The sequence below is a fragment of the Emydura macquarii genome, unplaced genomic scaffold (assembly GCF_026122565.2).
Source record: "Emydura macquarii macquarii isolate MOO-44397 ecotype Brisbane River unplaced genomic scaffold, CSIRO-AGI_Emac_v2 contig_2473, whole genome shotgun sequence".
Taxonomy (NCBI): Eukaryota; Metazoa; Chordata; order Testudines; family Chelidae; genus Emydura; species Emydura macquarii.
Genome location: NW_027132610.1, coordinates 17,015,731 through 17,137,626, shown reverse-complemented (window position 1 = coordinate 17,137,626; position 121,896 = coordinate 17,015,731). Strand labels below are relative to the sequence as shown.

The following is a 121,896-nucleotide window of genomic DNA, read 5'->3' as shown; positions in this document are numbered from 1 at the left end:
TTGCAGTGTCCACCTCTTGGATGGGGACTCAGCCAGTCTCCTTCTGCAGGCTCCTGCTGGATATGGGTTTGTACTCATGCAAATACAAAGCCCATGCAAATAAAGTGCGCCCCCCCTTTCGCTGGCTGAGTAGGAGGAGTGCCACTCTGATACTCAGACCTTGCTTATACAATGAATCCATAGTTAGGAGCAAATCAGGAAATATAGTGCACCGTTCTGTAGCTATCATAGGCAGAATTTATGAAAAGTCCTCAATTCAGATGCCTGCTGAGATTGACTGGTAAAGCTAGAATTGTATTAACTATTTTATCAAAAAAACCCAGCTGATGCACAGTGTTTAACGAAGGACATGCCTAAGTGGGTCCCCCACAAAACTTCTGTTATCCACCTAACTATGGGACATTTGATTTTTATCTAGCATGTGAAACAGATTCTCTTCATCTCATGTCATCTGGTCAAGTGCACTTTTCAATTAGGACTATTTCACTGACTGAAAGAAACAGTATTACCTTTCATACTGATCTTGGTCTCTGGTTGCTGATAGGCACCATCACTACACTGTGATGTCCATTGTGAAGTGCCACTGTCCCTCAACCTACCAATACTTAGCACTTACCTAGTGCTGTTTCCTCTGTAGATCTCAAAGGAGGGTCAATATGTCCCCATCTGCAAAACAGGATAGATAGAGATATAGACAATTCAAGTAACTTTTGCAAGCATGTGCAGTGACTGAGTGCAGGAAAAGGGTACACTTTACTGGGGCCTGGAGGCCCTGGGGGGCCCAGCCGAGGCTGCAACCCCCTTACCACCAGGAACAAATTTTTCATGGCTCATGAGATTATATGTATGGGATGAGGGATTGTGGTATGTGTGTGGGAGGGGGCCCGTGTTACTGGTTTGTACTGGGCCTGAAAAAATGTATGCTTGGGCTCTGACTGAGTGGCAGAACTAGGAACAGGATGCACTTCTCCTTAATTTAGAGGTCTGCCTGCTCCACTGGACTATGCTGAACTCTTACTCAGTTAATGGAAACTGATGCACCTCAGCACTTTACATGCTTGGGTTCTTTATTCTTAAAAATATATGAGGGTGTCCCGCTGAAACAAGCTTTGCATGTTTCTAGGGCTAGAGCCACAACAGGACTTAGACTCAGCATTGCCATGACTAATGTTTAGCTGCCCTGCTGCCTAATGAAATGCACCCCAAGTTAGGCACCCAGTGTCCTTATACAATGCATGGAGAGAGTTAGGCACCTAAGAATGGGGAAAGCCAGTGAGTTCAGCAGGGAGCCATCTAAGATAACCAGCAGGAACGGAGTTAGACATCTAACTGAACTGGAAGGAGGAGGAAAGGGCTACCATCTTGTATGATCCCAGCCTAGTACATGGCCTCAGAACACACACTGGATTGAGCCCACAGGGGAATGCCTACTTGAGCATTCCAGTGAGATTTAGATGCTGAGTAGCTCAGTGCTGTCGAGACTGAGGTGGCTTTGTGTATATGAACTGGCAGAAATTTAGACCAGTAGGGGATGTTGCTGGCAGGAACATAGGTGCCAAATAAGCAGGGGGATTGAGGATCTACATTTTAGACTTAGGCATGTTAATTGGTTGTTAGGTGCCTAAATCCTTCTGTGGATCTAGCCTCTAGTGGTCAGGCCAGAGGAAAGATAGATCTTCTACCTTGTGGTGTCCCAATTTAAATCTCAGTTGTGGCAATGTACAGGGTCCATGTAGCAAGTCCAGCCAACGAATAGAGGATTATAGGAATAGGTGAATCTGCTGTAGGGTTTGGCTAGCAGTTGGTAGACGCGTCAGTACTTCCTCCTTCTGAAAGTGTCCCTCATTGAGCAATTGGATTTGAAACCAATCTATTTCAATGTAAAGCAATCTGAGTCTTGATTGCTTCTTTTGTTATATAATAGCTCTGGCTCTTTTAAAATGACATTCCTAATTTCTCTCATAGATTTGAGAACCATAGTTAGAAATGAAAAGGATTATTCAAACTTTTCAAATGATTGTGACTAGGTAGAATTGCTATTGTTCTTAGGTAAAATACTAGTTTCTCTCTAGAATGAATTCCTTATTCGCAACAAATATTTCATTTTTTTCCAGCTAATACTAGTTAGAAAAAGAACAATATGTTGGATTTGCTTTACTCTTGAAAATGGGGAGATCAGCAGAAGGAAGCATCTCTTGCAGTGCCTTTGTTCCCTTGACGTTTTGGACATTTAACTGGTGCAACTTACATTAATGTTAATGAGATGTATGCTCCAAAGCCCTGCACTTTCACATGAGGATCCAAGCCACTGTGCCAAGACATATTTTGTTCTCACTAAATCACAATTTTCATAAATATTGACAGTACCAGTACAAATTAGGTACCCTGACTTTGCCTCAAAACATAGTATTAGCGGGGGTTGAGGGAAGGGAAAGAAGATCAGTCATTGAAAGTAAAGAATTAACTCTATGTTGAATCTATCTAAAGTACTTGTAAGAGTGATGTGATTTTAAATTGGGTCTATGATGTATTACAGTCAACACTAGAATCATTAACATGGGTGTTACACAGGTAGAACCTTGTTCATTCAGGCAAAAATACAGCCCTGATTGTTTTCACAAGGTGAGTGCAAATACAGTATGTATTTAATTTAATCAAGAATGTATTAACCAAGAGAGGCTTCTTATAGGTCACTTAATGATCCAGCTAAGAGCAAAGCTACACTGTTTCATGTATAGGAAAATATATTTCTTTCTACATTCATCAGAATATATTTGATACTTTGCAGTCCAGCATATAAAAAGACTTAATATCCTTAAAATTAATTCTGTTCACATATCTGTTAAAGGGAGCAGGCAAGAAAAGCCTATTGCAGGGTCTAGCTGTGGCCTAGTGGCTTGAGACACAGAGAGCAGGGTTCCACTTCTGCCACTTTAGTTAGGTCTCTTTACCTTCCTATACTCCAGTTCCTGTGGGAATAATAGTGCTTATCTCAGTGGATGAAATCTGTTCTGTACAAGAGAGCGGTATTATTGTTCATCTCACCAGGAAACAATCTGTTGCTTGAAGGCTGGCTCTTTAAACTGGTTAAATTGGGCCCAGCCCCTTCTTGTGGTTTCACACAGATGGGGAGTGGTGGTGGTCAGGGCACTTAGGGTTCTACTGGAACCCAGAAGATATTCCCTGTTCATAAACTGGCTGTGTAAAGGCCCCCAAATGTGTGGCACTATCAACACCATACTTGACATCTATATATTTTAAATGTTCTACGAAGGTGTTATAATTAGAACAGAACAAGTGTTTAGAAGAGTGGTCAGTGTATAATAGCACAGCACAGAGATTCTTAGAAGAGAAACATTGTGGTAGTTAGGAAAACACTTTGATTTGGCCACATTAACAAATCTCAGGTGGTTTTAAAAGACATTGGGCCAGCTACTGCAGGGAACTGAGTGGGGTTGTTTCCAATGGAGTTCATGTAGCTGATGCCTTAAGGACCCGGAATGAGCAATTATAAGCTCCATTCATTCTTCAGTCACTGTGGAGCACTAGTTGGGGGCTGGTTTTGAACAGGATCTGCCTACCCTATAGTACTTTTTCCTCTATTGTCACCTACCCATGTATTCCCTCCCAAAAAACTCAGAGTTAATGTTGCCAGAGAGCTTACCCCACCAACCCAGACCCTAAAAGGCAAGGAAACAACCAGTGGTAAGTCATTCAGCACTTGAATCATACTTCCCAAATCAGTTCCCTTTCTCAACCTCAACTACTTTGCTTCTGCCACCCACAGATCATGTATCGCCTACCCTCATTCTGAGCAACCAATACAAGCCTTAACTCTGACCTTAACTCTGACCATGTGGGCTGGTTCTGTGTTTTGAAGATCAGTGCATGTTTGGTGTGGCTTTCATAAAATATATTGTATGAGGGTTTGTGTTGGTGAGGATGTGTGCAGGTGAGATCTAGTGTCAGATTGCCAATGGTGCCTGTGAGATCTCTTTTTCTGTACTGTTTAGGTTTGCAATAGAGGGGTAAGCAGTGTAACAACCTTAACTCTAAGCTGCCTAACTTTCTGTATGGTAATTTCCCACGTGAGTATATATCTACCCTAATAGATATTCCCATAGATAGTGGTAGTTTCCAGAAGCTGATCCTTCACCAGTCACATGCTCCTTTGTAACAGCCTAATCCTGACTCCTTTTCCCTAATGCAGGGTTGCTCTTTCATATGTATTTTTTACATCATGTCTTCCTGGGACTGGCCCTTTAAATGGAGCAGTATCAAGTCCTGAAGAAGCCCTACAGTGGCCATTTTGTAACTTGTTACTGGTAGCTGAATCGCCCTCTCTTCTAGCTGGTAAGTACTTTGAACATGTTATGTTTTTTCTGAGCAGATGGCCTGTTCTTGCAAGAGTATGGGTTGATTCTGATGAGTTTTGTAGATGCAAATATACATATAAATTTGTCTTTTAAAATACCCCTGGGGCATTCACCATGCATTTCTATTTCCTCCTAATTAATGGTGTAACAGCTTCTGCACAAGCAGAGTAGGTGTGTCAGGTGGAGGTATCCCTCAGTTGCCTAAACACTTCTGGGTGGAGGCCTGAATGCAAGGGTGGAAGCTAGGAACAATCACTGCTTTGATGTCAGTAGTGTTAGAGAGCGATGAAACAGTATTAATGAATCAGGAGGGTAAGTCCAGTATAGAAAAAAATGCAGTTGCAGAATGCTCTGGCAGAAACACTATTTGAAAAGTCTGTCTCAGGGGACTCTCTAATTTAAAAGCAAGTGCTGGTCTGTTCTGCTGTGCTCCCATGGTCCCTCCCAGCCTTGTGGCTTGAGGTTTATAAGGTTTGCTGGCAGCTTGTAGAGGAAATGCACTTGCTGCTAAAGCTGACTCTCTGGAGTTTGCAAGCTCTCCTCTTCAGATGTGAAATGTGTATACCACTGGCACCACATCAGGGGCCTGATCCGGCAGACACTTGCACCAGTAGCCCTATGTGACTGCTCCTGTGAGTAAGCGCTTGCAGGATCTAGCCCTTAGCGTGTTCTGCTCAGAGTGTAGCTATTTTACAGGAAACATATGCACGTTGATAGTTCACGGTGACAAGAAGGGTAGCATTTTTTAAACTGCTGACCTTTGACAGCCCAGTGCTTGGCTCGCAGGATATCCTTTCTATCAATCATAACACACTGACAGGCGTGGCACATCCTCTGTGGTAGGGACTAGGACCCTGCTTCGACTTTCTTTGGGTCAAATTGTGAGGTGGAAGGAGAGGCTCAGTTTGCTCCTGGGGGCATCTTCCATTCATGGAAATTGCCGTCTTAGTGGAGAAGAGATGCTCCTGTGCCTCTGCGGTATCAACCCCCCACTGTTCAGCTGCTGCAGAAGGTGGGCTGAGGAGATGTTTACCACCTTCCTGCCCAGCCCCGGATGCTCTTACTTTATCCATGGAGATCCCTGAGGGACATGGGGGCAGCTGCAGCCAGAGTGGTGTCCCTGGCAGCACAGTTCTATTGGAGCTGTCATGTCGGGTTGCTGGGGGGTGAGGGAAGGGCTGGTTCAGGAGTACTGGGCCATCATACAGTTGGCCCTGGCCTCCTGTAAGTCCCAGGGCATCTGCCAGGATTGGTGGTGGCCCCAAAACCTTAAGTATGGGCAGGCAAACCTTTCCCTCTTCTCCAAACAGCATGCAGTTTAGCAGTCGTTGTGAGGGAATCCTCACCGAGATGTCTATGGGGAAAAGTCCCCTCCCTCAGTTTTTCACACATGGGACAAAGGGTGTGTGTATGGAATCTGGCCCATTGAAATCAGTGGTGAATATGCTGGTAGCTGTAATGGCATCAGGATCTCTGTAAGAAAACACATATCTTGTAAGAAAACACAAAACAAGTGTCTAGTTTAAAACCGTCTCCCTTGTCAAATGCAGGGGGGTGGGAGGGGGAATTTCAGTCTGATCACTGGCTACCTACCCTGGAGAGAATGAGTGTTTGAAGGTACAGGCGCTGCTGCTGATAAAAACGACGATCCTGTGAAACTACTAATGTGATGGGGTGGTCACGTGTGTTCTCTGCAAACTGATTTCATTGAGAGTTTGTGCCTGCAACAGGTGGTTTAGAAGACACAGAGGAAATGGGTCGTTTTGACTAGGATTGCATTTTGCATAGGATGGACTGTTTCATTTGGTGTATTATTTTTGTCATGTCTTTCCCACTGAGATCTGCTGTGCCCTTGATGTAGGAATGAATAGATGTTTTTATGAAAAGATACTTATTGTATTGCAGCAGCTTTTTATAAAGAGCATTTTTTATAATTAGGTAAGCATACATAACTAGTGTTGCTCTTGTACTAAAATTTGTTTTAAATGGATCTAGGGAGGGAGTGGGAGATAATTCAGACATCAGATAAGTGGACTTAATTTGCCTAAAAGGACTGCTAGTCATGGCCACATGAAACTGTAGGTCTTCAGCTCAAAAATTGAATGGGGTTCTATAATATTTAGTGTTGCTGTTTACATTTGTGTCAATATTTCAATTATAGACCAGTGTTTTCAGGACTGAGACTTAGCATATAAAAGCCTCAACCAAGCCATTGGACCCAATTCTGTCCTTACTCATCGAGTGACTCCCATTGAAATCCACAAATTTGTTCCCATGTTCTGAGAGCAGAATTGAGTCCACTCCAATTTAGAATAGCTGATTAAGGAATGGAGGAAAATCAGAATCAATCTGTAGTTTTTCAGAAACTTTTATTGGTGCTCGTTTGACACTTTGCAAACAATTGGTCTTGTAATTTAGACCAGTATTTCAGACAGTTTTTAGCTGTACATTTATCTCTACCCTGCTCTCAGGTTGGGTCCTTGCACACACAAATGTGGTTAACTAAGTATATGTGTGTGAAGTTAGTGCATAGCAATGTGCACGTAAGGGGTGAAATTCATACTGTGCAAAGAGCTAGCACTGGGCATAGGCACCACTGATGTCTTGCTAAAACAAATGCTCCAGTTCAACTGCAAATTACTTGTTTTGATGCAGAAATTACTGGGTGAAATTTTACAACTTGTGTTATGTGGGCGGTCAGACTATATTTTATCATTATGGTCTTTTAAAATATGAGTCTTAAAAGAAGATTTAAGTGGTGCCTAGACTTACTAGCTAGACCTTTGCACAGGGATGAATTTCACCCAAACTTTAGGGATATTTGGCCTGCAGTCAGCGAAGTGAATGTCCAAATGTCATTTTGGTGCTCGGTATGTATTTCCTGCCCTTGACTTGCATATAGAATTTACTCTGTTCTCACATTCACAAAGCATTTATTTTTTGACATGCCTGCACTACAAACTTGGTCTGGTCTCTACTCAATTTCCAGGTTTTCTTTTCTGCTTTGTAAATTGGCACCAGCACCATTGGTTCTGGAATTGGGAATAGGCTGGTTATTTTGTTGTTAATGAAAGAGGCAAGAGAAATTACAGCTTTTCTTTTAAATTTAGGTGTACTGCCTCTGTGGAGCTACCAGTTTAAAAAACGAAATGCCAGTGGTGCTCTCCAGGAAGGAGGCACTGTTTACTATCATTCATTTGCTCGGGTTCCTCGGTTAGAACTTCCCCACTCTGAGGTTTGTGGAGAGCACATACTGGTGGGACCTAAGGCTAAACAATGGCCTTTGGCGGATTCTCTCTAATTCACATGGCTTTTGGTAGATCCAGGGATTCTGTGAGAAAACATACTGAGAACAGATAATATACCACGGTGACATTCTAGTCATTTCTCCCACCATCATGTGTCTCTTGGCACTTTGGGGGTGGGCGAGGCAAATATAAAACTTTTCTTTAAAAAAAAAAAAAAAAAAAGAAGCTACAAAAATATGTTTTTCCAGCAGTGATTTCATGGAGCATTAGCACTTGGATTAGGTGTGGCTGCTGCAGCAGGGGCAGCATTGAGTGCCAGGCCCAGACCCTCCTTTTTTTGGAGCTGTTGCAGCCTGTTATGGAAATGACTCAAGAACTTAGAAAACTCTAAGTACTGAATACTCCAACTAAACCATTGCAAATTACCATTACAGGTGAAGCACTGACATACCCAAGAATGACCAGCTGCACCACAGTCATTGTTATTCTGGTGGGCTGATTATCCTTCTTGGATAGGTATTCGCTCAACAGATCACAGCAATCCTATCAGGTTAATTATCCATATTTTAAAATTCTCCAAGTGCATATTTGCATAATTAGCATTTTTTAAATATTCATAAAGACCTATTTACTTGATGGAGTGTAATGGCATGATTTGAACTTTTATAAGGGACTTTCTGCCTTTCATTGACTCAGACAAGACTTTTGAAATATTTCTTGCTTAACATCTTCACCTATTCCAGGCAAAAACATCTTGGAAGTCCAACCCTGCAGTGGGTCTGCATGGACCTCTCAATAAAGGGTCTGATCCTGCCAATCCTGAAGCACCCTTGCTTCTCATTGAAGTCAGCAGGAGCGGTGGGTGCTTGGCACCGTGAGGGGATATCACAATTACTGGGAATTTAGAGTGTAATTTGACTGCAGTATCCTCATTCAAGCTTTTAACCAATGCATAAGTCCCAAGGGTCCACACTTCCCTAGCTGTATGCTGGTCCAACTCTGAGTTCAGTGGGGTTAGTCCTGATTTACACTGATGTAAGAGAGAGGAGAATCAGACCCCTACATTCACAAGCAGACTTTGATCATGTGCTGCAACCAGGGAGGCCTTTTTTTCTTCAGCTTTGTAATGGTAAGAAAATACTTCTTAATCAGCATTTGTATTTAGAAACATTTCTTTTACATCTCAACTGAGCCTGCCTCTCTAACTATATTCATTCAATGTCAATACATAGGTAGAATTTTCTTCTATCATAAACATGGTACATCCCAAAGGGATGTAGTTTCCTGAAAATTGAACACCACCCAGATCCATCTCTGGCAAAGTGCTCAAGGTGATCTGATTGCATATTCAGTTTATGTTCATCACTTACCGTCTTGTGCCACCAAAGCATTTGGTGCCCATGTGATTGCAGGGCATATGGTGGTATTCCTTGGCGCACACATATTGGAATTTGTTGATCTTCCATTCTTAGAATATGTCCATACCAAGAAAGCCACAGAAAATGAACCAGTGCTGATGGAGGTGGTTGCTGGGCTCGGCCTCAAATATCCACATTTCTGATCATGTCCTGCCACTTGCTATAGAGTGGCTGACGGAGATGATGAAAATAGAAAATGTCAATAGAAAATGTTCTTCAGCCTGCCTGAGCGCCCACCTTTCACTTCTGCACAATAGAGTTGGTATAACTGTAGGATCCATAGGCTTGCAGATTTATAGCCAGCTTGATCTCATGACATCCCCACAGAGGCTACTGAAGGAGCCGAAACATGGCAATGCTGTTGCTATATAGGTGGCATCCTCCTCTTTTTGAGCCTTCTTCAGTGCTGTCTAAAATACTGCCTAAATATCATAGAATCAGAGGACTGGAAGGGACCTCGAGAGGTCATCTAGTCCAGTTCCCTGCACTTTTAGTAGGACTAAGTATTATCTAGAACATCTCTGACAGATGTTTGTCTAATCTGCTCTTAAACATCTCCAGTGATCGAGATTCCACAACCTTCCTCAGCAATTTATTCCAGTGCTTAACTACCCTGTCCCTATCCTCAGAGGTTAAGGAGAACAATTTACCTCCCTCTTCCTTGTGACAACCTTCTATTTACTTGAAAACTGTTATCATGTCCCCCCTCAGTCTTCTCTTCTCCAGACTAAACAGACTCCATTTTTTCAATCTTCCCTCATAGGTCATGTATTCTAGACTTTTAATCATTTTTGTTGCTCTTTTCTGGACTTCTTCCAATTTGTCCACATCTTTCCTGTGACAGTTGCCACCTGCTCAATGTCCCATCTGGATAGGTTAATACTGAGCTGATTGTAGTCTGGAGCAGGAGGCTGTTTAATGGTAACGACCAGGGACTTAGTTTTATCTGGAATAATAATCAGACCAATGTGAATTGCTTCTATCCTGACCAGACTGTAGCAATTCATCACATTGAACCAACAACAGTGACTTTGGTGCAGCTGATCATTCTTGGGTATGTCAGTGCTTCACCCATGATGGTAATTTGCAATGGTTCAGTTGGAGTATTCAGTACTTAGGAGTTTTCTGAGTTCTTGAGTCATTTCCATAAGAAGCTGCAATAGCTCCAGAAGAAGAGGATCTGGGCCTGGTAGTCAATGCTGCCCCTGCCGCAGCAACCACCTAATGTCTCTTTTCTTGACTGACGGAAGATGGCTCTACCAGAACTTCCTGCCTCTTGTTAGATGGAAGAGGGGTTGCAAGTGACAGACAGTTGAGGAGCATCTTCTTATTGGTGTAACTGATCCTGCAACCTCTGGTGCTGCCATAGAATTTTATTTCAGGAAGTCACAATGATTTGGTTCATTACTCTGCAAATAAAAGCTAGAATTTAATTAGATGTATGAATATTTTTATTTTAAAATTTATTTACATTTCAATTTAAGAATAAGCAAAATACAGACACAACCTGCTAGTATATCCTATACAACAACCATTTATTTTTGTCAGACAAAAATACTAGTCAATCAGATGAATAATTTGATTTTTTTTTTAAATAAACCTTTTATAGTAGCTGACAACTAATCTTAATGGTGTGTGTGTGAGAGAGAGAGAGAGAGAGAGAAAATATTTCTGTCAGGAACCAGCTGGCCTTTTAAACAACACAGCAGAGACTGCTGGAAAATCCCCAGGAACCAGAATACCCAACATTTTTATTTTACTGATGACATGTTCAATTTGCAAGGATAAACCCATTGTTATTTTTAATTGGGCCTACAGTGAAGGGTGAGTCCTGTGCTGTCAGGTGTGTAATGCACATGTAGTGCAGGCCAAGTCTGAGTACTAACAGCACTCATAAAATCATAGAAGATTGAGGTTGGAAGGGACTTCAGGAGGTCATCTAATCCAACCCACTGCTCAAAGCAGGACGAACCCCAACTAAATCATCCCTGCCAGTGCTTTGTCAAGCCAGGTCTTAAAGACCTCTAAGGATGGAAATTCCACCACCTCCCTAGATAACCCATTCCAGTGCTTCACCACCCTCCTAGTGAAAAAGTTTTTCCTAATATCCAACTAGACCTCCCCCACTGCAACTTGAGACCATTGTTCCTTGTTCTATCATCTGCCACCACTCAGAACAGCTTAGTTCCATTCTCCCTAGAAGCCCCCTTCAGGTAGTTAAAGGCTGCTATCAAATCCCCCCTCATTCTTCACTTCTGCAGACTAAATAAGCCTAGTTCCCTGTCTCTCCTCATAAGTCTTGTGCGTCAGCCCCCTAATCATTTTTGTTGCCCTCCGCTGGACTCTCTCCAATTTGTCCACATCCTTCCTGAACTGGGGGGTCCAAAACTGGACACAATACTCCAAATGTGGCCTCACTAGTGCCAAATAGAGGGGAATAATCACTTCCCTCGATCTGCTGGCAATACTCATACTAATGCAGCCCAATATGCTGTTAGTCTTGGCAACAAGGGCACACTGTTGACTCATATCCAGCTTCTTGTTCACTGTAACCCAGTCCTTCTTTGCAGAACTGCTGCCTACCCAATCGGTCCCCAGTCTGTAGCAATGAATGGGATTCTTCTGTCCTAAGTGCAGGACTCTGCACTTGTCCTTGATGAACATCATCAGATTTCTTTTGGCCCAATCCTCCAATTTTTCTAGGTCACTCTGTATCCTATCCCAGCGTATACCACTCCAGTGAATGTCCCACTCCCCCCAGCATAGTGTCACCCGTAAACTTGCTGAGGATGCAATCCACCAGTTCATTAATGAAGATGTTGAACAAAACCGGTCCCAAGGCCGAGCCCTGAGGCACTCTACTTGATACCAGCTGCCAAGTAGACATTGAGTCATTGATCACTGCCCATTGAGCCTAATGATCTCGTCAGCTTTCTGTCCACCTTATGGTCCATTCATCTAACCCGTACTTTAACTTGCTGGCAAAAATACTGTGGGAGACCGTATCAAAAACTTTGCTAAAGTCAGGATATAGCACGTCCACTGCTTTCTCCACATCCAGAGAGCCAATCAGGTTGGTCAGGCATGACTTGTCCTTGGTGAATCCATGCTGACTGTTCCTTATCACCTTCCTCTCCTCCAAGTGTTTCAAAACGGATTCCTTGAGGACCTGCTCCATGATTTTTCCAGGGATTGAGGTGAGGCTGACTGGTCTGTAGTTCCCCGGATCCTTCACCTTCCCATTTTTTTAAAGATGGGCACTATATTTACCTTTTTTCCAATCACCTCCCCCGATTGCCACGAGTTTTCAAAGATAATGCCCAATGGCTTTGCAATCACATCAGCCAATTCCCTCAGCACCCTCAGATGCACTGCATTCGACCCCATGGACTTGTTCATGTCCAGCTTTCCTAAATGGTCCTGAACTTGTTCTTTCACCATTGAGAGCTGCTCACCTCCTCCCCATACTGTGCTGCCCAGTGCAGGAGTCTGGGACCTGATCTTGTCTGTGATGACAGAGGCAAAAAAAGCATTGAGTACTTCAGTTTTTTCCATATCATATGTCATGAGGTTGCTTTCCCCATTCAATAAGGGGCCTACACTTTCCCTGACCACCACCTTGTTGCTAACTTACCTGTAGAAACCCTTCTTGTTACCCTTCACATCCCTTGCTAGCTGCAACTCCAGTTGTGCTTTGGCCTTCATGATTTCACTCCTGCGTGCTCGAGCAGTATTTTTATACTCCTCTCTAGTCCTCTGTTCAAGTTTCCACTTCTTGTAAGCTTCGTTCTTGTATTTAAACTCACCGAAGATTTCTCTGTTAAGCCAAGCTGGTCACCTGCCATATTTGCTATTCTTTCCGCATATTGGGATGGTTTCTTCCTGCACCTCAATAAGGTGTCTTTAAAATACAGCCAGCTCTCCTGGACTTCTTTCCTCCTCATGTTAGCCTCCCAAGGGATCCTGCCTAACAGTTCCCTGAGGAAGTCAAAGTCTGCTTTTCTGAAGTCCATGGTCTGTATCCTGCTGTTCTCCTTTCTTCCTTTTGTTAGGATCCTGAACTCAACCATCTCATGGTCATTGCTGTCTAGGTTGCCACCCACTTCTACTTCCCCTACCAATTCTTCCTGGTTTGTGAGCAGCAGGTCAAGAGGAGCAGGGCTCCTTGCTGGTTCCTCCAGCACTTGCACCAGGAAGTTGTCCCCAACACTCTCCAGAAACTTCCTGGATTGTCTGTGCACTGCTATATTTCTCTCCCAGCAGATGTCAGGGTGATTGAAGTCCCCCATGAGAACCAGGGCCTGTGATCTGGAAACTTCCGTTAGTTGTCTGAAGAAAGCCTCATCTACCTCGTGCTCCTGGTCTGGTGATCTATAGCAGATGCCCACCATGACATCACCTTTGTTGCTCTTGCCTCTAAACTTAACCCAGAGATTCTCAACAGGCTTTTCTCCAGTTTCATAATGGAGCTCTGAGCGGTCATAGTGCTCTCTTACCTTCAATACAACTCCTCCACCTTTTTTCTCCTGCCTATTCTTCCTGAACAGTTTATACCCATCCATGACTGTGCTCCAGTCATGTGAGTTACCCCACTAATTCTCTTTTACTCCAATCACACACAGTTCCTTGACTGTGTCAGGACTTCCAGTTCTTCCTGCTTATTTCCCAGGCTTTTTGCATTCGTGTACAGACACTTAAGATAACTAGCCGATTTGTCCTACTTTCTCAGTATGAATCAGGAGGTCTCCTCTGTTGCACCCACTTCCCCAGTTACCTCTGGACTTAAGTTCCTTTTTCCTGGTGAACCTAGTTTAAAGCCTTCCTCACTAGGTTAGCAAGCCTATCTGCAAAGATGCTGTTCCCTCTCTTTGTTAGGTGGATCTGGTCTCTTCCTAGCAATTCTTTTTGGAACAACATCCCATGGACAAAGAATCCAAAACCTTCTCCCCGACATCACCTGCATAACCATAATCACACATTTACTTCCACAATTCAATGGTCCCTACCTGGGCCTTTTCAGATAATCACTCAAGGCAGGTCTGTGCTTAAAATGCTGCAGCAGCGCAGCTACGCCATTGTAGTGCTTCCATGGAGATGCTGCTACACCGAAGAGTGAGTTTCTTCTATGGGCAAAGTTAATCCATCTCCACGAGAGCTGGTAGCCATGATGATGGGAGAAGCCCTCCCGTTGACATAGTGCTATTTACACCTGGGGTGAGGTCAATATAACTGGATTTTTCACATCCTGAGTGACATAGTTATAATGATGTAAGTTTATAGTGTAAACCTGGCCTCAGTCATTGGCAAGAAACATGCTGTATATCACTGTGGTACTTGACAGTGCACATCAAATCAAGTTTAGGGGAAAAGCAGCTTTTGATGGGATGGCTTAATTCAGCCTGTTTTCAAGGAGGGCTCAGTAAATAGAGGGAAAAAGGAAGTAGTTTTCTGTAAAGACATGGTGTGGCTGGACTGGTAGCTAGAAGGATTAATTAGTACAATCTTGCCAGCATGGCAAGGTATAAGAAACAGAAGAGAGAAGACTGCAGAGTCATATGTTGCTGCCTATTAGTTAAACTTTGAGTTATTCATTTAAAGCCTGACTTGAGCAATTCTGGTGAGGTGCTGAGTGTCTTCCACTCCCTATTAAAGCCAGAGGCAGTAATGGGTACACAGCACCTTGAAGGATCTGGCTGTTAGTTGGTTCTGGTTTTCAACCATTGTTTAGGAAAAGAAAATGTCTTTTAGTCTAGGAACCTCCTTCCCCTTGTATATTATGTGTGTGTTCAGGTCATTCAAAATCCTGATAAGTTTGTTTGAATGGGGCTATATTTAGCATTACCAGGTAATCAGCATTCAAGATGAAAGAGCATGCACTTATTTTTAAAATGAGTCATTAATGAGTCCTTATTAGTGTAGGGAACTGGCTTTGGAGGACTTCAGATTGGGTATGAGAGAGAGGGAACTTCAGTCTTATTTCTTTTAATCTTTTCTCAGCTATTATTGCCACAGCCGATCGCTTTTGTCTTTGTTGCTCAACTATAGGGAAGGAGGGCTGGCGTTTCTGGGTGATCAGTCATTTATCTTTATTATTTATTTTGTTTCAATTAATAAAACCTGCACACGTCGCATAGCCTCTGAGTCCATTTACAATGAAAAATATACTCTCCTGACTGCTTGTTGGCGACACTGGCTAGCAATGGCAAGCTAGTCTCCCTTCTTTGGGCAAATGCCTGAGGAAACATACAGGCCTCAAAGATCACTTGAGTCCTCTACCCAATTGCCGAAGTATCCAGCTTATCTCCTCCAGTTATGTGTGTTCAATACAAAATCTGCAATGTATTGAAATGTGAAAATCTGGGGATGGCATAAAATAAATGTAATCATCCTGCAAAACAAAAGGTACTAACACAGAATTTGTCCAGTTTACTATAGGGCCTTTTAAAATGATCTTGCCTGCACTTTATAAATATCCCCGTAGTACTAACTAAATTCCCAAAGCCCCGTCTCAGTGTGTGCTACGTTCAATATAAAACCTGGGATGGATTATCTGGTGTGAGTCTTGTCTCAGATATTTCCAAAATCCTGATCAGTAACCTTGGGGTACCCCACGTACATGCACATAAAATATGAACAAGGCCTACAAAGTAAATCCTGTGGTGCTTACTTAGTATTTAAGTATCTTTACTTAGGGAAAACCCCAGTCTCACTGGCACTTTTCTATCAGAACTGCAGAAATAACAGGTAGGATCTCTGAGGACAAGAACTGAGGGCAACAATTAGCCAGCATATTTACATCTTCACTTTATGTCTCGCTGGCATACTATTGACTGCTAATAGGCAAGTGTTGATCAGGCATAACTTTCCCCTTAAGCCTTTTTAGGCCATACAGTTTAGTAATGCAACGAAATGAGCGCTTGGGGTTTGACTTGCAAGGACTAGATTCTTTCATACAATATGTGCATCTTTCTTGAAGCCACAGGATTTACAGCCTCACTGCACTTCATTCACTGGGGATGTTTCATTCACAACAGCACGGGGCTTGTTGCTTTTCTTGTCTGCTAATAAAAGCAAAAGTAGGTGGCTCAGTGGGAGCACTCAGCCATCATCCGTATGCGGGTTAGGTGAGTGTATGACTTGAATAGAATAAAATTTTAATGGAGGACTTATGATTGAGGGTTTTTTGCTCTCATTATCTGGTTTCCATGGAACGCCTTTTCAGAAAAGTAGGATGACAGCTTCAATATTTTTTTTTTAACAAAAGCTAATGAAGAAAGAAGATATGGATTTTTCTCTCTGTTGCTCTTTTTTCGGCTACAAACTTTGGGTGACACAAGTTACATCGGCGTACAGCTGCCAAAGTTTGTATGTCGCATGGGCGCATGCATATGCAAGCGAGGGAATGGCCCCACTATTGTGGGGAACTTTCCTGGCTTCCTCCCTACCCTAGTGGAATCAGAGAGTAAAAGGATCTGAGTCCTTGCTCCAGTTCCCTTTATTCAGAGGCCTGCCTGACCTCGAGGACTCTTCTTCCCCTCTCCCATGCGGCTGAGACCTCATCGTCCCAGGTTTCCTGGGAGGCTTAACCCTCAGTCTTGTCATGGTCAGTCAGACAAGGACTAGGATGTCCCCACTTTGGGGTGCTCGCTCCACACCAGCCACTTCCCTGACACCACTAATCACCACATTAATAAATTGTGTTTTTGATTTGAACTTAAACTACAACTGTAAGAAAGATAAGGAAAAAATGGAAAAGACTAAAGGATCAAGGAACCCCGCCCTATGGGCACAGGGAACACCATAAGCAGCAGTCTTTGGAACATTCTAAAAGTTCACCGTCTATTTCTCACACGTCCCAGACCTCCTGCACAGGAGCTGGTTGTGCTGCAGTGTTACTGCAGGTGGGTCACTTGCTCTGGTGGTGGCCACATGCCCTCAGGCTTTAGGTGGCAGGACCCTTCTTCCCAGTGTTGTTCCTTTCATTAGGTTCATGCCCCCTTCCCAGTGCGGCCTTCAAGGCCCTCTTGTCTGACAACACCTCTGTATGCTGGGCCCTCTCTTGCCGGGATCCCACCTCACTGTCCCCAGCCACTCACCACACTTGGCTTTAGTGTTATCTGTGGCACAGCCAACGTCTGCTACCCTGGCTCTGGCCCCATGGCAGCTCAGCACAATGGGGCGCCGTGACTGACCTGTGCTGCTCCAGTTCTGGCTCATCTGCCTCCCGTTCAGCCCTGGCTACTGCTGCTCTCTCCTTAGCTCTGCCCTACTCCAGCACAGGCAGCTCCAACTCATATGGAGGATGGGCCCCCAGGCTCCTTCCTCCCTCATTGGCCTGCCTGTGTTGTCAATCAGGCTGACTTGGAGCGTTAGCCTCTCCCCATTAGCTCTGGGGACTATCAGTCTCAGGATCCTGATTTCTCTTCAGTCCTTCCCCTTTCTTTTGGTATTGGGAGAGTGCCAACCAAAGAACCCCACTAAGTTTCAGTAAGGGTCCAACAGCTCCCTTAAACATACCTGGCTGCTTTCATTGGCACTGCACATATTCACCAGCAGTGCTTCTGTTGATGCAAAGTGTAATGTAGCACAGGTAGGTATCCCAGTGTACCACTCGCCGCCATCTGGTGTAGTGTCTTTTTTGAAAACTTTTTTCACAATGCATTGTGGAATAGAAATGACTCGCCCAGGAATCTCTGGGCATTAGGGGCTAAGTTCCCAGCATGCAACTTTCTCCATCCCCTAATTCACGGATGTTAGGGCCTTTATTTAAAAATCTCACAAACCTGTGCTGCACTCTTTGCTGTCCACTACCTCTGACAGAAGCATGGAACCCACAGAGCTCTTCACTATTCTTAGGAATGTTGCAAATACAGTACATACAATTCTCCTGTATTTGCAGACCCATAGGGAATACTACAACAATGCTGGACATGACATTATCTTGGAGGACAGTTTGTTGAGGGACACAGCCAAAAATAATTCCAGGTGGTTTGTCATGTTTATGGAGCAGCTGTAGACAGTGAAGTGCAGCTTTAGGTCCAAGAAATGAGCACTGACTGGTGGTTTGTTTTGTTATGCAGGTTTGGGCAGTGGCTGCAGAACTTTTGGATGTGAAAGGCCTAGTCTGTGGGCTGAACTCATCCCAGCCCTCCAGCGGAAGGACACCAGAATGAGAGCTGCATCGATAGTGGAGAAGCGAATGGTGATTACACTCTGGCAGCTTGCAACGCCAGATTGCTACCAGTCAGTGGGAAATCATTTTGGAATTGTAAAATGTGCATTAAAGGCCGTTGTCATGCAAGTGTGCAGGACCACTAATGGTCTCCTGCTACACACAGGACTATGACACTTGACAATATGCAGGATGTAATGGATGGATTTGCAGCAATGGGGTTCCCAAACTGTGGTGGGGTGATAGATGGCACATGCATCCCTATTTTGGCACTGGGCCACCTTGACACAGAGCACATCAATGGAAAGGGCTATTTTTCTATGGTTATGCAAGTGTTGGTGGATGACTGGGGACTCTTGACTGATATCAGTGTGGGCTGGTGAGGGAAGGTGCATGATGCTCGCATCTTTAAGAACACAGGACTGTTCAGAAGCTATAAATAGGTACGTTCTTTCCTGACCAGTGGATTAACATTGGTGATTTTGAAATGCCAGTAGGGATCCTGAGGGACCCAGCCTACCCCTTGCTCCCCTGGTTTATAAGCCATACACAGACCACCTCAACAGCTTCAGATTCAGCTACCGTCTCACAAGTGCAGAATGACATTTGTGTGTGCTTTTGGTAGATTGAAGGGATGCTGGCGTTGTTTACTCACAAGATTGGATCTCAGTGAAAAAACAATTCCAGTGAACTCCAGTGAATTCCAGTGAACAATTCTCAGTGAAAAAACAAATATAGTTTCTTGTTATGTCCTGCGTAATATCTGCAAGCTAAACGAGAAAAGCTGCCACCAGGGTACTGGGTGGAAGTGGAGCGGCTCTCTGCTGACTTTCAACAGACTGACACTAAGGCCATCACAAGAACTCAACATGGAGCTATGTGGTTGAGGAAGATTTTAAAAGAGCATTTTAACAGTCTGCCAGAGGAGTATTCTCTACTGGCTTGTTCTCTGGGCCTGAAGCTTTGGGTGTTGTGGAATATAGGAATTGTGTAGTGCTTGCTTCACATTTATTATAACTCTGACTGTCTTTTACTGAAACTATGAATTATGCAGTATTTGCTGTACATTTATAAATATGATGGGGCATATCTGTGAACTCAGGACTTCTGTGGTGCTCTACATTTAGAAGTATGGTTTGCTTTGAGTACCACTATGCATTCTGCAATATGCGTTGTGACCTAATAAAGATAAAAAAATTTAAAAATTTAATGAGCAAAAACAGTGCAGAAAATTTTCTGCATGGACTAATTGGACTCCACTAACAGTACACCACTTACCCTTAAACATGTCAGGCAGATACTGGGCAGGAATTTGTGCAGCAACTCATGCTCCCAAATTTCCTGACAATTGTATTTGGTGGAAATATATCCAGCTAATCATTGAACAATTAAACTCAGGAAAACAATTCATAAATTACTTTCTAGACATTGTAGTCTTGGGCTCTGAGCCAGAGCTCATCCATAGCTCTATTCAGCAAGTTAAGGGAAGCTTAACTTTTGAGTATAAGTTGGCAGGAATAATTTTTGTACCATCCAGTGGTTGGAAAAGAATCTTACCTCTGTTTAATGACTTGAAGGGGAGGAGGATTTAAATCCTATGCCTCCTGGCCATTCAATTCCCCTTATGCATGGGATCCCTTATGGCACTTGGCAAAATAAAGCCAACTGCAAATTCTCAAGAACAGGAGGGAGTTTTACCCTACGCAAAGTAGAGCATGAAGATGTAGGATGATATAAGGCGTGTATAATAGCCTTTATGTCCCCTAAATTTGCAAGCAAAAGCTATATATTGAATGTGATATTTGAACTTAGTCAGTGAGCTAATAATTGACTGTGATTATGATAATTCCAGACACAGTAATGTAACTTGTCCATTTCTGAACCCAGGACCTGCCAGTGGTTATTCAATAACTTCTGTACGAGGCATATTGGTTAATCGGGTTCAGTCTGTGTGAATCCTTGTTGTGTTAAATTTGTCCAATAGGCACATGGGTGAATTCAGCTATTGCAAGCATATCAAAGTGGCTTTCTTCTTTTCAGTGCTCCTTATGGATAAGATTGCAGTTTATCAGCAATGCATATAGGATATTGCCAATGTAGGGGGTCCACGTGAATTGTGTATATCTAGAGGGAAGTGTAGCCTGCATCCTTTTGGAATCCTAGGTCCATAACAGGAATATTTGGTACAGGAATGTCCATTTGGAATCGAGTGGATGGTGAGAAAATTCATAGTCATGTTAATTTATGTGCTTCAGGAAAATGCTAACAAAGTGGTTAATCCAATAGTACAGGGGATAAAGAGTTTGTCACAAGAAGGAAGGTTTATAGTCTATAACATGCATGACATAACATGTTTGTTTAACAAGACTCAGTTGAAGATTAACCATCAGGTCTCTGAACCTCACTATCAGGAGACTGAGATTGGCTTTGGAACCTCCCCCCTCAGGTAATCAACTATCCACATGGTGATATTTGTGCCGGGGTTCATTAGCAGTCACCCCACCGAAAGGGGGCCTGGTTGCCCATAGAGCTAGCTTTAACATTTTATTTTACTCCGCAGTAATGCAAAGGAACCTACAGGCCTGTGTCCTGTAAGACATAAGCTTCAGCAGTAAAGGCTTTGAGGCCTGTGATCTTTGGCACAGATAAGTGGTCCAACAGTCACCCTGAGTTTTGGGGAACTGGGAAAGGTGTGTTTTAAAGGTAACTGCAGGATCATTGAACAGATACTAGCCTTGGATATTTTAGGATAAAATGTTGGCACATGCTTAACTGCAAACTTGCCTTGGCAATGAATTGACTTATATGTTGATTAGTTGAAAGCAACTAACCTATAGGATAAAGGCACCCAACATTATTCGGGTGAGGAAGTTAGATATGGACAAGGGAGGCTGGGCATTTGAATGAATATTCATGACCGCTCTAAGCCCTATAATAGGCCAAACCATCCTGTAAGAGGGAGATCTGGGCCATCAGACTCATTTGACATGCTAGGAACAGGGCTGACCTTTGTCTTTTACCACCAGATGCCTCAGGAAGGGTGTGAGTATATGAGCATATATGTAAGGAATGATATCAACTCTACATTTTGGCTATTTGCTATCTTTTTATATTGTTTGGAGCTTTTCTGTCTTTACTAATTGTGCTAATAAGAATGGTTAAAGCATTGCTCTGCCCTCAGTCTGAGTGTCTCCTTTGTGAACGCCAGGGTTCCCAAGAAGATACTGAACTTGAAAACTTTGATTCTGTTGTGCCAGATTCTGGGACTAGAACCCTACAATCCTCCAGCTCTTAAAATCAGAGATAATTGGAAATAAAAAAGAATTAATAATCACTAAAGATTCAGGCAACACTGCACAATCTCTCCCCCTGCCCTCACAGGCCCAGGAGATTCAGTACCTCTTGTGTACTCCAGGCAGGAGCTTGTCTGGAGCACGTAGCTGACATGGTCACCTGGGCAATTGCAAGCAATAATGGAGAATTGCTAGAGGTGTGCTCACTATGATGGACAATCAGGAAAAGGCATTTCAAAAATACGTGGGGACTTTAAACTGGGGGTGGCTTCTGGTCTCTATAACCTCTAGGCAGTGGACTTTACAATTATGACTACAGTGGTCACCATCACAGGGAATGGGGCATTGTGGGACAGCTATTGGAGAACTATTAAGGTCAATACAGGTCATGCATAGGTCAGTAGGGTTGACCATGGCTCCATGCTGTTCAGGGAGGTGATTTTTACTGCCTTGCCTTAGTGGGGCACTTATGTCAGCTGGAGACAAATTTGAGTGTAGACACGCACAAATAGGTTGACGCAAAGTAACTTATGTTGACCTAATTTTGTAGTGTAGACCAGGCCTTACAGACCAGAATCTGAAATATGGAAAATTGAATTGACCCAAATGAGTTGAGTGGCCAGTTCCTCCTGACCTACATTTCCTGTTATAAAATCCACACACAGCCAGCCTCTGGTCAGGATATAGCCAAGTGTCAGACAATTGCAAATCCAAACTTCTCCCATTCTGTTTTAAGTGATTGCTCCATTTCAGAGCGGAGTTATATGGAAATACACAAAATTAACATGTTTTCACTAGCCCTTCTGTGACTGAAATGACGTGATTATGTTGCATGAGAGTGCCAGTCTAAATCACATACTCAGCAGGCTTTTCTGGCAGCTTTTCTTTTGTTCATTGGCTGTAATAACCTAGTATATATATCTCTATCAGCATTTGATAAGGATGCCTTCTTAATGTGTGAAAATATTTAAGGATGAATTATGTTAGAGAAACTATGGGAACAATTCATTGCTTGGAAGTTGAAGGTGCTTTGCATCTCCCAGGAGGCACTATGACCCAGATCCTCAAAGATATTTAGGCACCTAATTCCCATTGATTTAGGCACCTAAATACCTTTTGAGGATCTGGGCCTAAACATCTTATAGCAATGGGCCTGATATCAGCAGTCATTGGGACATTTACAGCCAACCAATGAGCAGGTCTCTACAAAGGAAAGTTTATATGAAGGTTTAGATTGTATCTTAATATCCAAATGAACCCAAATCTTATTATTGCCAATAACTGCCATGGGAGTAACATAGAAGCACTTCTGTGTCTTGATGAGAAGAAAGGGTGTATTCTTGCCAGAATGTTAGGACTTCATGCCATGCAGCATTATTTAATACTATGGCAATGTCTCGAAACATCTCTGAACAGGAGCATGCGTGAACTCAGAAGCAGTTTTTGTCCTGTAAACTTTCATAGGAGAAAGAGATCTGATTTGGGAGACTTTTTTTTTTTTTTTTTTTTTTTAAATTTAATTTAATATCTATAGTCAGGAATGTAACAGCAAATGTAACAAATTATAATGTGGAGAGAGCCAAATTAGAATCTAAAGATTTGCTTACAGGACGAAAGAGAGAGGGCAGTCAGGTAATTTGTTTTGATAATGGTTGCTAATAAAAATATAATCAAGTTGGACTAAGAGAATTGTACAGTAGTTTTTTCCCCAAAGCTTTCAGATACTATGGGGCAAGTGTTCCTGCATTACGCCAGCACAGTCTGCTTTTAAGAAAGCAGGAAATGGAGAGGAGAACTTGGACAAAAGAGCCTGTTGTCTGAGGTACAAAAAAGGATATAGGTAGTTTTGTGACCCAAGAGACTAGGAAATACTTAAATCAAAGCACTGGGACATGATACTGAGGTATGTAACTGAGATTTATGGATTGTGTATGACATTTAGGTGAAATTCACCTCAGCAGAGGGCCAGCAGATCTATGTACTACTTAAATAAATCCAACTTCTAACCCAAGGAGAATAGGATGAATTTCACCTTTTATATAAGTAACAGCACAGCTTTGCCTTAACTCCTAAAATTCTGTCCCAGTGTGCACAGATTATCTGAATCAGTTTATATTTTGGTGCATTCAAAGTCCTGGTTGGGAATCTGTAGGGGATAGTCCCAAGATTTGTATTTATAAAGAAGATTCTTTGTAATGGTGATAGGCAACTGGACTAATCTCATTGCCCGATTTCTTGAATTAATTAGCTTTAAAATAAATAAAACCTGTTTAGTCTGTGATGGTGTCTACAGATTACCACATAATTTATTATTCAAACAAGTATCAAACCACACTCTTCAACTCACAAATCAACTTTAAAAGGTAATTACCCAACTAGTTTCTTGTTAAGGGGGTGAATTTCCAACCATATATCTTCAGCCCGTTTCCCTTCCTTAACAATCTTTAGGGTCTATAAATAACAAGAAAAAAATCCTTCCAAAACTGACCTGAATATAAGGGCCAAATTCTGCTTAATTCCTTTGCCTCAGTTTCATTATCTGTAAAATGGGGATAATGACACTGACCTCCTCTGTGAAGTGCTATGTAAGATTTATGTGCTTGTATTAGTATTTTTAATGGCGTTTCACAGATGGCTCTGAGACCAGAATTTATAGCCAAATCTTTGAAAACTGTGTAAATGGTATGATGTTGACTTTTCTTTGAGCAAAAAACACTAACCACCATGCTATGCTCCTACAGAAACACAACGGCCCCACTATACATTCTTTCCTTATCCTCCCTGTGATCTTATCTTTTTAAAGCTGCAAGACACTCATTGTCTTCTTCATGGGGATTCAAGAAGAAGAGTGACAGCAAAATGTGACTCTTCTATGTTGTCAAAGTCAGTTTTTAGAGAGTGATCATTATTATTTATTTGATTTTATTTATCACTCTTACAGTCCCCAGAGTATACTAAGTGCTTTACAGAACAGGCAGAATCAGTTAGATTTCCATCTGGTGTAAATTGTCATAGCTCCACTGACTTGGTCCCCGCATCAAAGGTGAACTCCTGGGCATACACAGGGCCCCACTGAAGTCAATCTGTCCACGCATGATCAATTGCGAGACAGGGATCTACAACTACATCCTGCAAACAGATAAGCTCTGCCTTAACTAGACATGTGGGAGTGGTCCCCACTGACTTGAAATGAGTCAATAACTACTACTGAAAATTAAGCAGAATGCATCCAGCAGAACCTCAAAGGTCTGTATGGCTTGACCTTATGGTGGAGGAAGGGTCAGAAGAACAGCACAGAACTCAGACCAGGGGGAGAGAAAATGGGGAAACAACTATCAATATTTCAAAATAAATAACATAGACCTACTCCTTCCATACTGATTGTCCCTCTTTGATATTATATAGGTATAGTGCCTCCTTTGGTTAGGTTTTGGTATGTTGCTGGATATGTATATTCTTGGTGTATATACAATAAAAAAGAGTTAAGAAAACCTAATATACCCTTTTAAAACCCATCTCTAGAATGAGTTACTATGTAATCCTGCTGCCCTTATCTTTCCTAACCCCACCCTCTCCATATCTTCATTCATTGCATTAGATTAGCTACTTGATTTCACTAGGATTTCTGCCATGTGCAAAGCCAAGCCCATGAGTAACCGTTTTCAGGATGGGCCCCCATGCACCTGAAAAGGGGCGACGCATTATCTTCAGTGGGACCCCACGCATGTATGAGTTTTCCCATGAAGTTCAAATTGCAGAATCAGGGGCTATGTGGTTGTGGGGAGGTGGGAGGGGGATGGGTAGGGAAGGACAAGGATAACATCAATACGATGCCAGGGTAAGTAACACTGTCCATGCATGTGCACATCTTGATGGTTCCATAAGAGATGTTATTTATTTGTATTTTAAGTAATTGTTGTTGATTCATTTCAGATGGGCATTGGAGGGGTTTGGATGGTGGAATGGTAATGGCTTGGCAGAGCAGGAGTGGGCGGAAATCCCATATTTAGGGGCAGTGGGAGGGGAAAAAAAGCAAAATTGTAATACTTTAAAACATCATAATGCACCTATCAAGAGGCTTTACAAAATGGCTAATAATTTTTCCATAATGTTTAGTACAATTCCAGTTGCATGTTTAAATACTTTTTGCCACACAAAACCTTTCCATTTCACTCCCATGAAGTCAGATGCTACATTTTGGAAGCTTTACCATGTCCTTAACTATGAAGTTGAGATGTAATAATGAGTAGGATGTAAATCCAGAGTAACTCTATTTACTTTAGAGAGTGGATTTTGGTCCTATGTGTTTTTTCTATGCATTTTTTTATCCATATCAATTTTTGTGTGCATGAAGAGTAATTTAAAACTATTGTCCAGACTCGATTACGGAAAAAAGGGGTCTCTGTATTGCTGTTCTTTGGGGATGATCAGATGTATCCACCAATATTTCTAAGATGTCCTTGTATTTTTTCCCGTCCCTTCGCTATCGTTCCACGGATTTTCCGTCTCCTTTCCATATCAGTGTATTCCCTCTTTGCACAGGTTCCAGACATTTCTAAGCCTAAAAGACTCATTGTAAGGGCCAGATGCTCAGCTTGTGTACAGGAGGACAGCTACGTTGATTTCAGTGGAACTGCATTCATTTACACTAGCTGAGGCTTTGACCTTATAACTTTATTTCACGACCATTCAATCTGTAAAACAGCATTCTGTACACTAGAGTCCTTTTGATTTGTAAGTAAACCAAAGCATTGTGGAAAGACCAGTGCTGTTTTGCTTAGACCACTCTGATCATAATTTTGGAAAACTTATTAAGAACTGGTATTGGCTAGAAAAAGAACTTCAGTTTTATATGCCAATATATTCACATTTACAGTATGTATATTATTATTTTAGTTACTTGTTATTGCTTGGATAAGATGGAGGCACCGAAAATATTTCTTCCAGTGTGTCAGTGACATTCTTATATTTTACTTGAAACCTTCATTTTCAGTCTATTAAAATATTGTTTCGCACTAAATTCTAAGGTCTTTTCCCAATTCTTACTTGATCCTTACTGAGGCAAACTCCCATTGAAATCAGTGGACCTGACTCTCTACCTCTTTACCTTGTGTAGTCATTTAGACCTATGAAAAGCAACAGTATATTGCTACCAATCAGATATGGCAGTGTTTTGCATAGATGTAAATGCCTATCCAAGGTGCAAGGCAGGGGAGAAATAGGCCCCAAAGCAGCTTGGCTGATTAGTAACTGAGTCATGGCCTAAGGATTTGGACCTAGATCCCTAAAGGTGTTGGATGACTAACTTCCATTGATTTCAGTGGGAGTTAGGTGCCTAAATACCTTTGAGGATCTGGGCGTTGGTGCCTAAAAAATACTGCTTTTATAGACTGAAAATGAAGGTTCCAGGTAAAATGAAGAATGTCAACACCCTGGAAGAAATATTTTAGATGCCTCCATCTTATCTGAGGAATGTCAGGATACTAAGACTAATGATACATGTGCAGTAAGTGCCTCATGATAAGAGTTTCCTGAACCTGAAATTAAATTGGAACCTTGGACCGTGATTACAGACTGAACATTGGCTCACGAATCTTTATAATCAGCTCATCTGTGAACCAACCTTTTCACGCATGCGTCTGTTGTAAATATAGTTCTTATTTAATGTGGTATGATTTAGAACTGAAACATTTTCAGGATTAAAAGGAAACTTTATCTCCTCTTAGTTTGAAGGAAATCTGAAGCTTAGCATGATCAAAGCAATAGGTATGATCTCACTCAGTTTTATATCCCGAACAACTTGTTGTAATTGATGTAATAGCTGGAGGAAGAGGTGACAGGTTTGTTTTAGTCTGTTGTAAACATGCGACCCAAGAATGCAATTTACAAATGCCTTTGAAATGCAGCCAGCTGCTCACATGGATAACATGTATTTAGTTCTTTCAGTTAGCCAACAGATCTGAACTATATTTAAGGTTCAGATCAGTTAAGATTAATACCCCCAGTTTCCTCCCCCTGCTACAATTAGCGATATCCAAAATCCATCCCCAGGTCTGAATTAGTAAATCTATCAGTGTCTGTTGGGGTGGCTGCTGCCTGTTGAATCGTGTGAACTTCCAGACTTTCCTTGGGTGTGTAAGGCTTTGGCATAGAAGCAATCTGGTGAAACCTAACAACGGATGCTGTGGGGGTATCAACAAAAATGTATGTGGGCCGGAGGCTATTGGAAGGTCAGCAAGGAAACAGGAACGTTGAGAGATAATGAGAGAAAAAGAGAGAGGGTGAGACCAGGGGATGAACAGCAAAGCTGATTGTAGGTGAAGGGTCAAATCAGGGAATTTGGAGGGAGCAATGGTGATGGGGAAGATGATTTTGTAGTTAAGGCACTAGGTTGGGAATCAGGAGATTGAGTGCTGTTCCCAGCTTTGCCCCAGACTTCCTGTGTGACCTTGGGCAAATCACGTAATCTCTCTGTGCCTCAGTTTCACATCTGTGAAGTGGAGATAGGAAAATATTTTCCTAGCTCACAGGGATGTTGCAAGGCTGGGTGCTGTAATGTTTGTGAAGTGGGCAGATACTGTGGTGAGGAGCTCTGCACAGATGGCTATAAATAAATGGATGCATTGGACAAGCAATGAGATCAAGAAAAAAGAAGAACATCATAACGGCTGAAATAGAGAGCCAGGAGAGCAGATGAGGCCCTCGGAAAGTAGGATTAATGTGTATAAGAGCCAAACCCTTTGTTAATTGGATCCTTATTGCAGATTTTTCCGCAAACATACTTCAAGTGCTAATCTTGGCTGTGAACCACAGTGGAGGCTGGATGGGGGGTGAGGGGTGGGGAGCTAAGGATGCTCTCAGGGTCAAATTCAGCCCTAAGATACTTGTACCCAACTACCATTGAGATCAGTGGGAGCTGTACGCAGGTATCTGAAGGCAAGTTTATGCACTCAAGTATTTATAGCTTTAACTATTTACAGTTAAATCTTGGCTTCTCTAGACCAATAAAGCCCAGTGCCAGAATCTTGGCCTCCTTCCCATCTTTTCAGCTGACACTGAAGATTAGATTCAAGCTTTACACCCGTAAAGTGTCTGAGGCAAAACCTTAATGAAGATCTGATCTGTTTAAACCCTGATCTAATTTACTTTTGTAGGCCATGGTTTTTGTTCTGGATACTACACATGGATCAAATTGTATACATTCTTGCTGCAGGGGGACTCTCCCCTCCCACTCCACTGTGTTGAACACAATTAAATGAATGAATGAATAAATAAATACATGAGTAGATTCCCTGTAAGCAGCTGGCTTTATTTCAAAGGACTTTGTGAGCTGACTATTTGGATTACACGCTTACAAGAATTTGGAAAGATTTTTTTTTTCTTCTGCTTTTCACATGATAGTATTAAGAGAAGATCTGAGATCATAGTGCTATATTCTAGAGAGTGCTCTAGGAAGGGAAATGGGGTAGGTGGGAGCGAGAGAGACAGATAGACCGGAAAGCAGGGCTGCAATCCTGCAGGGTGATGAGTGCCTTTGATGTCCATAGAAGTGATTGGGACTTGAGTGCTCAGCATTTTGCAGGAAATCCTCCCTGGATCAGGCCCAATGATGGTGAAGAGAAGAGATTTTGAGTTATATTAGTCAATCCTTTTGCCTTAACTCTCCCCAGTGCTCTGTCACTTTATCACCTTCAAGCTGGCACATATCACAGATGCCATAACTGTTAATGGTACTTGTACATAGAGCCCCTACATAGTGCTTTCAAAACCGGTCCTTATTGTCAAATGATCATGAACTTCTGGGGAGAGAGAGAGCGTGTGTGCATGCATGCGCGTGATTGAGTGGGTGGGAGGTATGGGGAAAGATGCATCCAAACCTGGGAGCCTGTAAACATGGATTTGGTTGATCTAGGGCAGTGGTTCCCAACCTGTGGCCCGGAGGCCAAAAGTGGCCCGTGGGGGCTTTCAAAGTGGCCCGCTAATCCCCTCCCGTTGGCTGCAGAAGGGAGCTCTGCCTAAGTACTCAGGCGGAGCATGTTGCTGTGGGGCTACAAGACCAGTGCAGGCTCCTTGCTGCAGCCAAGGGGACAGGAGATCAGCGCTCCCCTCCCCCTGATTGTCGCAGGGAGCATGGCAAAGTGCTCCACCTGGGTCCCTAGGTGCTGGTGTCCCGGCTGGAGCCAGAGGGAGGGGAGCACTGATCTCCCATCTCCCTGGCCGCAGAAGGGAGCCACTGCCTAGGTACTCAGGTGGAGCACATGGGGTTACAGGAATCATGCAGTTTCCCTGCTGCAGTTAGGGGGACAGGAAATCAGCGAGGAGGGAGGCAGCCTCCTTGCTGAACTCCTTCTATCTGGCTGCAGTGGGGGGATGGGAGGAGAGCTGCTGGCAGAGACTGGTGGCCCTTCAGAGTTGTAACAATGAGATCTGTGACTCTCGAGCCAAAAGGATTGGGAACCACTGATCTAGGGTCTTTTCCTGAGGGATCTTCTTACGCTTTCTTTAATGTAAGGAAGAATGCTGCTAGCCTTTCTGGTTGTAAAACTTTCAGTCGTTGTATAAATCAATGTGTTGCGGCTTGTCTTGGCCTGAAGCCTTACTGAATATGTAACACCATCAGTAGTAACCCAGGTGTGAAGTGAACTTTCCTTCATGGGGCGTTTCTGTAACTGTAAAATCTAGTTGTGACTATTCAAAGGTTAACACCACGAAATAACTAACCCAAAGACAAACATGCAGCAAGAGAAATGTTAGAAGGTGATTACAAGCGATGGCTTTGTCCAGCTATGAGACGCTGGTTTGGGCTTCACTCGAGGGACCTGTCCACATAAAGGAGTGTTGTTAATGGTTAACAATTGAGTTGGCTGACAGGATGCTGACCTGCTCTGTGTGATCAGTGTAGGCAAGGTTGAGTCATGTTTTAGTACCATGTCAGTTAGTCGTGACCTGGTTTAAAAAAATAAAACCTGCTAAAAATTCCCCTTTGGTTTCCCCAAGACCCTCCGTTAGAAACCCAAAGCCAGAAGCAGCTGTGCTGTGTCACATGGATGAAATAGAACAGCAGCAGCAGCTCTCTATAGGCTAGAGCAGACGTGGCCAAACCGTGGCTCACGAGCCACATGTGGTTCTTTTACAGTTGAAGTGTGGCTCGCTGAGCCCCCTATGCTCCCCATCCCCCCCTCCACCTACCAGACTGGGGCGGGGGGAGCTTGGAGCATCTGCCCTGTAGGGAGAAGGGTCTTGGGGCTTTAACACTGCTGGGGGTGTGTGCGCCAGTGCCCCTCCCCACAGTGGGGCTAAAGCACCAAGCCCTGGTGTTCCCCCCTCCCCCCACATGGGGCTGAACTCCCAAGACCCCCCGCCCACCCCGCAGGGCAGAAGCCCTGAACTCCCCTTCCCCCCTAGTCTGGTAGGTGGAGAATGGGGCAGGGGGGGCTCCAGGAAGTATTTCAAGGCTATGCATGTCTTGCGGCACTCAAACGTCTAAAGATTATCCTATGCGGATTGGAGGGTCAATAAGTTTGGCCACCTCTGTGCTATAGCCTCCATCCTGCCCCTGGATCTGTGTGGGTCTACTCGGAGCCCCACTGAAGTCTGCCTCCGTTGATTCAGCTGCGGGATTGGAGCCTAGATGCATGTGCATGAAGACAAGTATTTCACAAAGAACTTTGTTCCTGTTGTTAGTCTCTTGATGTTTAATGCCAGGAAAGTTGAGACTGTTGTCTACATAGGCACTCCCTTCCCTAGCGCTGTCAACATCTCCACACTCCGCCTGTCCCTTTATAAATCCTTGGCTAGCCCAGTTGTCTGCAAAGGAGGAGGTTTACTAACGAGCAATGAATCATCGTCTCGGATTTCAGTGGGCACCGTCTTGTTTCTAGTGGCCACTTTTCCTCCACTTTTCACTGGGTGAAGTAGGCGCACGGGGCTAGATTCACAAGGGAGGACTTACACATGGCAGTGCTGAGCATTACAACACCTAGCTTTTGGCTGCCTAGTGGAATTCACAGCCCTCCGTTAGATGCCCGTGTTCCCTATACAATGCACGGGGAGAATCAGGTGCCTAAAAAGGGTATTCACAGAAGCAAGCACACCCAGTTAGCCAGTAGGAAATGCCTAGGAGAGGGGGTTGGTTGAAGGGTGTTAAGTGTTCAAGTCTGAGTTGGAAGGAGGGGATTCCCTCCATTTGGGAGCTGTGAGCTCTCTCCTGTCATTAGGCACCTAAGGCCTTTCTCAAGAAAAACAAGAGGAGGTGCAGCTGTGTCCCCTTTTACCCAATGGCCTTGTGATAAGAGCACTCACCCAGGACGTGGGAGGCCTCTGTTCAAATTGCCACTCTGCCTGATGTGGAGCTAGCTGGGACTTACACCCAGGTCTTCTGCCTCCCAGGCAAGTGCCTGAATCCCTGGGCTGTAGGATATTCTGGGGTAGGGCACTCTTCATCTCTCCCCTGGAAGCTGTTTCACTTTATGTAAATATCTATTTGGACCAGAGTGAGCGACTGACGCTATGGCCCCGTGATGAAGGCACCCAGCTGGGAAACCTGGGTTCAAGTCCCTGCTCCTGTATCAGGCAGAGTGGGGACGTGAGCCCAGGTCTCTCACTCCTGGCTGAGTGCTCTTACCATTGGGCCACTGGGTAGAAGGCAACTGATCCGTTTTACGAGGGGCCTGCTTCAGTAGTCGTGCTCTGCAGTGGCTTCTGAGCAAGTCTGCTGGATGGGCTGAGAAAGGCAGGGGAGACCCCACTTTGTGACCCCTGCAGGGGCTTAAGTGTATGACTTAGGCGCTGAGTTGTTCGGCATTATCAGGACTTAGGTGGATTCGTGCAAGCCCAGCAGCAGAATTTTAGGCACCTTGGGAACTTTACCAGTGGAAATGTAGGGTGCTAAAGTCCCGAGGTGGCAGTGAGCGGGAGTTTTGTGAAAGTTACAGCTGCCTAAATGTTGGCTATAGGTGTCTAAAGGGGCAGGTAGGTGTCCACAGGTATGTTTACACTGCAGAAAGAAAACACACCTCCCTCCCTGTGGCAGCAAGTCTCCGAGCTCGGGTCAGCTGACTTGGGCTCATGCTAGGGGGCTAAAAATGGCAGTGTAGATGTTGCCACTCAGGCTGGAGCCTGGGGTCTGAAAGCTGGCAATTGAGGAGGGTTTCAGAGTCTGGACTAGTTTGCACATCTATTAAGCCCTATAGCATGAGCCCAAGTGAGCTGAGCCAGGCTCTGAGACTTGCTGCTGTTTTCTGAAAATCTCTATATAAGGTACTTAGTACGGTCTGAAGACCATAAGTATCTGTGTGCCTCACAATCTGTAGTATATTTATGCTCACACCACCGCAGGAAGTGCTATTATCCCCATTCATACAGATGGGTAACTGAGTCACAGAGAAGTTAAGCAATGTGCCCATGGTCACTGATCACAAAGGAAGACTGGGGTGAAGCAGGGAATTGGCCTAGCCTACGGTAGCCCAGAGCTGCAATTGCAGGGTAAATCCTGCTCATCGCTGGGCTGGAGCATGCCCATTGTGCATGGAATTTTGGTGGATTTTAGCGGCAATACTCTAACAAGTCCCTACTGATGTGTGAATTGTGATTTTTTTTTTCAAAGGCTTATAAATTGGCCGAATTTGGCCAGACTTTCACGGGAATGAAAAAGCTAAAAAAGTTTCCCTTGTGCAAAGGCCACACCCCAACCAAATGTCAAGGCCCTGTTTCAAATCACGAGGTTGCTAGACTTTTCTCATAGAAAATGTTGCCAGAATTTTTTTACGTGAGCAAAACAATGCATCTGGAAAATGTAGGCCCAAATGGTTGGTTTGGCAAAGTTAAAAGCAACAGAAAACAGGGTCTTCTCATGGGAAGTCGGGCAACTTTAATAAAAGGTAGTGCTACCAGCCCTGTCTAAAATAATTTTCTGCAGTAAAAACCCACCAGATGCAAATGTCGGTTTGCATTCAGATTCTGATTGCACATCAGTTTTATACTGGTTCAGCTCCATTCATAGCTGAGTGGACTGCAGAGGAACCCAGATGTATGGAAAGCCAGCAGGGTTAACAAAGTTGACAGGTCTAACTGGGATGCAGCTCAGCCACGTGGGAATATGAGTGAACCAAGTGGGAAACAAATCATGTTATGCTGATGAATCATGAAGGGAAAGTTGTACGCTCTGTGAGCAGTGAAAGAAAAAAGATCAGTGAGAGTTAGTCTTAGTTACAAACCCAAGAAAGACTAAACTGTGCAAGTAATTTTTTATTTGTTTTTGTTTTCTGATCTGACCAAAAAAAAGTACATTTATCTGTACTAATAGATTTAGAGAGATTATACACAGGTACGCACACTGTTCCTTTGTCAGCTAACCAAAACACAGCCAATCTTTGACAGCTGCCTTTTCTCTTGCTGGTGGTTTTGCTAGTTGTATGTGAAATTTCCATGAACGCCAAGTTATAATAAACAACAAACAAAAGGGGCTAGTTTAAAACTCACGTAGCACAATTTTTAAAAGTGTTTTCTGAGGGGTTGGATGGCTATAGGAATTTGTAATAGGCTATATACATCCTTTCACTTCTAGGTTTCCAGTTCAAATGCAGGCCAGGTTGGTAGTAAGTGAAAGTCATTACAAACATCTGATGGGAATGTAATGGCTTACATAAAATAAATCAGTGGTTTGAATTCCATTCATAATGTGCAGGTGTCCACCTGGCACAAACCACCATCAGACCCTTGTTGGCAGTCTCAGGTCAAGGACTGAATAGGCCTGCAGGCTGAATTGCTTTCTCATTCCTGGAAGTGGTCCTTTCAATTGCTTCTGAGGTAGGTTGGTGGGACCATGTTGGGCAAGCATGCACTGCTGTTTCCTTTGTTCTTTGAGGAGGTCACTTTTCAGGGTTGAGAAAAATCTGGTATCTTTCAAATTCACTTAATTCGTGTGCCTTTTTTTTTCTCTCTCTCATTACTCCCAGTAGCAGGTTATTGAATCTAGTATCACATAGGAGATTGCATTTTTTTGGTTTTATTTAAAAAAAAAAAAAAAAAAAAAAAGAATTATAGGGGTCATTGGAGATGCATCCACATCTGGTCAGAATTTGGCCCATCATGTCTATTTTTAGAGCTACAGTAGACATGAAAAAATTGTTTACATTTTGAATATTTGAAAAATGGTGCCCAGCTTCAGTAGACGGCAATAAATTGCTGAGACTAGCATTGGTAAAAAGTAAGTGCTATGCTTTCAGAAGATTCCATAGGACTAGTCCAGTATTATGGGGGTCTTAAAAATGCAAACTTTGGTTTTACCCTAATGTTCAGATATGGATATATTTTTCCTTCAGGCCCTTTTTAGTCAGAGGGAAGGGATAATAGTGAGGATAGGGTGCTTGATCCAATTTCGCTTGGGAGATAAACAACAGAACAGATGTATCAGATATTACCTGTGTGACAACCAGAACGAATGCCAGGTACCAAGCGTGATGAATATAGAATAACCAGCCAGGCTAATTATATTTTTATTTATCAGCTAGAAAACTTTTTGTGCTGTTGCTTGTCAGTATGCTACTGATGTAACCTAAAGTGAATTTTGTTTACATACACTTCAGAGGTTAACAACCTCCCCGCCACCAAACAAAAATGAGCCGCAAGGTTAAAGTGAAAGAAGTCAGACTCGTAATTTGTTGAGAGAGCTAAACAGGGCCTACATCATGGAGTTCATTTTTGATGCGTGGGTAACATCTCTGTAGGGGTATCAATTTAAAAACCTACGTCCTTTATAATTCAGACAGAGGCAATGTTAACGGGCTTACACTAGCTCTTTATTTTAACTCCTTCCTTGCCACATTCCATGGTTAGTCTCCCACAAACAACAGGACGCAGAAGCATTTCTTTAAAGCAGCAAGGGGAGGAGGGCTTGACTTTGGTGTGTGGTGGGTTGTCCCCACATGCACCATGTGTGATTAGCAGGATTCAGATGGTTAATGCCCAGAGCACAACACTAAAAAAAAGTCTTAATTGACTAATTCCAGAACGGTAGCCATGTTAGTCTGTTTTTAGCAAAACAGCGAGAGTCCTGTGGTACCTTAAAGATTAACAAATGTATTTGGGCATAAGCTTTCGTGCGCAAAAACCCACTTCTTCGTTGGATGCATGAAGTGGAAACTTCAGTTTGGTAGGTATATATACACATGCAAGGATGGGTGAGTTACATCACAGTGAGGAGGGCAACTGTGAACGAGATGTTAAAATATTAATTGACTAGGTACCCAGGACTAATGAATATATTTTCAAGACTGTTGTGGTGGGCTGGGGGAGGGGGGGAATGAGGAGGTGAGATCTGTTGGGAAACAGTGTTTGACAAGCAGTACCTTTCTACCTACCTACAAGAATGTGAGTTACACCCCATCCTCCGGATAAATGATCTATTTATAAAGGTATGGATTTCAGTACAGGTTATGGATATTTATAGTGGTTTTTTATCTTTGCTAGAGAGCGTATATATTGGTGGTGCCCAATTAGTGGTGCCCACCACTAGTGCCGATTAGTGCGTGCTCTGGTGACTTATGTCAGCTTCACTGATGAGCTATTAGCAAATATGCTGTCTGATAATAAGCTGCTGTCAATTCCTTAAATAAGAATCAGTGACAAACAGAAATGACAGGCTTTGGGAATGTTGCTCATACTTTTGAAACTCTCTTAGAACAAGTGAAATTGGCCTATGCAAGACTTGACAGTGTTTCCCTCATTTAAAAAAAAAAAAAAAAAGTTAGCCATAGTTCCGTTGCTGCTGTTTGCTATTATATTTATCCTTTTATATTTCTGTAGTAAGTCCAGAGGCTTCAGCCAGGTCAGGCCCTCCCTGAACTAGGTGTTGTGTGGACAAATAGTAAAAGACGGTCCCCATCCCAATGGGCCTGCAGATTTTGCTTAGGCCCCAGGTTCTTAAGCACATGCCTAACTGAGTGCATGAGTATTCCCATTGACTTCATTGGGACCACATGTGCTTAATAGTAGCTGAATTGCAGTAGTAGCTGAATCGGGGCCAGGGTAAGTTGTAAAGGAGGCCCAAACTTTGAGTTTTGCCTTCACAAAATCTCCCTGGCAAGAATGGACACTTCCAAGTGTTTCATAAGAACGTTAGGGCCAGTGGTATTTTCATATCCTATCAAATGGGGCTGAGAATCCTGTCAGTCTCTCCCCAGATGGAGAGGATATGGAGACAGCCAGGGACCTGCCAGTCCCCTTGCTCCTACCACCCTCCACTAGGGAGCTGCTTTAGGGCACTGAACCAAGAAGCTTCTTCTCATCTCCCTCACCCTCCAAGGTGATAGCAGCAGCAGCAAGGCTCTTTCAGGATCTCAACGCTCCCTACTCCCCTGGGGAGTCCCACACCAGCAGCAGTGGAGGACATGCTTTTAATCTCCAACATCCCCTTCAAAACTCACTGTCTTTCTGGACATCATCTGCTCTCCTCATCTGCTCACAAGAACTACAGGCTGTCTTGGCTCTATAAACAACTACTTTGGTTCTGCTGCTGCAACCTGAACCATGCTCCTAGCCCTAGCGATTAATTTCACTAGCTCCCTACTGTGCCTGCCACTCTACTGCTTCAGTTTAAAAACAAACCTAAAGATGTGCACCTTAACCCTAAGCAACCACACAATCTTGTTTGTTACCTTGTCCTTCCTTCCTCCCCTCTGTTTGTCTTTATCATGTGCCATGTTGTGTCTATACTTAGACTGCGATCTCTCCCGGGCATGGGTCATATCTACTGTTTGTTCTGTGAGGCTCTTAGCCTGCTTTTGTGGAACTTTGAAAAATAAATAATAATAATAAAGATCTGGGGCCAAATTCTGCTACCTGTTTTGCTGGTGTAAATGCAGAGTAAATTCACTTAATAGAATTATGCTGTATTTACAGGACATTGGGATGAGCAGAGTTTGGCCCTTGATCCCTCGTGGACTAGGAAAGTCTGAAGTGGGACGAAATCCCCAATATTTATTATTAAGCTGCAAGACCCCCTTATGTTCTCTTCTGCTATCTTTATCATGCCAACTCCTATGATGACCTGGCCATGGCCTATAGAACTACTCAGAGAGGATTCTCAATAAAATGTTTTGTTTTTGATTTAAACTGAACGTTTTTGTATTAGAAAAGGCTACATAGATTCTACACGAGACCACTGCTGCTCCTGAAAGCGTCTTCATCCATTTACTGGAGATGAATTTTTTGCAAAGTGTTAAATTTGGAGCAAAATTGGCAAACGCTGTAATGTTGCTATTTTAATTTATTGCACAAGTTGGAGTGGGGTTCTCAGAAAAAACGTCAGTGTGACTGTACCTAAATGTTACCATGTGGAAGGGTCAGCGTGAGCTCCTTTTATTAGATGCCAGATGGAACACCCTGTACGGAAGCATTATTGCACAAACATAAGCTCTTACGCTTGCAAACATTATACCCAGCTACAGTTACAGTGGGAGGGTTTCAATGATGCATTCCTGGTCTTTTCCCATATTTGCAACCATTTATATTGAGATGAGGCAGAACGGGGAAGGGGAGTTGAGTGTAGCAGGTGTTTCTAGACTAGCTGTTTCCTTTTGTGCGCCTCTGCACCATCGATCGCTGCCACTTGCCAGCAGCACAAGCTGATGGCCTGGCAATGGTAGCTACAGTCCAGTAGCCTCAGCTTGCAGCTGTAGCTCTTCAGTGGTTTTCTATTTATACTATTTTATTTTAAGGCAAAGATTTTTATGGATCTGAGAGTATGTAAAAGCCAACTTGTAAATATTATTTAGGCAGAGTCTGAAGCATAAGATATGCCATGGGGTGTGTTTTGGGCTTCACAGCACTTCTCTGGATGGTGTGATGTAAGGCATGAAGCTGAAAGCCAGATAACCATCCCAGACGTGTAGTGGTCCCCTAGAAATTGCACAGCTGCAGTGCCTTCTTGCTAGAATTTAGAGATAAAAAATAAAGAAACAGACAGGTGCATTTAGTGGATTGTTGACAAGGCTGTGGCATTATTGGCATCCAGAAAGATGCTCCACTGCAATGCATTACACTGTTACTTAGTTTTTGACTTACAGTATATAGAACTAACATTATTTCTATTGCTCAGTCATATCTAGCACCTTGCACTGAGTTGTATCCAAACATCTTACCATGTGCCTTGCACTTTCTACCAAACCCTTCTGTTCAGTATTGAATAGTGTCTTGTATCTCCCCATGATTGTGCAACTTAAGTTAAATGTCCCAATTTTAATATACATTAATTTCCAAGACACACACTCGACAGGAATGCAAAATATTATATTCCATGTAGCAGCGCAATTTTCATGAGTTGGCTTAGGGGCCCTGGTCCTGCAATTGGATCTGCTAGTGTAGCGCCTTTGTGTCGCCCAATCAGCTCCAGATGAGCACGAGGTCCTCACTAGCAGATCTGATTGAAGGATCACTTAAAAAAAACAGCCAAACAAGTTTCCCCCTTCTCCCAATGATAGAACACACAACCAGTTTGGGGTTTGGGGCCTGGTTTGTGACAGTCTGCTCTGGATTTGGGCACCCACGTCCATGAGTCACTCCAGACAGCTTGATGCCCACCTTGAGCCATTTCTGATAATAGATTATCAAAATTTCCATCAACTGGAGGACCTGGAGCTGGGAACCCTGGGGCAGCAAGTCCCCCTGCCAGGCTGCTGAAGGTGACACCATTGACATTATGATTCTGTAGATTCTTTTATGAATCCAATGACATCTCTCTGGCCTTTTTATCATTAACTTACCCATGGAATTACATGTGCTCCAAGCTGAGGAGCAGGGACTAGGGGTGGCATAGAGAAGAGAATGGGACTGGGACAAAGAGCTAAGGGAGTGGGAAAAGACAGGACTGAGAGGTTGGAGGGGAAGGTGCAGAAGGCTTCAAGCTTGAGGACAATGATTAGAAGAGTCTGTGGCCCCTAGAGAACACTTCCCTCCAGAGCCTGGAAGGCAACCCAGGAGTCCCCAGGGTTTCAGAAATCTGAAGGTGTGTAGAAAATGAGGCAGGGGCTTGCAGGAAGGGAAAGGATAGCCTCATGGTTAAGGCACAGGTGGTCACTAATTGGATGTTCTTTGTTTTCTAGGTGCCTGATTTGCAAACATGCTGAGTCCTCCAAATTGCAACTAAAGTCAATGAGCTCTGCTTTGGACCTATGAAGTGCTACTTTTCTGGAAAAATCAGGTCCTAGGTGTCTCAAATTGGGCATCCAAAATCAGTGGAAATTTTTTACTTTAATATCTCTGGGCCTCAGTTCCCCATTCATAAAATAGGGATAATAACAGCCCCTTACCTCACAGGAATTTTATGAAAATACATTGTTTGTAAAGAACTCCAATTACCGTGTGCACCATAGAAAAGGCAAGGAGCAAATGAATAATTCTGTCTTCAGAGCAGGGTTTGGATTGTGTGCAGTAAATAAGGTCTAGGGCCGCACATTGAACAAAGCAGAGAAAACAAAATCTTGAATAACTGCTTTCTTAGTGAGCCCCATCCATTCTGTGCCCTGAATGGGGCAGGGTTCCTGTGAGAAATATAGTATGTGAACATGGAATTAAAGAGGGTTATAATTCAGCCCCCCCTTGTGTGAATGCATTAAGGTTGTACAGGCAGCATTTAACTCTGTCCTTAGCTAACTTTTGAGGATGTGATTTTGCCAGCTTACTGTTCTTTTAAGGGAGGGGTGTGTGTGTGTTTGAGATGTATACACAGCCTTCTGTATTTGTCAAGTATTCAAGCTGGAACTACTGCCCTTGCGTCCTAAATTACTTCAGCAGTCTGTCAAGATGGAAGTGTACTTCATCTTTATGAAACTATATTTAAGGTATTTTTAGCAGTGTAGTGTCCCGCTGTCTACCCGCAGCTAGAATCTTTCCCCGCTGCAAGGAAAGGCTTTGGCAAGTGGGGAGGCAGCGGGGAAAAGTTCTGGAGCCTTTTCCCACCACAGGGAGCTGTCGAGGTCTCTCCTTGTTGCCTCCCCATTGCCAGAGGCTTTCACTGCCATGTGTAGATACACACCACAGTGTGGACACAGCTGCCTTTTATTGCAGCACGTAGCTACAGGTACCCTACATGCCTCTGTCAATGGTGCACAACGTTGATGTGCCTTTTGAAAAATAATAATTTGCAGGATCTGGTCCAGGTAGCTTGTACAAAGGGAGAGTGTCTGGCAGCTGCAAATCTACCAACACAAAAATACTTCAAAATAAATACTCCTGGGCCTCTCCCTGCGGGTATGAGTACACTGGGAGCTTGGGGTGTGATTCCCAGCTCAAGCAGACATACTCCCCCTAGCTCTCATTGAGCTAGCACGCTAAAAGTAGTGGGTAGCTGCAGCAGCGGGACAGGTTCTCTGCCCTGGGTATGTGCCTAGTGTCTCAGACGGGCACTCAAGGTGGCTAGCCTGGCCTGCTGGGGCTACACTGTTTTTAGTGTGTGCGTGTGTGCCTGCCTGCCTGCCATCTCGAGCTGGGAATCACCCCCCCCACTCCATCCCCAGCTCTGAGTGCAGACATACCCAGAGTGCCTATGGTATGGGGGAGGGAAGAATACACAATGTTTTAGTTCCTTTTATTCATAGACTTGTGTATGATATTTCATTTTTATTCCTGTCTTTTGTGTTTCTGTGCCTTTTTGTTTTCTTTTCCTCTCTTTTTGGGAGGCTGGTGGTTAAGACTTTGTTATTAGGTTTGGCATTGCCTGACTTTCCTTTCCTTTCCTTCTCTGCCTCAATGTGATTGGGATTTGTTTTTTCCTGCCTCCGTATTGAAATGTATTTGTTTTTTTTACAGTCAGCACCTTGTTATGCTGCCGATTTCAACAGGGGACAATTAGACACATTTCCCCTGATCTTGCTTTGAGATACAGTTTGTAGATTCTCTCCAGTGATTCTGTCTCTGGTCTTCTTCCTCCTCTTCCATCCCTAAAGAGAGAAATGATGAAGTGAACAAGACTTTCCCAGTCCCAGATCTTGACTCAAGCATACATAGAGAATGCAGCTGTTTGCTTTCTCACATGCATAGATTATAAAGCCAGAAGGTACCATTGTGATAATATAATCTGACCTCCTGAATACATTAGGCCACCGAGCTTTCTTGAAATAACTCCTATTTGAACTAGAGCATGTCTTTTGAGAAAAGCATCCAAGCTTGATTGCACAATTGCCAGCAATGGAGAATCCACCACGACCCTTGGAAAGTTGTTCCAATCATTAATTACCATCGTTGTTAAAAGTGTATACCTTGCTTCCAGTCTGAATCTGCTAGCTTTAACTTCCAGCCATTCCAGCATCAAGAAGCACGGCCACATCATCCCCATCCTCAAGCAGCTCTTTATGCTCCCCCATTCACTTCACGTTGCAGTTCAACATGTTCCTCTATCAACTCAACCCTTTGCTCGTTAGCCAGACAAAGTTTCACTGAAGTGAGTGGAAATTCATCCTGCAATGCTTAAACAAGCAGAGCTGTCCCAGTGGTAAAACACTTGTGATGGTCTACTTCATGCCCCATAGACCTTCTCTTCCTCACTCCTTGAGAAGTAGCCTCCATTCAGACCATCTCAACATGTCTGGATTGTGTCTATCCTGAAACCTTAGGCACTTCTCCCACCATTATACTAACATCGGTGCAACTCCACTTGTCATGAGTAATGGTGGGACTGCTCAGGTAGTATGGCTACAGGCATTTTTAGTGCAATGTTTCTAAACTAGCTCTGAGTATAGATACGCCTTGGTGTGAGAAACTTCTCGGTGGCTCTTGCCAGCGAGACAAAACTTCCCATAGTGCCAAATCCATCCATCTGTCCGTCCACCGACTTATATGATTGTCCTCACCATAGTACCCATGTGCTACTCTAGCTACTCTGCACTCTAGCTCTTTTCATAATCCACCCAACTATTTTTTATTCCTTGTACATCTTGTGACCTGTCTGTGCCTAGGGTAGCCCCTGGAAATGCCAAGGTCTGCAAAAAGGACAGCAGATCCTCCCAAAACTGGTGGCTAACACTGAAGTTATTTTCACCAACCACTGACAAAGGATGCTCCTGATTCCCCATACTGGTTATCAAGAAGCTAAAACCAAGAAACACATAGCCCCCTTTACTGCATTTTGGTCTCTGGCTCCCAATCAGCAGCTAGGTCCAGTAAAGAGAGAAGTTATTTAAAACTATTCTATTTGCAAAAAGTTCTCCTGATCCCCAAAGGGTCAGCACAATACCAGATCAATATTGGTTGGGATCTTACCCAAAATATAACTCTGCCAACCAGTCCTTTAGTAACTAAAGGTTTATTATAAAAGGAAAGAAACAAACAAGAAGAGAGATGTTAAATGATCAAAGCAATCAGATACATACACATGACTTCAAAGTCTATATACATCAAATTCTTAGCAGAATTATGGAGTTTGCAGGCTTGTGTGCAGTTCCTCTGGTGCACATCAGTACCTGGATGGGTCTCAGTCTTTTGTTTCACAGCTTCAGATGTAGAGTAGTTGATCCAGAGGTAGGAAGCAGGAATTAAGACAAGGATAGAGGTGGTGCCACTGCCTTTTATGTCCTTTTGCCATGTGGCCTGTTTCAAACACAAGCCCACAGCACTTATGCATGGAAAAGCACTTGGAGTTCTCTGTTCACATGCATGTCTCTGCAAGTCCTGATGACTCATAGGCATATTCCCTGACTTCTCTCCCTGGGCTCACTGTATAGCTAAATGCCCTCGATCAGGCTGGACAGTGCTGAGGCTAAGCTGTTGGGGGTGTCATCCAGTAGCACAGCACAAGTTTTTGATACAGAAATATCACATTTATAGCTTATAATACAAAGATGGTACACACATATACGGGCACTTATCACATTCAGTAAATTATAACGTTTCCAATGATACCATACATGGCATATCTTGTACAGATTATTGCAATTTTGCAATATTGATATAAATAATATTATAAATGGTCACTCATATATCAGACAGTGTCACACCCCTTCCTTTCTTTTCCTTCATCTATAGTTATTATTTATCACTATAAAGTGTTTAGGGACTCAATTACTGTGATATGTGCTGTGCAAAACAAAGTGGTCATATAAAATACAAGGAAGAAGAATGTTTCCAGAACAGTAAGGGAAGCACTACCATTTTAGAGGGTGCAGTGTTCATCTTGTCCTGAGGGGGGCCAGCGCTAATAGCTGACATAGTGGCTGGTGGCTGGGAGCATGGCCCAGTGCTTCCTTGAACTCCTGGGAATGCAAGGCTATGGCTGCCAGTATAGTGATGGGTGTGGTAAAATGCCTCATTAGACTGTGTCCCGCCAGCATGTGAAGGTGGCGGTGGTGGGGAAGCTCTATGTAACCTCTTCCTTTTGTGCAGGGGCTGATCTCAGTCGTGCCGTCCGTTTTTGGTGATAAGTTTGTGTCTGTCTTTTAGAGTATCCATTAATAATGAAGCCAAAGTAAACAATTCACAGAAAAAGCTCCTCCTGGTATGAGCACAAGTGGCACAGATTTCTCTTCTGTTATGTTTGTCCCGTACCAGCTATGTCCGATTTACTGCCATATGGCATCTATATCTCTCAGTACACCCGCACTGAATGTATGCACTGACATACCAATGGCTGCACAGAGCCGCAGACACATGTTTAGAATTCCTTAGCCTACTGCAAAGGGGGCTGTGAGGCCTGGAAGGATGAAGACAGACATATGGCACTATTGAACTGGTTGCATGGAGAAAGACAGAACTAAAATAGCATCTTGATTTAAACCCCCTTATAACAGGCTCCTTTCTCTGCCTGTTTGTGGTGGTCCAAAGGGTAGGAGGCTTTCGAGTTTAGAAGCACCAGTGTGTTGTTTAGCAAGTCTCCACCACCAGTTCAGCCTTGTGCAGCAGCATACAACTGGAAGTAAACTTCCCCCTTAGCCCACTCTTCAGGGAGGAAGAGGGCAACATCTCATGATCCTGGGATTTTGTATCTCCTGGCCTCTGCCAGCCTCCCCCTTGCACTTCCTTCCTGTCCTTTAATAGTTCTCAGCTTATGGGTTGATTGCTTGTCTGCTTCCAGCTAATTAATCCATTGGGCACCCGTCCCCACTTCAGAGGGCGATAACTAGTACCTTAGTGAGCAGCGTGCTGGGTCAGCTCTAGGCTGCTCTAGGCTCCTACCACTGTGTTGCACCAGGGGACAGGGGTTCTCCAAATAGTAGATCTTGCTTGCATATCTAGAAAAGTGTCCCTCTGCTGTAGTGCTACCTTATGGTCAGGTGCCACAAAGATAACCCGATGGATTATCCAGACTCACGTAGGGAAAAGTCTCGCCATTTATTCTGTTGATTTGATGTACACAGCACCTATTGCCATAGCAGCTATGTTTATGGAGAGGGCAAAATCCTGACTGAAATTCATCAAACAGATGCTCTGATGCAGTAGTGCAGTTGGAAGGCTAGAAGTAATGCAGTTGGAAGGCTAGAAGCCGGGTGGCAATTTAATGAAGGTTTCCTGAGAAGCAAGGTATTTTTAAAATTGGTCTTGAACTGGATAGCAAGCTTCCCGTGACAGAGTGAGTTTTCAAGTTGTATGGATAATTTATATAGGCTGAAGTAGTCATGTTGGCAGTGTGTAGGACTTTCCGGGATGTCAGAGCTCAGTCCTGCTACCTTTCATGAGTGGAGGTCATTTTGGTAGGTGTTCTGGTAGTTGAAGTTGATGCTGCTAGGTGTGATGTTAGATTACCTGGGTTTGGGGGGTAGGTGGGCAGAGAGTGCTTGTGAGCTGAGAAGTGAAAGTAGAGAGAGGGTGGTCAGAAATAAGGCAGCATCAGTGAGTAGAGGGTGATGTCCCACTGAGTAGGAAAAGAAGACCAGCAAGGGCTAGGTGGTGCAGGGATGAATGAAAGAGGGTCCAGTGGATCTGTCTGAAAATTATGATTACAGTAAATGACAATAGACCCAGGCATATTTACTGTGCAGTTACAAGATGTTACTGATGTAACTATCTGATGTACCCAACATGCTTAGGAGCTGATTTTCTTCAAGCTTTAATAATTCATCTTTTAAAAACATTTGCTGTTCAAAATACCATAAGGAAACAGTTGGTTTGGCCAATTCACACTTTCCCTCTATCTCTCCTCCCCTCCCCCATTCCCAATTCTTACCTCTTGCCACTTTTGGCTTAAGAGTCCTATTACCTGGGACTTTATTTCCTTCTACCCTTCTATAAATCCCAAATAACAGAACCAATGTAGGTAGCTGTTCTCCACCCACCCTGTATCCATGCTGACAACCTTCAGTATGATTGATTTGTAAAACCACTGAGATTTCTACATCTTTAAACACTAGGTTGCATCATAAAATAGCACAAGCCATGTAGGGACCAAATCAGAAATGCTGAGGTACAAAATGCCGTACAACTAGCAAACGGCATAGAAGGCAATAAAAAGAGATTCTATGAATACATTAAAAAGTAGGAGAAAGATGAAGGAAAGTGTGGATTCATTACTTAGCAGGGAAGGAGAGCCAATAACAGATGACACAGAAAAAGCTGAACTGTTTAATACTTTCTTTGCTTAAGTCTTAACTAAAAAGGTTAATTGTGACCAGATGATTAAAAGAGTTAATGTTAACAACAAAGGGGAAAGATCTGGTACCAGAATAGAGAAAGAACAGATTAAAGAATATTTAGATAAATTAGATGCATTGAAATTGGTAGGATCCAATGAAATTCACTTTAAGGTACTTAAATAATTAGCTGCAGTGACCTCAGAACCACTAGTGATTATTTTTGAGAACTCACAGAGGTTAGGGGAGGTCCCAGAAGAGCAGAGAAGGGCAAACCGAGTAGCCATTTTTAAAAAAAAGAGAAAAGGAGGATCTGGGAAATTATAGACCAGTCAGCCTAACTTCAATACCTGGAAAGATGCTGGAATAAATGACTAAACAATCACTTTGTTCAAACCTAGAGAATAATAAGGTGATCATGGATTTTTCAAGAGCTAATGTCAAACCAGTTTAATTTAATTCTTTGACAGGGTTACTGACCTAGTGGACAAGGGTAGAGGGAATCAGTAGACGTGACATGTCTGGACTTCAGTTTTGACACAGTCCCACATAATGTTCTCACAAAGCAAACTAGGGAAATATGGTCTAGATTAAATTACTGTAAAGTGGGTGCACAACTGGTTGAAAGACCATACTCAAAGAGTAGTTATCAATGGTTTGCTGACAAACTGGGAAGACATAAGTAGTGGGGGCCCAGAGGGATCAGTCCTGGATCTTGTACTAGTCAATATTTTAATTAACGATGTGGAAGATGGAGTTTGTACATTACATCACATCAAGCTGGGAGGGGTTGGAAGCACTTTGGCGGACAGGATTCCAAATGACCTTGATAAATGAAGAATTGCTCTGAAATCAATCAATTGAAATTCAATAAAGACAAATGCAAATTACTACACTTAGGAAGGGAGAAAATTAAATGCACGTATACAAAATGGGGAATAACTGGCTAGGTGGTTGTACTGCAGAAAAGACTCTGAGTGGTTAGAGTGGATCACAAATTGAATGAGTCAACAGTGTGACACTGTTTTGAAAAAGGCAAATGTCAGTCTAGGATGTATTAACAGGAGTGTCATATGTAAGACCTAAGAGGTAGTTGTTTTGCTCTATGTGGCACTGTTGAGGTCTAAGTTGGAATAGTGTCTAGTTTTGGGCAACACAGTTTAAAAAAAATATGAAAATTGGAGGAGCCTAGAGGCAAGCAACACAAGTGGTAAGTTGAGTAAACATGATCTCTGAGGAAAGGTTGAAAGAATTGGGTATGTTTAGCATAAAGAAGAGAAGTATGGGGGGAAATAAGTCTTCAAATACGTTAAGGGCACTTATCAAGAGGATGATGATCAATTATTTTCCATTTTCACCAAGGGTAGGACATGAAATGATTGACTTAATTTGCAGCAAGGGAGATTTAGGTTAGATATTAGGAAAAACTTGCTAACTATTAGGATAGTTAAGCACTGGAACAGGTTACCTAGGGAGATTGTGGAATCACCATCTTTGGAGGTTTTAAAGAACAGGTTAGACAAACACCTGTCAGGAATGGTCTAGGTCAGTGGTACCCCAATCTTTCGCCTTGTGTTCCATCTTACCAGTAATGGAATGTGTCTGCGCCCCATGGGCTGGGAGCAGAGCTGGGGCCAGGGGCTGGTGCCAGGAGCGGGGGCCAGCAACCAACCTGTGGCCGGGTGTGGGGGCTGGAGCCAGAGACTAGAGGCTTGCAGCTGGGAACAGGGGTTGGGTGCGGGGGCTGGTGGCCAAGCTGCAGCCAGGAGCGGGGCGGGGGGCAGGGTCGGATAGGGCTGGATCCCTACCTGCTCCCCCATGGGGGCTGGCCTGGGCCTGGCTGTGCCCCCTGGACAGTCCTCTGCATCCCCAAGGGGGGTGCACCCCACAGTCTGGGGACCACTGGTCTAGGTATACTTAATCCTACCTCAGCACAGGGAGATGGACTAGGCCACTCTGGAGCCCTACATTTTCATGACTCTATGAAAGCACTAAGTAAACTTTTCAAAACAATAGACCATCAGAATACCCTGGCACTGCTATAACACAAATGCCTTTGTACGAAGAACATGAGGGAGTCTAATAGTTTGGAAATAAAACGAAGCCCTCGGGAAGTGCATCACCAGTCTGTATTTCTAAGAGGAGAACCTTTTGCTTGGGTCCTGCTCCTGCTTTCATTCAAGAGAATGGGGCAGTTTTCCAATGAAGCTGATGAAGCAGATTCAGCTATTACATACACAAAGGACTCTGCCACACTCCACTTTAGTGATTTCTTAGGCCGAGTGGAAAAGCCCCTACAACATCGTTTTATCTTAAGAAATATAAAAGTTCATTTTATTCCACTGTGGTGGTTGGAACTCTTGGTATTTGTTCAATAGATCTGAAACTGCAAAAGGAAATGTGCTGTGGTACTTTCACCCCTGGGGTGTTTTTATAGCCAGAAAGTTTGGGGTTCGGGTATAGGATTCCTGGTTCATTGTAAAGGAGGTAGCCCTTGTAATAAACTGCTAGTATTCTCTTTGTTATGACAAATGTAAAGTGATTATGAAGCAAGAGGAACCAGACTACTGCACTCTCCTTTATTTATTTTTAAATCCTTTTTTTGTTTAAAAAAAAAAAAAAAAAGCAATACAAGACAAGTGGCTTGGCGTCTTGAGAGGAGGGGGATTATTGTACGTCTGGGCTGTGTTGTGAGGCATTGTGCCAAAGGCTGAATGGCTTCAGCCACCTGCTCAGTGTAATAATCTCCCAGAAATGCACTGCCCGAGGTATTGTGTTCCTATTATGAAATTGAAATTTTTTGGGGGGGAAATGGAGAATAAAGGTCACTCCTGTGCATTTACTATGGATTAATGGCTCAGGTCTTGCTCTGACATCATTAGCAGCCAATCAGACATCTCTCTTAATGTCCAAAGTTCTAAAGCCTTATTTTCTTTGTGGAATCTGCTTGCACTGTGCCTGTTTCTAGCCAGTGCAATCAGCCTTTCACCTCTGTGAGAACTGATAGCACCATCAAGAAGCAAGGCAGCATGCAAGCATCCCCAAAGACATTAATAAATACACTTGTAACATCCTTCTTTCAGCTGAGCCAGGCATGAGAAGCGAGAGCTTTCAAATTGCAGTGTGACCAAAACCAGAGGATTGTATGTGGGTGTGATTACGTGTGTGTGTGTCTCTCTCTATTCTCAGAAGTGGCCCTTATTGTAAAGATGGAAATGTGCACCACTCTTCTTTATGACTATTTTAAGTCCTGCAGAGGTACACAGATTCTTGAGTTTTAAGCTCATTTGCTCTATGTGCCCTTTGAGCAGTGTGCATGTGTGACTGCTGAAAAATCAGACGTTTTTACTTACATTGCATTGATATATCCTTCCCCAGTATAAAGGCAGACACAGAACACCCATCACGGCAGTTAGATTTAGCGCAAGTCAAAAAGCTGGGATGTGGGGGAGCAGAATTATTTTTTCCTTGGAAGATATTTTCCAGTGAAATCTTTCATGATTTCCCCCCTCCCTCTGGCTAGCTTTCATTTTTTAAAAACTCCTAAAATGTAATTTCATTTTGTTTTCTAAGATCATAGGGATGATAATATATGGTTAACTAGGGCCCAGTTCTGCACTTCTGTCTTATATGACTATCTGGTCGTAAGACAGTGAGCAGCTTTAGCCTGTCCGTTCCTAAAGCTTCATGGGTTTTTTTGCTGAATGTTGCTCATCCTTCCCCATTCTTCTTTCACAAGACACAACAAGTGAGAGAGTTGTTAAACTCAATGCTCTTAGAATCCATATGTTGTTTTAGTTATTTTAATGCTGATGAAAGGGGACTAATTGACAATCTATTTTCCCATCTGTAAAATGCGGATAATGAGACTACGTACCTTGCTTTGTTAGGCATTCTGAGATCTAAAGACAAAAAGTGCTGTACAAAAGGTAAGTATTTGTTTGGGTTTAATTATTGGTGGTTTTGTGACGGGGATACTTGTCCACTGCAAACTGGATTGGGACCAGCAAACTCATTTCAGGTAAACCACAGAACAGTCATTAGATGGTAACAGTTTTGTCACTATCTATAATAACTTGGGACTATATTGGAGTGGTGAGATGGAATTGAAAGTGTCTATATCCTATGGCCAATTGCTCTGAACTGTCCAGTTCCTCAGATGTTGAGAAAGTAGTCCCCAAATTAAAGTGTCTAGATCTAATTTCCCCAGCAATAAAGTAAGATGCAGAATGTCCCCGATGTGTATCATGTGCTACCTTCATCTGTCAATCAGACCTACCATTTTCTGCATTTGGTGATCTTAAGTTGGAATTTCTAAGTACCTTGTTGGAAACTGATGCTACTTTCTCATGTTTCCAGTGAAGATTTCAAATTAATATATTTCATAGCCATAGATGTTTTTATTTTACTTACTAGGTCTGTAAAGTAAGAAATTAGTACAGTGTTCCCAATATTTATATGGATGTCAGAAATCTCTAACCATTTCTAACTTGGCTTATGTAATGCAGGGATGTAAAGATGCTAATGTGCTTAAATGTTTGCAGTGTCCTGATCTAACTCAAAGCTTGGGACTGTCCTCTCTCTGAGTTTCTAAGGACATGTTGATTGTGAAGCAGGGAACCCTTAAATCACTGAACTCCAAGCACTTGAAATTCACAGCCTGTGTGACTGATACTAGGGACAAAAACCAATTTAAAGCCACTTAAGGGAATGTGTGAAATGCAGAAAGCTGTGCAGTGGAGACTTTTGGTCTCTGAAAGTGAATGAGCAAAGCTGACAAGTGAAGGTGAACTCAGAGCCAGTTTACACTAGTGGGTAAATATCCTAATGTATATGGCTTATGGCAAGGTGGGCCCGAGGAAATTCTAATGAAGCTGTTCTACTTCTTGACATTAATAAATGATTGTTGGTGCCCTGAAACATATCTCATGTTACTTTCCATGCCCTCACTACAAATCAGCTGTTAGTTGATTGAAAACATTTTGTTTCTAACATCAATCTGTTTTGAGTACATTATAATATACACATATTTGGGGCTTGCACTTTGGACTTCTTCAGGATATTGAAACATCTGTTCCAAAAATGCATGGGGGGGGGGGGGGTGTGTGGTGTGGTGGGGAAACTGTTTTATCTTTAATACCAAACATACCAGGATAAAATGCGTACAAAATTAGATTATCCGAAAGTTTAGGAGGCTGGGGAAGCCAAGAAGGCTTTCAATCCAGTGTTTGAAGTCTCTGAATAATCTGTTACACAATGCACTTAATTTATTAAACAAAACTAGAGAAGGACAAGATGATAATTTGGTCAGTTGTCCATTTTTACTGAAGCCTACAGGCTGAAGAATTTGCTGTTTTCTGTAGTTAAAGTAGATTATAATAGGAGTGGAGCTAAATAATGGCGGTGGCTGTTGTCAAGGATTTCCTTGTTACATTGTGACATAGCATCACATCACTGGGGACAGGAAACGGATGGGTAGCAGAATGAGGACGAGAGAATAAATATATTTGGAAGGAGATCATATACCCAGAAATGCTCCGAGCCAGCTACACAGAAGTGTGTTTAGGGGTGAATGCCTGCAGGTCTTTGCCCCCATTGCTGTACATGCAGTCATTTTGACTTGGTTAGGAGGAGAGTCTGTATTGACAGAAGCCCATGAAAATGGATGGTTTGGGGTCTTTCCAGAAAACAGTGAAATGCCTGATCCATGTGGGGGAGCCGGCTGGGGCACAGATCTCCCTGCAGATGAGAGAAAAGTATATAGAGATTCCCACCTGAGATATCCCTCTTCAAGTGCTGCTACTCTATCTACTGATGGGAAGGCTGGGAACCCCAAGGACACTCCAGACAGCTTACGGCTGCAACATCAGATTCTCCTGTTTTATGAGCCCCTGCTCCACTAGCCGTTGAGAAGGAGGGAAAGGAGGAGCTCTTGTGAGCAAGGCTGACCAGCAAAATGGAGATGCGAGGGTTCCCTTTCAGAGCGGAGAAGTTGGGCATGTTTTTCTCTTCCCCCGAGGGAAAAGTCTCAATGAAAAAAAATAAAGCTTTTTGTCAACATTTCTATTGAAAATTATGACTTTTTAATGAAAAGAACTTTTCAGTTTGGGGATTCTTGGTTTTTCAACAAAAAGTCAAAATTTTCTGTGGAGAACTGATACTTCCAGTGGAGAAAAAGTTGTTTACTAACTTCCTCTCCCCAATTTTCCATCAAAAAACTGTTTTGAGAGAGAATTTTTAACCAGCCCTGCTTAAAATCCTGACTGTCTTGATAGTCAAACATCTGGGAGGAACATCTGATTTTTGCACATGTTGGAAGGAAGTAGATTAGGGGAATCTTTTTAAAACTGTAGGAAATGGTCAGGTGTATTATTATAGCCTCCCTCCAAAACAAGGTTCAATTTTGGTGGGATTCCTCATCCTCTAAAGTGTGCTTTTGCATTTAGCTTGCCCTTAGTTCCATATTATAATAGCCCTTCAAACACTTCAGGACTCCACATAACATTCAGTTACTAAGGAGAAATGGCAGTATGCTTCCCCCTGACTTCTCCCTGCTGTTTCTAGACCTGTGATCTACTGAACTACAATTAACTAGATGGCAAAGAAAAATCTAGGAAAACAAAACAAAATACATTTTCTAGTGGCTCAGACTTAACTTCACAAGCTACAGTCTTTGTTCAAGGTAGATTTCTTACTAGTCTTTGTTCTTTCCAGCCGTGACTGACTTTCTCTCAGTCAGGACCTTCCCCAGCAGCACCAGGGGCTGGTTTCCTTTGTCTTTCTAGGTGAAAGACCTTTGCCTAAACAGATTTCTCACCTATATTCGGTTTCCAGAGACTTCAACATACTCCCCACCCCTTCATTGACAAACTCATCTTTCTCAGCTTGCAAGAGCTCTGTTTCCTTGTGTCTATCTAGCGATGGATGCCAAAGATAGCTTCTGTCCTTGCTTATATCTTCCAAAGTTCAATGACCTTGTTTCAAGAGGTAGGATGACCTCATGCTGTTTTTCTCTTCCTGTGGTTTCCCATCTTCCTGTAAATAAATGGGGCTTCCATTGTTTCAACTCAAGCATGCCGTGTTTATATAGGAGACAGGTAAATAGCTGTGACATTCCTTCTTGTCTAGGAGAGAACTGTTTCTCCCTTTGTTTGGACACAGATTGTAAAGCACAATATCAATGCACACCCATAATTCCTTATATAGTATAAATACATACATTTTATGATGATATTAATCACCAGTGTATCATAGGCCTTCATGAACCACCTCCCGCAAAAAACTTTTATAATATAGTAATATTGTATACAATCAGTTGATACAATTGCTTATCACTTGAGGTTCAGACTACCTGGCTTTCTGGCCCAGATTTCTCTTCTGGAAATCTCTACTGGAAGCTGTCTCCTCCCCTTCCTGTTAGTTTGCTAGCTTTGTTTACCTAATATGTAAATGGACCTTCATTGTCTCTGCCTGACAAACATGCTGGTCAGAGAAGCAAATATGCATTCCTTTATCTAGGGCAGACCTGTTTTACCAACTCCCCTGACATGCCTGGCTTAAACATATTTTAGTCGTCATTCCAGCATATATCTATAACACTTAATACACATTGTATACACACACCAAGCAAGAATATTAATGCAGTGAGTTACTAGTTTTCCAATAACATATTACATGACATCTTTTACAAAAAGAGTATAACCTCAGTGAGTTGGGGTACACTGAATTGAACAGGACAGCTGAAACTCATTCCCTGGTACCAGTGAGCCCCTGGCCTTTCTGGCATTGGGTTGCTCTATGGTCACTGAGCTGCTGGTTGGTGATTTCACATACCTCTTCGATGGTGATGAAAGCTTTCCAGTCACTGCCCAGAATCTATTTAGGCACTTATTTTTGAAGGCATCTAGTTTTCTGTCTAATGCCCTGGTAGATCTCCAACGCTTGCATCCATATGTTAACACTGAGATTGTTTTGAACTGAAAATCCTCAGTGTCTTTGAAATGTGTTTGATTTCTATAAGTTATTAAGTTTATTAAATGCTGTTGAAGCCTTTCCTATCCTTGATGTCATTTCCTCCTTGAGGTGTCTGTCCAATATGATGCTGACCAGTAGGCGAACTGTTCTTCTTTCTTGATATTTAATAGTATAATTAATTTTGAGGCCTGCTTTAGCCTGCTGTTTTTTGTCCTGTTGTCCATAGCTTTTGGGGGATGTTGCTCATTAGCACAATACCATCAGCAAAGTTTAAGTCCTCTAGGTATTTGCCATATACCCGTGCTATACCGGTGTTCGTGTTGCTAATACACTTTTTTTATCCAGTCTGTGGCAATATCAAACAGTGGAAATAAAATGCAGCCCGTTTCACTCTAGTGTTGAAGCTGGATCATTCCTCTGTAAGGGTTATTACCTTTATAGAGCTCTTTGCATCTTTGTACATGGCCTTGCTGATGTTGATGACTTAGGCTGGGATTCCATGAGACTGAAAAATATTCCACAATGTATGTCTGTGCAGGCTGTCAAATGCCTTTCGAAAATAATCAAATTTTGATGATGAGAAGGCAGATGACAGAACAAGGAGAAATGATGTCAAGTTGCAGTGGGGGAGGTCTAGGTTGGATATTAGGAAAAACTTTTTCACTAGGAGGGTAGTGAAGCACTGGAAAGGGTTACCGAGGGAAGTGGTGAAATCTCCATTCTTAGAGGTTTTTAAGACGCAGCTTGAAAAAGCCCTCGCCAGGATGATTTAATTGGGGTTGGTCCTGCTTTGATCAGGGGGTTGGACTAGATGACCTCCTGAAGTCCCTTCCAACCCTAATCTTCTATGATTCTCTGAGGGGAGCTTGCCATTCTATACATTGTTCTGTGATGGTTTTTAGCATACCTCCCAGGAGTATCACATTGTGCAGGATATCCCACATCTGGCCGTGATTTTTAAGGTTGCCCCATGGTCCTGAATTGCCATTGCAATGTCCCTATTTAGCTTCTCAGCAAGTTTTCCTGGTTGCAAGCCATACATCTTTGGTGCATGACATCATCACATCTCATGCTTGCAACCATTCACTGCTGCACTGCAAGCAAGTGGAGTAAGGTCAGCCACCAAGTGAAGATAGGTCCCCAAGAGGCTGAGCTTCCCTGATCTATACAGCGAGGTGCAATGGCTGGCACTAGAGGAGCTGATTGCAGTTGGCTGGGCTTTCTTCCTCCTGGAGAAGGTGCTTGGCTTCTTCTTGTAGTCAGAGATCCAGGACATCCTCCAGGCGGCTGTGTTAACTCTCAGGACTGAAGAAGGCCAAACAATTGCTTAGCACCTCATTGAACTGCTTCTAGGTCACTTACTTTCCTGGGCAGTCGAATGTGGAGTCGTCCGGGATAGTCTAGATAATACTTGATCCAGCAAGAAGTGGACTGGATAACCTCTTGAGGTCCCTTCCAGTCCTACGATTCTATGATTGTTCCTCATTTCATAGTCTGGGGTTGAGAGGTATGATCATTAGTGTGACTATCTAATCTATAGAGGAGCTCTTGGGCCTGAATTCAAATGGTTCTTCTCTATGCTTTTGCATCCATTGCTTCTTTTCATACTGTGTAGTATCTCACTTGCAGAAGGTTTTCCCTAAAACAGAGAATAATGTAACTCCTCTTCCATTGTTACAGTCAGTAAGATCACCCTTTTCAGGTATTCTGAGAGTGATTCCTTGTTTCCACTGGTCAGGAGGGGTCTCTTTTTGACAAACTTCATTGAACAGCTCTGTCAGTTTCATTATGATGATTAATATCAAGTGCTTTTACCATTTCTGCTGTGATTTGATCATCTCCTGCCAATTTGTTATTTTGCAGCTTCTTGATTGCGGCCTATTCTTCTGGCATCTCTATTGGACCAATGTTAAAGTCAAGTTGATCAGGTTCACATGTTTCATTGAAGTCTGGTGCTGAAGTGGGGCTGAGTCTGTTGAGGGTTTCTTTAAAATGCTCTGCTTTTCTATTTGTCTGTTCTACCTCAGTTGTAAGAATTTTTCCATCTTTGCTTTTTATTGGCCCCTTTTATTGCCTGGGAGTCCCTGTCTATAAAATGGAGAAAACTGCTATGTGTTGTTATTAACTTGAATGATTACAGAACATACAGCTTTTCTTCTGGGTGAGGAGGGCTTTCCACATTCTTGCCTGATCCCTCAGGCTTGCTTCTTGGCTGACCAGGTAGCAAGTATGAAAAATTGGGACAGGGGCTGAGGGATAACGGGCGCCTCTATAAGAAAAAGCCCCAAAGATCGGGACTATGGCTATAAAATCAGGATCTCTGGTCACTCTACTTTCTTCCAATGTTTCCTTTGCTTTGGTTCCTCCACCCTTGAAGCCCATCATCCTTCCAGCTGGTGTAGATTGGACAAAGTGCCCTTCAGAGACTATCAGTACTAGGGGACTCCAAGCCCTTGCCAGATCCAGAGAGCAGAAGACTAGGGATAGGTATTGAATTTGGACCTTCTTCATATCAGTCCAGAACATTGCTACAAGGCACAGCACTCTTATGTGACTTGACCATGACTATCCAGGAAACCTATGGCAGAACCAGAAGTAGAACCCACTGCTCCTGATTCCTCATTCTAGGCTTTAGGCACCAAAGTAGGTGACATTAACATTTTGAATGCTATAATAATACTTTGTAGAAATATAGCCCCTTCCATCTTTAGGCCCTTCCATCTGAGGTTCTGCAAATGCTTGACAAACATAAGCCTTGCATCAGCATTATGAGGGAGGGAACTGTTATTTACCCTTGTCCTGGGGATTATAATCTGCTCTGGCTAAAAACTATTGTCTTAAGGTTTGTTCATGTTTTCAGCAGTCACCAAGTACGTTGCTGCTCAATGGAGGGCTGGGGCTGGAATTCTTAACTCCTCCTTTATGCTTACAAGTTTTGTGAGCACATATTTTGTTCTGCTGGGGGATGGGGAGATCCTTGTTTTAGGGAGTATAGGACATTATTTGGAGCATCTGATAAGGTTCTTGAGTTTCTTGTTTGCTTAATCTCAAGTAGAACCATGATGAATTTATTTTGGGGGGGAGAGGGGAATTTCTGTGCGTTTCTGACCTGAGTTATTTTTATTTTTCATATCACAGCAATCTCACTTCAGGATGTGTGTTACCAGAAAACCTATGGTGATGCTGAAAATAGCTCACCACTGTACGTAAGAGGGCAAAGACAGGGCTCTCCTGGAGATGTTTGTGGCTGGGCTTTTTACTGTTGTTATTTATAGTAGTAGTGTCCATAGGCCCTGATCAAGATTGGGGTCCTCTGTGGTAGGAATCATATTTGAAGACAAAGTCCCTGAAAGCATTTCAGAGCAGTCTAAAAAGAGAAAGAAATGGTGGAAATAACACCAAGAAGGAAAGGCTTAGCGAATACCATGCTTTATATATAAAATCCCACCCCAGGTAAGGGTGGCATGAGGGTTGAAGTTAAGAGAAGAGGGGACCTTGAGGTGAAGTGAAGGGTGTATAAGGAGTAGAAAACACATAGAGAAGGGAAGGATCTATGCAGTTTTGTGTATCTTCAAAGTGTGTGAATATGTGCACACCTGTTTCTTCCTCCAAGTGATGTTCCCTTTTCAATTTTAAATGTTTGATAAGAGAGTTTGAAATTTTTGTTTTTAAAAAATGTGCACATGAAGGATGCTGTGTGGTCTGGCTGGGATGGTCAAACTTTGGTGCCCAAAATTTGGATTTAGGTTCTTAATCTCAGGTAGTCAGTTTGAAAATATTGGTCTGTTAGCATTAGTAGCATGAGAAGTTTCTACAATAAATAAAATATGAGCTATGTAGAGGGATAAATTATCTCCAAGACATACCTGAAATGCTTGTTCTATTGTGTAAAACCACCATGGTAAGCATCAGATTTGATGGTTCAAAATGTGTCTGTCTTTCTTGTATGTCCAGGTCATGCATCCTTTCTGACCATTCAGACTATGTAGAGTGATAAGTACATAAGCAGTTGGAACCCAAGGCCCAGGTGTGCGTTAGAGCTGCAGAATAAAAAAAGGTGATAATAGCAGCTGGTGGTGTGCTTCAATGCATTCTTGCTCTTTGTAACCTGTTTTGTAGATATTAGTGGCTGAATTAACGTCAGCTGAATTGACCATCCATTATAACCATTTAAACCATTTAACATTTCCTTTAGCAGTAATGTAAAATTTAATAATAAACCCTAACTTTTTTTTTTTTTTTTTTAAACACAGAGGTAATTACTTTTCTGGGAAGTTGGTCTCTTCAATTATCTGTATTGGAAAAAGCCATGAGCAAGCTGTGCAAAGCACCCAAAAGAGAGCCAGTCAAAACTTTATACTACACCATGTGTTCTGTGTTGACAACATATTTCACTGAAAGACTATTGGAAAAAATATTTTAGAGAGTTGTACAAAAAACAGTAGTTGTAAAGCTAGGTGCCTTATTTACCATAAACCCAGCTGTCAAGGCTTTGGAGGGAGCAGTAATTTACAACAGTTAGACAGCTCTAAAAATTACCTGATGTAGCTTTTCCACACATATAACAATGTCATAATTTTTAAGTTTGATAGTGTGGTTACAGTTAAAAGTTTTGTCCATTCTGAAAGATTCTGCTGGTTTGAGAGGTATTCCCAGTACTTAAAATGGAAAATGGCTACTCCTGGGACTGGTAATCTCTCACACTGGTAGGATTTTTTTTTAAGTGAATCCACTGCATCGTGGGAATTTCCAGAGGTAAAATCAAACATTGGCAAGCAGGAAATCTCTTTCAATAGCACCCATTTCTAGACATGCTGGGTTCTGGGAGATTTTGGACTTCAACCATGTTCATCATGTAGAACTGAGTATTGAAGGTTAAGTATCGTCAGACTACTGCAGTTCTGGGGGGTACATTCCACACTGAAGGGGACCAAAGGAATCATTTTTCAGCAGGCTATTTTTTTTCTAAATAGTGGTGGTTTGAAGCTGCTGTTGAAATGCTCCCCTTTGGTAGGGTAGGGGATGAGGAGAAAACTGAGAGAGACTACTGGAACTAACTTTAAACCTGAATAAATTCCTGGATAATATTTAACAGTCTAAAGGTCATATTCTTCTTTTAGCTACTCCTGTGTATCCTCACAGAGGTCCAAAGAGTTTCATGAGTGTAAAAGAGAGACATATTTGATCTTAGGAGTGTATTATAGGAAATCCTTCCTCTGTAGCCTTCAGAACTGAGGTGGAAGAGAGAAAAGGCAAGGATTGGAGGAAAAGGGCATTGGAGGAGAGAGCATACAAGACAGCTTAGAAGGATATTTCTGTGGGAGACACTCAACCTGACAGAAAGCATTACAGATAGTCATAAAGCATAGCTTATGCTTTTAGTTAGTACTCCACAAGGTAAACATAGTCCCCAACTGGGTAGTTCCCACAATTGCAGTCTTCACAAGGCAGGTATTGTAAATGAAAGCAAAGTGTGTTTGAAGGCTACAGAAATAGAAAGAAAATCATAAAATGAAATTTGGTAGAAAGTAAATGATCTAGGTGGACATTAAGAAAAGCTTAACTAGACTAGCACAAAATGTAGATTACCAAGTATGGAAACACTAACTTCAGTATGGCACAATTACTTCTATTTCTCAGCCCAACAGGCTCCTTCTTGCTACATCTCTGTGTCAAGTTCTAACATGACTCAATGAAAAGTTCTGAATCTATTGTTCCATGACTTTTATGTAGTCAACAGTCTTCTTTCCTTTGTGTTTAGAAAGAGTTTTCAATCCTGACCAAATGGGTGAGAGGATAATTCAGTTTAGTTTAAGTTTTGCCTCTCTGTCGAGCCTGCCAGAACACATGCAAATGTTGAGGGGGACAGCTATTCGCATGAAATTGGACTAAAGTGATCAGCTTATTTCATGAAAGCCACAATGAACAACTGTCAAATAGAAGCAAAATTTCATCACAAATGAAGCTGAAGAAAAAGTATTCGCAAACTAAGAGTTGCAAATTTCCTTTGATATTCAGAACTAGTGTTGAGCAAATACTATATATATATATTCACTGGCAATTCAGAAAAATCAAATTTGGAAGCTACTTTCTCAACATTTGAGCTCAGTATCATTGGTCATGTGGTACATCTCACCATTCCAGTAGGGACGCAAGTACATATATGGTGACAAACGTGTTACCATCTAATGACTCTTCTGTGGCACACCTGAAATACGTTTGGTGGTCCCAGTCTAATTTCCAGTGGACAGGTGTCCATTTTTTTTTTCCAGTGAAACATTTGTAACCAGCTCTAGTAAATATTCATCAATATCTTTAAAAAGCCTTTAATAAAATGTTGCCCTTTTATCCTCGCCACTTTGTGCTCTCTTTAAATATACATGCTAGCAGTCATCTTGAATAACTCAGCAACTTGGCCTGGATCTCTGACAACTAGGGACTTCTTAAGCCTCTATTTTATCATTTCATCATATGCTCTACATTTATACCATATCCACTGTTGTTTTCATAGCAAAGTGATAGCGTGTTAACTTCCTCCCTCCTCTTATTTCTTCTTCCTCTTTCATATCCTCCTCCTTTTTGCCCTCCGACTACTAAGAGCTCTTCTTAGCTAAGATAAATCCATCCATTCAACACTGCTAAGACCACAAAGGTAGGTTATAAACCATATTTTAACCTGACTCTTGTAAAAATTAGCTGCTCCATGACCATGCAAAACACTTAGAACATGTACCTAGGGTGACCAGATGTTCCAATTGTAGAGGGACAGGCCCAATGTTTGGAGCTTTTTCTTATATAGGCACCTATTACCCCTCACTCCTTCCCAATTTTTCACACTTGCTATCTGGTCACCGTACATATACCCTGTGTGGTACTTGTAATTTTCCAGGACTAAACTGCATGTGAGAGTGACAGACAGACATAAGCTTCATCCTTTTATTTTGTACTATTCTTTTCTTTCTCCCTTGTGAGAGAGAGTTTGTCGTCTTTTGTTTTGAAAAAAGACAAGATCAAACTTCAGCAATTCAAGAGTTACCCTCTATAACAAACTTATTTTTCAATAAGGGCAATTAACACCATCTCTAAAAATAACTATCAAGCATGGAATTTTCTCTTTAAAAAGCTTGTACAGCTTCAGGGGAAAGGAAGCAAGACAATGGAAAAGCTCTCATGGACTTCAGCGGTTTTGCACTGGGCCTTAAATTGTTATGAAAAGGCTTTGATGGTGGTGGGAAGTAGGCCAGCATAACTTCACACAAACCCCAAGCTACATGTAACTGTTTAATGTTGCAATAAAAAAACAAGAATTCTAGAATACTTTAACCCCTTCAAGATTAACACACTATTAATACAACAAAGCTCAATAATACATAAAGAAAGAGCCAAATTCTTTGAGATCTGTGTGACTAAACTAATGGGTCAACCATTGGGGTTTCACCAGTGCAAATGAAGCCAAAATGTGACCAAGGGGGCTTTAAAGCTGACCACGTATACCCAGCCAATTAGCAGGATAAAAATACCTCCTTTCTCTGCTCACTAATTATTTTCAGTACATGTTCTGTGATGAAAACCTTTCCAAAATTAAATCTATCCTACAGTAATTTTGGTTTGCAGGAGATGGAGAATGAAACTTTATGGAGTGCTGTTAATATCCTAATTATGCTTTCAAATGCACAAACTAAATTTGGATGTGCAATTAGGTAAATAATCACTGAAGGGAAAAGTTAAATATTGTAATTACATGCTAAAATAAGTGAACATACCCTCTTCCGCACCTGCATGTTACTTTGTGCATGGAAGTCGTCTTGTTGTGAACTACTTACTGCCTGTTTTAGATAAAAAACTTGTTTAAATGCAACAGCCACAAAGGGTGACCAGATATCAAGTGTGACAAATTGGGATGGGGGTGGAGAGATAATAGAATCCTATATAAGACAAAGCCTCTAATATTGGGACGGTCCTGATAATATCAGGACATCTGGTCACCCTTTTGAATGCACCACTGTTATTTTCACGTGCACAACACAAGCATATCTTTTAATTTATTCATGTATGTCTCCTTCGAAAATCACAGAGAACAAAAACTAAACCAAACCATCCTGGGAACAGTAACAGCATAGGGTCTGATGTGACAGCCTATACTTGCCTTGAGTAGTAGTTCCTCATGTAGCTGGTGCCATTGAATTGAATGGAACTACTCAAATGACTAGATTCTACTCAAGGTGAGTAAAGGCTTTGGGACTGAGTCAGTAATCAGTATCCTTAAGGCTGAGCAAAGGGTTCAGAGTGCACAACATATTCACAAAACTTTGCCTGTTTTTATGTTTGTAAATTGTCTGTGCTTATACTGTAAAATTCCTCAGCTGACTCATTGTGTGGCATTACTTGCAAATTTTGAATAAATGGGAACTGTAATGACTATCTGAATTTGCCCTGCATTCATTTTAGTCATGCAAGTCATTCGGTATTCATAGTGTGTGAAAAGCTTGCCCCCTTAAATATTCCCTGAATGCATACATGGAACAGGGTAGCCTGTCCCCTTTAAGATGTAGAAGGGACTGGGGTGAACCCTTGTTCCTGGAGCAGATGCTGGGAGACAGGAAGTAGTCCCAGGGCAATAGAATCTGGAGAAAAATCAGGTTACTGTCTCTATAAAGGCCTAGGACCAGGACCCTCATGATGTAGGGTAAGGCTCCCCTCTCTCTCAGCCAACCAGGACAAGGTCTGGGGGGAAAGGAGAGCACATATACTGTCTCTTCCCTCATAATGAGGAGGAGCTACAGGCAGGGAACAGGAAGGCTTAGTCCTGCAGGAGATCCTGAGACACCAGAGGAGACTCTGGCAGGGGAAGGATATTTGCTTGCTAGCTAGCTGCCCAGTGGTGTGACGTGGCTTGCAAACCATACGGGAAGGCAGAAGACTGGCTGAAAACCGAACCCCAGAAAAGATGGAGGAAGGACTGTTTTGAGTTCTGTTTCTTGAAAAACTTTGTTGCCAGCCTGGGTGGAACAGGGGGAGGGCAATTTAAAGGGACTAGAAGGAGGACTATGGAATCCCTTCGCCAAGAGGCAAGGGTTTGGGCCTGGAAGGCACCTGGAAGCTCTGTGTAAAGACTCAGTAAATTAGACCCCAGAAGGGGAATCTTACTTCAAAATACCTCAGACTGTGGAAGGCTACTGGGAGACCCAGCAGGGAACTGAAGGTGAAGTACCTGCAAAGCCACCCCACCTCACCCCACACCATGCCTGGCTCCGGAGATGACGACTCGCCCCAATACACAAAAGGGTTGAACTGAAATTCACATTTCAATTTGAACGAATATTTGCAGAGAATGTTTTCCACTATCTACTCAAACTCTCTTTGGTTAGCAGCAGCTGCCTCAAAATCTACAGTGTGTACCTGTGGCAGTTCTGACTGATGCAGAGCCTATGGGGAACTTGTAGATTTTTCTTATAGCTCCTGAATGAAGCAAGAGGATTCAGGCCAGATCAATCAGATTCTATATCAGTGAGAATATATTTCCAGGATGAAAGGCCTACAGGGGTTTGAAATGACCTTTTAATGTACAGATAAACAACTTTGGCAAAACTTGCAGTACTCTGCTTCACTAGTTCTCAACCAGGGGTTTGCCTACTCCTGGGGAGATTTTTCCAGATATTTGCCTAGTTTTACAACAGGCTACATAAAAAGCACTAGCGAAGTCAGTATAATCTAAAATTTCATACAGACAGTGACTTGTTTATACTGTTCTATAGATTATACATGGAAATGTAAGTACAATATTTATATTCCAATTTATTTTATAATTATTGGTAAAAATAAGAAGATAAGCAATTTTTCAGTAATAGTGTGCTGTGCCACTTTTATATTTTTATGTCTGATTTTGTATGCAAGTAGTTTTTAAGTGAGATGAAACTTGAGATATGCAAGACAAATCAGACTCCTGAAAGGGGTACAGTAGTCTGGAAAGGTTTGAACGATGGCTTTACTTGACTTGAACATCCTGGAAAGAAAATGATACTATTACAGCTCTTCCCCTCACTCTGTTGCGCACACACAAATTCTGCTCTTTACTGCATCTGGCATGTCTCTTAAAAACAATACATCTGGGACACTTCCCAGGTTACGCATGTGGCTCTCTGACAAACTGGAAGGTGAAATTGAATCAGGAGGCAGACTCTAGAATGGCAAATTTACAGTTGGTGAACTATTCCCTATTTTTTTTTTCCTCTCTGAAACAGCTCTGGGTGATCCCCAAAATAATTTTGGCTGCTGGCTGATTGACTAGCAAATACATGCTAAAACAGCTGTGTGCCAGATACTATACGTACGGCTGTTAGTGCCACTGCTCATAGTCTTTGACGCTGGGATAATTCAGTGGCTTGAGGGAGGAAAAATTGTGGGGGCTATCTATTAGAGAAAGAGAGAGGTCTATACCACAACCAAGAAATATTTTCTTTCTTCTTCCAGAATGCCCATTTTTCCTCTTTCATGTTAGGGCAGGGAACCTGAAACTTACTGAGCTGAGATAGTGTGCAACAGTAAATAGGCTTCACCTCCCCAGATTGTGTTGGTACAGAGCACTCACTTCAAAGCACTGGGAAGATTAGATTACTGTACCAATGAGGGCATTTTGATTGCACTTGTGGGTACCCTTATGAAACTCGTACTTCAGCCCAGGCTCATCTCAATCCTTTATTTGTAGTAAGACAAAACAATCTTTTTCAGCTGCTTACCTGCTCTAAGCATTATATTGACATTAACTAATTCATCCTCACCACATCCCTATGAAACAGGTGGATAAGCATCATTATCCCCATGTAACAAATGGAGAAATTGCAACAAAAAAGGTGAAGTAACTCACTCAAGGGCCGCTTGACTCACAATGACTGTGTTCCTATTCCTCCCGACAACACAGCCTGTATTGATGGCATATTACAATATTGGACACAGTACTCCAGTTGAGGCCTAGCCAGTGCTGAATAGAGCGGTCCTTTCACCTTCTGTGATTTGCATGCTATGCTTCTGTTAATGCAACCTAAAATTGCATTTGCATTGTCTTGGTCATAGTTACAGAAAATATTTGGAATCAATAACTAAGAAGAAGCAGGAAAAATTAGAAATATCCTTAAATGTGATACAAAACATATCATGGTGAATATATTGTGAGAAGCATGCTGCCAATGGGATGCCTTGAGCATATAAATTCACCTCTCTACCTTGTATTTAAATTTATATCTTAGAGGAATTTCCAATTAGAATCCTTCAGTTAATCTCTGATTGAAAGATTAGTAGTCCAAGGAGTCAGTAACCCAGTAGGTTTATCCTATAAATTCTTTATCCTCCCATATATTGTATGCATTTAAATTATAGTGATACTTACCTGAACAATTTTTGTGTTACTTAGTGATGCTATTTCACCTGTGGAGGTTAAGTTCATTCTGAGTTACTTGAAAATTTCCTGCAAGTGAGGGAATTGGGCAAGATCACAATAATGAAAAGCTCATTTTAATAGAAATTTAAAAGTAAAACATTGGAGGCACTTATAACTAATTTCAATAAGAAGCTGAGATCTTAAACTTAAATGTTTTGTTCCTAGCTGCATAGAAAACTAGGCCCCATAATCCAATCTATATTAACCACCTCCTTTTCCAATGCTTAAGAATAGCAATAGACATTTGACTGCACTTGGGGGAGAGGTGGGGAGAAGGGAGTAGAAGGGGGAAGGAAAGCAATAAAAGTAGAGATTATAAAAAACTAGCAATGAGCCTGAGTCACACAGTTGGGATCCCCTGGAGAATGTTAAGATACAAAATTTTTGGTTCATCCTACTCTAGATTCACGGAGCATCTCTGAAGCTCAGGTCTGGATCTGAGCTTCCTACAGGATTGTGGCAGTTTTGTTCCAGGATCTTATCTCTATATGTAACTTTTAAAAAGAAATTGCAATTTCTCGTTGTGGCAAATCTTGGGGTACCCCGGATGAGTCACCTTGTTACCCTCTGCTGTCAGCATGAGGAAATCTTGGTTGTGGTAACTGGGTGTCAGCACCTAACACCACCAGCCTTTCAGCCACTCTCCTACGGGCTATGGTAGCCCTGTCTTTGCCTTGCAGGTTAACAATATGTGTACCCTGTCCCCCAAGTCCCACTGAAATGTTCTCTTTGTGATATCCAGCCCCTGACAATGACTACTCACAGAAATCTCAGATCCTCTCCCCAAAGGAGCAGTGTACCTCATTTTACCAGTTTTACCTTAAACTACCACTCCTGTATAAGATAAGGACTTGTAATGAAACAAAAGGTTTTTTTTTAAGAAAGCATCAAGATTCCATTAGAAATAAGAGTACATGATGGAAACAAATGGTTACAATACAAAACAAAATCCTAAAATGTGAACTAGGGCCTACACATATCAATACTTAACTTTCCTATTCAATAAAGTAGGTTCATCCCCTCCCCTCCCCCAAAGGTCAGTCTATTGCAGAGCTGGCTGGCTTCACAGGAACCAGGATTCAATCTTTCGTGAAAAACAGCTGCTTCACAAGATGTCTCCTCAGTGAATGGATACCGAGTGTCTCTCCCCCTCTGTGTTATACTGAAACAGTCTCTTGTCTCTATCTATAGATAAGGCGATCCCTTGGCTGTTGTAATGGACCTTGTTTTCCTGCACGTGGTTTGATTGTTTGAGTTGCCTCTGATGATTTTGATGGCTTTTCTGTGATCAGGCAATGATAGATAATTGAGCCTTGCATTATCTCACTGTCTAACCAGGAACGGGTGGCAACTCCCTCCTGCATATACAGGCTGTCACCGAGTAATATCAGTCCCTGGTGACTCCTTTTAACCTTAAAAACCATAAGGGAATAGACTTCAGTAGAGTTTCTTTATTCCTTAAATATTACCCACATACACATCTCACCATGATTATGAACATTGATAAGTCTCAAGCTTTTAACAGTGACCTTATGTGTTACCTTTGATGGACAAATACTCTACAAGCAATGTGTTTGATGATGTGAGTTTGTCAGGTCTGAGATGAGTGGTGTTTTAAAAAAACAGGGGACTCTTTGCTAAGGGGCTTATATGTCAGACTAGTTGTTGGAGAAACTGCAGTCTGTATCTGTTAGCTTTGGGGCTAGGTCTGTTGTCACTTTTACTGGTGTTAACCAGGAGAGATGCAGCAGTTTGAAACCAGCTTAAGCAAGAAGAATCAAAGCCTATAAAAGGAAAATGAACTGATGTCTAGGTGTATTTAGTAAGAAATGAAGCATTAAGTTGCATTAGTTCTGGCTTTCAGAATATCTTGTATTCATTAATGGGTATATTATTGCTCCCCAAATCATTACAAAATTATGGAGTGCTCAGGTGAAGATATTCTTACAGATGAGGATGCGATTATACCCGGGAGTCTGTAATAAACGATACTTCTCTGATGAGGAAACAGGGAGTCAAATGAATGCCCTGTTCAGGCCAGTACACGTACAAGTTTATAGTACTGTGAAAGCTTTTGTCTTTCTCTGGCATGTAGATGCACAGGCTTTGATGTTAGCATTTTGGCTCATTAATAACTGATTTACATTTCCCAGACAGCCAATTGTGATCTGACACAAATTTATAAAAGAGCTTCAAATTGTGAAACACTCTAGTACAATGAGTCCTTTGTGGTTTTAACTTAAGGAGTTTGTGATTAAAATTTTAATACAGTCATTGCAGTCTTGTGGGATGCTTTAAAAAAAAAAAAAAAAAAAAAAAAACTCCAAAAACCTAAACACCTTATTCCCTACTTCTCAGAGTTCATGACAACGGTTGTTCTAGTACAAGTTTAAATGCTTTGATTGGGTTTCATTTGCCCTGAAACTCAGACAAAGTAGGAAGGCAAGCAAAAAAGAAATTTAGATGAAGAATTCTCAGTTTTAGCTGAAGCTGTAGGACTAGTTTAAGGGACAGCTTATACCGTACAATTTCATCTCAGTTTAACTCTGGGGCCAGATTCTCTGGACTGGCTCATGATTGCTCAACACAAGTCTGGAGGCATGTGTGCAGGGGTAGTTTACGTTACCTTTCTGTTCCCTCTGATGCTGGAGTTGCTGGACAGACCACTAGGATATATTAGATCACCTGCAGGGCTGCTTTTATCTACACTTGATGCCAATAGACCAGAGGGACTGTTGCAGCAGCTGGACATACGTGAGCTCTTGCCACATACCCTTACACCCAGCCATGCTCCCTATGCAGGTGGCTAGAAGAGGGTAGCACGGGAACTGCTATGATAGGTGTATGCTACTGGATGAGGTGTCTCCATATGGGAAATCCTATAGTGGCTAGATCTACAGCTTTAGAAGTTCTCTGTAGCACTGGAGAAGTACAAAGCAGTTCCACTGCTCAGGAAAATTAGGGTCAATAGCTAATTTGGGTGAGTATGAGTGAACAGTTTTTTAAATTTATTATGCCTTTATTCTGTTTACCAGTAGCTCATGATGAACTTGTTAACTGTGGTATGTAACATATTGCTTAAATCAGCTTCTGTACCAGATAACTGGATGACAGCTAATGTCATGTCATTTTGGTTTTGTTTTTAAAAGGCTCCAGAGGTGATCCTGACAATTACAGGCCAGTAAAGCCTAACTTCAGTACCAGTCAGATTGGTTGAAACTATAGTAAAGAACAGAATTATGGATGAATACGATAAGTTGGGGAAGAGTTAACATGGCTTTTGTAAAGGGAAATCATGCCCCACCATTCTATTAGAATTCTTTTGAGAGTGTCATCAGGCATGTGGAAAAAGGGTGATCATGTGGCTATAATGTAGTGGGACTTGCAGAAAGCCAAGATCCCATGCCAAAGGCTCTTAAGCAAAGTAAGCAGTTATGGAATATGCTATGCATCAGTAACTGTTTAAAAGATAGGAAACAAAGGGTAGAAATAAACGGTCAGTTTTCACAGTGGAGAGAGGTAAACAGTGGTGTCCCCCAGAGATCTGTGCTGGGACCAGTACTGTTCAACATATTCATAAATGATCTGGAAAAGAGGCTAAACAGTGAGATGGCAAAGTTTGCAGATGATACTAAATTACTTTAGGTAGTTCAGCCCAAAGCTCACTGTGAAGTGTTACAAAGTGCTCTCACAAACCTCAGTGACGGGGCAACAAAATGGCAGATGACATTCAACGTTAACTGCAAAATAATGAATATTGGAAAACATAATCCCAACAACAGATATGAAATGAGGGGGTCTAAATTAGTTGTTACCACTCAAGAAAGAGATCTTGGAGTTATCACAGATAGTTCTCTGTAAACTTCCACTTAATGTGCAGCAGCAATAAAAAAAACCTAACAATATTGGGAACCATTAGGAAAGGGATAGAAAATAAAACTGGAAGTATCATAATGACACCATATAAATCCATGCTGCGCTCACACCTTGAAAACTGCATGCAGTTCTGATCACCCCATCTCAAAAAAGATCTATTAGAATTAGAGAAGGTGCAGAGAAGGAGAAGAAAGAAGACAAGGGGGTATGGAACAGTTTCCATATGAAGAGAGAGTAAAAAGACTGGGGCTGTTCAGCTTCAGAAAGAGGTGATGAAAGGGGGAGTATGATAGTCATCTATAAAGTCATGATTGGTGCAGAGAAAGTTAATAAAAAAGTGTTACTTACTCTTTCACACAACACAAGAACCAGGGGTCATGCAATGAAATAAATAGGCAGGAGGCTGAAAAAAACCATAAGGAAATATTTCTTCACACAAAGCACAGTCAAACTGTTAAATTTGTTGCCAGGGGATGTTGTGGAGGCTAAAAGTATAACTCGGTTAAAAAAAGAATCAGATAAATTCATGGAGGATAGGTCAAGATGGTCAGGGACACAACACCATGCTCTGGGTGTTCCTAAACATCTGCCTGCCAGAAGCTGGGAGTGATGATTGTCCTGTTCTGTTCATTTCCTCTGAAGCATCTGGCACCAGCCATTGTTGGAAGAGAGGATACTGAACTAGATAGACCATTGATCTGACCCAGTATAGCCATTATGTTCTTAAGATTTTCTCAAATTTATTCTTACTATGAAATTAATAACTTCTTGTCTGTAGCTCATTCCCATTTGTTTCTTTGCAAGTATTTGATCTTCAAATTCTCAAGCCATGTGACAGATCATCTGAGCTACCTGGTAGGTTTCTGTTAACTGATTGGATGAATATAACTATCAGTTTTTCCATGCAAATTATTATTATGGTAGCGCTGAAAGAGCCCCGTCAGGCTCAGGGCCTCATTGCTAAATGCTATATATATATAATGCCAGTTGAAAAGATCCCTGTCTTAAAGAGTTTGAAGTCTAAGACCCCCATCCCACTTGAGTTGAAGGGTCTCTGTGTGGATGTATAAGTCAGGCCGTGTAGATTAGATTGCAAGATCAAGGCCTGATATACGGAGAGACTTTCAATTTGCTTTAAGCAAATATTCTCCAGTATCCTCTGTGTTGACTATAAATTTGTATTTGGACATCTCCAAAGTGTTATCACATTTTAGAGACTCAGTTTAGGTCCTGTCCCATTTATGTTATCAAATTAATTTATCTATTTGGCGTATGCAATCCGGTCAAACCACGCCACAGTATTCTTATCAATGATGTTCAAGGCATGAAGACCTCCAGGAAGTTGAGCCATTTTGTAGTCCTTAGCAGTCTGGGTCATAGTTTGTGGCTGCCCACATCGACATAGTGGATTGTCTCTAAAATGCCACCAATATTCCACTGCAGCACAAATTCTATGTCCAGTATGAAACCGGTTCAGAAGGCTCCCTGGCTTTTGCAGTAAAGTCATAACAGAATTCTAGGTGTTAGTGTCTAACTGCATGACTTTGCACTCTTTACTTTTAAATTTCATCCCATTTCTATTTACTCTAGACCTCAGTCATTTAATTCTTCTTGTATAATCAGGTCTGCCAACAGGGGGTAGTAAGGAGGGCAATTGCCCATGAACCCGACAATTTAAAAAGGCCCAGGCAGATGGGAGGATAGATACTTATCCTCCTCTCCTCCACACACCCCTTACACCTGAGGCCCCCACTGCTTGTGCTTTCCACCCCTCCCCTGAGCCGAGCTTATTTATTTTGTGCCACTCAGGTTCCCTGAGGAGGTGGTATCTGCTACTCAGCTTCCCAGGTTCATCAGTAATCTCCCTGGGGAGTCCGAGGGACCCGGGAAGCTGAGTAGCACATATCGTCTCCTTAGCCGCCCAGGAACCTGCCTGGCACATAATAAATAATTAAAAACTTCCAGAGGAAGCCCACTCGGACCTCAGCCATCCTTTTCTAGGGGGTCCATTGACTGTTCTGCCCTGGGGCCCAGAATTGCTGTTGGTGGGCCTGTGTATAATATTCCAATCCTCCTCGGTATTGATGAGGCCTCCTGATTTTGTGTCATCAGCAAATGTCATTAGCACACTCCCAATTTTTGTGCCAAGGTCATTAATTAAAATATTAAATAAGATCGGTCCCAAGACTGACCCTTGAAGAACTCCACTAGAAACCTCTGACCATCCTGATATAGTGCCCTTTTCAGCGCAACCCATTTTGGTCTTCCCTTTAGTCATTTCTTTATCACCTATCTCTTGTACTAATCTCCACCTCCTCCAGTTTAACTAATAATTTCCCATTTGGCGCCTCATCAAATATTTTACTGAAGTCCAGATAGATAAGAACTACTTTTTTCCTGTTAAAGAAAGATCATCAGGGTTAAAACATGAAAATAATTTTGGATTGGTCTTAATTTGTACTCTCCTGGTCACATCACTTTTCAAGGTATAAGTGGTCCCTTTAATTTTACTCTTTATGGGAAGTAGAAGACAGATTGGCTTGCTATCTGGAAAGAAACCCATCTAGAAGTATAAAGCCAGATCTTCAGCTGGTGTAAATAGAAATAGCTCCACGGATTTAAATGGAGCAATGCAGATCACCAAGAAGGTATCTGGCTCATGAGATTTTCAACTGTTAGCACTGGAGAGGGAATTCAAACGAACACAGCGTAGGTTAACTTGATTGAATACAGAGGAGGTATTCCTAAACTATTTTAATAACAGAAAGAATGTAATTGGAATGCCAAGCTAAGATCTCTACCTGGATAAGATCCCAGATTTTATCTCATCTCTATGTGCCTTTTTAAAATAAGCCAGTTTTGAAGCCATTATTTTCCCCTCATGAAGTTTGTCATGGCACAGTCGCCATGAACAAATCTCTTCGTTTCCCTTCACAGCTGCAAAACCCTGCAGGCACAGATATAGAAAAGTATTGGCTTAAATAGATATCTTAGAATGATAGAACCATAGAAGCTACAGATGGAGAAGATCTATTACGTGGGTGAGCTACTGAATTGCACACTCTCTCTCATTCTCTGGAAGTGTGTGTGTGTGTGTGTGTACTATTAGTATAGTTCCACAGATATTTGGGTTTTCATGCACATTACTGAAAGTTGAATAGGGGCCCCAAAGCCCAATGACTCAAATGGGTTTTGTGGGTTTCAGATTGTAACACTTGTGCATGGGCATGTATTATGCTATCTAAAGTGCAGCTACCAGCGTTTGATCTACCCCATGAAGCTGCGTGTATGTGAGTGCGTAGTCTTGCACATGCACAGTAGAAGCTTTGTAGAAATCCTTTTGAAAATTTACCCCTTATGTGTCCAGGGGTGAATTAGAAAAATAAGTGCCTTAGTAGGGGATATTTATTCAACAACATAAACAAGATATAGAGTCTTCTTAAAAATACAAAGCCCAATTGGCCAGATGTATTTTGGGTTTTCTTTTGCCTTCCTCTGAAGCATCAGGGATTGGTAGGCCTACCAACAGCAATTCGGGGCCCCAGGCCAGAACAGTCCCATCCCGCCTCTTCCATCTGCCGCCCTGCCCACAGTTCGCCCCCGCTCCACCCTAGGCCTCCTCCCGCTTGGCCCATTTGCCACCACGTCCCTCACCCACCCTCGGCTCAGTCCGCCTCCTCTTTTCCACACTCTCCCTTCTCCCAGGTGGCAAGCGACAAGCAGGGGGGCTGAGCCAGCTGTGGGGGAGGAATGCGACAAGCAGCAGTGCAGAGGAGAGGAGGGATGCAAGTGGTGAGTGACAGCGGGGAGGCCAAGTGGGGGGAAGGAGCGACATGGCTAGCAGCGAGTGGTGGGGCTGGGTGGACGGGGCCTGGGATGGCATGTGGGCAGGGTTGTGGGCAGAAGAGGCCCTGGCTCTTTTAAATTGCCGGGCCCCTAGGCAATTGCCCCCTTTGCCCCTGCCCCCATTGGTGGGCCTGGGGATTGACTATAGCTGGAGAAAGGACACCAGACAGGGTGGACTGATACTCTGAGGCAGTACAGTTAATCCTTTTGTTTAGATGCCTGGCTGGTGTGTCTTGCTCACATGCTCAGGGTCAAACTGCTCACCAGATTTGGGGCTGGGAAGGACTTTTTCCCCCCAGAACAGATTGGCAGGGGCTTTAAAGGTTCCCCCTCTCCCCCTTCTTTTGTTGCATGGGGTGTGGATTGCCAGCTGGGATAATCTGGGAATGTTCTCTACCATTGCTGGGGCCTTGGACATTGGTGGCATGCTGGTCTCTCCTATGCATACAACAGTTTAGTCTCCTGAGGACTGAAATCCTTTAGTCTAACTAAAGTCACTGTGCTCAATATAGGGGTACCTGAGTGAAATTTAATGGCTTGTGATATACAGGAGGTCACTCCGAATGACTTATTGGTTCCTTCTGACCTTAAAAGCATTAAAATCTAGGAAACACTGTTCCTTGAGCTCTGAATAACCTTTTGTGGATATGCCCCACGTACAATAGTGAGTGTAGGACCAATGGTAAATGAGCACATCGAGGGAGCTAGATAAAAATCATAACCATTGTATGTCTTCCTTTAGGAAAAAGAGCTACATTTTTCCTTTACTTGAAAGAATTCAGGACATTTGTTTTCCTCTGCACCTGTTGTCTCTGCACAAAGCTAGTCAATTACTTGATATCTCTGCTCTGATTTTGGGGTGGGTGGGTATTTTTATTCCTCTAGGAGATTCAGATGGCAGTAAAAAAGCTCATTGTAATTTTTTAATTAGTGTGTCTCCTTTTTTCCCTGACCAAAAATGCAAGGGTATCCTTTTCTGGGAATGTCATTTTGTCTCTAGGCTCCTGTATTTTAATTTCCTTGTTTTATAAAGCTGAAACAGAGGATGAAACAAACAGCATATTAATACTATTATGCCCTCCTGTTTTCTCTTAAAGAAAAATCCCACAGAATTTTATAAGGATGCAATAAAAAAGTAAAACAGGATAAAGCCTTTATAAATGAATTATAATAACACTAAATGCTTTTATATTTCTATAATTTGATTCCAGGAACCCCTACGGTGGGAAAAGAACTTAATTTAAAATAAAGTCTTCCTTTAAACATCATGTTACTCTTGCTTTGTTTGCTCCCTCTCTCTCCTCCCCCTAGCTATTATCCTCTCCTCTTTTTAACCTACATTGTGAGGTTTTTTGGAGCAATGACAGTCTTTTTACTATGTGTCTTTTCTCTGCCTAGCACAAAGCTGCCCTGATCCTTGATTGGCTTCCCTAGTGATAAAAGTAGTAGGGACAAAGAAGCTGAGCTTTTCATGTGAATGAGGAGGAACACGGATAAGGAAGAGTTCCATCCTAGCAAAATGGAGTTTGTATTTGAAGGCACAGGGCAGGGCAACAGTTAGAAGAGCTTGCATCAATGGAGAGGCATCTATTGGGTGAGGAAGTATGCCCAAGTGCTGTGGCATTCTTGCACATGGTGATGTATTCTGCCTTCTCTGATTGTATAGGTGGTTCTGTCCATGCCTCGCTGATGATGATCTAGGATAGCCTTTTTCATCTTTTCTGTGGACTACAGCAAAGCAGTTCATCTAAATTTAAAAGGATCAGACCAAATAAACTGCAATTGGTACAGGACACAGTGATGCATCTCCTCACTAACACAGGTTACCCTGAGCATATCAGTCCTATACTCTGCTCATTCCACCGACTTCCCATAGAATTCTGTGTCAAATGTAAGGTCTTCATCCTCCCTTGAAAACTGCTAAAAGGTCTGGGCCTGGAATCCTTAGAGAATCACCTCGTTATACAAGACCTCAGTTACCCTCAGTGATTCTACTCTGCAGCGACAATAATATTGCCTAGAATGATAGTCAGTCTAGTGCAATAGTGAAACCCTTTTGCACAGAAGACATAGTTTTCTAAGAAGCATTCTTGAGAGTATGAAATTCGGTCCAGCAGGATCTAAGCACTACCACCAATCTCAACACTTTCCGGGAGATAGGCAAAGAACATTTCTTTGCCCTTGCATTCCTGAGGAATGACACATGGCATTTCAGGAAAAACAACACCACCATGCATACAATTTTTCTTCTCAATGACAGGAATGGATTGATGTTAGTCATCTTGTTTATAACTCTGGAAGGTACTCAGTTATAGTGATGTGGCATAAGAACCAAAATCCCACTTTTCAATCAAGAAACGTTGACCAAGTCAGCTTCCTACCTTTCATAGCTCTGTCCTCTGAGGCCATAATTTATTGAAGTCCATTATAATAATAATAAATGGGGCAGGCATAAGTAAAACGTGCACAGACTCTCACATGTTTGTGACAGTCCTTGAATATTCTGACTACACTGGGTTCTCCTTTGCCCATTGAAAATATTCCTATTGCCTGTAAAGTTTATTTGTGACCCCCTATGTTTTTATTGGCCATAACCAATGTTCTTTTCTAACCAGAATAAAATATATCCAGTTGTACAGTCTGAGGGTCTATTTTCAGCCAGCTGTTTGGCAAATTTATAAACTAAAGGAGTAAAGCTTAAATAGGTCATCTATATTATGGGAGAACTGCAAGGTAAAAAGTCAGCCTGAAAATTACACTTTGGGTGTATGTTATAATAAAAGTAATACCTTACAATATTGCCATTCATCTAAGAATGTGAGCATTTTACATATGCTAATTAATAAATTAAACCACACAACAACTGTGTGAGGTAGATAAGGGATATATAAGAAACAATTCATCTACCTCTGAAATGGAACAGCCTATGGAATGGAACATAGCAACTGTTTGAACACTGTACTTAAAGGATACACAACAGTCGAGCACAGGAAATGAAGATGAGTTCTGTCTCCAGTGGAAAAAGCAGTTTAGTAGACTGAATGTAATTACCAGAACTGGATTTTGGCCTGGATAACAGGGTTAGTCAGCACCCGTACAGTATTTCATCAAAAGTGACCTGATTTTTTAAGTTTCACTCAAAAGACGGCTCCTTCAATTTCACATGGTACTTTAGCACATCATTGGTTCTGATTCATTCAGAATGAAGAATGCTTCCTCCTGCCTCACTAACCGCACTCTCTGCAGTATCTGCCATATAATATTAAAAATGTGACCTATCCCTGCTATGTGTTGTTTTTTTTTTTAACAGATGTGGAATCACATTTTAGTAAAAGTTCTTTGTTTATAAAATGTCTATGTTTATTATCCACTATATTCTAGTACACAGCTCCTAGAGTCCACTTACCATTTGTCTCAGCAGCAATTATTTGGAGCAGGCTGGCAGAGGTGCTAAGACATTATAAAGGCTTATATTTAAGTAGACCTTCTGAGATAGACTGTGCTTTTTAGGCACAACTCTGAGCAAGAGGTGGTGGATCACTTGCGCTGCTCCAGGAATAGCCCTGAGAGGCACTGTGCTTGAGAGAGACACCTCTGAGCTCCATTTCCCTCCCTGCCTCCACCATACTGCAGGGACTATGTTATGCCAATGACAAAGTACAACGCTGCTGCACCACTCTCCATTTCCCATTCCTCTGCCCACTTAAGTCAGGGGTCGGGAGGAGGGTAAGTGGGTGTGCTGTGCCCACTTCCTCTTGCATGCATGACCCAAAGATCCAGGTAGCCAACACAGGCATAAAAGGCAGTTTCTTATTCCCTGCACAGGGGTATTGCCCAAGTCTCCATCTAAGCCTGAATTAATATTCTAAATCACTGTCAAAGTGCCTATTTTTAAGGGCTCTATTCTGTCTACCTTATTCACTTGGGCAATGCCTTACTCCACCAATAGCCCCAGTGCTTTCAGTGAGATTACTCAAGGAGTAAGGGACAACCTAATGAAGGGGTGGAAGAACTGGGCCATTAGATTTGTACAATACCCATCTTAGACGTTGTTCTGAGCTTCAAAGTAATTAAAGTGATGTTCAATACAGTCGTCAACACACTTACCAAACTGCCAATACTGCAGCACACTTAAACTCTCCAGATAATTACACTGCCCCCAGCAGAGCTTAATGCATGCTTGGTTGGAAGGGATTGTAGATGTGGCAAGTAAAATTTCTACAGCTTGAACTGAGTCATAACAAGCTCTAAAACTGGCACTGTACAAATCTAAGGAGAATTGAGGAAGGCCAGAGGGAGGCAGAATTGATGGGTAGCTGGGGCGGCTAGGCAGATGGATGGGCTGGGGGCAGACTTGATGGGACACTGAGGAGGCTGGATAGAACTGATGGTGGGAGTGGGGAGGTTGGATAAAAATGGATGGTGGGGCTGGGACGGTGGAGGGGTTGTGGGGGTAGAACTGGTGGGTGATTGGAGAGGCTGGACAGATGTAGAGCCAGAACTGATAAGGGGTGATGGGACAGGCAGATGTGATGCTGCTTCAGCTTCTGTAAAAAATGAAAGCTGCCCCCACTTTTTTTCAGGCCACTTTGTGTTGATCCCGGGCCAGACCACCTACATCCACCCACCCATCATCCTGTCAACCCATCTCCTCCTTCAATGCCCATCAGAAGAGGAAGTGAATTTTTCAGCATACCCAGAAGTTTAATTAAGCTGGGCTCTGGTGGGCCAAGGGAGAGTGGAGGAATAACATCCAAAGTTGAGAGCCCTCTGCAGACAATCTAGCTGCAGGGATATTACAGTCCAGGATGCCTTGCTGTGTCAAGAACAGTTCCATGGTTAAGTTAATACCATGGCTTCTGCATCAGGTTTAGTTAAGGACAGCTGTCCCCAGAGCTCCCCAGGCCCCATGTTAAGTAGAATTTAAGGATGGTGCTTTTTATTCCAGTTAAATATCAAACGTGGGATGTGAAACTCAATCTGTTTTAAATGACATGCATTGAAATCTGTTTTTATCACAGCTAAAAATAATTATATTGTGGTAGGGAAAGGACTTCCTGGTCCAGTTGAGCTGTAACTTTGAAGTGTGTCCCATGCACGCTCTCTGCCTTAGCTGCAAAGCACTGACGTAGGGGCTCTATCTTGCTCCCATTGAAGTCAGCAGCAAAATTTCCATTGGCAGGCCTCGAGTGCACTTGTGACATTCACCACCCCTATAAGCTGCCAGAGAGGCTCAGGCCTCAAGGAATTTAGTTTTGCTGGGCAGACACGAAAGGCCTACTCAGGAGTAATACCACTGAAATGAATGGAAATGGACTGGTGTAAAAACCAGGGTCAGTGGCCCAGTTCATACCAGTACAGAGACTGAGGGAAAGCCAGGGAGGGCTCCTGCTTCTGAAAGTGGGGTTGCCCTGGTGCTGGGTTTCAGACAGAACCAGGATGGAGACTCCCCCAAAGGTGGAAAGTGATGATTAAACAAAACATCAGCTGAACATCTTTGAATGGAAAACCAGTTTGGGGTAAGTATTGGACAATCTTTGGGTTGGTTCTTTGAGCGGAACCAGCTGGCCCCTCCCTATTCCAAACACAGAGGGTTTGAAATGCGTACAGAGAGGGTGGATTTCTACCTGAGCATCACCGACTTCCTCCTGACAGCTGAGGTAGTGCTACTTATCTGAAGGGGCCTTTAGGAGTTTAGGGCCTGGGCTATGCTAGAAAATTAGGCCGACCCCCAGCTATGTCACACGGGGGTCTGAAAAATCCACACCCCGAGCGCCATAGTTAAGCAGACCTAAGTCTCTGTGTAGACAGCACTAGGTTGACAGAAAAATTCTTCCACCAACCTAGCTGCTGCCTCCTGAGGGTGTGGATTTATGACAGCGCCAGGAGAACCCCTCCCCTCGCTGTAGCAAGAGTCTACACTGAAGCACTACAACGTACACATAGCCTAGGTTTAGTAACTACCTGCACAATTTAGATGGCTTTGGATGTGAGGCAGGAAACTGTGTTAGCAGTGCTGAGTTAATTTTTTAAACATCTTGCAAGCTCTTTAACGTCTTTACCCCTAGAACTTTGACTTTAATCCGTTTATTATTTTTAAAATTTGTTTTAAAATGAGTGAGGAGACTTTGTTTCCAAAGATACACGTGGAGTATTTTCTCCAGGCATTGAAATTGGGGGCTGGGGGGAGGTTGAATTTATAGTGAGGGTCAATGAGGGGTGAGGCTGTGAGGGTGAAGGTGGGCTGTATGGCACCATAGTAAAAACTGAAGTGTTTCATGACCATTTTATTAGATTTAACTCATGTTTTAAAATCATCACACAAAGTAAAGTTAGCTACCCAAGTCGTCATTCTTGGTTTTTTGTTACAATTTGTCACAGGTCTGTTAATGAACATCTCGAATGTAGTACTTTCATTTTCAGTGGCTTCACGTGTCTCCGGTACTTCCATTCCTTCAACAGATATGCTCATTAGTTCATTCACATGATCAGGCAGATGGCGACTTCTTTCAGCACACAAACTTCCCAATGATGAAAAAAGAATGCTCAACTGTAGCTGTTTTGTGACTGGGAGTAGCAAGAGATGAATTCCTACTTCTTTCATCCCAGGAAACATAGCACAAAGATCGGTTTGAGCATGTGGGAGGATAGTTGACAGTGTGATGTAGTGGTAATGTGAACCACGTAACTGCAGCTGTGATGCACTGGGAGAGAGCAGAGGGCAAGATACACATTGTATGCAAACAGGAAAGCAGCTTCTTCTGGGAGCTGTTAATGAGTATTAAATGGTTTAACACCTATGCTATGGTCTGCTGTCAGCTACAACAGAATGACATGACATGTACTGTACATGGAGAAAGACCCTTTGTTTAAACTAGTCCAGTGCAACCTTTGCATGTAGACTGGGCCTGAGCCTTTGTTTCACCTGCTGTGAGGGAAGCAGGTATGGGAGAATGACAGGAAAATGACATCTCTCAACACTTCAAACTAGACAGATTGATTGATGGAGGTCCCAGCCCCTAGGATTATGGAATAATAACTGAGAACTGGAACTATTTAGCTTTAGCAGTGCTTTTTAAATTAAGCCAGTTAGTATACCATTTTCCCCATGGAAAAAATGCACTCTGGAGAGTGTCATTGTTTGAGATAATCTAATTTCTTTGGCACTGGAGGTGCTTGGCTATGGATCTTGCCAGAGCCTTACCATTCATCCAAGGTGTGCAGTTATCTTTCATCAGTTGCATGGCCGTGCATAAACCCTGCCTCCTTCCATGCACAGAGGTGGATGCACAAGGGAGCAGAATTAAGTTTGCACTGGCAACTGTAAATGGGACATTTCTTAACTTTCAGGTGCTTTACTTTGCAACCTAAGTGATGTTCTTTTAGCACAGTTTTATTTTGGTGTGTATTTATTATTAAACTTACCCTGCAGTATCTGTATTGGATATGAGACTAACTCTTGATATTTAGCTTGAATCTATAATGTTCTGCCTTAGGTGTACGAGTGCTATCGCTTGAGCATTTCTGACACGGATGCTGGAAATAGGAAAAATCCAAAAACGGATGCAAACAACTAGTGTGGTCCCTGCTGGATTACCACAGACATTGCAGGTTCTTCCAGTTTAGTAACCAAACCTAGTGCGAGGAGCAAGCTATTATTTTTTCTGCTGCTCTTGTTGCTTTATTTGTTGTTAGTTCCCCAGCAAAGGAATCCCTCCCATAGAACAGCTCCATGTTAGTGTTGGTCATGAATTTGATACAATCATTCATACAATTAAACAACAATCTGTCCCTTCCTCGTCCTTCCTCTTAATGCTCTGTTTAAGGGTCAAGGAAAAATGTTGTAGATCCAAGGAGTTTGTGGCAAGTGTTTCCTTTTCTCAGTTTCATCCCTTTAGGTCAAGTTATACTTTTTGTACTAGCCTGGATGATTTCCCAGAATGCACCCAGATTCTGAGTGTAAGGCATACAGTGGTTGGAAAGTAGCTTGGTTTTTTTTTATTTCCCCACAACATTTTCTATTAGTCATTGAAAAATCGAGATGGTCTCCCCCTCTCCCCAGATTTTGGCCCAAAATATGCCATTTTACTGGCTTTTGGTCATTAATATTTTTCATTGGGGAGGCCAAAAATTTTGGGGGATTTGGCTGAAAACGTTCTGTTGGTGGTGATTTTCAGTTTTCCAATGTAAAAAGCAGATGTTTGCTTCCATATTTTTTTTATTTAGATGGAAAACCCAGTTTTCTGTTGAAAATGTTCTCAGCCAGCCCTAGTCAGGAGGAATATGTTGACAGGCCCTAAGGTAGGGGGAGAGGAACTGAAGAAACAGACAAAGAAAAGGTGGGCTGCTTGCTTATATCAAACACCACGTATACCAGACAATGACTAAAGCCTTATAGGGCCACCGGTCCCATCTGATGTAGGGTCCTATCATCTGTGTCTCCCCCCTCCTACCCCGCCTCCAAGAATATTATGGCAAATACATCCAAGACTATTTATTTTGGGCAAGATTCTGCCTTTTGACCTAGATGAGGCAAGGGGTGGATGTGTAATCTGCTCACCAAGGGTAGCCCTGGAAGGCATTGTGCCTTAGAAAGACCTATGTGAATCACAATTTTTCCCTTGCTCCAGGGGCAGGAAGGTAGTAATTTGCTGTGTTGGCCTATATCAGCCATATATGCCTAACATATTTCCTCCTGCACTGGTTCAGCTATCATGCCAGTGGGAGGGTGAAGCCAAGGCTCTGACCATTTCCTGCCATTACCCACCTCCTTGCACCAGGGATGTAGTTAGTGAGACGGCAAGAGCTGCTTACTTCTTTGTGCCTGAACCCAGGGTCTGGGTAGCTTGCTTAGGAGTGTGCAGGGCAGTTCATAGAATCATAGGGCTGGAAGGGACCTTGGGAGGCCATCTAGTCCAGTAATATCTAGACCATCCCTGACAGGTGTTTGTCTAACCTGCTCTTAAAAATCTCCAATGATGGAGATTCCACAACTTCTTTAGGCAATTTATTCCAGTGATTAACCACCCTAACACTTAGGAAGTTTTTCCTAATGTCCAACCTAAACCTCCCTAGCTGCAGTTTAAGCCCATTGCTTCTTGTCCTGTCCTCAGAAGTTAAGAAGAACAATTTTTCTCCCTCCTCCTTGTAACAACCTTTTATGTACTTGAAAGCTGTTTTCATGTCCCCTCTCAGTCTTCTCTTCTCCAGGCTAAATAAACCCAGTTCCTTCAGTCTTGCCTCAGAGGTCATGTTTTCTAGACCTTTAATCATTTTTGTTGCTCTTATCTGGACTTTCTCCAATTTGTCCACATCTTTCCTGAAACGTGGCGCCCAGAACTGGACACAATACTCCAGTTGAGGCCTGTTCAGCGCAGACTAGAACAGAAGAATTACTACTCGTGTCTTACTTACAACACTTCCGCTAATACATCTCAGAATCATGTTAGCTTTTTTTGAAACAGCATTACACTGTTGAGTCATGTTTAGCTTGTGGTCCACTATGACCCCCAGATCCCTTTCCGCAGTACTCCTTCCTAGACAGTCATTTCCCATTTTGTACATGTGCAACTGATTGTTCCTTCCTAAGTGGAGTACTTTGCATTTGTCCATATTGAATTTCATCCTATTTACCTCAGATCAATTCTCCAGTTTGTCCAGATCATTCTGAATTATAATCCTATCCTCCAAAGCACTTGCAACCCCTATCAGCTTGATATTGTCTGCAAACTTAATAAGTGTACTCTCTATGCCATTATCTAAATCATTAATGAAAATATTGAACAGAACCGGACACAGAACTGATCCCTGTGGAACCCCACTCTTTATGTCTTTCTAGCATGACTGTGAACCATTGATCACTACTCTCTGGGAATGGTTTTCCAACCAGTTTTGCATCCACCTTATGGTAGCTCCATCTAGGTTGTATTTCCCTAGTTTTGTTTAAGAGAAGGTCATGCGGGACAGTATCAAAAGCCTCACTAAAGTCAAGATATACCACATCTCCCGCCTCCCTCTAGCTACATGGCTTGTTACTCTGTCAAAGAAAACTATCAAGTTGGTTTGACATGATTTGTTCTTGACAAATCCATGCTGACTATTATTTATCACCTTATTATCTTCTAGATGTTTGCAAATTGATTGCTTAATTATTTGCTCCACTATCTTTCTGGGTACAGAAGTTAAGCTGACTGGTCTGTAATTCCCTGGGTTGTCCTTATTTCCCTTTTTGTAGATGGGCACTATATTTGTCCTTTTCCAGTCTTCTTCTTCATGCTCCCTTATATGTAGTCCATGTCATGATCTGACCTCATGAACTGAATCCTTACTTTGTTTTTACTCAGTCACTACTCAGGCAAACTTCCACTGAAGTAACTGACCACGTGGAACAAGTTATCCTAGCGATAAAGAAGAGGAAAGCATAGTGAATATCACCATCACAGAAATCTGTGACCCAGTGGTTCAATAGGCAAACCATGCTGTGGAATCTTGATTTCTCACAGCTGTTCTTAGCCCAGTTCCAAAGCAGGTAAGACCAAGACAACTTCTGGAGCCATAGCCAGGTATTATGAATATAACTAAAACTTGTACTACTTACATTGGATGCAGACCTGGATTGCAGTTATTGAAAAGATGACCTCATGCTGCCATTACATTGAATAAGATCAGGCCCTTCTCTGTGCCCCAGCTGCCATGTGCAGCATAAATCAGCCTCATGATACAGCACTGAACTATGTTTCTTATAACCTGTCAGGCAAAGACATGTGTTTTTGCTGGCACTGCAGGTCATACCATTCAATCTCCCCAGAATTTCCAGTGGGACTGGTGTGTCACACTTAGTCATGTGGATTTGCTAGGTTAACATAAATCAGAGGTGGCAGAAGGTCATTTTTGACCCATAAAAACGTCATATATGGATGATATTGAATTAAGCACAGAGGCAAGTCAGAGAGGTTTGTTTGAGACTGAGAATGCTATTGTTGTGTGGAGTAAGTTAGTAATTGCTGTGGACTAATTGCTAATGGTCTTAAAATGGTTGGAGATATGATGAGTAGCTATTATTGCTGGGACATTTGGAGAGGCTGAGGGACTACTGTCCACTTCTTTGGGAACGTATATCCAAGCCCTGCGGACTATGGAGAAGAGGGCATTGCCTTCCTGATTCTTTACCTCTGACAACACCCTGGCCAGGTCAGCTCAGGGGAAAAAGGACCAGGCCACACAAGCTAATGCATTCCTTGGCACCTTACTGATAGTAGTGTGTCCTGGACCCCTGCAAAGTATTCATCTTTACTCCATGTGTGTTTATCAATCTGTTTTTAATCTTTTTTTTGTCCTCTGTCCTGTCTTAATTTCACTTTTCTGGACTTGACATATGATCATTTTAGGGTCTCTCTGGTTACAAATGACCAGAGAACTTGTGTGATCCATAAGGCAGTTCTCAATATCTGTGTCCCATTTCCTCTATCTCCTGTTGTGTGTCTGTGTCTTCAGGGTCAAAGCCGGTCTTGATTTTCTGATCATATGGCCATTGCTGGTTCTACAAACAGTTCCTTCTGCAGTAGACTGTAATTGCTGTTCCTGAAGTTTTCTTTTGTCATTAACTGTGTGGGTGCATTACTTCTGCCAACATAGGCACACAGTCAGTGGCATTCTGGTTAACTTAAAGGAACAAGGAACCATTGACTACCTTTATTTATTTATTTTTTTAAATTTTATTTTTATTTATTTATTTTTTTAAAGATTTCTCCTGTTCTTCCAATGGGACTGACCTTAAGGGTGGTTGTGACATGTCTTATGTGACAGAGGCAAGTCTCAACTTACTCCAATGTTTCTGTTACAGTTAAGTGGAAGGTTTAGAAAAAGAGTCTACAAGCATCATTGCAAATATATTTTCCCCATTTATTCCACTTCATCTCCTCTTCTGCTTATATTTCAGTGATTTCTGTTTTGTTCAGTGACACTGAATGTTTCTGAGGCAGCACTTAGTCTAGGTAGCCACTTATTGACAGACTGCTGCATCTCCTAGATGTCTTCTATTGTCCAGTCTACACAGACAACAACATATCAGAATACCTTTGAGCAGTATTCTTTTCGCCTGCAAGATCGTAGTGCAAGGAGCATTCTTAGCCTGTACAAATCATTTCCCAAAAGGATTGGGAAATGTGAGATGGTATCTTGTATGTTGCACATCATGTCAGCTGAACCATCAAAACTTTCATTCCCAAGTGAAACCAGTCATGTTGTAAGACTTGGAAGTGTCCCAGTTCTTCAAGTTGATTTTTGAATTTGTTTTATTTCTAGCTCATGAATGTGACATGGTATCTTTAAAAGAGCTACTTTATCCATCTTTGATAATAATAAATGACTTTGATCTTTCTAGTAACATCAGTATAACTTCAATTGGCATTATGTTTTAATCATGGGGGACCAGATTCTTTTCCTTACTATACAAGCAGTCCCATTGTTTTCAATGTATTGATTCACAGAGTAAGGTGCTACCTTATGCAAGTAAGGGGTGCAGAACTAGGCCTGTAGAGACTTATGTTGAGGGCCAGATTGTGCCTGGATCTTCATGGGCGTGCAAGGAGAAGATGGAGAAAGAGCACCAGAGCCTCCCCAGTCTTTTGCTCGCTCATGGACTGCACCCATTGCAAGGGAAACAGAGTGACTGGTCTGGTGTGTGCTCCCAGAAGACAGTGATTCCTTCTTGGATGTCCTGTTGCAGTGCAACCTCTCTGTCTGTTTGGAGGATGTAATTAACAAGGAGTCTGAGGAGTTATTTAGGGTTGTAACTATTAAATTAAATTAAATTAAATTAAAACAGAAGAAAATGGCTGAATATCAGGGGAAAAATGTTGACTATGAGTCTGTAGTCTTCCAAGGGAAATGGGAGAAACCACTTAAGACATATAAAAAGAGGCCAAGACGACACTAGAAAAGATATTGTAGGGAAAGATCCTGAGTTGGCAAGTGGGTGAATTAGATGGCTTCATGTGTTTTTTACATTTATTAATCTTTCGTGCAGCTCTTGTCTGCATCCTAAAAAAATCTCCTTTGCCTGCTAATACTTTGTCTCCTAAACAAATAAGAAGAAAAGAGCATATCACTAAAGCAATGTCTACACTACAAAATTATGTCGACCTAACTTATGTTGGCATATAGCCGCTGCAGTAATTACATCGCTTGTGAGTATCTACGCTTTGCTCCTTGTATTAGGGGTGCACGTCCTCACCAAGAGCGATTGTATCGATTGTGCCGTCAGCATGGGGCATTGTGGGACTGCTCTTGAAAGCCAGTAACAGTCAACATAAGCAATGCATACACTGATATTGTGTTGACCTAATTACATTGACCTTGAGTCTACGCCACTCATGGAGGTGGAGTTATTAAGTCGGTGCAGCAGGGCAGTTCTGTCGGCAGGAACAAAATTTAAGCGTAGACATTTCCATACTTAGGTTGTTGACATAAGCTGCCTTGAGTTGATCTGACTCTGTGGGGTAGACCAGATCTAAATACATTTCAGTGTGTGTCCTCATTGGGCTAGAACACATGCAGGAAATTCAGGATCTGTTGTGATTAACTTCCAATAGTAAAAGTCCACATCCTCTATTTGTCTCTTCCTAACTGTGTATTGGAAATAAGCATTTCTCTTCTCACCAGTGATTTAAATGAGATTTCATCAAAGAAGTTGAGGCTGTTTAAAATTGCCTTGTGCTCATTTCAAATATTCACTGTTATTTTAGGATTGTAGACATTACACAAATAAACCTCTTTCAGTGTTGTCATCTGGAGAAATACCACTGACCCCAATATTGCTGAGTCTCCTTCTATGTTAACTATATAATGTTGCAGATTTAGGTGTTTACCTAGTGCATGTGGGTTTTGATACTAGCTATTAAAGATGTGTCTCATAAATAGCCTAAGGGTCTGTGGATGGGTAGGATAGTTATGAGGTCTATAATTTCTGTAATGTAAAGTACACATCTACTGGTAGCTGCCATGCCATAGTGACCTCATTTTTTACAATGTATGCATTTTGTTTGGTTAATTACCTTGTGTTTCTATGATTAAAATGTCACGATGGGTATATTTGCTCTGCAGTTGGAGGTGTGATTGCAGTTTGTGTAGACGTACCCAAGATGGCTTCACTTGAGCTCGTGTGAATACCAGTATCAGTGATCCCTCAGCAGCATGAGCTTCAGTGCAGGTAGCCACCCATGAACGTAACCAGGGTCCCGGCAGACTTGTATAGCTCATGCTGAAGCCCGTGCTACTGCAGCTGCCCTGTTGTTGGTACCTGAGCTAGCTAGACTAAAGCTCATTTGGGTGTGCCTCCACGTGTTGTAGTCACACCTCCTACTGCAGTGCAGACATACCCAAGGAGAGATTCTGCTGTAGCTCACAGAAGATGTGAATTGGTTAAAGCCTAGATTGTGAACTGTAGCGTTTATCTGATGTATTAGGTCTGTGGATTCAACTTGATGGGATTATCATCCGGGCCTTGGTGTGCACTGGGCACCCATTTGAGTCTTCCTGAAGGATTGCAAATTGTACCATGCACAGTCAGTGTAAGGAGTAGCTAGCTGATGTCTGCCTGACTATATAAGGGCATGCTACTGTTTGTTAAAGTGCTGCAAAATCAACAGAAAACACGGCCAAAAGGACAGTGGGAATATTGGCTAGTAGGGGGATGGGCAATACCCAAGACTGATGGATTCCCCATATCAGCAAAAGCACCAGGACAACGCATGTAATATACAAAGAATACTCCTAAATAAGAATGATTCTTACAGGTTTCTTGCATTAAATGTTAACCAATGGACATTTACATGGCTTGCATCATCTGTGAAGATCCTTATACTCTATTGTCGTGTGGCTGGGTGGCTAGATATATTGTTGAAGAGAAGGTGTCCTTGGTAACTTGATCTGGATTGAAAGTTCCATTCATATCAATATTCTGGACAGAAAAGTAGCTTGCAAAATGTGTCATGTATGCGTGACTGCTGGCTGCTGACAGCCATGTCCAGAAATGGTCATGGAATGGCACTAGCATGTTGTTGGCTTGTGGGGTTGATGCAAACTCAACAGTAACCAAAGAGGTAAATCCATAGATATTTGGCCTGGGAGGCAGGAGGCAGAAGTGCTGTCCATATGCTGACATCATTTTGGTTGGTGCAGTCACAGGCTCACACATCTTTCCCATTCATTTGTTTCATTCTACTTACTCCATACATTAAAACATCTGAAGGCTGCTTTAACTTACATTGTGTTTGCACCTGTTTTGAGAAAGCACATTCAGGGAAGCATAAGGGTTCTTCTCTTGGCCACATACATTTTTCTTGAGGCTACACTGCATTAGAAGTGTTAGGTATGATCATTGAGCTTCCCATCCTACTTTACATGCTGGAGAAATCACAGCATTGCAGGAGTTGCAATGTATGAATACTCTTTCTGTCCCTTGTGTGCTACGCAGTGTGGGATGGTTGGGTTCACTGTCTACTGACTATAGGAGTTCTTGTTGGCTCTCTCAAATGTATCACTGAGGGAACCTCTTAGTTGGCTATCTTATTAAAGAGATAGCACGTGGCTTTTTTGCAGCCTAGTCCTTTCAATATCTCTAGTGAAGAACGATTGTCTTTAATTCAATTACTGGAGATCCAATGTGCACCTGTGGCAACTGCCATCTTGGGCAAGATCCTGGGGATTGAACCAGGAACCTCCAGAGCTAGTAGCATGAACTGCTAAAGCTCTTTAATTAGGGCTGTACCTGACTTGTAGCCTCTATGGCTTGGGTACAGACCTCTAACACACACATTGTGCTATTTCTACACCCTCTTCATTTCTCCTCAAGCTGAGAGCTATAGTCCACTTTAATTAAAGAACAAACAAAAACTCTGAGGCTGTTGACCCTCTCCAGAGAGATGTCAGCTTTCCTCTCTGTTTTATATGTTATATGTTAATGAAAGGCCTATTGCTGGACCCTTTGCTCAGAGCGAGCAGCGATATATGAATAGGTCCACTGGAGTCAGTGGATAAAACCCTAGCTCTGCTGAAACCAAAAGCAAAACTCCCATTGACTTAATGGAGCCAGGATTTCCCGCAGTGTTTTGAGCAGTGTTTTCCATGGAGAATTCACTCTGAGAATTCCCTCTCCCCTATTTTCTCTAATGATTGATAAGTTAACAATTAAAAAAAATCATTCTGTGGAATATTTTGCATTTGGGAAATCCTGTTTGGATTTAGTAACCCTGCTCTGTTTGATCAGGAGGCACATTTGCAAACAAGCCCAGGGAAGCTGCTGGTTGTTGTTGCTGTTTCAAAGAAAGCCTGAGTGAAAGATGGAACTAGATGTGTGTCAGGATCAAAATACTGTATCCGTAAAAAGCAGTGCTAATTACCATCTACGTGTGGGCAAGTAGGAAGAGGTTATTACCAAAAGAAATTTAAACTCTTTCTGTTTGCAAAGAAAGCTGTCTAAAATTCAGCATTATTCACACATGAAGACACACTAAGTGTAATTTTCTTCAAATGCCCTCTTTTTATAAGGCCACCTTAGGATTTCTGAGGGCATCAGGCTGGCATTGGTTTAATAGAAATTGCAGAAGATAATACCATTCATTGGACATTGTGAATCCGTGTGTCAGTAGAACTGCCTTCATTTGCATCCTTTCCCATGATCCACTAGTAGAACACACAAGAGTTTTTGGAGAACCAGTATACGTGTATTACTAATCTCTTATAGTTCATGGCTTCTTGACAGGGTTTAACCTGATCATAGACAAACTGATCTTTTCATAGAATATTCTACCACCTTTTCCTGTGTCTAAATAGGATAATTAATCGATTCATAGATTTTTTTTTAAGGCGAGAAAGGACCATTAGGTTGTCTAGTCTGACTGCCTGTATAACACAGGCCATAAAATTCCAGCCAGTTACCCCTGTACTGAGCCCAGTATCTTGTGTTTGACCAAAGACATTCAGTCTTGATTTGATAATACTATTTTTCAATATATTGTGCAATTTCACTTTGGCTGTTTTTACATTGGTCTGGCTCCATTGACTTTAGTGAAAGTTACTCTTGATTTTCATAGTGTGAATGAGAGGGGAAGTAGGCCGTAATTTTCCATGAAAGCTTTTTTAGTGGTTCATGGAGTGTCCCTGTGAAAATCTTTGGCCTAAGTTTTTCAGGCATAATATAGCATTCTACCATCTTGTATATTAGCTTAGTTTGGGTGCTGACGCTATACAGATCATTGGTTTTGATAATGATGTACAAATCTTTGTTAACAGGATCATCAAAGCATATACCATTCTTGTCACGCATCTTTGTTCCAGGCTGTCATCTTCACTCTGCATTTTGAATAAATGCGTCCTTCTTCAAACAAGTTGAAGTTAAGAATGCATGTCTAGTACGTTTTTTCTCCTCATTGTCCTATACTGTTTGCTTAGGAGAGGACAGTCAGAGTCTGTGAAAGGAAGTAATGTATATTATGGCATTTTCCCAGATTTCTTCTGAATCTGGGATTGAGTTTTGGAAGTTAACAATAGAGCTGGTAGAAATATTTCTACAAAAATAAATAAATAAATAAATAAAGGGGTTTCTTCTAACACAATTTTTTTTTGGCAGGAAAGTCATTTCCAATTAAAATTTTTGTGTTTTTTTTCAGTGGGAAATTTCAAAATGAAAGAAACTTTCATATACTTTTGAAATGCATTTTTTTTTCTTTTTGTTTTCTGAAAACCGATAAAAATTCATTAGTTTAGTTTAGAAAATTCCTGAAGAAAAAGGAAATTTCAAAGGAAAAACATTCAATCAAATGTTTTCTGAAGGTGCTTTAAAAAAAAATCAGCTGTAATCAACAGGATGGATTTTCATAGCTAAAGCTGTTGGTGTGAGAAAATTCCTGAACACTAAGAAATCTTGGACCATGATTTATGTGATAGGTGAATCTTTTAATCTTTTCTCACATGCTTTTCCTCCAATCTCCAGTTTGATATTAGCACTTGACAGATGTTTTTAGGTGTGTGTGTGTTCGTGGTATGTACCACTTACAAATTCTCATGCAATAAATGAGGTTGGCCATAATTCTGTCAGAGCTAAGTTGACTAAGTCCTTTAATAGCTTTATTTGGGTTGCATTCCTTATAGCACACTTCAAACAGCTCTTAATTGTACAGTATATCATTTCGTTAACTGCAGGTGTTGGGTAATGCATGACTGTACATCTAGGATTATCAGACCTGTTACACAATGGTGCTGGATTCCTGGTTTCTTCAGGGAAAGTTGGTGAACTTCTGCTTAGCTTCACTTTTTGCTATTCTGAGTTTGAGTGACCCACTTGGACAGCTCTCTTTGAACCAGAAACTAAAGATACTAAGTGCACTTGATTTCCCTCCGACTCCAGGTTCAGAGACACAATCCAGCAACAAATAGGTTTGGGTTTATGGTGAGCAAATCTATATCAAGCCAGTTTTTCATTTACTTCCTGTCTTTTCACAAGACAGAAACAGAATAGCTTGTTCCCCCTTAATGAGCCTCTATATTTATCAATGTCTGACCAATGCTTTCCTTTTATTCTTTCTATTATATATTTATCTCTCCTTCATTTATTGAAAAAATGCTTGTTTAGGTAACAGATCTTTCTTCATTTATATCACTATAAATAAAAATTACACATAGACAAATAATTTCAATGTATTCACAATATGTTTCATAATATGTATCATGCCTTCTGGTATGTTGAATGGTACAGTGTTAAAGCTATATACATATAGACAGTCTAGTGGCTGTACGGATATATCTACAGCCACAGTATTAAAAGTAGATGAATACTGCCAACATGTTTTACAAATATTCTTTTGAATGTTTAAATAAATTTACTTTGGGCATGCAAGTATTTAGTGTTTGCTTTGTGGGAACAGTCTCAACTTTTACTTGTACAAATGTTGCAGAAAATGACTTTAAAAAAGTTGCCATATAAACTATGCAAAATATAACCTTTTTTACACCCACATACTGTTTGTATGTATTGAAAAAGATTTTCACATAACACTTTTAAAAGTCACAAATCCTGGACCACTTTTGTATGTTATAATGACTCTAGCTTATATGTTGAGCCAGTCAATTGTAACTACTGAATTGATTGCTCAGGTTTACCTATGTGTTTGTATTCAGTATATTACTTGTTAGGGCTTTAAAAAAAAATTCTTCCCTGTTGCTAAAGATTCCAACTATACAGTCGTGTGACTCCTTGTCTCCCATGGGATTGTGTCACCTCACACTCCTTGTGAAGCTGCAGTACTATGATCATGCTGATGATTGTCATCAAGTGTTGCAGCTTCGTAGGATATTTTCTCACACTCTCCTTCCCTCCACCACCAAGAAAATCTGATATTTGTATTATTTATTGTAGCCCCTACCAACCTATCGCGCTCAGCGCTATGCAAACACAGAGGTAAACCTGGGTCCCGCCCCAAGAGCTTGCAGTCTAATTTGCAACAAGGGAGTGAGACAAACAATAGAGAGAAACGGAAATGAAGGATGAGGAAAATGAAGATAAGTGCACATGACTACATGGGTAGTTGTTACATAAATTACGTGAAGGTGTTTTTAAAATTAAATAAATAAAATAATTTGTTCCCAAGTGCTGCCTTTATCACTGGTTGGCTGATTTTGAAATCTTGGTCTGAAGTGGCTCAATTTTTCAAGTCTCACTCTGGAGGGCCTGGGCTTGCATTTTATTGCCTACCTAAAGACAAAATGGCAAGCCGAGTGGAGTGAGGTTAGCAGCAACCCCATTGGTCTAATTCTGTGTGCATGGTGCAGGTTCTAGCTTTTCCCATACAATTTTGGTCCCACTGAGCTGTTTCCATTCCTGTCCTGGGTGCTGTCATGACATATGATCGTGCATTATTATAATTTATTTGCATTGTAGTAGTGCTTAGGGACCTTATCCATTGACCAGGACTCCATTTTGCAAGTTACTATATAAACTCACTGCCAAAAGACAAGCCTTACCTTAAGGAGCTAAGCTGGGCCTGAGAAAAAAAGGACACTAATTACTATTATGCTGAACAGGCAAAGTGACTTATAATGGAGCATGGCCCCGTTCACAGGCCTGGAAGCCACTTTTTGATTGTGAAATTTTGTGATGACATGATTTTCAGTTTGACATTAGCTAAATAAACTGTATGATGCAGAACCAGAGAGGCGTGCCATTAAGGGCTTGATTCACACCTGCTGGCACAGGGTGCTGTAAATGACATTGTCCCCTTGCCCCATCATGTGAAGGCAGCTTTAAAGAGGTGATAGTTGGGGCTTCATGGCGCCTCCAGCTGGACAGTAGCACTGAATTAGCTCTTGTCCCAGCTATCTTGGCTGTGACCTGCTTTTGAGGTGGGTCTGGCTGACTCCATGCTCTCAGTAGAGTAGGAATTGTAGTTGACTTATATCATTGCAACCCCCATGCAGGTAGACTTTTAGCAGCTGTGGGCCCAGTGCCCCAGGTAACTTTTGTGGAAACCTTTCAATCAGGGCTGAATCAAGTCCGAGGTTCAGTATTTCAATACTCTGAGGAACATAGTGACCTCACCACATACATTTTGGTTAGGATTTTCAAAAGTGACTTGTGACATTGAGTGCCTTTATTTTTGGGTGCCCAACTTGAGATACTTTAAGGGTTCTGATTTTCAGAGGGTGGGTACTCAATAGTTTGCAAAAATCAGGTCTCTTGAAAGTGTCTCAAGATGTACGGCTAGTCATTTGGCCACATATAAGCCTAAAAAGTAAGTATCACCCTTCCTCAAGCACACTGTATAAAATATGCATGTATGCGCCAAGGATGATAATTAACTTGGTCACGTAGGATGCTTTCCCATGGTTTGCAGCTTGCAATATCTCTTTAACTCTTGTTTCTGTCAGCTGTAAACTCAACTCCTTACAAGACAGGAAAATTGCCAGTAGATTCCTTCCTTTATGTGTTTAAACAATTCTGAGAAGATGATACAAATGGCCCAAATATCAACTCAATCTCACCTGGCCACATGGAAATTATTTTGTGTTTTGAAGTCAGCAGGAATTATTGCCCATTGTGCTGTTCCCAGTGCCACACATTTCAAAGCAGTAATTAGTTCTTCTCATTTTCCTGTCTAGATCTTCTCTGCCTTGTTATGTGTCCTGTTAAATTATGACAAAGAACTTGTAAGGCAGCTCTCACAACCCTTTCTTCTCTGTCATAATTTAGTACCCCTCTATGATACTGATTACTAAACTGTTATAGGTGGCGTGTTGGATGATGGCTGATGTTATGGGAAGTGGACATCAGAGTACTGCCTACAGAAAATAATTCCTGTATTATTAGGTACCTAACACGGTAGTGTTAATGTGTTCCTAAGCATTCAGTTGCTGAAAGTGTTATGCATGAGCTAGGCTTATTGATGTTCCACTGGGTATCCATTTTAGATCAGAGACCAAAAAAAATCCAACAAAAAACAGCTTATACTGTAACACTAAGTATGTCCCATACTTTTCTTAGGCTACTGAAAACAAAAGCATATGTTGTCACTCTCACTCAATGCATTCTGCAGAGTCAGTGTATCTCTGAAATGTATTGCCATTGGCCAGGACATTTTAGTTAAAAATAAACCCAGAGCAATAATGGTAAGCTAGTAAATTAATGTGGTGCATTCTCCGAGCACCATGTCCAATCAGGGTTGCTTTGGTGACTTATCAGTGTAGTCCATCAGCAGGGCCCTATCACACTAATGATGCCTTTCATATTAAAGTGGCTTCTGTTGCTGGGAACAGATTCTGAACACTTAAACTGTAAAAAAATAATACTGCTGTTAACCAAGAAGGTTTTCATTTTACCCATTGTGCCCATGAGAGCAAAACAGATTATTTTCACAGAGAAATGCTGTTTAAATAATATCTTGGCTACACTCAATCGGGCAGTGGCACAGCTGCAGCGGACGCAGGAGCTAGCAAATAGAGCTGAAAACAGGGGAGTTTGAGTTGGCCTTAGGGGCAGTGGGTGTGTTTTGTGGAGTTGTGTGTCTATGGTTTTGTTTTTTTGTTTTGTTTTGTTTAGTTTTTTTTTCTTCTTCAGTTTGTAGAAACTGGTACTCAGTGGTGTACTGAGATCAGCTGACCCTAATGAGGGGGCAGGGCTTCCCTAATTAGGGGGCCTATAAAGTCAGCCACGCAATTGTTGGGGTGCTCGTTGGGGGTTGTTTTGGTGGGGTTTTTTGTTTTTGTGTTTCTCACTGACAGGAAGTAGGGGGAAAGGCTATGAGAGGTGGTAGTGGTAGTCACTCAAGTAGTGGAAGAGACAGTGAAGATGACTGGATGGTGAAGCTGCAGGATGTACATGATCCTGGAGGGGGGTACCCCAAAAGAGCTTTGTTTGTATGAAGTGCCGCCTCCTAGAGCTGATGGAAGAGAAGATTTGAGGGTTGGAGATGCAGGTGGAAACTCTGGTTGAGTTTAGAAGGGGGTTTGAGCAGATGATGGAGCAAAGGAATGAGGAGGCTGAAGGGAAAATCCCAGACCTGCAGATGGAAGTAGGACCAATGAACCCTGAGGGGAGACTGCTGGGTGAGGAAAGTGGCCAGTGGAAGCATGTGACTGCGAGAGCCTGGCAGAGGAAAAGACGGGCTAGTGAAGGAGAAACAGAGCTCAGAAACAGGTTTGTGGAGTTGGAAAATGAAGAAGTGCAGCAGGTGGTTATTGAAGATGGGAGGGCAAGGTAGAAAAGAAGAGTAGCTAGTCCTATACAAAGAATGGATGAGCCAATGGAGATGCCACAAAATAAGAGCCCCAGGAGGATACAGGAAAGGTTGCAGAGGATTGCAAAGGAGAATAGTAGATGAGATGACTTGCAGCCAGTAAGAACGGGGGATAGGCTGGAGAATTGCACCATCACCTGGAAAAGGCAGGTCTATGTGATTAGGGAATAACAGACAGGCCTGAAATGAGAGCTGATCTGGAGAACAGAAGGGTGTGCTGTCTGCAGGATGCTAAGATACAGGATGTGGACCTGAGGCTGAAGGGGATCCTAACGGGAGTGTGAAAAAATCCACTGATTGTCCTTCATGTGGGAACAAATGATACGGCTAGATTCTCACTGGAATGTATCAAAGGAGACTTTGCCAGGCTGGGGAAGATTCTTAAGGAAATCGAGGCTCAGGTGATCTTTAGTGGGATTCTGCCTGTCCCTAGAGGAGAACAAAGGCGTGGCAAGATTCTGCTGATCAACAGATGGCTCAGGCAGTGGTGCTATAGGAGGGCTTTGGGATGTATAGCCACTGGGAGGCATTCATGGACAGAGGGCTGTTCTCTTGGGATGGACTTCACCTCAACAGAGAGGGAAATAGACTTCTTGGATGGAGGTTGGCACAACTGATTAAGAGAGCTTTAAACTAGGGAGTTGGAGGAGATGGTTGGGAGATGCCCAGGTAATCTCCACATCTGATTTTATCATTGAGAGGGAGGAAAATGAAGTAAGAAAGGACACAGCAGTGGGGAGCAGAAGGAAGGGTAGTGTATATACCAGTCTAATAGGTGATATTGGCAGTAGAATGACGATGGAGAATTGTGTAAGGCACATGAGTGAAGCCAAACAGCAAAAATTAAGATATCTGTACACCAATGGGAGGAGCCTGGGTAACAAAATGGAGGAACTAGAGCTACTGGTAGAGGAAGTGAAACCAGATATTATAGGGATAACAGAAACATGGTGGAATAGTAGTCATGACTGGTGTACAAGTATTGAAGGGTACGTGCTGATTGGAAAGACAGATATAAAGGCAAAGGTGGTGGAGTGGCATTGTATATCAATGATGAGGTAGACTGTAAAGACATTAGAAGTGATGGAATTGATAAGACAGAGTTTGTCTGGGCAAAAATCACACTGAGGAAGAAAACTGCTAGAGCTTCCCCTGGGATAATGCTTGGGGTGTGCAACAGACCACCAGGATCTGATCTGGACATGGATAGAGACCTCTTTAAGGCTTTTAATGAAGTAAATATTACTGGGAACTGTGTGATTATGGGAGACTTTAGCTTCCCAGATATAGACCGGAGAACAAATGCTAGTAGTAATAATAGGGCCCAGATTTTCCTGGATGTGATAGCTTACAGATTCATTCACCAAATCATTACTGAACCAGCAAGAGGGGATGCCATTTTAGATTTGATATTGGTGAGTAGTAAGGACCTCATAGAAGAACTGGTTTTAGGGGACAACCTTGGTTCGAGCGACCATGAGCTAATTCACTTCAAACTAAATGGAAGGATAAACAAAAATAGATCTGTGACTAGGGTCTTCGATTTCAAAAGGGCTAACTTTAAAAAAAATAAGAGAATTAGTTAGAGAAGTGGACTGGACTGAAGAACTTAAGGCAGAGGAGTCTTGGAATTACTTCAAGTTAAAGGTGCAGGAACTATCCGAAGCCTGCATCCTAAGGAAGGGGGAAAAGTTCATAGGCAAGGACTGTAGACCAAGCAGGATGAGTAAGCATCTCAGACTGGTGATTAAGAAAAAGCAGAAAGCCTACAAGGAGTGGCAGATGGGAGGGATCAGCAAGGAAAGCTACCTCTTGGAGGTCAGAACAGGTAGAGATAAAGTGAGAAAGGCCAAAAGCCAAGTAGAGTTGGACCTTGCAAAGAGAATTAAAACAAACAGTGAAAGGTTCTATAGCCATATAAATAGGAAGAAAACCAAGAAAGAAGTGGGACCGCTAATCAGTGAGGATGGGGTGGAGATTAAGGATAATCTAGGCATGGTCAAATATCTAAACAAATACTTTGCCTTTGCTTTTAATGAGTTTAATGATGATCTTGGGGATAGTGGTAGGGTGGCTAATGGGAATGAGGATATGGAGGTAGAAATTACCACATCTGAGGTAGAAGCCAAACTCAAACAGTTTAATGGGACTAAATCAGGGGGGCCGGATAATCTCCATTCAAGAATATTAAAGGAACTAGCACATGAAATTGCAAGCCCATTAGCAAGGATTTTTAATGAATCTGTAAACTCAGGGGCTGTACCGTATGACTGGAGACTTGCTAATATAGTTTCTATTTTTAAGAAAGGGAAAAAATGTGATCTAGGTAACTACAGGCCTGTTAGTTTGACCTCAGTAGTATGCAAGGTCTTAGAAAAAATTTTGAAAGAAAAAGTAGTAAAGGACATCGAGGTTAACAGTAATTGGGATAAAATACAATATAGCTTTACAAAAGGTAGATCATGCCAGATCAACTTGATCTCCTTTTTTGAGAAGATAACAGACTTTTTAGACAAAGGGAATGCAGTGGATCTAATTTACCTAGATTTCAGTAAGGCATTTGATACAGTTCCACATGGGGAATTATTAGTTAAATTGGAAAAGATGGGGATTAATATGAAAATTGAAAGGTGGATAAAGAACTGATTAAAGGGGAGACTACAATGGGTCATACTGAAAGGTGAACTATCAGGCTGGAGAGATATTACTAGTGGAGTTCCTCAGGGATTGGTCTTGGGACCAATCTTATTAAACCTTTTTATTACTGACCTTGGCCCAAAAAGTGGGAATGTGCTAATAAAGTTTGCAGATGACACAAAGTTGGGAGGTATTGCCAATATGGAGAAGAACTGTGATATCATACAGGAAGATCTGGATGACCTTGTAAACTGGAGTAATAGAAATAGGATGAAATTTAATAGTGGAAAGTGCAAGGTCATGCATTTAGGGACTAATAACAAGAATTTATGCTATAAGCTGGGGGCGCATCAGCTGGAAGTGACAGAGGAGGAGAGGGACCTGGGCATATTGGTTGATCACAGGATGACTATGAGCCGCCAATGTGATGTGGCCGTGAAAAAAGCTAATGCGGTCCTTGGATGCATCAGATGAGGTATTTCCAGTATAGATAGGGAGGTATTAGTTCCATTATTCAAAGCGCTGGTGAGACCTCATCTGGAATACTGTGTGCATTTCTGGTCCCCTATTTTTAAGAAAGATGAATTCACACTGGAACAGGTGCAGAGAAGAACTACTAGGATGATCCGTGGAATGAAAAGCCTGCCGTATGAGAGGAGACTCAAAGAGCTGGCCTGTTTAGCCTAACCAAAAGAAGGTTGAGGGGAGATATGATTGCTTTCTATAAATACATCAGAGGGATAAATACCAGGGAGGGAGAGGAATTATTTAAGTTCAGCGCCAATGTGGACACAAGAACTAATGGATATAAACTGGCCATCAGGAAATTTAGACTTGAAATTAGATGCAGGTTTCTAACCATCAGAGGAGTGAAGTTCTGGAATAGCCTTCCAAGGAGAGCAGTGGGGGCAAAAAACCTAGCTGGCTTCAAAACTGAGCTTGATAAATTTATGGAGGGGATGGTATGATGGGACATCCTAGTTTGGCAATTGTCTGATCTTTGACTACTGATGGTAGATATGCCAGTGGCCTGTGAAGGGATGTTAGATGGGGTGGGTTCTGAGTTATTATAGAGAATTCGTTCTTGGGTGTCTGGCTAGTGAGTCTTGCCCACATGCTCAGGGTTTGACTGATTGCCATATTTGGAGTCGTGAAAGAGTTTTCCCCCAGGGCAGATTGGCAAAGGCTCTGGGGGTTTTTCGCCTTCCTCTGTAGCATGGAGTACGGCTCACTTGCTGCTGGATTCTCTGTACCTTAATGTTGTTAAACCATGATTTGAGGACTTCAATAACTCAGTCATAGATTAGAAGTTTATTACAGGAGTGGGTGGGTGAGGTTCTGTGGCCTGCATTGTGCAGATCAGACTAGATGATCATATTGGTCCCTTCTGACCTTAGAGACTGAGTTTATCTGTCTAAGTCATTTTTACTTGTTGCATCCTTTTAATATTATGTTAGTTAAAAACAACACTGTCAAGTACTTTAGGCCTTATATTTAGGTTTTATTAAAACAATAAAAGACTTTACTAAATTGAATATTATTAGGCATTTTAAGCAGAGAGACATTTATTAAGACATTTTAGGTTAGCTTGTAACAACACAATCTGCCCTCAGTAATGGGCAGTGTGTGATTGCTCTGCCCCAGGAGCATTCTGGGAAATTGTTTGTGACTGAGAGCCCTAGTTTGGTGTCAGGTTCCCCCTTGCTCCAGGGGCAGTATTGAGCACCAGTTCTTTCCCAGGTGCCCTTTACTTCCCACTCTGCACTAGTTCGGCTGTGCTGGCTGGGGTATTGAAGATGGCAGAATCAAAGATTTGCCCACTCCCCGTCCTTGCCTGTCTAATCCCTGCCTCTATGCATGGGAAGGGGAATGGCAGCCTCCTATCCCCTCTGCTCATGCACATGGGGACAAATAACAGCCTTTTTTTTTTTGATTACATTAAAAATATGTCAATTACAATATTTTCTGATATAGGCAATAGGCCTTGGGGTATTGTGTTCTGCTTTTCTTTGCTATGTTTAGAATGATTATTGCCAGTCCAGTCATCAGCCTATTGATGCAACCATGATATTTTTATAGCTGTTGTATGGCATGAAATGCAAGACATACTTGTGGCCCAATCAATAAACATTACAAAAAATCCACTCAATTTAAGTTAATCAAATGTTTTTGGGGCTAGCTTACTCTGATCCATCTGAAGCCAATGAGAGAGAGAGAAAATCCATTATTTAACGTACTGTGCTTTCACATTACTTACTAACTTCAGCATTGGTCTTGCAGTGGGATTTGCCAACTCAAACCCAGTACATGATGGAAAGGATTCTGTGACTTGGGGGAAGATCTGGGGTCATAAGTGGAGAAGGTCTGACAATGCTTGATCTCAGAAGTTAGTAACACCATTAAGGAGCTTGAAAATCACACCTTTTCAAACAGCTTAACGTAGGCTCTCTTTCATTATTTTGCATGTGATGTCCCCTAGAAATGCGAGCATGGGTTTGTCTTCACTAAAAGTGCTCATTTTCCACTTTGTGGTTGCTTTGTAGGGTGATGAATAAAGGTGTGACACATAGGAGTGCTGGAAGGAGACTAAACTTTATTTCCTGGCCCCAGTCACCTGTCATGAGTCAGAGTTACAACAGGTCATATCTCTGTTACATGGGAGGACTCAGTATCCACTGACTCCAGTGGCTGACATTAGAGGTGAGAATTTCCATTTTCCCTCACTTTACTGTGTGCATTACTGGTGCAGAATGCTGCTGGGCTGCACCCTAGAAGTGGATGCACCTCAGGGTTGGGCAAATAAACTGTAATTGCATGCAGTCTGTAAAGGAATTCTGGATGAATAGCACCACAGAAGTGTGTAAGTAGTTGTACATTATTTCCACTCCTTTAGACAAAAACATCTCTCTGCATGTACAGAACAGGAAGTCAAAGTTATGAATGCTCTCCCCACAAGTTTCAAGAATTACTCACTTACATTCATTGTCATTCTCTCTGACCTGCTCCCTATTTGACCACATTTTACCTTGACATTAGCAGAGACCACACCCATTGACATAAAGGAGAGTTCAACCTGCTTACAACAGGGTGGAATTTAGTCATTTGTTATCTTCATGCATTCCAGACTTTGTGCTGCCTCTCGTGCCATCCTATGTGTACCCAGATGCCTCCTTGGCCACTTTCAAGCACCATTTAAACACCCACTTACTCTGACACATTCTGGGTACGCTAGACGTACGTGTGTGAACATGTTCTGTGTTGTGATATACCTATTATTCTTTTACCCTGTAAAACTCTTTGGGGCAAGGATCTTTCATGTCCACCAAACTAAACAGTTCTGTATACACCAGTGGTCCTATATAAATAAAAATGAATAATCCAAATAGCTTTTAGAGAGCTTTAAACTTTCATAACCAGTCCCTCGTGGTTTGGTATAGACCCAAACCTGTGTGAATATGATCTAGAAGTACAATTGGTAGCAGTGATGTCCGATAAACAAGCAGATATACAAATAATCATGACTTCCAACACCGGGACATGTTCAATGAAGAAAGAAAATCTCATAAAGCGGTGCCAGAAAGAAAGTAAACTACTCTAGACATGTTATGGATAAGGTAGTAGGTTTGTGTGGACTGGTTTGCATGATGGTTCGACAGTAGTTCAGCTTGTACAGTATGGAATTACGTGAACTGAAGGCAAATTCTCAGCTCAGTTCTTTGTGTTATTTCTGCAGTTTAACCCTGTATTAGAAATTTTAGGGATGTGTGGAGGAGGCAGTGGCAGTTCAGTTTTGTCCCCCAGTCTCTCTCTGCCTGTATCTACCTGTTGTCTCTTCTCTTGCACTTAGAAATTATCTTCTTTGCGGCAGAGAATGTCTCTTTGTTCTGTGTTTGTACAGCGCCTAGCACAATGAGAGGCAGGCTATGACTGGGACTCCTGTGTTCTATGATAATACAAATAATAAATCATCATAATTCAAGGTTTCTGAATATATAGAATGGAAACCATGTACAAACCAAGTATTTTCTGTAGAACTGGTTTCACCAATTCAGGTAAATACTGACTCAGTGGTTATGGTATGTAGGTTGGTATTACAGTGATAAACAGTTCAATGTTATATCGGTTTATCAGTTAGTCATAAGTAACAATGAAGAGGGGCCCACGCTGTTTCAAATGCTTCCCTGATGTCATTTAATTGGAAGGAAATCTGTGCTGTCAAGTCCTGCTTTGAGATGGTCCAGAGTATAATCTTTAATGGAGGGAATGGGATTCCTACTTTTACACCATTGTTTTTACCACAAGTAATGCCTGAAGTGACCCTTTTTCTTACGCACTGGTTATATATTGTCTAATCAGGAATAATGGCTTTCTATGAATAGGCCTGAGTCTGGAGGGAGTAAAATTGCACTTACCATGTATGTTCTCTCCATGACTGACCTTTTCTCCGAATGGCTTTATTAATCCACACTCCTGGGTCATATGCAGAAATGTTCCTGCTTCTGTGCTGACTAGTATGGTGGCTCAACAGCAATTAAACATGTATAGTATCAATGGCTGGCTCCAAATCTCACTGCGGATAATAAAAAGACTCTCACTGACACCACGGGCGTGGATTCAGGCCCTAAATGAGCAGCAAGACAAGAAAATAGCTCAATTCTTAATAGCAAGGAAGCTAACAATTTCCATATGTGATCTAGACCAGCAGTTCTCAGGCTCTGTCCTGTGAACCAGTATGGATTCTGAGAACTTTCCAGTTGTCTACAGAGAGCTAGATGATCACATGTGCAGGTGCTTTTTATTTTCAGCGGCCAAATGACATTGCAGATATATTGAATACTGATGACTGTTTCATGTCAGTAATGGCTGCAGGTACCATAGGGACATTACATGCTCATGTGGGAGAAAAGGCGAGGTGTCCTGCATGTTTGTGGATATGGCAGATGTGTCCATGAGGCAATTTCCTTTTTAAGATGTGCTCCAGACTAAAAAGGTTCGTGAACTCTTGATCATCTAGACCAGGGCTGGCTTAAGGCATAGAAGCTATAGTCTGTGCCCAGGGCCCCAGCTCCAGGAGCTGTGTGATCACACCAGAACCTCAACTTTCATTCAATAAAATAATTAAAAAAAAAAAAAAAAAGAAGAAGTTTCTAGTCTTCATGGTTTGCAAAGTTTGGAAACATGCCCCGAATGTAACCAGTGCAGAGATCTGCCTGAGTCTGCAGACAGTCTGAGACAATAGCTCTACAAGGGTGAACTGCCTTTGCATCTCAGTGGAGTGAAAATGCTAAAATGCACCGCTCTGGGAAGTCCTGCCAACATTGCCCTACAGAGCACTGTATGTGTGGAAGGGTATGGTGGGCCCAGCCCACTGACCCAAACGTATAAACCCCAGCTCCTGGGATAAGTACTGGAGGGGTCCTGCCCTCACCTCTGCCTCTCCAAGGGTGGAGGGAAGCACTGCTTCTGGGAGGAGAAGGAGCTCTGTGCTGCTAATCTCTGCTCCTGCTGCTCTGGAAAGGGAGCAGGGAGCCTATCACTTCCACTCCAAGTGGGGAATGGGGCCACGTGATACCCCATGCGATGGTGAGGCTAAAGCCTTGAAATGCTGTAATCTGGCCCTGATCTAGACCAGTCTGAAGATGCATGTGCCCATTAAATGAAAACTGGGCTCACTACTCCTGTTCTGGTCCAGGTGTTCCCAGATGGGCCAATTAAGAGGGTGGGCCAGAAGGAGTCAGGCAGGAGAAGGGCAAGAGATGAGAGCCACCAGAGGCAGAAGGTAGTTCCTAGAAGGAGTTTAAAAGAGGAGATCAGAACAACGGATTTGCAGGCTGGTGTCCCCAAGCCAGCGAGCTGGGGCTGGAGAGGGCTGAAGGCAGGAGCAGAAGCAGCAGAGGGATTTACGAGTTGATGGCTCCTTGCTGGAGAGCTGGACCCTGAGGAGCGGTGAGAGGACTGGGGGAGTGAGAGATGCTTCCTTGGCATCTCAGCAGAGAGCCTGTGGGAGTTCCTGCTGGGAAGAGCAGGGCTGCTTCCCAGAAGGAAGGGCAGGGTGGCTATCCTGGTGGAGGGATGGAAGAGGATGTATAAGGAGCCTAGCTGTGATGAAGGACATTGGGGGATGGTGAGAACAAAGACTTCATGCACTGGATGTGGTATGGACTATGTGTCAGGACTTTCGTCTTACACATGGTTTTTCTAATAAACTGGCCTCCATTAGAGGTATCGTTTAAGTCACATTGTGAAGTGGAATTCACAAGAGGGAAACTGAAGCGAGGGGCCACTTGCAGGGCTGCCCAAGGCCATGCAGGAGCAGCTAGGAGGAGGTCATGCACTTACACACCCCTTCCAGAAAGAATAGCGAAGCCTCCCTGAAAAAGGCAGACTGAGGTGAGATGGATGGTTCTTTTGGGAATCACTCTTTCAGGTGGATGACTCTGGGCTTTTTTGTCTAGACCTCCCCAATTTCTCAGTGCTTCTTGATAGCCATTTACAACCTTCTGGTGTCAGTGGTGGGTGAACCTATAGGAGTTTGGGAAGCCCCAGGTGTTTGGGAGAAGTGTGGAAAAGTTTGAGTTCTTCTCCAAACCTATTAAGACCCTTCACCCACCCAGTTCACATTCACTAGGTGCTCTTTCCTCCCCACAAAACAGCTTCTGCCTAGGATGATGATAGATGCAGGCAGCTCACTCCCCTTGCTCCCAGGACATGCTCTGTGTGTCTGAGGATGAGGTCCTGTCTGACTTTCACTCTGAGTTAAATAGGATGGTGTGGCATAAAACTAATCTCCGCCAGTTCAGCCAGTTGAGGTCTACAGGTCAAATGTCCTATCCACCTGTGTCATCTGGGAAAAGACTTCTCAGGGCATTCCAATGAAAGGGAGTGGTGATGAGCAGGTATGCAGACCGTTGATTCTAGTGGACGACATTTGAGTTCCTCTCCCCACATTTATTAAATTCATCAGCAGTTTCACTGGCCTGCTGTCCTAGGCACCTTAGAGATGCATCCCCTCAGGGGCAGGGAGGCTCATGACTCTGCCTCCTGCGAGTAACGGGTGGTTTGCTTCACTGTTCTACTTCTTTCAGAGTGAAAGACTCTTGGGTCTCTTTGCGTGTTGTACCTTGGAGTTAAGTGTGCTTGTGAAAGTCCCTACGAGGCAGAAAAGCTCTCCGTCTCTCTGTCTCACGTACACATGCTGCGTGCTTATTCTGCAGGAAGAGAAGAAAGGATCTTGCATGTTCAGGAGTTTCAAAAGCATGCTGCCTTTGTGTTTCTAGCTGTGGGGAAGCCCCAGAGCATGGCTTGGTTTGAAGAAACTGAGCTGGGGATATTAATGTAGTCCTGTTTTAGGTGGGTAACTTTTATGTAAATCGAGTTTCATTTTAAAGTTAACACCTTTGGCTTTCAATCTTGCAATGAATGAGTATGGACTCAATCTCTTTCTCTAGAATCCTTATCCCACCTGTTGCCAAGAAAACAATTCAAACTAGGAAGAATACTCTATGTAATTATTCCCAAGAAGGAGATCAAAGACAAGGAAGAAACGTATGCACATGAATGTAAAGGATCACAGCATCAGACTCGTTGTTCCAGTGAAAACTCGTCCGTGCAACAGGAGGAGACCTGCTGTACAATATGGATTCCTTTGAACACCTAAAATGGTATTAAACTGAGTTTTGTAGCAATATGCTGTTATTTACTGTAGGGTTAAGGACATTTGGAGAAGAGGTATGACCTGTTGTTTTAGTACTATTATACTAATTCTTAACACTTCTTAGGGTGGGTTAGATTCTGTGTCTATTCGGGTGACTTTGCACTGTTCCAGTGGTGCAAAGCAGTCTTACACATAGTTTAGCTAGCCGGTGCAGGATTCCCTCTGTATAAGGGGATCTTGTGATGGAGTATGGCTACCATAATGAGCCCTATGCCACCTTTCCTAGCATAGGTGGTGTGGCTAGACTTACCCCTACACTTGGGTTATCTTTTGCTGCTGTAATGATCCCTGTTCTTTTTTATGCTAGAGACCAATCTGGTGCTTAAACCTACCCTTATCTGCCCGCTCCCTTGGATTTGTGCCAAGCATAGCTCAGGTGGCCCAACAATTTGGGCTCTTTACAACCATTAACAAATTAGTTTAGGGCTCAGTCGTGTGCAGTATTTAGAGCCCTGTGTTGGGTGTGGAGCAGAGTTCCTCCCTCTTGGGCAGTTCTTGATGGTCCTGAGGGCACATGAGGAATGCTCTCATTGCACAATGACTCTGTGTTTGAGTAGCTCAAGTGCCCGGTCTGAAGGGGATGAGCTCATGGTTTTGCTTCCTCTCCCAGCAGCACCCGGGGATGGTGACCAGCCAACCACTGGGCAGCCGTCACAAAGAGCGAGGAAGGCTTCCTGTGATGATCCCTCCCACCCTTGGTACCAGTGCAGGGTCAGTGCACAACTAACTCGTAAAGCTTGTGCCTACTTTTACGGTGAGGCCAGCTCTACAGCCCGATAGTACATGGGCCTCACAGTGCAGTGTTACAAAGAGCTACTCGCATGGAGGTGTGGCAATGCACCCTGATATGGCTCTCTCTCATCTTTTTAATCCCCTAGATCTCCGCTTTTACCCCTTCATTCTGAATTCTTTGTAGACCTATGGATAACACCAACCTCCAGTATCACCTAGGAATTAAGGGGTTAATCTCTTTGCAGTATTGGAAGTACTGAGCTTTAAAGCAGTACAAGCCTGTGCACATAGCTGACAGGGCCTTGTGATTGCCTCTCTCTCTCCTATCAGATGTCTCATTCTCAACAGGGTTGCTATTACAGTCATTAGTTAATGTAGGTTTTTTCATTGTTGTGGTCGTATTTGGTTTGATTGCATGTTCTGCAGACACAGGTCACAGAGGCAAAAAAAAACCCATGAAGAAGTTGCATGATTGGCAGACTTTAATGGTCACCATCATGAGGTTTAGCGACCCAGAGAGGGGGAAATGTATTGATTCTAGAGCTGGGTGAATATTTTTTGACCGCAACTTCTTTTCAGCGACAAATGCAGATTCAGTGATAGCAATGCATTTAGCAAATTCACGTTGGTTTTGCCAAATTGTTTGTGTGTGGGTTGGGGGGAGAGCAACATTTATTTTTGTAAAACTTTGACATGTTTTTGGTTTGATGCTGTTTTAAAATGAAACTTTTATGAAATGAATGACTTTTGCTTTAAACATTTCTTTCAATTTTTTTTTTTTTTTTAAAGTTTACAGTGCTCGAAATTGAAACAAAACGCTTTGGTTTGGGTCAAATGAAACATTTAAAAAAAAAAAATTCAGACCTGCCAGAGAAACAAACAAAAAAACTCAGATATTTTCTTAGGTCTAACGTATTCCACTGGGACATAGGCCTTTCTATGAACTCTAGAATTCTTTTTGTAGAACTTTTGGGGCTTTTTTTTTTGGTTGGTGAGATGGCTGTTTCCACCTCTGTTTTAATTCTCTGCCAATCCTATTCTGGTTTTTGCTTTAGCTTGCAGAGGAAGGCAGCTCAGTCCTATTTGTTTGCCAAAGACTTATTCCTTTGGTATATACATTGGAAATAGCATTGGATTCATGCTAGTAAGGAGCTTTAAAAAGCATCTATTGACAGACTGATTGGATACACGTATCTGGCACTGGCACAAGTCCAAGTGATATCTGTGCAGGATGATCCTATCTAATCTGCATCCGGTGCTGCCATCCAAAGATCTTTTTCATTCTTCATCTGTGCAAACTCCTGACAATTTTCACCCTCTTTCCCCTCACGCTTACTGCAGTAAACTGTTCCCGTGCTTCTGTCTGACACATGAACTGTGCAAAATCTTACTGGAATTTTTTAACCCCTGGGCTGAGAAGCCATATTTGAGACAGTTCAAGTACGCTTCTGTACTGGGACTCAATCCATACAGCTATCACTGTTTGTGTTGATTTCTTGTGCAGCACACACGCTTACATCCAAGCTTCAGTGAAACAATGCCTATGTTGGTGAACTTTGACACATTTGCAGCCATGTTGCCCTGCAAATATTTCCTCCAGGATTTGAGATTTTTGGCACCAAAAGTTTCCTGGATGTATTTAGATCATCACTGTGTGGAGGAGGATTTGGCTGTATGGCATAAAATGTTTTCTGTATAATTAAACAAGTCTCTTTATATAACACCCCTCCCCCCCCCCTTAAATAGCTCTTGTCAAATGTTATGAGCATATGATGGAGAATTGTGGATAGGAGAGGAAGAAGTAACCCCAGAAGGCATTTCTTAAGTAAATTTGATAAAAACTTTTTGGAAATGACTGAGAGGATATAAAAGAACACATTCTACACAGGGAAACTGAAATGCAAAACATTTTTTGCAAAAAGACAAAAAGAAAAAAAATATGGCAATGCAGTGATGTACAGTGACATTTTTAAAATATGCATTCATTTTTCCCCCAGGACCTGGGTAAAGGACGTCAAACTCTGTCTTGTTAAACAAACCCCAGTGCAATTACAGTGGTGCAACTCCAGAGTAACTCCATTCAGTTCCATTGGCTTTACATGGGTGTGACTGAGAACAGAATTGAGTGCCTGAAGTTCCCTTTATTTCTGCTGTCCTGAAACAGGCTGTAGTGACTTTACAGACATGCAAAACCTGCTGGATACTTACAGAATCTGAATCTCCTTTCATGTACACTATCATGCACACTAGTGGAATTATACTGGGGAAAAGCGATGGAAGCAAGAGGAGAATCAAGCTCACTCTAGGCCCAGATGGAGAACTTTGGGTGGTTTTGTTTTTAGTCCATCATATAAAAACTAAAACCAGCAGTAAATGCGCACAAAGGAGTATTAGCTGGAGTTCTTTTTGCTCTCCTATTAAAGACAATTGGTGCAGTTCGCAATTAGCAGCATACAGCTGCTTTTTACCAGTTGTAAGGCTGTGCATAGACTACGTATCAGAATTCAGAAAGATTAAGAAAGTCACTTGATTGTTACTAGTGACAGATTAGAAAAAACCCTCTGCCAACTTTACACATTCATCGCCTCTTGTCTTTGTCCCTCAGGAGGCTATTCCCATTGTGACACTCGCACACTGTGGAGTACAGAATGATTTTTGGCAGAGTCCTGATGACAGGGAGCCAGACAGGGAGCCAGGGAGGGGGGACAGCATTCCAGTTTTATAACACAGTTCCATAATAGGAGACAGCATACTTTTCCTATTAATGTTCATACAATCGGAATTTTAAATCCAGCTCTTGTGCTGTGTGTGTATATGTGTGGGGGAAAACAATATTTTAACGCAATAACGACACTATTCCATGACTTGATGTGCAGCTAGCTGACTGCACAGTCACCCGTGGTGCAGAAAGGGCACAGCTTGGATAAACATTAGGCAGTACAAGAAACAGTGAATACTAAAACTTGAATGTGTCTGCTGCTTCCACCAACAGCTCTTGCATGGCTTCCTGAAAAATACCTGCTGCTGGACCCAAAGTAAGGCTATTTTGAGTTTCCTGCATATACTCATCAATGGAGTAGGTCTCAGAACTTCTTCAGAATTGTCAAGCCACAAGATGTACAGAAATTATTTGGATTTTCAGTTTCTCACAGTGGGGGGAATAAACCCCCATTGATTCATGCTATGGAATTTTCTTAGCTTGAGCTCCATTTGATCTCTCTGTTTGTTTGGTAGGCTACCTGTGTATTTTTCTACTTCACTGGTTACTGAAGCTCATATAGACACCTGGCACTGAGTTAACCAAACATTGGGCCAGATTCTGCTCTGATTTACACAGCATGCATCTTCCCTATGTTGCCTGGGTGGTGAACATAACTTCAGAACAGAACTTATGTATTTTGATGGACAGCTAAGTTTAAACCACACAAATATCCTTCCATTTGGATAACAATTAGAATTCCTATTAATAGAGAAGACTGCATGCTCCATAAGGTTACAGCTGATGGGTGAGCTGCAGCTTCACTTTCTCTCTGTTGAGTTAGATAGGATGAGCTAGCACCATAGTTCTCAACTTTTTTTTCATATTGAGACCCCATGTATCAACAGAAAAATCGTTCAGGATTCCCCTCCTGTAAGCTAGTGAACGCTCCTCTGGCTTAGCCATAAAATAGGGGGAGTGTCCATGATCCCCTGAAATCTGTTTGTGGCCACCAGACTGAGAATCCATGAGCTAGCATATTACTAGACTGCCCTCTTTCAAACTAAGCCAGTTGAGGTCTTTGGAGTTAATCTTCTCAACCACATCACCTAAGAACAAGACTTTGGACAAGCTGATTTCAATTATTTCATAAAGAAGTTAGAAATCATTGTTTCTAGTGTGCAAAGTCTCTGGTGTTCTAACCAAATCTATTAAATTCAGCTAAATTTTAAATTATCAGTGATGGACATCCTAGCATAGCTCATCTCTAAGGGTATGAAATCATTACTGTACTAAAGACCAAGAGAAAAAGGAGGGAAAACATGGTGGGAAAATTGTTAAGAGCAAATTCCTGGGTTTGTAACAAAAATAAATTGTAATATGTTGATATTTTAAGGGTGCCTAGATACTCTGAAGATGGTGCTATATAAAACCCTAAGCCAGACAGACAGACAGACAGCAGGGCACATCAACAAACCAGTATGTCCTGTCTGATGTGTCAGCTAGAATTATAATTAATACTTAGACTGACACACCTATGAGCACTATCTTTTTTTCGAAGCAGATAACAAGACAAGGTCCTTGCCCCTTGAAAGTTACAGGATAAGTATCTAATTCTGTAAATGCAAGAATGATCATTATAACATTATAATATATATGATGCAAATATGCAAAACAAGCAAGAATCTTTCAGTACATATATAGGCAGGAAAAATCTGTCAACCACAGTTTGGCAAATCTACTCTTTGATATCCTGGAGACTGCCATGTACAGCATTGTTCTATAATTGCATGTACTGTAAACTGGGGGCCAGATGCTATGTAATCTTACTTAATCGTTGCATACTCAAATAGGCTCGTGGAATCTGCTGGGATCATTTACTTGCATGAGGAAGAGTTAGCAGGATAAGGTGAAAAGAGTCCTCTGAGTCATTTTTTAAACAAAAGATCCCTTTGAAAACAGCTGTGAGTGCTTCCCTTATAATGAGATAGTCTTGCAAGATACTGAGTACCCTCAACTGATGTCAGTTGTCAAGGGTACTCTGCACCTTGCAGGACTGAGCTTGTTATGCATGGCTGAGTGAAAAAGGCAGTTTAGAGGACTGACGTAAATACAACCCAGCCTTTAAAAATGATATTTCCTGCCCAGCTACTAGTGCTGAAACGTTTTGCTATACTTCCTTGCCTTCAAACAAGAGCCTGCGTGTACGATGTCACTTCCTCTGTCTGCTCAGTTGATAACAGGATGAACCTGAACTCAATGTGAACCAGACATTCCAATGTGTCATTAATTATTGCACTCTATTGTGGGGCAGGATACTTAGCTACAAACATTGTTTAATAGTTTATGCTTCTCACACACTTTTTTTTTTTCTTCTTCCCCCCAGCAGTTTGAAAAGGAAACAGAGTAGAGGAACTTTTGCGATGTGCTTGCAGGCACATACAAGCAATGTGACGCATCAATAGAACGGGCTTTGGAAGCTGGTGCCTGTTACAGCCTGAAGCTGGTCTGCTTCTTAATAGGACTCCAAAAGGCAGCTGCTATGTCAAAAGGGCAGAGAATAAAGCATGTAGTGTAAAATGAAGACACAATTAAGCAAAGATAAAACACTATAAAATTTTTCGTCTTTTAGTCAAGATTCCTCGGGGGTGGCACTTACTGAAACACATTGTTCTGGAGCTTGTTTCTGTAAATAACAGCACTTGATTTTGAAATAGTATTTATTTTTAAACATCTGGATTCTGAAGGAATATATATGAAGGCACAATCATTGATCATCTGTTCTTACATGCATTGCATGAGCCAGTGCACTGTGGAATATATATTTATCATAATATATCATTGAATGAACATCATCTAAATGGTCTCTCTCTGAATTAGTTGACCAAAAATCTTGAATTATTTCAAACTGAATTTGGTCCCTGAGGCAAAACTTCCACTGAAGCCATTACTAACACTAGTGCTATGCTGTAATTATAATTCATTATAATATATTTGGCATTGGCATAGATTTTTCCTCTCTGCATTTTACAGATGGGGAAAACTGAGGCACAGAAATAAAGGCTTACATTTTCCAAAGTGTCCACTAATTTGGGGTATCTCAATTTTAGGTTGGGCAGCTTGAGATTACGTACTGTAATGCCTGCATTTCAATCATGGGGAGAACCTTCCGTTCTTATTAGAGTCAAGTGGACAATGCCTCGCTTCTCTGAAAATCAGATTCCTCAGTATCTGTCTCAACTTGGGCATTCAAAAATTGACGCACCCGGCTTTGAAATTTACGCCTAAATGATTTGCCCAAGAACATACAGCATGTCAACAGGTGAGCTGGGCATAGAACTCAGGTTTCCTGATTTCCAGGCCTGTGCTCTTTGCTTTGGACCTTGCTACCTCAAAGGGACTATTGCCTGAGTAAGGAATTCAGGATCAGAGTGTTAAATAATATACCAATAGGTGTAACCGTTCTGCCAGTTAGAGTGGGCAGCAACAAAGGCTGGGTTCAATATCTAGGGGTTCCTTTCAACAATACAACACAAAACTGGCTTGAGCCCCCACCCAGTCACCAGAATAATTACACACTACCCATTGGGTGCCTCTAAAGGTGATGCTTCCCCTTTTGCAAGCACAGGGACTGAGTGTATGAAAAAGTCTTTTAATAAAAGGGGTAAAGTAACTCGGCATCGACTTGGGAAAATGCCACAAGTAGGATTCACACACATAAAACCATGAGCAAATCATCCACCCCAGAGTACGGTGGAAATTTCCTTTTACCTCAGGTTCTTAAGTCCAGCAACAAGAAGTTCTGTTAATGTGCCCCTCCCCCCACAACACCCTACTCACAGTTGTTGTCCTTAGACAGGGCAAACCCAATGTTCAGAGGTGCAGCTGCAGAGTTCACCTCCTACCTTGGTTGGGGGAGGGGAAAAGAAGGTACCTTGCTCACTTCGCTGTCCAGTCGCTCCTTTCTGGCCACCCTGCCGGCCGCTTGCTGCTCTGCTAGCTGCCCTGTTGGCTGCTTTCCACTTCACTGGCCACCCTTCCAGCCACTCCACTCTGCTGGCCACTCTGATACACACCATCACCTTCTATTGCCATCTGCTTCTCTACTGTGACCTCTGCAGGTCAGTCTGCTGAGGTTCCACCCAGCTCTTAGTGATTGTCAGCTCTCAGTGATTTTCAGCTCTTAGTGGGGGAACTTCATTGCTGAAGCAGGCTGGGCAGGAGCACTGTCCCACAGCACATGAGTTCAGCTCTAGTAATCACTTCACAAAACAAAAGGCCCCTAATGGAGCCTTAATTAACTCTATCTTTGAACAGAGGGGCAGGTCAAATTATGCCTAGGGTTCTTAAGCAAAGCCCACACCTCCGGGCAGAGACCTCTCCCCATCCCCTCTACCTTTCACAGGGGTCTGGCATCTGAGCCCCTTACTTAGTGAGTTCAATTCAGATGAGGGTGACCCCCTCAATCAGGATGGGCTGAGCAGAGTTCTGCATCCTTTTACTGGGACAACAAGGATAACAACATTTCATTACCCCTGTATTCACCTGAAGTGAATTTGTAAAGTGATTTGTAACCCAACACCAGCCAAAATTAATTAGTTTGGCAACACAGCTCTGTCTGCTGGGTAGGTGTGCAGAATGGGTGCGGCCTGATACCTTTTCCCCTCCACAGCTAGCTCTGTAGGGAACAAGTCATTCAGACCCAGTTTACAGAGGAAAGACTGTGTGATGCGGATGGTGGCTGTAGTTTCTGTGTTAAGAATTAGAGCTGCTGAAGAACCACAGGAAAACACGTGATAATTCTTTTAAAATCCTGGGATTTTTTCACTGTAATTTCAAATTTTGAAAAATTTCTACTAACTCTGTAGTTGGAAAAAATGGTGTGACAATTTAGTGAAGCATTTCCTCCACTTTTCATCAAAATGTCAAAATTCCCAGTACTGTGATTAGTTCAGTTAAGGATGTTCATTTATGAACAATCTAAATTTGGACGCTGCAAGGTGCTGAAGCTGAACAGTCTCTGGCTCCCAGTCTCCTAAAACACTTAAGCTTGGTCTTAACTATAAGCATGTGAGTTAGCCTCGCTAAAGTCAAAACACAGCTTAAGTGTTTTGCTGGATCAGGGCCTTATTTTCTTTCACAATCACTGCTTTTTTGGTGGACCTGAGCTGCGGCCATCATCAACATTTGTTCAGTACCATAATTTAATTTGGAAACAGTTTAACTCTTTCCATACATGAGGTCAGTGGCAAAATTTTTCAGTCTTTATAGGCAGAAGGCTTCATTCTCATTCACCCCCCCCTTTGCCTACTTTGGTGGGTGTAAATGTAAATGGGGCATAGTGCAAATAAGAATCAGCCCTTGAAATTAGTTCAGAGAACTGCAGTGGCCAGAGTATACAATCAGTAAAAATTCACTGCCTTTGATGGATAACTTCAATAGCAGTTCATGATGTAAAGCAGTGATAGGCAACCTAGGCTAGTGAGTGGGCCACAAGAGTGACCCTCCTTTATGTCAGTGGGCCGCAAGATTGAAATTGGGTATGTGCACTAACCATGACCCCTCGAACAAGCTTAAATACATTTAATACAGGCCAAATATTTCATAATGAATTATAGAAAATGCTTATTCAGTCATATATTAATAGAATTGTCATCAACTTCAAATAGTAAAGACAAAAGAAATATTTATTTATACTTTCCGTATAATACATCATACTCAATGGGATGTCTGGTTGGATCTGTCCTCCACAAGCTTTCTCAGATTAGGAGTTGGGAATGTGCAGGTGCATCACAATTCATCATTGAGGTTTCCATCCGTTAGTTTGCTGTGCTTCTTGCATTTGATGTGTCCCATAGCAGAAAATGTCTGCTCACATGTATATGATGAGCCAGAGATTGACATCAGCTTTGTAATGCAATGCTATAGAACTTGTCCAGGGATATTCTTCCAAAGTTCTCATATACCTTCCATCTTCAGCTGGTTAATTTCGTCTTCATCCAGGGCACAAACGTGAAGTAATTCCTACTCAAACTTCCTTTTATCAACCCCAAGCCTTTGACATACTATGACAGATTGGCTCAAATCAAATTCAAATGGATTTGAGAACAACGAGAGGAAGGGCTTCAGATCACTCAGAAAAGAGAAGCAGTTCTCAAAATGCTCTGTCAGTGTAGACAGCACTTCCATGTTAACTGATGGATCATATTCTTCATTTCCTTGATCAGAGCGTTTGTCTATCATTTTTTTTCAAATTTGGGAAGTGAGTGAAGTCACGTGATGGTAACTGAGTGGACATCGACTGCAGCTGTAGCATCTATTTTCTGACACTAACAATTAGCATGGGCAAGATGTGATTTTTCCCCTGCAATGACTCATTCAATGCGTTCAGGTGACCAGTGATGTCAGCAAGAAAAGACACATCCAAAATCCAGTTTTCATCTTCTAACTCTGGCTACATTTGAGATTTCTGAGCAAGAAATAGTTGGTAGAAGTGCCACGAAGTGGTCCAGTAATTTACCATGGTTTACCAGAGCACTTCGGTGAGCATGACTAGATCTCCATATTCTGTTTCAATTTGGTCCAAAAGTTCCACAAACTGATGGTGATACAGAGGGCAAGCATGTACGAAATTACCAATCTGTACCACTTTGTCCATTACAGCTTTCAGTCTGTCTCCCTTACCAAGTTTAGCACAGAACCCTTCTTGGTGTATTATGTAATGCACACCAAATACGTCAGGTACACAAGCTTTCAACAAAGCCACAAATCCATTGTGTGTTCCTGTCATAGAGAGGCACCCATCTGTTGTAACTGATACAATTTTTTCCAGATGTAAACTGTGCTCTTTGAAAAAAAATCAGAAATGCCTCAAAAAAAAACCCAAAAAAACAAAAAACAAAAACAAAAAAACAAAACAAAAAAACAAAAAAACAAAAAACCTGAGCCCTGTGTTCGCCCAAGAGATTTAAAAATTCTTCTGTCATGTTTAGATAACTGTCAACATAATGAACCCAGATACAGAGATGAGCAACGTCACTTATATCTTTGCATTCATCCAATGCTATACTGTTGGGCTCGCTTGAATGTATATTTCTGAAAAGCTGCTTTTCCAGATTGGCAGCTATGTCGTTCACTCTGCGACTCACAGTACGTCTGCTGAGTTGCAGACATTTAACATGTCTGATAATTTCCTCTTGGTTTTTAAATCCATCAAATAAAACATCTGAGGATTCGATAAAGTATTGTTTCACTAATTCGCCATCTGAGAATGGCTTCCATTTTTTGCAAGGAACCAAGCAATGCGAAAACTAGCCAAAGTCACTGCATCACTTTCATTTAATGCTCATCTAAGTACCTTCTTCTGTGTTTTCATGGCTTCCTTCAGATATGAAAATTGTCAAGCATGTTGAGGAGAACCTACCGGAAAATTTGCGACATGAGAGAAATGGCGTGTTTCAGAATGTCTCTGAACGTTGTATTTTTTGGGATATCACCTCGTTGTAAATTAAGCAAAATGGCTTCCCTTTTTGTTCAATAACAAAATAAGCCAGCTCCCAGCTCTCTTGTACCGTTCTGCCCTTGTTGCCTATTTTCCTTTTTGGCTACAGCTGCTATGGCTACATCTTCCTCTGTACCTTTTGATCTTGCACTTGATTCTTCTCTGTCTCTATCACACCACTTAAACACAAAGCGATCCATGATCAAATTAAGGGCAGATTACTGGCAAAAGTAATATAGATAAGAACAACCACTCACAACCACCTGCAGTAGCACACTGCCATGCTTAGTAGACTGAAGCCGGAAGCATGGCTCATGCAGTGTTGCCATATCAAAAAATAAACACTGTATGTGTGAATTTAATTAAATTAAGGCCTTTAGTTAAATTAATCAAAATTATCAGTAGATTATGTAATTAATATTAATTACAATATTACTTAATATTACAATAATATAACATAAATATTTCTAAAAATACTTAATAATTGCCAAAAATGTGACAAATTGTCAAATCAGTGCGCTTCTTGTATGATGCTTTCGTGCATGTGAGCAACTTTTAACAAAATGTCTCATGGACCGCACTCAGAAGCCTGATGGGCCGCATGTGGCCCTTGGGCCACAGGTTGCCCACCACTGATGTAAAGGGTTATTCAGGAGAATATTTTATGAATGGATATAGTTAAACATATGGACCACATTTTGTAAAAAGAAGAGACAACGTCTGTGAAGAAATACATTTGCACACATATAAATAATTATATATGAATGTCTGCAGTTACACTTGGAGCTAGATTTGCATCTCATTGACACCTGTGTAAATCTAGAGTAACTCCACTGACCAGTATAACCAAGAACAGAAGTTGGCTCATAGACTACAAGGCCTACATTTTTTAACTGTGACCCATTAACTGTGTCAGCTGAATGCCTGAGACTAGACTAAAATGACTTCATTAATCAAAAAGATGTAGTAATGTTTTTTCTAGACTTCAAAGTGGTGAATTTTATCTGCACATGAGATTACTACTTCCTATTATCTGCTTTCGGTAACTATGCCAAGGATTAATAGATTCATTGCATCTACTGTAAAATCAAACTTTTAAACAAGATGACTTGCTTGTGCTCATCGATACCACAACTGCATTTGCATAGTGGTGGCAAGTGCAAATGGTTGGATCCCTACCTAACTTTTCTTCTATTGATGCCTATTGATGTGTTCTCACTCAAGGTTATAAACTCTTGGATTGACTTTTACTGTATATCTGTATAGCACCAAACCAACTGGGGACTTTAGGCACTAATAATAATCCCAATAATAACTTACCTGCACTATTGAAGTGACTGGGCAAACACTTTTGTACATGGTCTGCGAGCATCCATTAAAAAGGCGCTCCGTGTTCATTTGAAAAGGGAAATGATAGACTTCTTTTATTTCTGAAAAGAGCAAGCCCTAACCAGTTTGCCACCACTCAGGCTAACAGTTTTGTTAGCAACTCTGTGACTTTTTGCACTGAGAATCACCAGAGGAAATTCCTCATAGGATCCCATGATATTGTGTTAAGAGTTGTATTGAGGTTTAGCTTCCCCCAGTGCTTAATTTTTAAAGTAAGAGTTGCCAGTTCTCAAGCAATAATGATGGTATCCTCTCACAGCATGACCTCGCATGCACTGTGCATATGAGGTCATGCCACAGGAGGGTGCCATTTTGTTCTACAAAATGGCATCCTCTGCACAGTGTAACCTCACATGCACTGTGCATGCTAGGCCATGCCTTGCATGCCACAGACAGAAGAGGTGCCAGGGCTGAGCCCCAGCAAGCCCCGGCACAAACTGAGCTTCGGCTTCACCACATAATAGCACAAGTAGGTCAAACAATGGGGGGAATCAGTCATGAATAATTATCTGATGGGAACATTGACAAAATTGGCAAAAGATTAGTCAAATGGTTCCAATAGTCTCCTTGGTTTCTTCTTCTGATGAATGAGATTCAGAGAGTTTCTGAGGTTATCTGAAGTTCTATTTTGTTCATGAACAACTCTTGATCAGGGCTTGTCTCCTCAAGAAATTTTTCTCCCTCCCACTCACAGAGCACAGCTAATTTGCAATCTGTGCTCATTGTGGAAATAGTGCTGGGTGGACATACCCTTTGAATAAGCCTTATCTATCTTTCTTACACTTCACAGCTATTACTTCAGTTCTGTCTTCTTTGAAAGATGACACTTTTCAAAACCCTATTGTCAATAGATCTTAATAAAATTTATTTTGACAAGTGTAAAATTCTGCTTACATGTAGATGCTCTCCCTGGAGAAAATGAAGTGATGTGATTATGTTGCATATTTCTGTGTACCAATATAATTTATCAACTTTTGGTGTTCTGAAATTCTCTTTTCCTTGATATGGTTTGATGTTGCCCATTAAGAAGCATGTCTCAGATTTGTTCCAGATGCTGAGCACACCAGTGATGTTCAACTAAATGCTCAGTTTAGTGACTAGTTGTCCAAAGAGTCTCTGACAGTGTCCCTGGTTTCATAAAGATGGAGCCTATGCTAAATTCTGCACCTTACGTTCAATACCAGCTACTTGTCTTCATTGCTTACTCCTCACAGTAGCAGCCTGTTGATCCTTACACTGTAATTCCATTTGGGATGAGGAATCACATTCAAGAGGCTCTTTGAGCTTGGGCATAAGATGGAAGCTAGGGAGCCATTAAAGAGAAAGATGGCCTCAAAGTACTCCAAAGACCAAAAATCAGGATTACAGGTAGGAAGATATGCAACAGATGGGGAAGATTTTCTCTGGGCAGGTATTTTCCCTTTAATTTCTGTTGTAGCTCACTTTGGCATGTCCTCCACTCATGGGTCTGTTGGGAGGGTATTCAGAAATGGAATAACTTCCCCACCAGTTTAAGACCAGATTCTGTAACACATATTCACATTGCACCAGATCCTCAGATGGTATAAAGTGGCATAGCTCCATTTGACTTCAAAGGGCCTATGCCAATTTACAGCAGCCGAGGATCTGGCCTAGTGAGTAATTTTTGCTCACATGGGTGCAGTTCCTGGCCCTGAAGCAATTCAAAATAAATTCCTAAATCATCAGCTATTAATCCTCCTCTTGCCACAACCCGTCATAATGGAAACAACAAGATCTGTATATAGTTAAATAAGCAATCATATGATCTTAATCAAAACCATTATCCTCCTTCCCTGACCCCTCCTCCCCCACTCATATGTGGTGTCATAACTAAAAGTAGACTGCTATTCTGCAATGAGACCCCCTATGGGCACATGAGTCTACACACATCAACCACACTGTAGGACTGGAACCTCAGCTGGTAAGCTCTGTTGGGGTAGGAATTCCCAGCTGGTCTACACTGTCAAAGTGCCTTTGTCTTCGGTGGGACTCTGTGCAGGACTTTGCTACAAAGTTAGGTTGGCTTAACTACAGCGCTCAGGGCTGTGAAAAATTTCATGCCCTGTGTGATGTAATTAAACAAACCTTAACCCTGGTGTAGACACTGCGAGAGTGATGGAAGTCATCTTTGGTTGACTTAGCTACCACCTCTTGGAGTAGTGGGTTTACTACAGTGATGGAAGGACGCCTTCCATCGCTGTGTAGTGTCTGCACTGCAGTGCTACAGCAGTGCAGCTGCAGCTGTAGTGTAGTGTTTCTAGTGTAGACATAGCCTTTGGTTCCTAAGAGCCTATGTCACCTTTGAACATGAGAATTAAGCCTTGCAATGCTGAGCATCTTTAAAAATTTGGGCCCATGTGACTTGACTAAGGCCACACAAGAAGTTTGTGGCAGAGCAGGGAACTGAACTCCCAAATTCCAGGCTAGCACCTAACCCGAGGCTATCTTTCCTCACATGTTTATCTGTATTGGGTTTAGCTTTTAGCATACCTTGGGCCTGATGTAATAATAATCAGTTTCAAACCTACACCTGCCAGTTTCCTATTAAACTGTCCTATTAAACTGCTAGATTGAGAGTAACGATCTTCTTTTCCCTCCACAAAAATCTTATTTACAATTTGAATTAGTGTTGAATTCAGAATCCTAGATTACTCATCAAGAAGGATTTAGAAGAGCAGTTGCTAAAATCCTGGAGTGGTCTGTGTCTATCTCATTATTTTAATTGTACAGGCTAGTGCAAGAATTTAATATTTTTAGCCTTGTTGCTAAAGAATTTAATATTTTCAGCCTTGATACTATCTCTATCTCATCGATCAAAATCACCATCATTTCAATAATGTCAAGTCTTCTCAGCTAGCAAGCTATTGAATGTGTAATTTTGATTTAATGAATTTCTTCACTATTGGCTTATTTTCCACATGCTAACTGCTTAATATGAGAGAGGTTCCATTCTATTACATTAGTCCTGTTTTTTCCTTGAGGTGGAACTAATGCAATGCGAATTGGGATGTGCCTGTCTGTGACTTTTCTATTAGGCAACTGAGGACTCTGTATAATCTGAGTGACTAACTGCAGAGCCAGAAATATATCTGATTTTTGGATGAATTCTGGGAGCCTTAGTATTTTTAGGTTCTTAGGATTTTTTACACAAATAATGGTACTTAACAACACATAGATTCATGATGTGAGATAGAGGCTTTGTCTCAGCTGAGTGGGTGTGTTTCTA

General features: G+C 42.1%; 1 long non-coding RNA gene across 1 annotated transcript; it reads left to right on the top strand.

Moving 5' to 3' along the window:
* Window positions 1-18,133: 18,133 nt before the first annotated feature.
* LOC137162836 (uncharacterized) lies at window positions 18,134-73,138 on the top strand. The gene is made up of 3 exons (XR_010922519.1): window positions 18,134-18,244; window positions 70,150-70,200; window positions 73,051-73,138. It is a non-coding gene; the product is annotated as an uncharacterized lncRNA (long non-coding RNA).
* Window positions 73,139-121,896: the final 48,758 nt, after the last annotated feature.